This window comes from Prosopis cineraria, unplaced genomic scaffold, assembly GCF_029017545.1.
Source record: "Prosopis cineraria cultivar Desert tree isolate PC_DT_omini unplaced genomic scaffold, ASM2901754v1 PC1, whole genome shotgun sequence".
Taxonomy (NCBI): Eukaryota; Viridiplantae; Streptophyta; class Magnoliopsida; order Fabales; family Fabaceae; genus Prosopis; species Prosopis cineraria.
In genome coordinates this window covers 40674188-40816406 of record NW_026555332.1, presented here as the reverse complement: position 1 = coordinate 40816406, position 142219 = coordinate 40674188, and the positions used below count along the sequence as shown (strand labels likewise).

The following is a 142219-nucleotide window of genomic DNA, read 5'->3' as shown; positions in this document are numbered from 1 at the left end:
CTAACAAAAATAAAACTTCATTATTTATATTCTAATATTACCTTTCTTCTTTATTATATTTTCTCTTTCTATTTAAAGTTTTGCATTATATTAAATGAATATTAGTTTTGAAAATTTATGTTTGTATTTTTAAAAATAAAATTGTAAAGTGTATTTAATATATTTTTATTGGCATGCATAATTTACCTAAAATTATCTTATAATCTAGTATGGGAGGGAGTATATGACATTTTATAGTCTATGTAAATTGCAGAGCTCAATTTCATAGTATTATCAAACATTTGTAAGTCTTGACATCCGTGATATGTTAATTTTATTTGTGGTTCTATTGATTTGTTGGCCAGTTGTTAAAACCATATTCTTTGTTAAAACCATATTCCAAGTCAGGCCAAGAAAAAGAAACCATATTCTAAGGTAGTTTGTAGTAGTTATTAACAGTCATTTAGTAGCACCTAATCCATTTGTTTATTATATTTGATAAATCAATCCTGAGTTAGTTTTCACTCTTCTGTCTTCACACCAAAACTTTTGCGACTTTATAAATCCAAGTCAAGCTGAAAGGCTAACGGGTCATCACAGCTTAGCATTGGTGACTGTTTTATAATTAGGGCAAGCATGCTTCTCATTCGTCCCTCGATGAGGCTTTTCAATGGAAACATATTTGTGTGTGCGTGCATTTTTTTTTTTTTTTGTTGAGAGCTCAAATAATTCTAAAATATTTTAATTGAAAAACTCAATGAGAAGAAACTAAGAGCACGTTTTTATTTTTTAAAAACAGTTTTTTATTTTTTAAAAAATTATTTGAATGAGTGTTTTGAATCTAATTGTTTCCAAAATTATTTTAATTTTTTTAAAAAATAAAAATTAGAAACATTTTAAAATTATTTTTATTTTTAAGGTACATTATATTTAATTATTGAAAACTAAAGTTACCTTGACCAATAATTATCATAAGCCACTACTATTATTCATCAATAATCATTATTATTGACCAGTTTTTTAATTTTAAAACTATTTTTTAATTAAGATGACTAAATTGATTTTTTTGTTTTATTTTAAACAACAGCTTTAAAAACTGTATTGCAAAATAATTTCCAAAAACAAGAAATAAAAACAGAAACGAAACAATCCATGAAAGTGATTTGAGGATTTGACCGTAACCCTTGAAACGTTATCCTTTGGAGTTGCGCGCTCTAGACTAGGTGCGGACTGCAGCAAAGTTCGGACAAAAAGCTCCAACGGTTGAATCATTAATTTTTTTAAAATTTTTTTAAGCATTAGTATTAATATTTAATAATTACTAATATATTATAGTCTTTCCAAATCAAAATATAAGATGCTTGATAAAAAATGTAGGAAATTTTTAATATTTTAAAATATAATTAATATATTTTTATCAAGAGTGTTGCTAATAGTCATTTTTTATTCATTTTAAAATAAAATACTTTATTAAATAAGAGTAAACATAAAAAAATAACTTTAGTTAAGAGACAACTAACTACGATATTGTAGGGTATTATTTGATTAAAAATGTCTTACATTTTTTAATATGTAAAATATATTTTTTCAATTATACCCTTATTTTATTTTATTCTATTCAAGTAATTAATAATGGATTAATGGTGTTTTGAATAAATCAATTATTATATTTATTTCATTTAGGGTATGATTAAAAATATTTAAAAAATTTTAAAAAATAAAGATATTAACTTTTTTTAAAAAAAAGGTAAATTAATTAATAATTACTTATATTATAATTTGGTGGGAGTATATATTGGTTAGGGGATTAGGCTCCGATCAAAGGTCGGATACAGACAATGAGACACGTGGGTTCAGGGAGACCATCCAATCTATCCTAATGCATGCAGATTTTATTTGGAAGAATCTCACTTACTCATAGTATAAAACTTTATATTTATGACCCAATATAATATAAAAACTTTTTACAAACCCAATGGTCTTAAGTGAAAATATGTTTTGACAAAAAAAAATATATTTGCCCCTAGATATTTTGTTGTCAGTTACAACATATCGCATTAAGAATTTGTAAACAATGTATTATGCATTTATAAATATTTTGTTGTTTTCTCATTTTGTACAACTTGTATATTTCAAGTTAAAATATTTTTACTACACCAATTATACATTACAGGATAGTGTGTTATGATTTTATAAATATAGTATTGTGCATTTATAAGTACCTGTTATTTTTTCATCTTGCATAACTTGTCCATTTCAAATTAAATCATTTTTACTAAATTAATTGTACATTATAAGATATTGTATTGGGAATTGATGGATATTGTATTATGCATTCATGCAAAAATGGAGAACAAATGTATCTTTTTTCATTAAAATATATTTTCACTTTAGGCCATTAGACTTGTAGAGAGTTTTCAAATTGTATTAAACCTTAAATGTAAATTTCTATGCTCTTAGGGCCTAAGTGAGATTCTCCCATTTTATTTTGAATGCTGTCATCTTCATTCTCATTTGAACTTTTTTAATCAAAGAAACAGATTAAAAAGACCGACTCAATTAATTAATGTGTGATATGTGAAGGGCTGTTTTTTAAAGGATTTGAATTTCATCCTAATTCTTACCCTGACTACTCTATCAATCTCATGCTAACTTATTATTCATAATTGTTGAAATATCAAAAACAATAAATTATGGACTTATTTGAAACTTTTTATTTTTTATTTTTTTGAGAATTATGATTTTATAAAACATGTTGAAAAAAAGAGAGGCGTTTTTTGCATTATTTCTCATTTTTCATAACAATAATTTAAGAATACATAAAAGATGTTTTTATTTTTTTTATTTTCCAAAATACGTTACTAAACAAGCTCTCTAATTTTAACAACTATGAATGATACAAGTCAAATGTCACATATTAATAAGTAAATATTCAAAGATTTAAAAGTGAAACTTCTTATATTTATAAATTAACTTCTTAACCTTTATATTTTTCCGGAGAAAAGTTAAAAAAAATTATGTAAGTCCTGCATGTTATTTTTTAAATGAAAAAAAAAAAAGAAAACAAGATCATATCATCAATCCACAGCTTCGGAAAATTCATCTATCGTAGAGAATATCCAAATATGCAAAAAAATTATCATTATTCCAAGTATTATTTTCTCTTCACTCTTCTTTTCTTATCAAATGAGGAAAAATACAATTTTTCCTCCTACTTTCTCTCCTAATTTTTTGCCCCCACACTTTTATTTCCAACCATACACTAGGAAACAAAAGTTATGGTTTACTTCTGAAAATTTTAAAAACAATTTCAATTTTATAAAATTTAATTATTACCAAATATCAATAAATTAACAAAATTTATAAAACTACCACAATTCATAATCTATAACTTATGAATAATTATGCTTACCATAACTAAATCTATCTAGATATTATAACTCCTTAACTGTGATATATTTTTCTCTTTTGTTGAATTAACAGTTGGAAAGCAGCAAGGAGGGGGATAGCTGTAGGTGCCGTTTGAAAGAGGGACCCATTCGTTTAATTCAAAATTTTTCCGTTGGATTTGAAATTTATTGAGAGGGACGAAAAGGTGCAACGACTCTCACAAGTCGCAACTTAGCCTTGCCAGCACTACTTCCTAAATTCAACTCTCCTACACTCTATTATTCCATTTTCCTCTCATTTTTGTCCTCCTTATTTCTTGAAAATAGCGGAGAGTCCCCTTTTTTTAAATTTTTTTAATATACACAGTGCCCTTTAATTTGCCCAGAGACCAGGATCTTCATATCACACTGTCGTCTTCTTTCTTCACTTCCTTTTTCAATTCTAAGGTTTAACTCGAGCTCTTGAGGAGTCAGTGAGCAAGTCATTCCCTACTAACACCAAAATTTTTAGAAGATGAGTGCTTCCAAGTTCATTAAATGCGTCACAGTTGGAGATGGAGCTGTCGGCAAGACCTGCATGCTCATCTGCTACACCAGCAACAAGTTCCCCACTGTAAGTCTCTTCAAAAAAAAAAAAAAAATTCTTTTTGTATTTCGGCTTGTTTTACTTATATATGGTCATCAAAATACAGATATATGATAAAAAAGAAAGTGTAAAAGAAACTGGGCCTGTCTCCGTGGATAATATTTGGGTTTAACCTCTATCTCTCTGTATGTCCAGGGCATTTGTTCCATACCTTAGAAGATGTTTGATGATACGTGTTTCGATCAGTTCAGTTTAGACTCACTTGTTGTTTCTTTCTTATTTTGGTGAAATCTGGTGTATCAGGACTATATACCCACAGTTTTTGATAATTTTAGTGCCAATGTGGCCGTGGATGGGAACATTGTCAATTTAGGACTCTGGGACACAGCAGGTATTAGAATTCTTCTTGCTCTAAGTACCTCTACAGCTAAGATTTTAAAGTCGAGAGCAGCGGTGTGGTTTGGTTTGGTTCTTCCTCTTCATTCTTCATACAGTTGCGATTCTGTCTTTTATAGGTCAGGAAGATTACAGCAGGTTAAGACCACTGAGCTATAGAGGTGCAGACATTTTTGTGTTGGCATTCTCATTGATTAGCAGAGCCAGCTACGAAAATGTTCTTAAGAAGGTATAGAATTTTAAGTCAAACCCTGTCTTTGCATGGGATTTGAATCCTTGTTAAAATCTACACTAGTAACACAAGTGGAGTCCACTTATGACCTTCTTGTTTTTATCTTAAATGTTGGTGTCCTCGAGAAATTTTGAGAATCTCAATCCATCTTCTTCCTCCTCTTTTTACCATTCTTGTTGTTCCAAGTTTTAGAAAGTGGGTATTACTATTTTCTGCATTTAACTTTTGAGGAACATTCATTTCAAATTTCCTTCTATTTTGTTTCAGTGGATGCCAGAACTGAGAAGATTTGCACCTAATGTCCCAATTGTTCTTGTTGGCACAAAGTTAGGTAAGCAGCGAACTGAAAATTCTGTGATTTCATTATGCTCATAACTCTTTCTGCACAGAGGGAATATTTCAATGACATCAAGAACTTGGCATGCATTCCAGATCTTCGTGAAGACAGGGGGTTTTTGGCTGATCACATAGGATCTAACGTTATAACATCTAACGAGGTTTATATTCTTTATATCAGCTTTGTTTAATGAATGATCATAAAACACTTATCCAATGAAAGGAGCTCATTTACTGGTCATTATTTACTCCCAATAGGGGGAAGAACTGAGGAAACAAATAGGGGCAGCAGCTTATATCGAGTGCAGTTCAAAGACTCAACAGGTTTAAGAATTTAGATATTTCATATCTGTTGGTTTGTAATTGCATGTACAGTACATTATGACAGAGCTTTTGACAATGATGATTTTTCGTGGTTCAGAATGTCAAAGCAGTGTTTGATACTGCAATTAAGGTTGTTCTCCAACCTCCAAGAAGGCAGGAAATGGAAAGGAAGAAAAGGCAAAGAAAATCTGTTTGCTCATTTGCGTAAGTTCCTCACTTTTATTTTCAACTATTTTGTGGCTCATTTACCTTAAAGCATCAGTTTTAGCATTTAACAATGATTGTCAGATTCCCTCCTCCCTTTTACACTTTTATTACTGCTGGAACCAATCCTCACTGGGTAAGGGGAAACAATGTTTTGAAAATTACAACTCTACCCGTGACAGGTCCAGTGATTTTAGCTTGTTAGTGTTTCATGAATGTTTAATCTGCAATATGAAAATTCCCATGCTAGTGTTTCTAGAACTATCTCTTTGGAATACACTAGGACTTTTGAAGAGAAATTCTAACAAGGTGTCTCTTTTGCTGATTGACAGAAGTATTGTGTGTGGAAGCTGCACAGCTTATTAATACACATCACTGCAAACCTACTTTTGATTTGCAAAAGCCATCAAGGTTTCCTGACATTTGATTACATATGTATCCATTTTGTCTGTCTTGTAGCTTCTGTAAGATGATAGTATATCAGGAGGTCAATTCGCTTCAGACTTATTGGTGGAGGGAATTATTCATTCTCTCGTTTGTTATTACTCAGCATTATATGTCACAAACACATTTAACAAAGAAAGCCTTTATTTGTTTAACTATACTCGGGAAAGTTTTCCAGAGAAGTGATAAGCGATGGCTCGCTTTCCACTCTCATGAATCAGTAAAGATCTATAGGAATTTCACCTTTTTACTGACATATTGAAATTTCTTTGAATGCTGACTTCAAGATATACCAAATAATTATACCATGCGAGTTTCATAAGTTTGAATTTTAACTGTGGTTGCGTTCCAATACTACGCATAGATTTTTGTCCCCACCTTCCCCATTTCCATGAAACAAAAAAGAAGGGACATAAATGTTATAGCCTTATAGGATAAAGGCCAAACGCTCCCATGAAGCATGTGGTGCATGGAGTGTAGAAAGAAGTGGTCCTTTACTTTTCTAATCAATGGTGGGTTGGTTCAAGTGAAAAGATATTGGATTTGCCTTAAGAAATGTCAAAGAGTTTAAATCTTGTACTATTTCTAATTAAACTCAATAATACTCGAATATAACTCGATAGCATTGAAAGCAGATAATTATATACGTCTGTGGTTAAGGCAGAAAGGAGGAGGAGAGATGTTATAGGAAGGGATTGATTGCAGGGTGCATGTGCCATTACTTTGCAAGTGAAATGAAAATGACCCTTACAGCTTCATCCATGAATGTTGCTATCCAACATTAAGACGCTAGGCCACAGAAAATGAAACATGCCCTTTTTGAACCTGATTTATTTCTATCCTGATGCAACATCTTTTGCTTGTGAATCATTTCGTCGGATGATGAAAGTGAAAGTTACTTTTTAAAAACATTTTTATGACAATTTTATTGACTTTTAGTGATGCAAGGGTCATTCCGCTTGTTGCTTCTTTTTAATGCTTCCTCAGCTTTAACAATCGTTTTAGAATTGGTCAACCATTTAGATCCATAGGTACATGTATGAAAATTTGAAGATAGCAAGTAAATTAAGAAAATAATAATGAGTGGATGGATATGTATATGGTTTTCTTTCTTTTGATATAAAAAGTTTAAATAAGTTGGGTATCCATGTCTCACCACAGTTATAATATGCTTGTAAACTCAAAAAATATTTGTAAATGTACTTATAGATCTCCTTCTGTCAAAGTCCTCATTTTAACGGTGAAATTTGATCTTACAATTTTATAAATTATGAGTTAAATTTTTACTAATTAGACTAACCTTTGTTGATGACATGTACATGCTCATTTATAATAGATAACTTGAAAGGGGATAGTTAGTTAAGCCCAATTGTATAGAGAATCCACAGCCTATAAATATGGGTTTTTATGAGTTTGTTGCTGCCTTTTTGTAGTTAAAGAGGAAAAAAATGAAAATAAATATCAAATTTAAAAGGAAAAATATAAATGAAAAAACATACTCCTTTACTCTGTTTTATAAATTATTTATATCAATTTTATCAATATCAATGTAGAAAAGTACAGAGAAATAAATGTATAAAAATCTAAATTATGCTCCTATATAATAAATCTAAAAAATAATTTTAAAAAATCACATCATAACTTATAAATGAAATTAAATAGACATTTTAAAATGTAACTTATAAATAAGACGGAAGAAAATAAATTTTAAACAATATACATATGAATAGGGAACAGAACACTTGAATCTAACATTTTAAAATTTTGATTGAGAAGTATTCAGAATCTCCTAAAAACATTAAAATTTAATTAGGATTTTGTAAAAATTTTCAGTTTGAAAAACATGAGAGGATAAATAACAAATTTAAAAATTTAAGTTCTGATAAGATTCTAATTTGATATTAATTTTTTGAGGTTGTCATTCTCCTAAACAAAACTCCACTAGCACACAAAAAAAAAAAAATCATCTTCGAATTTTGTTTTTTAATATATTCCTTTTGACAATGATCTATTGATTGAAATTAGTTAATTAAATACTAACTATTTCCTATTAAATAAATACCCTATCAAACCAACTGAAAATGTAAAAGTAATCTAGGGACAGGTCCGTGGGGGAAAAAATAGTAATCTGCTGGTCAAAAAATTAAAGTGGGGGAAAAAGAAATCTTTGGATGGACTTGGATGTACGATTTAATTAATTAATATTGATTGAAATTAATTAAATTAAATAAGTATAAATTCAGTTTCGTTTGGCTTATAAGTCGAAATCCAAAAAATAACCACTTCAGGGGAGCGAGTCCCGTTGTCGTCGTCGTCCCTGGGTAGAGTGAACAATTCTGGACGACTCGTGACAGTGTCTCTGTATTCCGATGTCGGACATGGACCCTCCTCCCAAGAGCTGGAGCATCTACACCCGAGCTGAGATTCTCGCCAAGTACGAAGTCATGGAGCGAGTCGGCGCTGGAGCTTACTCCGACGTCTACAAAGGCCGTCGTCTCTCCGATGACCTCATCGTCGCCCTCAAAGAAGTTCACGATTGCCAATCTGCCGTCCGAGAAATCGAGGCCCTGCGGATCCTCCAGGGATACCCTAATGTCGTCGTCTTGCACGAGTACTTCTGGCGCGAGGACGAGGACGCCGTCCTCGTTCTCGAGTTTTTGAGAACTGACTTGTTGACGGTCATCAAAGAGGCCAAGAAGGAGGGTGCGGGTCTAAGCGTTGGGGAGATTAAGCAGTGGATGATCCAGATTCTTAGCGGGATCGATGCGTGCCACGCAAATATGATCGTGCATCGAGATTTGAAGCCTAGTAATTTGTTGATTTCGGAGGATGGCGTGCTGAAGTTAGCTGACTTTGGACAGGTAACTTCTCTCGTAGATATAACTTGAAATATTATGTTCTGGGATTTCGCCAGAAAGCGAAAAAATTATCAAGAATTAGTCCCAAGGTTGTATATTCTGTACTAGTCAAGTCTAGGACTATAAAATGAATTTCTAGTCAGATCGCTTTACCGTTTTGATCAAAACTACATGTTTCATCAATTTGGTTAGTTGTCCGAAAAGTTTACGCACTATCAGCCTTGCGATCTATTTTTCGTTTTCCTGAGAAGCGGTTGTTGGCCGGCTTATAGATTATCGAAATTTTGTCGCTACAGCGTTCTCTAGAAAATGCGTAGTTGCACATAGGACAATCAATATGTTTCATTTTAGGATCGTTTTTGTGGGCTTTATGAATCTCACTGGCTTCTGGCTTCACAAAAGTTTTTCATTTTTGCTGAAGACTGCAATCTGAAATAGATTTGTTGCCTCATCCATCTTGGCTTTTACGTCCATGAGAAATTTTTTGTTTCGTTCCATTTACAGGCAAGGATACTTATGGAGCCCGAATTTCATGCTATGGATGAAAACCCACCACCTTATGAAGACGATACTTCACATACTGAGAGACCACTTCAACATCCTGAAGTCTTTCCTCAGACACACAACCAAAACCAAGAAAGCTATGGAAATCAAGAGCAGGAAACGGAAGCTCAAGATGAATATTATAGAGTATTAGAAGAGATAAAAACTAAGGGCTCGATAGATGACGTGGATAAGGATACCAACTTTCAGGATGGAAATACATCTTGTCTTGCAACTTGCACAATAAGTGACATAGAAGATGATTTTATGAAGACTTCGTTTACGTATGAAGCAGATGAGAGAGACGATGAAGAAGGTGGTCTCACACCATGCGTTGGAACCCGATGGTACAGGGCTCCTGAACTGCTTTATGGATCAGATGACTATGGGTTAGAGATTGATCTCTGGTCATTGGGCTGCATCTTTGCAGAGCTCATAACTCTTGAGCCCTTATTTCGTGGGACAGGTGATATTGATCAGCTCAGCAGAATTATTAACGTTTTAGGCAACCTCAATGAGGAAGTTTGGTCTGGTTGTTCCAAGCTTCCTGATTATGAAAAAATCTCGTTCACCAAGGTGGAGAACCCTCCAGGTCTTGAAGGCTGCCTTCCCAACCGATCCCCCGATGAAGTCTCTCTAGTGAAGAAACTGGTTTGTTATGATCCGGCTAGAAGAGCTACAGCAATGGAGCTTCTCCAAGACAAGTATTTTGGTGAAGAACCACTTCCTGCGCCTATTTCTGAGCTGCGGGTTCCTTTGACAAGAACTGCACACGATGAAGACTCTTGTGGTAGGCCTTGTGATCTCAATGAGCTGGGTTTCGATTCTGATTTTGAGGACTTTGGCGCTGTGCAAGTCATCAGAGCTGGTACTGGTTACTCTATACGATTTCCCTGAGTCCAAAAAATTCAAGGTACATTCTATGTTTCAGATGGTTGCAGCCATTATCGTCATTTGACTGGTTTTTTCTCTGTTAATTGTCACATGTAAAATCTATGGATGTCAAGTGAAAGTTTTGAGAAATTCTGTGATTTTTTCCTCAGAGGATGTTTTTGGATTACCGAGTGTTGAACTGTAGGATAAATTCATCAAAAGTGAAAGCGGATGAAGCAACTATTGGATCCAAACTTGATATCAAGTTAATTGGGTCCAAACCTGGTATGACATAAACTTGTAATGAAGCATCGATTAAACGCTAAACTCAGCCCTATTTCTGACTGGACAGAAGCAACTAAGCCTGGTTGCCCAGCTTCAAAGAAAGCCACGTTTGCATCCGCGTGCATATCTATCTGACGCTTGTTAACTTATTTTGATCTATCTGTTAGACAATCAAAACAATGAAAGTGAACCAAGCATTGTGTGTGTGGTTACGTGTTCCTTTTTTTTTTTTTTTAGGTGGGAGTATATTGTTTTAAATAATCTATAGAATACATCATTGTTTGGACTCTTCATAGCACGACATATTGTGATGTTTTCAGAGAGCTAAATTCAATTGTAGATTTCTGGCACTCTTGGTTCTGCGAGGATCTGTTTTTCCTAATGTTTCAATTGTCATTTGCTTTTCAAGGTCTTTTGATTGTGAACACTTCATACACCACAGTGATCTTTCCCTATTTGTTAATGCCACCTGAAACTGAAAATAGATTTGGCGTGTGCTTTTGGAACGCTGCTTATAAAGTTGAATCCATGTCTTGTGAATTGATTTAATACAGTTTCGAGGCGGGTTTTGTTCTTGTTTTCTTTTATACATACGGGGTCAAGGAGACTTCGTGTGTGGCGAGAATGAATTGGAAACATCACAAAACCCCAGCGCATTCGTCAGCAATGCTGCATTCTGACACACTGCTAGCGCTTAAGCCAAGTTAAACTGAACATAATGGCAGCTTTTCAGGAGCTACCTTCCATCATTATGGAGGAAAATGCGAAGAATTTTACCTGTTACGATGTTATTATACCTTTGATTTGCTTCGAATAGGTTATTTACATGCAACCAACTTTTATCAACACGCACTTGATCTTTTTCTTTCGGTGTCACATAAAGATGTTAATATTACAATGCAATACATTTTTTAATGGTTGATGAGATACACGCAATCCTCATCAGTACCATCCTAAAACATCAAAGATTTAGAACCTGAAAAGAGATGAGATGTTTTCACCCGCCTACGGAACACCTACTGAAAAGAGCATAATTCCTGCCTTGAGCTTCTTGACCTATCAAGGCGGACGACACACGGACTGTGTTAATAGATGAAATACTCAATTCGGATTCAGTGCAGTATAGTGAAATCCTCTAGTCCTGTGGAAGAAGTGCAATCTCAATTTCGTGAAGTGACTTCCCTTTGGTTTCTACCACATTTCTCTTCACTAAAACTACTGCCATTATGCAAAAGGTTGCGAAGATAGAGTAAAGCAACTGTGGCCCAAGTTGCTGGAGCAAACGCAAGAATAGCAAACCAACAAAGAAATTTATGACCTGCACAAATTCCAATCATGAATATGATGAGAAAAAGATTCAATAAACCAGCGACGTTTGCCTCTTATGAGTCACTACGAGACCAGAAATAAATACAATTTTAGTAGTTTGCTAAGGCAGCTGACAATTGTAAGTTTTAATACGTATCGTCTTGTTAACTTCGCAGCTAGAAGCTTGGCAAGATTATAGAGCAGTCAACCCGTAGAATGAAGACTACAAATTTCGTCGAGACTGAAGGGTGACACGAGACAGCATGCAACAGAAAAGTGTTTTACCATAGGACTAAAGAAAGCATAAATGCTCAGAAGAAAATTACCCAATGCACTGACATACAGACCGCCATTGCCTTGGCTCTAATTCGGCTTGGAAAAATTTCCGGTAGAAGGAGACCTGGGACTGGACCAGCCCCAAGAGCAAATGTTAAGACAAACCTGCATGAAGTACAAGCATCCCACAGGTCAAATATATAACATAATGATTTTATGATTTAGTTTTACCCATCATCACCAGTATGGTTGCATCTATCACAAAATCCATCTTCTCAGTTAAAAAGACTTACATTAACATGCCGCCAACAGATAAGTATAATTTCCCCAGGTCTGGTACAAGTGAACTTGCTGCTGCGGCTTGAAGGACCATTGCAATAGCCTAGGCAATACAAATACAACAAACAAATTTCTTGATTAGAGGCTAACTTCATTTTGTTAAAATTTTTGTGACATGTAAACCCAAGAAAAAAGGGGGACATGCTCCTCTGCTTTGTCGTGTTATACCCTTGCACTAGTTCATATTCAAATTCCCGCACTGAATCTGATATTCTTCTTACACACGATAGCCAACTTTAGCATCATGATAATTACCATAGGTGACAGATTTTTTTTTTTTTAAAGCTAAACTTACCATGCCAAAGAAGCTCCAAAACAGAAGCACCTTCCTTCCTAGTTTATCCATTAAAACCATTGATATGACAGATCCTGAAGACAGAAAAATAAATATTGGCATTCAAGAAGAGAATAACATGATAATTCAAGAAACATAAGCTGAAAACCAAAAAGGTAAATCTGTACCTGACAAATTAGCAACTCCTATGCAGACATTTGCAAGGCTAGATGGCACTCCAGCACTTTTAAAAACAGTCGAAGAGAAATAAAAAACAGCATTTATACCAGATAGCTGTTGTAAAGCAAATAGGGTTGATCCAATAAAAACAACTGCAAAACAAACCCGTGAATAACACAGAACTTTTGCCGCCCAAAAGAAACAGTAACAAGAGAACAATGAGGGCCAAGTCCTCACCGACGCCAGAATAGAAACAGCAGAAACATATACCTCTAAAGTGGCGACCTGCTAGCAATTCTGAGAGCTTCACAGTATCACTGTCATCCCCTCTATCCACCTTGGATAACTCTGCAAACGCAAATTTTGCTTCTGATCCTCCAAGAAGCTTCTCAAACTCAGCTTCTGCTTCAGTAGTTCTCCCTTGCTAAATCACGAAAGAGGAAATTATTAATGTCCAGCCTTATACGAAAGATATTCATACCAAAAAGCATTTTTCAATTTCAAACTTCTAGGGTAAGCAAAAGTAAATGATGATGATGACAATTAATATATTTCGATAACAATAATGGGAGGGAAGCTTGATCCAGGTTAATAAAGGATTAAAATTGCTCTTTATATAAAGTCATTTAAATAATAGAGCATGCAACATCATCAAGGGATGCATGCAGTTCATTAGAAAGTATTAAGCAGTTTCACTACTTAGTTTTGCTTTCTGTGAGTAGTGGCAGAAGAATATACAAGTAAATCCTGCAGACTTAGGATTTTCTTTCCATTAGACTACTGCCATAATCTTCTAGAGAAATATTTTCCATATATTTTAACACTCCAGGTTAATTTTATCTATTTGAGGTGAAGTCCACAGAATTGGAAAAATATACTCTACAGGGACATCATGGTCCTGTCCCCGTGAGGATAATTAAAAAACAAAGAAAAAGAAAAAATAGAAAGGGGGCCAATGAGATACAAAGCATCTCTGCCATTGGAGGTGCCATGGCAGAGGATGCAACCTGCCCCCACCTTTTCAAAAATAAAAAAGAAAGAAAAGAAAAGAGAAGATTCAGCTTCACAAAATTCAGTTTCACGAGTGTATGTCAACTACAGCTCCTAGTAATAAACTGACAAGCTGTAAGCACCAGCACATCAGCCACTGGTCGAAGGTCCAATGATATATTGTTCTCTACCCAAAAAATATAATAATTGGAATTTAGAAATGGCTGTCTCTTCTATAAATTGAGAAGAACTTGAAGCTCCAGTACCATGAGTGATACTCATTGTCCTTGCTAATCAATAAGCACTTACAACTATTTTGAATAATGGAATTAGCAAGGCTATAAAGAAAATCAGGTGTAAGTTTCTGCCCAAACTCCTAAAGCATTCCATCACATACCATTTGATTCCGATAGAGGTAATATTTGTAGGGGGGAGCAGGGTAAAAATGGTGCTTGAATCAATAATCAATAAATAGGAAAATAATCTAGCAAAATTAATTTGCAGCATGGCTCTGATCCATTTTGAATTATGATTATCACCGCTAAAAAGAAACAGGCCATGACAGTGTAGGTAAGAATACCATGACAACTTGATAACTTAATTCTCTAGGCTGTGTGCGCTAGAGTATTCAATTATCGTAATAAAAACAAGTTATCAATTAAAAATGGAATGTAAAAGAAACATAGACAATGAAAGCGAACATCAACAAACTAGTTGCATAATTAATATAGAAATTCCAATGATCTGGACCAAAAAGGTAATGATATGTCACCAATGACACTGATAACATCTCAACAAGAACATTATGTGCTGCTCACCTTGTATAACCAGTGCGGTGACTCTGCACAAAAAAACATAGCAAGAGCAAGTGTAGCAGCTGGAATGATTGATAACCAGAAGCAAACCCGCCACCTGAGCAAGAAATGATGGGTCATCTTAAATGTATCAGCTGTGAAGGACGGATAAAGTAAATTCAATTTTTCATACCATCCAGATATTTCTTTGACAGGGATTCCGATAAATAGAGCCCCCATTAAACCGAGACACGTTGCAATTTGGATGAAGGCTCCATACGTACCCCGCACAGAAGCAGGAGAAACCTATTGAGAACATATGAAGAGATTAATTAGTACATCAATGAGCAAGAAAATTTTCACCCTAGTCAATTAGAAAAGATGCAGCCATTGGCATACCTCTGCCACATACAGAGAAGCAACAGGGGGACCAAGACCCAGGCCAGTGCCAACAAATAACCTTCCAACAAGCATGCCAAACAAGTTGTTTGTTGCCGCACTGAAAACAGATTTTTCCCATCAAAGCATTAACCATAAGAACTCGTATTCTAAAACGTAGAGGAAGAAATTTGTCACTTGACCACAGTGAAATACCAAACAGGGTGCCAGGAAATGGCGAACCAACCTAGCAACAAAAAAGAATGAACCTTAAATAATATGTGGACTCTATTGTAGTATAACAACAAAATGTGTTATCCCATTACCATGAAGCATAAATTCTTTCTCTAAAACAAATTTAATGTGCACCATAATAATAGGTAAAGACAAGAGAATGAAGAAAATGGAACATAATGACATCAAAGGACACCAGCATATTACATCCTGCATTTCCCAAGCAGCCAACTTACAAACCTTTTACACAGAACTACATCAATGAATTGAATAAAAAAAATAATACTCCCTCCAGTCTTATTTATAAGTCACATTTTAAAAAGTTCATTTGATTCCATTTATAAGTTACGGTGCAGCTTTTTAGGTAATAATTGAAAGATATGTTCAAAATTACCCTTTATGAGAAAGAAAAAGTAACATCACATTACCTTTTGAATTTATTATACAAGGGCATATTTGAAATTCTACACGCTTTTATTCCTTGTATTTTTTTTTGCATTGGTATTGATGAGGTTAGTAGAAATGACTTATAAAGAGAACCAGAGAAGTATATTACATTGGCTAAACTATATGAGCATAAATAAAATCAACAAGCTTACTTTCTGCAAAGAAAGTACGTTACACAAGAATATAAATCATCCAGCTCAACTAAAAAAACAAAGATGAATATGGATTCCGTTATAGCAAGAAAGATAGAAGTATAGGGGGCTGAATTAATCCAAATTTCCCATGTGTCAAGTTGAGTTAATTACACAATATATTTTTGTTCTAGAAGTACAACCTCAAAGAAGCACCAATTATCATTGGCAAGGAACATAATTGGAAAGCTTTACGACGGCCCACTCCATCAGCAATCCAACCACTGAGTAGACATCCAATCAAAGCACCGCCAAGACATATACTCACCACCAGACCTTAATTTGAAACAAAAAAAATAATTATAATTTAATGGAAATCATAATCAAAATCACTGGAAATAATCAAAGGATAAGGAGGAGGTCAGAATCTTTTGTGTCACCTTCTGCCAATGTATTCCCGCTAAAGCCAAGATCCACAGAAATGCTCTCAAGTGGTTCATTAACTACTCTGAATAGAAAAAGAAAGTATAATCAAATATGAAGCACTAACTCAATTTTCAATCAATGCTAAGAAACCACGAGAGGATGTTGTAAAGGAGAAATACCAACCCAAGATGGTATCCAAATAAGAATGAAGAAATAGTAGCCACAAGTACATGTGGCAAAGAAAGCTTCCACGAAGGATTTGAACTTTCCTTGTCCAAGCTATTATCTACAAGAGCTTAATCATGAAAAATCAGCAAGATTAGTAATCAGCGTCCATACCTGAAGATCTTATCAGAGTTTGCATTGAATCATTAAATTATGCCATGTGTCTCAAGTGTATCATGATATTCCGAACTGCATCTTTTTAATTTTCATTTTAAGCTCCAAAGACCAATGGCAGATTATCAAAAACAGAAAGGAGAGCAAGTGGTATACAAACAAAAGCTAGAACCCTATTAAGATTGATTCGTTTGTCATTTACTTCAAAGCACGAAACTATGAAGAGTTCTACAGGAAAAATGAATGTAGATTCTCAAGCAGGAAACAATTCCAATGGGAAGTATTAACGTAGATTCTAAGTTCCACAATACAGAATAAGTCCGTATATGTTTTTGTGTGTGTGTGTGTGTGTGTGTGTGTGGTATAACCAAAGATAAGATAAAAGTTCACATCAGTTCAATAAAAGGAGCTACCTGAGTTTTCTTCCATGTCTACCATGTTTGTATTATCCCTTGAAGACACACGCTTGTACATAGTCATGGATGAAATCTCACAATGACGACCCCACATGCCAAAATACCTGCCTGCTTCCTATATCAGCAGATTCTAAAAGTATCAGCATCACATGCGGATGTAGTATAAATGTTATATTATACAAGAACTGGACTAAATTTCAATAGCAAGAGACCAACCTGCTTCCGCAAAATCAAGCAAAAATTAAGTAAACCCAAACAACTTATTACAGGAAATAATTTCAAAATATCAACCATCCTGCTTTTTAAATTAAAGATAAATAAAAAATTGAACTCATAAATATGAAATAAAGGGTTTACATCAAATTTTAATACATCCCCCTATTTTAGGATGAAAGCTTTTTTTTGAATAAACTTGTTCTAATGGGTAGCAAACTAAAATCATAATTCAATGTTTAATTCATTACATTGGTTTCCATCAGGAAACAGATAAAATGCAGATTAACTATAAACCAAAAGGAACTTATTTAACAACATATCAGCTTTAATAGTGGGATCGTCTGTCCAAATGCGTATGGCTGACGCAAAAGCAAGCAGCTAGCAAAATGTCTGGAAATTTCAATGTTAACACTATGCATACTATTAAATGGTTCAGAAACATAAGCATGCAATGATCCAGTCCCTGGATGATAGTATAAACATCTGATGTCAAGTACTAAACTGTTTTACATTGTTTATATTGTCAGAGTTTAGACGGATTCAGACGTAAAGAAAGAGAACTCAACATGCGTAATGTAACTTGGCGATCAAATTAATCAATGCTCAGCCGTAAGGATACTCCTTAAAGACTAACCGAGAGCAGCTACAGGCTATTTAACAAGTAGATAACTAAAGCCAATACGCTGTGACAAAGACTAGATTGGCCCGCGCAATGCTAATTGATAACGTTATCAACTAAGGAGCATGATCACTGATCACTCCATCAGCCAGTCAGCTTATACAAATCAAAAGCCCTAAACCAAGGATCTGAGATAATATATGGAAATAAAACTACTATTATGCTTCTCTCTCTTCAAAAATCTTGATTCAATTCAGATTATGCTCAAGCAGGTCGACGCAACGAGCAGACTGAAGTAACTTCAGTAACCCATATGTCTTATAACGTACCTCAAATAAGTTCCCCTGTTTTTCTAGACGATCAAGCAGGATAGAGGGACCAACACAAAACAATAAATAAATACAAGAAAGAAGAAAAATCAAACTCTGCGCCAAAGCAGAGTTTCCTAACCAACTGCAGAACGAAAAAAAAAAAAGCAAGTAACATCGAACTAAACTTGATTAATGAAGCAGGTTGAAACAAAATCTGCAGACAAATACATTTTTAGCTCGATTTTCATACAAAAGCGTAAATTAGAAAACTAGCGGATTACGCACCAATCATTTAACAAACAGAGAGGATCTGATATCTATTGACAAACACAAAACTCGTTCACGGAGCTTATGCCTCTAAGTTCCACGTTCCTCCTCTCTGAGAATCCCCCAAGAGCAGCCGATTCACGGAGAGAAACAAAGCCAAAACCCGAAATTCTCAGAGCAGTTGGCAGAAAACCTTTTTAGGAATGGTGTGACAAAATACCGAAAGCGAAGGCGCTAACGTGCGCCGCGAGCGACGAGGTAGTTGTTATGTAAGATGGCTTGCTGGATTTCGAAGAAAGAGATGGAAGCTTGCAACAAACCAATCAATCGTGTTGGGGCAAAAAGGAGTGAGAAATCCAGAGAAATCTAGGGGGGAACAGTATAATGAAATATATATATATATATATATATTTTTAAAGGTGTGTAATGAATTTTGTTTAAAAGACGAACTAATTAAAGAACGAAGTAGACGGTTACCAGAACGCCACGTGGCCATTACTAGCCGACGAGAATGGATTCTACGATGAAGATTGAGACAGGTGTAGAATTTAGTATGAGGCTATCGAGATAGTGCGAGTCCCTGTTACATACTAAAATAAGACCCTCGGTAGATCTTTGTTCTTTTCCGTGTTTTTTCTTCGCACACTAAGTTCAACAAAATTACCACCTTTTTTTTTTTGGGTCTTTACGTGCTTCCGCCAACTTTCTCCGCGCAAAATCAACAAATATTAGTGTGCGGGGAGATTAATTAAGCAGAAATTGTGGGTCATTACTAAAATAATTACGATGTTTCACTCGTAAATAATAAACTCGGAATCTCTTTCTAAAAAAATTAGTTGTTTTACTTACTTACTTGGCCTTTCATCGATCTGGCAACCATTATTAAATACTCTATTTATTAAAAAAATATAAAATATTTTTAATTAAATTTTATTTTAATAAATAATGAATTATTTTTAAATTAATATCATCTTTGCATGTTTGCATGTTTATTTTTATTGAATGAGCTGTTTCATTTTAAAATATAAATAAAGTAAATTATTTATTATAACATTTTAGAAAAAAAATGCATTAATTATGCATTAAAACTTTCAAAACTAAAAAGCTTATATTTTTAGCATCTAATTTTAAAAAAATATCTTATATTTCTTTTAATAGAGGGAGTAAATAATAAATTTAAAAGTCAGTCTCAATTATAATAATGTCTGTTTTATAAGTTTAGCTGTAGGAGGTGCTGCTTGCTTGGCGTATTCTATTTCTTTTCTATTCGCATTTGTAGTCAACATAATATAACAATCTAGCCGGGTCTTTCACAGCGGTAATCTACAAAACCAGTGGGTTACAAAAGTGAAAGGCAAACATACGGTCCAAAAACAAAGTTTTTGTTTTGGGCGCGGTCAAAGGCTACAGAATGATTTGGCATGCCTGTCACGATACGAGCTAATTCCATATAAATCTGTTAGAAATTTCGCGTCTAACAGACCAAGACCATAGATGGCTTTTCTTTTACCTTTCTTTTCTTCCTTCTTTTTGCGTGATATGGTTAATCGGAGTTCAGGCTTCAGACAAATTGGGACCACTTTCTGTTTTTGATCATTCAACAATCAACATTCAACCCTGACGTTTCTATAATGTTTAGTTTTTTCCATATATCTTAACCAAATATTATTGTTGGTTAAAAAAAAAACAAACATTATAAAACACTAAATATAAACATCTTCCTTAATAAAAATTAAAATATCCCTTCACCGTGATGGATTGGTCACTTCACTAGAATCAATTTAATTGATATGAAAGAAAAAGATAGATAAATCTCAATAAAATCAATTAATTTAAATTAAATATACATGTTAAAATTTAAAACACAATTTACAAATTCATTATTATAAAATTATAAAATTGAAAGATAAATTTTTAAATTTTTAAAATTTAACACCTTAAAATATAATTTAAATTAATCAATATTTGGATGTATATGTCGTTCTCACTAATATAAATATATAATGTTAGCTTTTACCACGCCAATCTTGGCTCTTCAGGCTTCTCTCGCTGCTGTTGTGTCAGCAATGTGGATTTTTCTAGGTACCTTTTTGACTCTCCACTTGACATCTTTGTCGGTGATTTTGTTTAAAAGGAAATTTAAATTTAAATTTAGATCAATTAGAAATAGAGAAGAAATTTTCACATCCAAGTCTACTTTTCACGTTGAGAATGAAGTTTCGCGCTTAATCCCCAAGATAATGTTTATCCGGATACATTTTTGTAGTCTTCGTGTTTGTTTCAAACCATAAATGAAAGCCAAGAAGGACCTGAGCTCTCTCACCAATGAAGTGGACCACGCATGCAAAATCAGTCCAAGTGCGGTGATGAGATTAAAGGATTTATATTTTATTTTGTTTTATTTGAATGGATTTCAATATCAACCGACTTCAGATGAGCACCGAGCTGCACTGATATTTATATTGGAATGAATCAGCGTCAAAAGATAAGAAACTAAGGACGCTAAATAGTCTTTTATCAATCAACAGTCTATCAAACACTTAAAAAGAGGAAGTTCGTAAAAAAAATGGATTAATTAGTAGTTTTAAAAATTAATCAAAAATAACACGTGATCCATTAAAATGTCGATTTATCAGCGTTCAATGCCACTGTCTTGTCACTCTACTAGGACTTCATACTTGAAGCAATCCGGGTTCCTTATATATAAAACCCTAGCAAATGACCCGTGTGTTGCATAGTTATTGTAATTGCATGTAAATAAATTTAAACAGTGAACAGTTAGTCTCGTTCATTACTTGTGTCCCAAAAAAAAAAGTCTCATTCATAGTTGTCGCAACTGGACTAAACCAGCTAGTCAAACCAAGAACTGATTTGTGGTTTGGTCCGGTTAATTATCACAACAGGAGCAAAATTAGTGAATTAAGACAGATCTGATTCGAACTGGCTTTTCATTTTAAAAAATCTCAATAACTCAAAAATTACATTATTTAGTCTTTTATTAGGCCATGTTTGGTAGGTTGAAATTGTGAAGATGGAAATGGAATTGGGATAGGAATCTGAATAAAGTGATGTTTGGTAGATATGAATTACAATTTCTGGGAATCCTAATTCTATGGAAAAAAGCTAATTTTGATTCCTTATGTAAATCTATGGAATTGGGAGCAATTCTATGGAATTGTAATATTTAAGACACTTTTACCCTCATACAAATTCCAGAAAGACAAATTTGCCCTCAAAAAAAAAAATAAAACCCTCATATGCTAGCAAAAAAAAAGAAAAAGGGAGTATAAAAGAATAATATTTTTTCTCATTATATATAAAGCGTTATAATATATATATGATAGTATTATATATAATATTTGTATATAATTTATATATTTATAATATTTTTTTGGTATAAGAAGTAGAATTGATTTGTTTGACATTTTTCTTCTAAATCTACATGTTAGTGTATTTATTTTAAAGTAGAAGGGATGGGAACCATTGCCAATTTTATTTTCAAGAAAATGTTCCCTCTGATGATAAAACTTTTTGTTTGGCCCAAGCTAGTGAATAATAGTTACAAATATAATCTATGATTTATATAATATTTTATTAATATATAAAATGCATAAGAAAATTGGTACACAATTAAGTTTTTATTATGTTTTATTTTAATTTTTATATAGGGGTATTTTTGTCTTTTAAGTATAATTCCATTTCCATGTCTTGCATACCAAACAAAAGTAATGCAAGGATTACATCTAATTTTTCTGACATACCAAACATACTTTTATAATCCAATTCTATTCCAATTCTGATTCCAATTCTGATTCCAATTCCAATTCCAATTCCAATTCCATCAAAAACTATTCCATCATACCAAACGGGGCCTTAGTTTTGTGGTTGGTTTTTCTCTTTGTATGTACGTGCGTGTGCGTGATTCATTGGTAATTTGAGTTAATAATGATCATTTGAGCACTAATTGAAGTTGATAGAGGGTTTGGGAGAGTTTTCTCTCTAGTGTTGTGCGGTTCTTCTCATGTTGTTGGCTTGGCTATTTCCATACTTCTTTCTAAAGTTAGTAACATGGGTAAACCCATGAGCTAGCTCATAGTTAGCGAGTCTTGAGTTTAATGAGGTGAGTTGATATAACTTTCATCTTACGTGGGTTGTATTTTCATTAATTCACTACGGGTGAGCAAACCCACCAATAAAAAAATATTTTATATTTATATTTTTAAAAATTTTGAAAACTATAAATTTATTATAATATTATAAGATTTATCTATCATTAATTATTAACACCACACAATTAAATATTGAAATATAATTAACATATAGAAGTTTAGAAAGTAAAATTAAACTTGACATTAATTTGAGTAAAGGTTATTAAGCTAACTTTTTTTTTTTTGCTGGTTGAGAAATTTTGAATTCATTAAAATAAAATGTAATAACAAAGACAATGTAAGAAAAAGTAAAGTTAGGATTTGTTTGCAGCTTGACAATATAGTAACTCATAATTTAAAAGTTGTTAAAGATAATTTGAAGATTGATATATAGACCATTTTAAATGACTCTAAAAATGATTCATATACTATTTAGAATGGCACCACTTCAAATGGCAACACAACGATAAAGAATTTCAATCCCATGTAACCTTTGAAAAAAAATAGATGGATGTATTGGTTGTGCCTGCTTGAAAATATTTTCCTCAAATTAAATTGTAAAAAAGTTTTTAGTTAGTTGCATGCTACACTAATGCACTTGATTGATCATGGATTTATAGCTATACCGACTAAATAAATGTGACAAGTAATAACAACAATAGATAACAAGCATGTAATTTGAATTATTCTAATAATTTGAATAATGATGAGGGTTTGAGAACTAAGAAAATGATCCTGTGATTTCTACTTAAAAAAATAAGCGAGCCAACCCACCAACCCACAGGTTAACTCGTTGTGGGTTTAAGCTATATCAGGTGGCCAAAAATGCCTCGCATAGAAATAAACTAATTTTTTTCCCAACCCAATCCGCATTTTTTTTGGGTTAATAAGTTGAACCTGCGTACTAGCTCTATCCTTTTCTTCCATTTTCTTCTATCCTTTCAAACTTAAGATTCGGTTCCCTCTTCATGCTGGGGTCATCATGGATTCTGTCCAAAAAAATTACTTTATGGATCTTCAATGGTGCAAGTCTCACTATCTTTTTGCTAAGGTTCAAGATAATAAGCGTTTTCATCAATCAAATATCCTTTTTTAGGCCAACCATCCATCAAAGTTCCAATCCTATATTGATTGGTACTGGGACTTTAGAGGTGCCGTTATGTCATTCAATCTTACATTCTTGCAATAATAATTTCCTGATCTATTTCTCCACTCCATACGATCTTGAGTTCATGTTACATGCTGGGGCGTGTAGTATTTAACAGCTGCCTTGTTCTTCTTCAACATTTGATGCCTTTTGTGAAGCTATAGGGTGTTACTTTTTCTTCTGTTCCAGTATGGATCCATATATATACATATGGCTTGCCAATTTAGCTATATGCTCCTTTAATTCCTTTGGGAACTTGAAAGCCAGGAGGTTTAGAGGCTTGTTTACAATCCACGCCCTTAAATTGATAAGTTCCTTTTACAGTCAACATTAATGGGCTTTTCTTGGATTTGCTTGATGAAAGAATTCCTTCCTATTCACGTTGTGATTGTCCTGTTTCCGTTTTTGATTCGTCATTGATGTTTGTTTCAGTTTTCTCCTTGGGGACAATTTTGATTTCAACATTTTCAGCTTACAATGTTTTTTGTTGTTTTCTATTTTAGGACATAAGAGAATAGTCTAATACATCTTTAGAAACATCATTTTTGACTTTTAAAAAGTACTTTTTCATTTTTAAAATATGAAATGTTGGTTAAAAAAAAATGAAGGAGAACAAAGTATATCATGAAAGTACTATAAGTGTTTGTTTTATTTTTTATTAACTAAAAATCGGTTTATCAAAAGTTAATTTGATAAAATTCAATTTAGTAAAAGTAAGTAGTTATAATAAAATTTATATTTAAATTCTTTTTTTAAAAAAAGTCACTTTGTCAAACTTTGCAAGAAAGCTATTGAAAGTGAATTTGGTAAATGTAAAAAGATGGAACTTTTAAAAAGTAAGATGTTATTTAACTATACTATCTCAAATTTAACCTATTATTCTTTTATTTAAAAATATTGTTAATTCATTAAAATATAATCACCATTTAAATAATAATACTAATTAAAGATCAAATTTTTAATATTACCTATTAAATAATTAATCATATTAATTTTCAAAAATTGGTGTATATTCAACTATTCATATAATTTTTGTCCAAAAAAAGTATTTATATGATTTTTGTCCAATATATCAAATTTTATATTTTGTAATTTTATTATTTAATATATCAAATTATATGTTATTTAAAATTTGTGTTAACTAACAAAAGTCTCTGTTCAATTGATTAAACTTTTTTGAATAAAAAATTTATTATATATATCTTAATCGTGATAATTTTTAATATTAATATATGTTGAAGTATTTATTATATAATATTTTCAATGTATCAAACTTTATATTTTTTTATTTTTATTATTTAACATATCAAATCTTATGTTATTTAAAGTTGGGTTAATGAGCAAATAGGACTCTGAAATATTACTCGAAAATCACCTTGAACCCTAAACTCTTAAAATATGCAAAAAAAAACCTGACTGTTAACTTTTTAATACTATTACTATCCACGCAGGTATTGTTCAAGATTTATTTTTCTATAAATTTAATCCTGATTGTACAACACCGGCATGGATAATAACGGTGTTAAAAAAAAATTAATAGACAGAGTTTATTTTGTTATAAATTTAAAAATTTAGGATTCATTTTGCATATTTTAAAAATTGAGGGTTCAGGGTAATTTTTGAACAATAGTTCAAGATCCTATTTGCTCATTAACCCTTTAAAGTTTTCATCACATTTTTTCAATATTTCAAATATTCTATATTTATATATATAAATTATAAATCATCATAAATTAACATTTTTTTAGTAATTTTATGTTTAAAAGTATGTTTTACTATTATGATTCAAACAATTTTTAATTTATTAAGCTGATATTTAAAAAATATATTCAAATATAAATTTTGTTATAATTAACTTTTACTAAATTAATTTTTATTAAATAAATTTTTAATAAATTAGCTTTTGACTAACAAAATACTGAACACACATGCAAGGCCTTTTGTTTGTACTTATTTTACTGTGTTTAATAAATTTGACTTCAGCTTTTTTAAAAGATAGTTCGGGATGAAAGCTTATGTTAGTTTATTAGTTAGGCACTTAATAGAGCATATTTGATTATTTTGGTGATTTACAATGGACAATAAATAATTTTACTATAATGTTGGTGTAGTTGACTGTAATTAACATGTATCATGTATGATAGGGATGTGAACATATATTGTCTAAATTATTTTTATTTTTCATACATATTCAAGACACTATTAGAAGAGAGATAAAAAGATGTCATCAATATGTAACTTATTTATTGTATAATACATGAGCACATTAGGCAATAGGCGTGATAGATGAAATTTTCAAAACACTTTGGATGCAAGCAGTTCATCAAGTATTGTCGCACTAAGTTGTTGAGAACTTCTCTTTATCAAAAGCATTCAAATTAACTGGCTGTTCATTTTGGATCAAGAATTAGAATTTTTTTTTTGGCCTGAAGAATTGGAATTTTCAACTTTATATACTTCATACCATGGATAAATTAACTGGTATAAAATTGATACGGTGATGAATTCAAATGATAATCATACGAATAATATCAAATCAAATTCAGTAATTTTTGAACGGTCAATTAAGAAGAGATTAAAAAATATCAAGCATCCTTTAACAATTAAAATTTATTATATGGAATAAGATAACCCATTGTTAAAACAACATGCTGCATATGCATGCTACTTATTTTTTGAATTAAAGTATATTTTTACCTGGAAATATTTTGAAGAAATTCTAGACATCTTAAAAAAATATAGTCATTTATAATATAATCTTTTAAACATGATGCAATGTTGTCCCCTTTTTAACAGTTAATATTAAATCAATAAATAAGAGTTAGGGGACTTTTTTACCCAACATTGACTTAACCTTAACTTTTTTTTTAAAAAAAATAAAAGGGTGAAACTGAACCATTTTAAAAAGTAAAAATATGAAAGAAAATGAAAGAAGAGAACAACAACAAAAGTTGATGTTCTTCAAAACTAACATATCATTTATACTTTTCAAATTTTATTATGAACTAATATTCAATTTGAACCTTAAATTATAATTATAGATTCAAAAGTAATTTAAACTCTAAACTTTTAAAAAGTATATTTTAAATTTTAAATAATTAAAATTAAGATAATTTTATCTCCACCGTTAAATTTAAATAAATGTCTATCAAAATTAGACCTAACTTGTAATTTTTATCAAATGAAGGTAGGAAAGAGAGAGTAAAAATTAGTAAAAATCACATATTTCACCCCAATTTTTTTAAAAAACTAATGGATATTAGTTGAAATTTATTGGCGGGATAAATTGTCACAACTTTAATTATTTAATATTAAAAATGTATCTTTTAAAAATTTACAGTTTAAATTGCCCTTAAACCTTAAGGTTTGAAATACATATTAACCCTCTTATTATATGAGGCATTTTAAAAGAGACGTGTGATTCTTATTATAAGTTACTTGATGCTCTATCAATCAAGTTTTTTTTCAATGTTATTCATATTTAAAGTTAAAAAGTTTGTGAGGAAGGATATAATATAAATTTTAAAAAATGCCCTATATTGTTCAAATTTGATTACGTTAAATAGCTATGTGATTTTTTATTTAAACATGAGTAAAATTACAAATTTATTTTTAAATAAGGTTAATAATTTAATTATCTCTCTTTAATTTTAATGAGATAATTATAGGCAAAAAATTATATATTTAACCAAAATATAGTTAAGATACTTGTTTTCTTTTTTTCTTTTGAGGCCAAATTAAGATACTGTTTTCAAGTAAATCAATATATGTTGATCTTTTATATGTCATTTATGACATAACAAACTCTTTTGATTAATACGATTAACACATCAAATTCACTTGTCTTAGTTTATTTAGATAACAATATATTAAATATGTAAGACAAAACACCCAAGCTTTAATCATAAATGGGACATTGACAAGTCAACGATGATGTATTAGATATACTTCTCTTGTGAAAATTATTTAAGTAAATCAGGTGCATCGTATCATTTATGATCTATCCAATTAAAATACTATAAATTTTCATCTTCCAATGGTTTTCTTAATCTTTTATTTGAGTCACTTTTCTTGTTTATTGTAACATTTGATATACAAAAATGCTCTCTAAAAATTCAAAAAAAATATTTTAATTCTTAAGAAAATTATTCCCACACATTAAATCACTTAAAAAAATTAGAGGAAAAATTAGAAACCAATTTATTTTTAAAATAATTTTGTTACTATAACTAACTTACCTTGATCTTAATGAGTTGGTTGGAAATGATTTAAAAAAAAAAGTTATGAAATTCCATCATAAATTATAAGGCACACAAAATAATGTATCCTAACAAAACTTATTAAATACATTTTATAATTTTATTTTTAAAATAAAAATTTAAAATTTAAAATTTAAAAAATATCTTTCATTTAATACTTCATTTATTAAAGAATATTAAAGAAAAAGAATACAATGAGAAGAGTAATATTAAAAAATTATTATTAATAAAATTTTATTTTTATCAGAATATTTTATATTTTAAAATAGTAATTTTTTTAAAAATATTTTATAATTTAAAATAAAAAGTACAGTAAATTAGACTAGATTCCCCAGAAGTTCCCGTGGGGGCGGCACGACCCTGAACCCCCTTGAGACTTTTCCTCCCCCGCGTCAACAATCACGCTGGGACCCCTTCTGTTTTAGCGCCAAATTCTCTCTCTTTTCACGTTTAACGGAGTGGAGACAGAATCTTTACCTTATTGTGTGACCATCCAATCAGTAGTGCACACGTTGCCACAATTCATGCTACTCGACACGTGGCCTCCCCGTACTGAACATCCTTTTTTTTTTAAGTGGTTTTTGTTGCAGTTGATAATTGTTTCACCTCAGAGTTCAGAGCTCGGAGTCCAGACCATTTAACTCGTCCTTTGCTCGTGGAAAATTCTTTTTAATAGAATCCAAATCCAACGTTCAGTAAGGAAATGTCACTGATGCTTCTATGAATTTCCACCTTCCAATGGATTATTTGATCACAAACCGTCCGATTAAGGAGAGGGAGTGATCTAACCGTTCACTGTATACGAACTTGAATTTCAAAAGCTGTGAAGAGAGAGGGAGGAAGGGCGAAGACGCAAAATGGTCCCTCTCCTCTACCTGAGGAGTGTCTCTCAACTATTCTCATCTTCTTCGTTGTTGCTGCGTCCCCAATCCCAACCATTTTTGTTTCCTCACTTAACAAATTCTACAATCTATATCTTTCTTCTAGATTGCTATAAGGCGTTTGGATCGAAGCCCCTTCAATTGTGGGCGCTATTCGCCGAACTTGGCCTTACATCCTGAACTGCATAATCGCGAGGTTTTGTGCGCCTTTTTTTTATTACGGGGGATTCGATAGCAGGTTTTGGATCGGAAAGCCAGTATATTTGTGCTCATTTTTGAATTTGTGGGATATTGAGGGAATCATTCATGGGTTTATGAGAGAGATGAATTTGGAATTCGCGGAAAATTTTTAATTTTTTCTTCCCATCTCATGGGAGAAGGTGACGGGGGTGATTGCCCTGTGAAGAATGTGTTATCGGATTCTGTTGCCGTGGTGCTGCCGTTGGATGGTCCAGGGAAGAAGCTAGCGAGGCAGCTCGATTTTACGGGTTTTGGTGGGGTATCTGGTACTGTGGCTTCAAGCGAACATCCGCAATTACAACTGCAGCCTCAGCCACGTCCACAGTCAGTGCCTCGGGGACTGACACAGCAAACCATGGTCGTGATGCCAGTGCCGCCGCAGGTACCTCATTCTTCAGTAAGGGTTGGGTAAGTTGGTGACATTTTGACTGTATCTCGACTGACATTTTTATTCTGAAGGATGTTGTTTGTGCAACCTTAATATTGTGTTTCTGGGGGGAATTTATATTTGCCCAAGAGAAACCAAAAGCTGCCTTTGAAATTTCTGGACAGGGCAGTTCATGTTATTTATTATGGTTCCGTGTAAAGTTTCTTTCCCATCTTGATCTATTTTCAATTTATTAAATTACTTCATGGTTTATTTTGGAAATCATTGTTTCCTTTGAACGACTTGTATTTCTGCGTGAGTCTCTAATGAATGTGCGATGTTTTGAATGTCATTTAACTATGCTGCCTTTCATATTGTCATTTTCTTACCATTTCCTTTTTGCTTCACTGCTTATCACCAATTTGTTTATTACTTCTACTGGTTTGTTCTTATAACTCCTTCCTATGTGAAAAAGATGGTGGGGGAACTAAACTGCTTGGAGGGGCAACTTAGTAGAGCACCGATATAGTATAGGTTTCCTTTCAAGCTCAATGTAATAAGTTGTCATGTAAATATTGAACCCTTGGTTTTAACAATGCTAAGAAAACCAATACTGTAAATGAGGCGGCCATTTTTTAACAGCATCCTATGGAATGCTGAATAATTGATTGAAAGAATTGTTCATTCCTTCTTTATTGAAAATGATTGTGAATTTAAATTAGTACAGCCTCTAATGATGAATATTGATATTGAGCATCTTCATTTATTGTATGTTTTAGTGAGCTAGAACTTGTGCATCTTCAAATTGGATCCTTTGTAGTTGTCGGAGAGATGGTGACAGCCGATTCTGGTTGTCAACTTTTTGTTTGGCCCGAATTTTGGGGTTTCAGTTAACTCACAATTTCTTTATCCAGGAAACCAGAATCTCCAAAGTCAAGATCAAGACCTAACTTTGAAACGAAAGACTCTACTCCAAAGAAGCAAAAACAGTGCAATTGTAAACACTCAAGATGCTTAAAGCTGTAAGTAAAACTAATCTCTGTTCCTCCTTTTGTGTGCGCGTGCTTGCAAATATATCATTTCCTGTTCGTGGACATGTACATGTCTTCACATTTTTGTGATAATATAATATGAAATGGTCTTGCACTATTCACCCACAATCTTTTAAGGGCATGCCGTATTATTTTGCTTTGTACTACATTAATAGTGTGCTCCTATTGCCAGCAGTTCATTTTTAACTTTCATATGAACTAAAAGGGTGACTTAGATGACTTCCCATTTATTATTATTTTACTTTTGGCTTGTGAATAAGCCCATGATTTTCTTAGGTTGGGCTGGACAGTGGGAATTTGACATTAGCTCTGGCATGTCTAATTGTGTTTCATTTCCCATCAAGCCAAACCATAGAGACCGTTGGTTCTACAGGAAAGGGGCTTTCCGGAGAGAAATTTTTATTCATTAATGTGATCTTCTGGCACAATCATCAAAGTCACTATGTGCAATTTCTAAGTCCTTTTTTGCCATAGCAGTTTTTGTATCCAACAGACTCAATTTCCATCTGAATAATATTGTTCCGACCTTATATTTTTATTCAAAAGGGGGCAAAGGAATAGTATTTTTCAAGGTCATTGTCTGTCTGCAAAAGAGAAACTGCTTTACAATGATTATAAATATATGAAGCTGATATTCACATTGTCTTGAGCAGATATTGCGAATGTTTTGCATCAGGAATATATTGTGAGGGGTGCAACTGTGTAAATTGTTTTAACAATGTGGAGAATGATGCGGCGAGACGGGAGGCTGTTGAAGCTACTTTAGAGCGCAATCCAAATGCATTTAGGCCAAAAATTGCTAGCAGCCCTCATGGAACACGTAATAGCAAGGTAAGTGGGTCATTTAATGGTATTTACTAGTTCTATTCAGCTGGTTTCATAAAAAAAATGGGCCAGTTATCTATGGTATGTTTTTGGTAGTTCGTCGAGGATCTTCTTGCAAAAAGTTGCTATTCTGATAATTGCATTATTCCATTCTAAAGAATTCGGGTCTTTTACCAATGACTGAAAGAACAGCTTCTTGATATTGCAATTTGTTTTATAAATAATGTAGTTCTTTCATATTAGTTTTTTTATTGATTTTATTAATTTCTTTTATCCCCTTTCAATAAGTTAATTTAATTTTCACCAAGTCCTGATTTTAATCGATTTTTTAGATGACTCAAGATTATTGCCTTTATGTAGGCACTAATGCATTTAAATTTTCTGATTTATTTTTTACACTCAAAAGAAACATGAGAATATAAGTCTTTGTAAATTTCTCAAAGTTAATTTGATGAAACTCAGATTTCTGTTCAAGAAAATGAGAAAAGAAGTGACCTAAACAAATAACATTTCTTTAGTCATGTGTCTTTGTCAAGGCTGTCAAGATTGATCAAGCAACTATGGAGATCGATTCATAAGATTGGATCAAAGATTGGTTGTTCGTACCTCTGAATATGTCATTTATGTATATGGCAAATTCTTTTGACACATGCTCTCCATAAATGAAAGATAAATCTTTTTCAACTTAACATTTTTTTCTTGTTAAAACTTTTATTAAACAATTTATTATGGTATATTCCTTTTTTATTGTATTGACTATCTGTGAACTTCAAAATAATATAGGAGGAGACCGGAGAAGTTTTAGTATTGGGAAAGCACAACAAGGGCTGCCACTGTAAAAAATCAGGATGCCTTAAAAAGTATTGTGAATGCTTCCAAGCCAACATTCTTTGCTCTGAAAATTGCAAATGCTTTGACTGCAAAAATTTTGAGGGAAGTGAAGAAAGACAAGCTTTATTCCATGGAGATCAAAATAACAATATAACATATATTCAGCAGGCAGCTAACGCTGCCATAACTGGAGCTATTGGAACCTCTGGTTATTCATCCCCTCCAATATCCAAGAAAAGAAAAGGTCAGGAGCCTTTTTTTGGGCCAACAGTCAAGGATCCATCTGTTGGCAGGCTTGGGCAGTTTCAACAGGTAAAACTGCATCTTGGCATGAGTTGCCAACGAATCAAAAAACAGTTAATATACAATTAGCATGCCAATTTATATTTTCCTAACCTATGGGGAGTTGACATTTCTATGATTTTTTTTAATAAATGTGCATAAACAAAGTGAATATTTTCTTTGATTGAACTTGTTTGTCCTCAAAACATTATAACACTGATTGTTTTCTAGCTTCATGATATGATATTTTTTTTTAACCAACTTGTGTCATGATAGTTTACATGCTACTCAAAAGGCTTAATTGTTTATTACCAAAAGAAAGCTCAATTGTGTAATATAGTGCAGAATTTTATCATATAAAGCTAAGAAAATGATCTAATTATTGGATTTTATTATTCTTTTCTAGTTTGGTCCAATGTGTCTGATTTTGGATGGTGGATGTATTTGTACAAGTTGAGTTTGAAGTCAAGTTTCAATATTATGGTCACTTAAACAACTGCTCAAAACCTAAAGGCCTATGCATAAAAACTTTGCTAGTTCATAATAGAATTGCTGAAGTTTACGGTAAAAGCTTGGGTAAGATTTTTGCTTGACTTATACAGTGTCACTATCATTTATTATTTGTGTTTACCAGGCAAACAATGTCGGAGTTCCTACACCTTCTTCTTCCTTGTCTTCTGTCCCTGGTGCCTGGGTTGGAGGTGCTGCAGTAGGTCCTTCAAAATTCGCATACAGGTAAAATTGGTTATGTTCAAGGTGATGAAGATAATTTTTCTTAATTTAATTACTGACACAATTACTGTTGAAGGTCTCTTCTAGCAGACATCATACATCCACAGCACTTGAAGGAACTTTGCTCTGTTCTGGTGTTAGTATCGGGACAAGCTGCAAAGACACTCTCAGGTATATGGACATTTCAAGGCCTTAAACATGCTATATGGTTTCAGAAGGACCGTTATATCTTCATGCACGTTCCCACGTACTAACCTACTAGCATAGCCGTAGTTTTGTATGTGCCCAAGTAACCTTTAGAAGTTTCAATAATTCCATTTATTGCTGCCTCCCTGAAATATTCAGCCAACCTAATACTGGGTTCCCCGGGGGGGGGGGGTGACTTCTTGCCGCACTTGGCTAGAAATTTTATTGGTGAAGATGACATTGGTTATTTAGCGTGTAAAGTGAGGATTATTTCTCAAGTAATTGAACATTTGCTTGTATTTTGGATTTTTCTGTTTATATATCAGCAAGAGCTTTGAGGATTTAGTTCATTGATAAATAACTTTTAATTGTTAAGTTAGGCTGCAAATAATATTTTTTGTTATGGAATAGCATTGACTCATTTTATCTTATCAATAACTGATATTTATAGGACCAGATCAGAAAACTTTATTGGACAAGCAGCGTATTGAAGATCAGACAGAGACTGCCCTTGCTTCATCTACTCAACAGCAATTGCTGAGTCAAGTGGAGACTGATGTCGAGAAAACTATGGCTGATGATTGTTTGAGTGCAAACCAGACAGATAAAATTGACCCAGATTATTCCAGTTCAGATGGCGCTGATGTCTCAAAGGGGAGGCCAATGTCTCCTGGAACTCTAGCCTTGATGTGCGATGAGCGAGATGCAATGTTCATGACAGCTCCCTCTCCTAATAGTTTGATGATGACCCATGACTGCAGCGCATCTTCACAGTCTGCTTGTGGACAAGGCATGACAGAGGTGCATGCAGAGCAAGAAAGGATTGTATTGACAAAGTTCAGAGATTTTCTAAATAGGGTTATCACTATGGGAGAAATAAATGGCAAGTTATTGTTCTCCTTATATAGATTTGATATATTTTAGGGAAAATCCTCAGAACCATCTCCCACTTCATTGTTTACAGTGGCTAATTTTTTTCTATTCCCGATTTCAGAGACAAAGTGTTCTTCATTAGCTAGAAGTGTATTGGAGACTCAAAAGGACCCAGTCAACAATAATGTCGGGAATACAAGTACTAAGACAACACATCATCAGCAGATTGCCACTAGTAATGGTGTTGCCAAAGCTGCAGTCCCACCCATGGCCACAAACATGAACATAATAACTTCGACAGCTTTAATCCCTAATAATCTTATTCCCGATGGGGAAAATAAGCCAAAGATCGAAAAAGAGATATGAAAAGATGTAGAAGAATGTGCAGTGAAGTCATTGAAAGGAATAGTCAGAGAATACTACGAAGGTATGCTACCACATCTCCGTAGACTGTAGCATTATTCTCACTGCCGCTCTCAATTTTCTGGCTTCTGTTGGAAAGGGGGTTTAAATATAATCATACTGGCCTCGCTAACAATTGAAGTAGGATGATTTAAAAAAAAAAAAAAATTCTGCGTTTTTAACTGCGAAGCTTGTAAATTGCAGAGCTGTTATTTCATTAATTATCATCTAGATTTGGGGTTCAATGACTTCTATAGCTTGTAATCTAAATTTTCCCTTTTCAAATAAAGCTATTTTATGTCACGACGTGGTTCACATAATGTAAATTGCCCCAAATTATAATTTTGCAGTTTAACTGATATGCTTTGTTTATTTCTTGTATTTTCATTCTCACTCATTACAATCTCCTAAGTGACCTTGGTGATTGTATTTGATCCATAATAGGATGACGTGCACCATTGCACTTGTATTTGTCACCGTATTTATTCAGTGTTGGGGTCATTATCTTGGATCGGGTCCCATTTCATTAGTTCTCAAACCAAGAATGAGCATCACATGCTCATTTTTAAGATATGGACTGCTCAAATCTAATTTGAGCATTTTAGACTTGAAGTTTTAAATTCCTGATTTTTAAGTGATGAATCCCTCAACAAGTGGTAGTCAGATATAAATAAATAAATAAATAAATAAATATAAGAACAAAATGAACTTAAACTTGGGCCGTCAAATTTTATTCTAAACTATTCACATGAAATATAACTGCCCATCCTCTTCTTTTAAAATGAGCATGGAATTCACTTTGTCTTGGATTTGTTTTGGCCTTGTAAGTATTTTTATCATAGGTGTTGCCATTGTTATTTACCCTATTGGGAGGGGTAAAAAAATAAAGACATCGCCTCGGTGTTGTTAAACTACTAGTACTATTTTTTATAATGGTGTTGATGAGCTGTTCCATTATTAGTCAATGAAGATAAGTGAGTTGCTTTTAGCTTGGTTTTCTGACGGTTCTGTTCTTGAAGTTGAAGGTACCTCTCAGGGGAGAGTGGACCTCTTTCAGAAGTCTGAACGCTGCTTGGATTCCTTCGTAGGATTAGAAGTTCGATAATGAATTAATGAACATGCAAATAAAGTGAGAACTGAGAAGTGAGAACCAAAAGCAATGTGTAAGAGTAAGTGCTGGCTTTTGTGAATAGGAAATGCTGCGATATCATCTCTGGATATTGTAACGGTTACCTCTTCAGCATAGAAGAATTTAGTAGTAGTGCTTTTGGTTGCTGCAAGGGTGTTGCCGATATTTTATTTATGTTTTTTGAGATAAAAATAATGTAATAATAGGACCATTTGAGGTCAATGGAGGGGGTGAGGTGAGGAGTATTAATGATGTAACAATCAGAAAATATGGTAAATAGAAGGCTGAAGTTTTGTTTGTCTTTCATTTAGAAACTCCTGAATGTACGGAAGCAACAACATTTTGCATAGTTTTGAACACTGGATTAGTTGGTCTGACTAGTTGAATTGAGGATCGATCCGACATCAAGTCGAAGATATCAAACAACTGATTAGGGCTTGAGAACCAGGTGAACTAGCCTTGAACTGGTTGAATCAGTTATGTATTTTTTATTTTTAAAATTTTAATCAATGTTTTTAAACTACAATTTGTATATATCTATGCTTGATAAGCATAGGTGGCCCAAAACAGAACTCTGTAAGCATGGGAAAATAAGTATATGCACATTGAATAAAGAAAATAAGGATGAATAGATATTGTCTTTCTTTTTTACAACTATTATTTTTTGGGCGTAAAAATTTATTTTTATCATTATGAATATCTTTCTTCTTATTTTAAGCATATATAATGTAAAATATATCAATGGATATTGCTTCTTGACCGCCAAACCAACCTGATCCTTGTTAATAATTTGCTTTTAACAAATGACGCTTCAAAGTTCGTGTCAACATACATCGAAAGGTCAAATTTCTCTTTCATTATTAAGAAAAGAAAAGAAAATGTTCTGTCTTAACTCACGAATGGTGGTTTATCTTGTTTTTACTCGAAATTTGGCAGTAAAAGCTGAGTTCCATCTTCTCTCTCAGGCGATGGAGGAGACTGAAGCCGTGGCCCTCAAATTCCAGATCTCCAATAAAAACACATGGAGCACAATTGCAAATCTCTCTTTCCCAATCTCGACGGCCAAATCGTCAACGATGATGGCTAGAAAGCTTCGCAATGCTATCAACCTGTAATCAGGACTAGAATGGATTTGAGGATTGTATTTGCATTTGTCTTTCCTTGCATTTTCAGATCAATTCTCCGTCAATGACAGAAGCTATTTTTGTCTTTATTTATTTATTTATTTATTTATTTTTAATATGCCAGAGGCGGTGAAGGAACGAGCCATCTCAGTGGAAAGGGAGGCTGATGGATTTGATTCCATGAACCAAACACCAAAAATTACGGTAATGTCTTTTCCATTTCCATTTCACTTCGCGAGGTCTGATTTGTGGAACTATAGGGGTCCTTAGTGGAATTTGCTTGACAATTTTTTTAAGAATTTTTTTTTTTGGTAAATAATGATAATAAGTTATAATTAATTTATCACGAATCTCAAATTGCAAGGGAACATAGTAAAATTCAATTAATAGCCATCAATTTAATTTCTCACATCAAGGGATCTCATTAAAAATAAAGGATAAAAGTGAGCATTTGATCATGTAACTTTACATAATATTTTATTATAAGTCTATTAATTTTATAAAGTTTTTTTAGTCATTTAACACTAACATTATTATTTTTATTTTTTTAAAATCGACATTGAACTATGTTGAAATATTAACTTGAATTTTTAAAATAATAGTGAATTATATAAAAAATTATTATTTGAGATTAAGAATGTTAGGATTAGAGGTTGAAAAATATTTTATAAAACTAAATGACCGAATAAAAAATTCATATAAAACCAGGGGATTGAATGTGCATTCTTTTCGTAAAAAGAAAAAAATATACTTGTAATAATAATAGCCACACTACTTTTCATAAAAAATAATAGCTAAACAACTCATGGTGTTTTTTTTTTGAATAAAAGGCCACAGGAACACCGTGTAAATGATATGTTATGTCATGTCAGCGTATAAAAATTTCTACATCTAAGTGGTGGACTGTAGAAAATGTGAACATTAAAATTATCGATAGAAGTCTGATATGTCAGCTAATCCACACATTTTTTTGCCTCTCTATAGGCATGATTAAGGTGACCATCCGGTCTTTCATAATAATATCTCTGATTTTGTTGATAGTAGCAGTTAGAGGGTGATTTGTAGAGAACTCATTACGTATTAACGTGAGAGCTTCTATAAAGTCAGAGTAGACATGAACTTTGTCAATCTTTTCATCCCAACAAATGTTTAGTCTTTCTAATATGCCCAAAACCTCAGCTTCCTTGCACGGATGGTAACCAAGATACTTGAAGAAGCTTTTAATCCAATTTTCATGCTCATCTCATATAAATCCATTGCAAAAAGTAGCACCTTGATTATTAACTGAGCCATCTATATCAAGTATAACCTATCCATCTTTAAGGCATAATCATTTAACATTTGTGCTATCGCTCTGTTGATTCAGAAAATTAATTTTTGATTGAAGACATTAATCATTGAGTGTATCCTGGATGCTGGTAAATGCAATGTCTCTGAAGATTATCTTCTACGGAGTAGCATTTATCTTTCCAAATATTCCAACATACATGGTGTTTGTTTATATGTATATATATAGTTTCTTCTTTTGGCCCGATATATATATATATATATATATAGTTTTGTATGTAAGTAATTACTCTTTTCATTAAAAAATGTAAGGTATTTTTTAAGGAGTTAGATGTTAAAAAATGCAAGGTATTTTTAATCTTTTGAGGTGTAATCATTGTCTTTTTTTTCAAAAGTTTTCCTATTGATGTTGCCTTTATATTTATTGTAAGGTGTTTAATAGGGGTAAATATCAAAAAATAGGATTAGTTTGAAAGTAGGTAAGTATTTTATTAGAGGGTGAGATTCGATTAAAAATTTCTTACATTTTTGAACGGAGAGAGTATTTAAGAATACTTTTAATTGGCTTAATGATAAATCCTTGTCTGAATTAGATAGGATAGATTTTAAACTTTGGAATTGATGGGAGTAAATTTGAAAGAATTTAGGTTGTGTTTGGATGAGTAGATTTAAGTTGGAAATTTAAATTTAAAATCTCACATTTGAAATTCATAGATTCTAAATTCTTTACTTGGATGATATAAAAAATTTTAAATTATAATATTAAAATATTTTATTTGGATCTAATTTTATATTTGAATTTAAAAAAAAACTTGAAAGATTAGTTAAATTTGACAATTCAAATGGCCGACTTTCAACAAGATCAGACAAACAAAGTCGACTGGGACTGTGACACCGGTGATGATTGGGACAAGACCTTCGACTTCTACTGGGATTGGATAGTCACAACGACTAGGACGAAACGGTAGACATCTATTGAGACTAGACCGATGGTGACGACGGGCATTAGACGACTGACTTCCACTAGGATCGGATTGACAATGACAGGATGGCTGACTTTCATTGAGAAAGGACCGACGTTGACGACGGGCACTAGAAGGTCGACTTCCCTCGAGACTTGACCAACATCAATGACAAGGACCGAATGGCCGACTTCTATCGGGATTAGACCGGTGATGACTACGGGGACCCAACTGAAGACTTCCACTAGGCCAAACCAACGCCAACAATAGGGACAAGATGACAGACTTTCACCACAATTGAACTGATGGCTACAAGAGGAACCAGACGACCAACTTCCACTGGGATTGGACGATGATGATGACGAGCATCGGATGATCTACTTCCACCAAGACAGGATCGACAATGATAGCCGATGACAGGGACCGAACGATCGACTTTCATTAGAACTGGACCAACACTGATGATTGGGACAGCATGACCGACTTCCACAGGGATCGAACCAATGCTGATGACGGGGACCAGACGGCCGACTTCCACCGACACCAGATTGATGGCTACCAGACTGAAGGGATAGTGATCGAAGGCGATCATCTGATCCTCGTCCAGCAGAAGTTGGACTTTCAGTCCTTGTCATCATCGTAGGTTCAATCCCGGTAAAAGTCAGTTGTTTGGTTCACATCATCATCGCCATCATCAATCCGATGTTGGTAGAAGTTAGCCATCTGATCCCCGTCGTAGCCATCATTTCGGTCTCGGTGGAAGTCGGCTATTTGGTACCTGTAGTCCTCATTGGTTTGATGTTGATGGAAGTCAGTCGTCCGGTCCTCATCGTCGTCATTAGTTCAATCTTGGTGGAAGTCTACCGTCCAGTACCCATCGTCGTCATCAGTCCGGTGCTGATGGAAGTCGATCATCCGGTCCTCGTCATTGCCATCAGTCCTATCCTGATGGAAGTTGACAGTCCTATCCCCCTCATCGTCGTCAGTTCGGTTCTAATGGAAGTCGGCCATCCAATCCCCGTAACTGTAGTTGGTTCAGTCCCTGTGGAAGTCAACTATCTCGGTGAAATAATAGAGGTTTAGAAAGGATTTTAAATTTACAAAGAGATTAAGGGATAACTTGGATTTGAATTTGAGTCAAATCCAAATCCATACATTTTTAATTATCCAAATAATGAATTTGGCTCAAATCTAAATCTAAATCTAAATCCATATCTATCCAAACATAGCATTAAAGTTCTTTTTTTAGTAGAAAAATTAAAATTTTATTCAGTTAGGTAAAATTCCACAATTTGCTCATCTTACTTATAGAATTTTTTTTTAAAAAAGAATTACATCTAGGTTCCCTACTAAACAATTAAATATCATAAGGTTTATTGACAATTGGACATAGCAAAACAACAATGTTCAATTATTAATAGATTTTGTAGTATTTAACTATGTTATGGGAGCTTGGCATAATTATTTCAAATTTTTTTATTATATATATTCCTTGCACACATGGTACATGTTATCTATGTTGATAATTTGATCCCATATTTCACCCTTCAATGTTATTTTTATTCTTTAAATTACATTATCATATCTATTGTTTGGAACCATAACAATAGATATCAAACACATTAGTATCAAGGTCCAGACCGGCCATTAAATTAGGAAGTCAAGGTATAGTGGTCAATTTGTGATCTGATTAGTTTTATTTAAGTTAATATATTTAAAATTATATATTTATTAAAAAAATAATAATAATAATTAAAAACTATTTACTCATAATTATACAAATAACTAATATAATATTCATCCAAATGCACATACCATCTAATTTTTTGTAACTTCATGTTAATATTTTAGATAAGTTTTAAATTATCTAGCAATTATAAATCTGAAAATTAAAATATTAAGAATATAATAAATAAAAATACATTTCAAAAGATGATGGCCATGAAATTTGTAATACTCTCAAATTTTAAATCGAAATATCACAACAAATGAAGTGATAACCCAAAAGCTAGCCTTTAAAACATTTATTATGATAGAATAATGTCTATCATGGTAGAAAGAACAAAAAATATTATTTTAAAATCTTATTATAGTATAAAAGAGTTTATCATGATAATTAAGAACCAAATTAATTTTTAAACAGCTTATTATGGTAAAAAAATAATTTTTTTGAATTAAATAAATCTAACTCAAAACTAAATACCATGGCAGAAAGGATTCTATCATGGTAAAAAAGATTAAATTTAATAAACAGGCATACCATGATAAATACTAGTTTACTAAAATCATAAAAAGGTGTAGCTAATGGAATACCATTTCCAAAACAAGATTTGAAAAATATATTATGTAATAAATTATATACATATGAAATTAGAGTTCTTAGGGACATTTTTAAACTAAAACATCACATGATTATTTCCAAAATACCTAAACAAGATATTCAAATGTCCACCCTAAAATATATAGCAAAATTTGTTCGTTGGCTTTGACTTAATACCCAAACATTTTTATATGAAAAATTATATCTACAAATCCATTTAGAACCCAAAAGATAATTCTCAAACAATAAATTTCACAAACACAAATCAAAACCAACAATTTAGTGTGAACAACTTGACCATAACCTAATTATCTACCACATCATATATAATTCTTATTATTAACTAAACATAGGTGAAATTTATAGTTGAGTTACAGCCACTCAATACGATTTATATAAAACTAAATATAATTAAATTCATTTTCAAAGCACATAAATCCTTGAACATAACAAATTAATACCACGAGTATTAGACACGATTCTCATTGCCAACATATACAAAGTATATAAGACACTAAGGGTGTTTAGCTTGGACCTGTCCCGATTGACCTGATATCATCTCGATCATATTAGGACGAGTCTTGTCTCAGCCCAAAAATAATCGGGACGGGACTTTACGAGATGAGACAGGAAAAGGTTTAGGATGAGACGAGATACGAGATTATTATCGGGACGTCCCGTCCCGTCCCGAATATTTTATATATATATATATATATTATTTTTTATTTTAAGTATATTAATTATATTAACATAATTTATATTTATATTAATTATATCAATTATAATTTCAATACTTGCAAGTCTTATTTAAAACTAAAATTTTTTTATATTGATAATTTTAATAACATTGAGTAAATATGGCAATATCTTTCTTTATAATATATTAAGAATATTAATATAATTTATTCTTATATCTAATCTTAATAACTTTTATTTATAACGTATTTCTTGCTTTATTTTCAGAAGAGTAATTAACTTAGTACTTCTTCATTAAATTAAAAAAACAATGATTTGATATTGTATTTAACTTGCATGTTGTTGCTACTTTTATAACCTAAAGATCACTTGTATTTTCTATTATAATGTGTAGTTGTGATTAATGAAATTCAATAATTAACTTTAAATTGTTGTGATTTATATACTTGTGTTGTTTTGATTTTAAACTTAATGAATTATATAGCTTAAAATTTTAATAAACGTTATTATCCAAATTTTTCTCCGATATTATCTCATTTATCGGGGCGACGGGACGTCTCGATCCCGTTCCGACTCCTAACGGGACGGGACGACTTTTGTAACATCCTGATTTTTATATAATAAAGAAATTATGGAATTTAGGTTTTGAGGATAAAAAAATGATAATAATAGGAATTTATATTATTTGAGGTTATTTAGAAATAATATTATGGTTAGGTATTTAATTATGAATTAAAAATTTAAATTTAAAACCACATAAGCAATATTTAGTTAAGATATAATATATAAATAATTTTTTTATGTGTGTGTTAAAAAAAAAGAAAAGGTAGAAGGAACAAAAAAAAAGGGTGGAAGATTGTTGTTTCTAAGTTCTACATTGATTAGATATGGGAAGAGAAGAGATGCCTTCATGTATAAAAAGGAGGGGGTATGTGCATTAGGAAGCATGAATGGCTAAGATGCAATTTGGAGGAAATTATAACTTTTGGCCCAAGAGTTTGAATAATTAAATTCAAATCTATAGTTTTTTTTAATATAATTGTGGGACCCACAATTCCATTTTTATATTATTTTTCTCTCTTCCTCTCACGTTGCTTGGCGTGTTCTCGTAAGGGGGGATTATTTTCTTTTTCTTCAGGTATGCTCCAACTTTCCTGTTTAGATTAGCATTTAAAAAATTATTTAATTAAAAAATTAATTTTATAGTTATTTTTTAAATAGTATTAGCTTTCTAGTGATATAATTATTTTGTAGAATAGAGCAAATATTTTGATTAGAATTTTCTATAGGATAGTTAATCTGATGATATGATGGATTAAAAATATAGGTTGAAGTTCTTAGGGATATAATAAATATTATAAAATATTTTTTTGAGGTTGAAACTCATGTTTAAGAATTTTTGTGTTAAACTCTAGATCTATATGATTGAATTTATGTTGAATATGAGATGTAAGGATGAACATCTGATTATTAAATATTTATTTAAGTATGAATAGGTATTTTTAAGGTTATAGAAAGGTGATTTGAGGCTTCAGGATAATTCTAAAATTTTTAATTTATTTTTGAACGAATTTTTAGAATATAGAAGGATGAAATTGTGATCCTAGAAGTGATTTGAGGCTCAAAAATAGTTTATTAGGGTACAAGAATTTTAGAAAAGAATTTAAAAAATTAAATGAGGTATAAATCTTAAATTAGTGTTCATATGAATTATAGATCTAAGACTTTCTAACTCTTTAAATTAGAGTTATTTATTTTAATGTAAAATTAATATATAGTATTATGAAATAACTATATAGATTGTGTTGACAAAGATAGTGGTGAAAGAGGAATTGTGAAGGGGAACTTGTTATTCAAGACACAAGGTGACCATTATTAATGTGTTGTGATGAGTGTGTTTGTGAATGGTTATGTGTTGTTTTGTTGTTTGGAAAAATTATGAATTATTGAAAATAAATACTGTTATATACTTGTTTGAAATTATTGCCAAGTGGGTCAAAAATTTATTTTTGTTTATCATGATGAGATATTATTGTTCGGATATATTCCTGTTTGGATATTTGAATGATGCATGACTTGTCAAGGTATTTTAATATATAGTGTTAATGGAAATTTCTGTTCGGTTAATTATTACCACGTGGTAAGCCCTCATTGGACCTAATGAGTGGCGTGTCGCTTGGTCCAACTCACTTTTGGCTGGGTGATTTGGCGTTCGAGCATGGTGAAAGGAGGATATAAGGTGCAGTCATGCAATTAAATACTTGTTTGGTTTGTTTGAAAATATTGTTCGGTTAAATATTTTGTGTGCCCACTTAGCAATCACATGATTAGTTACATCCGCATGCATTATTACATATTAATTTTTGGTTACTGAGACTTTTAAGTCTCATTCCTCGTGGTTAACATTTTTACAGGAGCGAGTCCGGCCGAGAAACCACCAGAGGCATAACTTTGATGTATGAGATATCATCTTTTACGTTGCCTCTCATTTTGTATTATGCAATGTATATTGTGCCAACGTAGGACATATCTTATTTTGACAACATGTAAACTCTAATCCTTTTTATTAAATGCATTTATATAATCAAGAGGATTATGTTTGTCCCTCTTGATTCATGACTTGATTTGAATATCATGCCATGAGGATCCTGTCTGTCCCTCATGGTTCTAATTGCTTTTTGAAGACCTGTGGTATATTGTCTTGGATGTATCATGGTAGAAATTTTTTTACCATGATAAGGGTATGATAAGGGTTCAATGAAAAAAAATGATTTGTTGAATTAATAATTTACGAAAAATCGGTTTGTAAATTTGAGGGTGTTATAACTTTCAAAATATGACAGGACACGGGATTAAAATTTAGCCCCGATTCTTTTTTCGGGATAGGACACAAGACAAGGGTGTCCCAATCTCATCCCGTCCCGCAACACCCCTATAAGAAACTGGAGTCTACATGTTCAATTATATTCAAAATTTTCCTAAGTTGGCAAATATATATTAAATCACAAAGTGGGGCATAACAACTTCAATTGGTATTTCATACACTAAGTCTAAGCTTCTAGTGCTTTTTCTGCTAGACTTGATTTTGTAAAAATATTAACTATGGGAAATGAGATGCAAATGTTCTAGTAACCAAAACTATTATGCTATAATACATGTTATGCAACTAATTATGTGACTACTAAGCAGGGTATGCAAAATAAATTCCAAACGATTGGCACAACCGAACAAAATATGCAAGATTATCAACTTATCTCCTCTTTTATCCATGACTAAAGTCCATGCTCAATGCCTAACTCATCCGGCTCAAAGTAAGCCAATTCAAGTGATAAAGTACTACTCATGAATCAGATGACGGCATATCAGGTGGTATAGTTTGTTTTCAAAATCCAAACAACAAATTCCCCCTAACCTCCCACAAGGGAAAAAGTCATGCAGATAATAATTTTCCAATAATTATAAATTTCAAGCATTAATACATATTTCCAAACATAATAATTTAATATCGAACCGAAGTCTCTATCAAATTTTTATCTCACTAGCAATACATTTTTCAAACCACAATATTTATTTTCAAACAACATTTATGTGCAACAAAATTCACATAATTAATTACAAAACACACTATAACATAGGAATACAAGTTATCTTTGCTCCTAGTAAAAGCAAGTTTTCTTGAACAAGCAAGTTATCACCGCCAATAATGCTAACACCATGCTCTATATAATATTTAATACCAAACATAATCAATATTAGTGATTAAATACTAATCACAATATAATCTTAAGGTTATATTAATTACCTTCATTAACCCAACACCCTTCCATATGCTTTAAATCTTAAAACTTAATTATCTCTATTATTAATCCATTTCTAATACACTCATTTAGTCTCCCATTGACATAATTAACCTTTTGGGAGCCTTAATTTCATATTTAATAAATCCCAAAAATCTAGGACTTGCCTCAAGTCACAAACTATCATCTCAATACCTTACAAACATTTTTTGAAACCCAAATAAAGTCCTAATTATCATAAAAAACCTCAATTTACTCTAAACTTTATTTTCTTAAAAATTTCAATTCACTACTACAACTAAATTTCTCCTTCTCAATTACATTCCTATAATTCAATAATCTCATTTCACTTATCAAAGCTATTAAACAATAATAATTTTCTCAAGTCACCCTTAATCTCAAAATTCAAACATTTACAATACCTAAAATAATCATAAACTCCAAAACCAACCCATTTAATTATCATTATAATATCCATTAAACCAAAATAAATCATTACATTCAACATAAACAACCACCATATTCATGAATCACAATTTTCCCAACTAAAACTAACTTTAATTTATCCAAACAACTATTTGGCCAGACCATACAAATCTTATTCTAACCTTCATTAAAAATTAAATAATCAATTGAAATATCCAAAAACTCAAAATTCATCGAATCCTAAATTTTTCATCATCAAGAAATCAAAAATCAAATAGAATAGATAACTAATTTTTTTTAAAACACTTATATATTATTGAAATGCTTCAACTCTCATCTAAAATATCCTATTATATAGTTTAGACTTCAAAATCTCTTCTTCTCACCCTCGCTCGCTCCTTGTCCACAAGGCGTTGGACGAAGAAGACTGAGGAGTGAGGACCCTATTTCTTGGCAGGTGAGTGACATCTTGACAAATGAACTGCCAATTTAAAGCAATGAGTGCTCTCTCTCTCTCTCTTTCTCTAAATATTTTATAAACACTTCAATTATCTTTCATAATAAATTAACATGTGTGTATAAATGCATATATAAAAGGCTCCATTAATATTCTTAAAATTAAACTCTAATGATATATTCTACTTAAATACAATTTCTATTATATTAATATAATTGTAATCTCTTAAATGAAACTAACTTACATGTTTCTATTTAATCCTTGCTTAAAATATATAACCCTATGCGTCTCTATGGGTGATACAACATAATTTATATACCTCCTCAATTTACTTAATAAATCATATATTAATATCATTTACTCCCTCCATTTAAAAATGTAAGATATTTTTAACCAAATCTCACCTCCAATAAAATAGTTACTTATTTTCAAACTAACACATCTTTTCATATTTATCCCTATTTATAGAGTTTCACTCTAAAATAAATATAAAATAATTTATTTATTGGGACTCTTTTGAAAAAAAAATACAATGATTACACATCAAAATACTAAAAATATTTAATATTTTTTAACATTCAACCTTTTAAAAAATACCTTACATTTTTTAATGGAGGAAGTAAATTTTATGAATAAAAATGAGGGTGTTGCAAAATTTTAAAATTATTAAAAAAAGAATTAAAATGAATTTACGGCTCCACTTGAAATTCAATTTGTGAAATTTCTGAACTACATTGGAAATTTGCATTTTTTTTTTTTCATAAGTTCGTATTTCAGGTTTTTGATTTAAACTAATTTAATTAACTACTTGGGAGTACTTTTTTGAAGGCATGCCTTCTATTGAAAATTTAGTTGTTGCTACACATTCAAGACTCAAGATTCAAGACTCAAGATCTGTAGTTAGGTTGGACCAACTCCCTTATTAGGTAATACAAGCCAGGAATCTATAGGTTTCCATTATCTTGAAATAGTGTTGTTTATAATTATAAGAGGTTAGAAAAGGTGTAGACAGCAGATAAGGAATGTCCTTTGTCAATTGAAGGATGTGGAAATTATTTTCACTGGTCGTGATTCTCTAGGTTGTGCTGATCAACTCGCGAAGAACGCTCACTTTGAAGCGCAAGGAATGAAGATTTTGCAGCAAGTTCCCCTATGTTGGTATGATATTTTTTTGTAAAGACAAGAGTTCATGATCTAGTGTCTAGATGATTGTATCTTAACTTTCCCAAGCTTTGGCTTGCCCTGCCCATCCAAAAAGAGAAAAGAAAAGGTGTAGACATGTGGTATTTACTATTTAATATTTACTAGGCACCCTAAACATCTAACATTTTCCTTTGATCATACGCTATCCTCTATTTCCCAGTCTAGTAGGTCGCTCATCTTCCTCTTAGCTCTTCAATGAGAGCCCGCAACTACACGAATTGATGAAGATAGACCTCAGCCCAAAACCCAGAAGTCAAATTTGGCGCATCATTTATAGATTACAGTGCTGGAAATGGTGTGAACAAGCGACTTTTCACAACTGAGAATTTCAATCCTCAAGAGTGTAGTTGATGAGATTCTAGCTCTAGTTCTATGTTCCGCTAAAGATAACGAGCTTTCAAAGCTCATAAATAATTGGTGAATGTTGGGTTTTTGTTTATACATTTGTTTAGTTGATTGCAGCCCGATAGTTCCTTTTGTAAGCCTGAGGTTCCCCTTTCGTATATATTTTGTGTAATGATATCACTTCACTTGAAAAAAAAAAAAAATAAATCAAACAAACAAACATTCCAATTGTGTTTGGTGATCTCCTTTTACTTTGAGCTACTTTTTCTCCTAAAAAATGGGTGAAGCATTCCATTTCCAGGGTACCAAACTCTAGAAAAACATGATTTTGACAATTTGACTGCAATACTATAGAAAAAAATCATTTCCCTATAAACTACACTTTCAAAAATATTTCTCCATATACCATACATTTAAAAATCGGTTTGATGCAAACCGAGTTTCAAAATTATTTTTTGATATAAAAGTATGAAACTTGATTTCAATCAAGCCAAGTGCTATACTTTATTTAAAAAATAAAAGTTGATATAATAAGCTGATAGTCTCTTCCTTCCTTTTTTTTTCCATGAATAATTATTCATTTCTTCTTATTTTTTATTCTATTGTTTGATATCTTGAAAAATCTGAAGGTATTACCACCTCCTGCTCAAACTAATGCAAACTTTCACTATGTATGATTTTTATCTATGTGGATTGGGATATGAATTTTATATTTAAAATATTACATTTCAAATTTGACATTTAAAAAATTCATGTGTTTAAAATTTTTTATTTGGGTAATTTAAAAAGTTTCAGATGAAAGAGAGAGATAAGTTGATGTCTGAAACAAAAATAAAAATAAAAAGTGATGTGTTTACTTCTATTTTTTAATTGATGAGAAACAAGAAATAGAGATAATACGACACAAAAACATCAATAGTAAAAACATGAGAATGAAGTATTTAAAATAACTAAAATTTCAATTGACTGCGATATGAAGAAAATTTAAAATTATAAAATAAATATAATAAGAAATAGATAAATTTGAATTTGAAACTTAAATTTTTTTGTGTATACAAAAATAGACTTGATTCAATTTAAATTCTCATTAACTCAAACACACTTATATAAACTCATTAATCCAAATTTCTCATATTTTTATTATTGATATCTCCATGTCTTCTTATCTCTATTTCTTATTTCTCATCAATTAAAAAATAAAAATTAACACATCACTTCCAATTTTTCATTTTTGTTTTAAATGTTAACTTATCTCTTTCTTTCATTCGAAACTTTTTAAACTAACTAAATAAAGAATTTTAAATACTTGAATTTTAAATATCAAATTTAAAATGTGATATCTTAAATATAAAATTTATATCCAAATCCACATAGATAACAATCACGCATGGTGGAAGTTCACATTAGTTTGAGTAGAAAGTGACAATATTTCCAAATTTTCTAAGATACTAAGCAATAAAATAAAAAATAAAAGAAATATATAATTATTCACATAAAGAAAAAATGAGAAAGAAAATTGTTGGCTTGTCACGTTAATTTTTTTTTTCAATAAAGCATAGAACTTGGCTTGATTGAAACCAAGTTTTATACTTTTATATTAAAAAAATTTTGAAACTCAATCTGCATCAAACCAAAAATTTATAGTATATGAGAAAATATTTTTGAAAGTGTAGTATGTGGAGAAATGATTTTTTTTTCTATAGCATTGCAGTCAAATTGCCCATGATTTTATTCCCACTTCGTTTCCAGAGCAGCCATTTCCATCAAAGCAAACATGACCTTGGTCAGGACTAAATGCACTGCAGGCCCCAAAAAACAGAAATGGTAAGTTATGTCCCCCTGAATCTTCTGATCTGTTTCCGTTGGTAATCTCTGTTTTTTAAATTCTGCATCTTTAATTTTCCACTTATGTTTTGGTATGCTTCTTTCTTCTTCCTCCTCATCAGTCTTCTTCATCGGCTGTCCTTGTTTTTCTCTCTCTTTTTCTGATATTTTCCTACCAAACTAACTGGCTAGCCTTCTTAACCCCGTGTTAACCGGTTATTACCATGTTAATACCTGGGTCAATCGGGCCGCACGGTTTTAACCAGGAGAAATTGAAATTCCAGATCCATCGGCTCCAAATGCAATTCAAAATCCACACAAACAGCGCTTAGTTGAAGAGATATCAATTTCAGGTAAAAGATCAACAAGGGGATTTAGGTAATCCCGGTAATAATTCAAATATAAGATTCATTGAAGGTCGCGTCCAAAACAAGTGGGGCGACAAATTCTAATGGAAGACAAAAACAGCCAGATTCTCTCCTCTTCATCTGTCTCTCTCCTTTTTTACTCCCAGGGGAGGGGGTTTCCATTTGAGGAGCAAAATCTTATTAACTCTGAAACTTCCGAAATTGCAAAGGAACAGCCATTGGGGTAGCATACTGGAAGACTTGAAAATATTAACACCTATAGGCGTGCCTTTGACCTTGGAATAGGTGAAACGGGTGCGCTCTGCAGTCAATACAATACAGTGTCAAGTAATTATTCTTGTTATTCAGTATCATGCGTGTGTATGAGGATTGTGATATAAACAAGCCTTTCTATACCAATTATCCTCCTGCTAAATCTCTGTCATCTCGAAATCCATAATTTCGCACCACCAAGCAAAAGTACACTTCCCTCTATTTTACATATACTATAGTTGTAAGTTACTAAAATGTTCCATTTGTAATAATCCTGTGCGTGTCATTTTTATGGTTTTAACTGCAAATTCTTAGACTTAGTTGTTTGGATATCACAGGTTCCATGGACGTTGATGAACCATAATTTTCCCAAAATTTGTAAAGAAAAAGAACAAGATTCTTACCAGAGGAATGCCTTTCATTGCTCTTTCTTCCAAATACCTTGACGGTTTATAAAAGTTTCCGTATAGCTCTGACCATTTTTTCAGACGAGCATATACATAATTGGCCCCAAGCAAGTCTGCCCAGAAAACAATACCACCCCTGCCACAAAAAGAAGGGAAAATGAGATACACATTAGCATACAGGGTACGCTGATCCAACTTGCTATGGGCTCTAAACAAGTGCTGGATTAAGAACTTAGCACTAAAGTCAATTTCTAATTTTTGCAGAGAAAAAGATAATACTTGTTATAGTTCAAATAAATTACAACCTATTAAACCTAATCACAACTTCACAATGCTGTTATCACCGGGCAGGTCATTCATGCACTATAGTTTGCCTTTGCTTCAAGGAAAAGAATATTATGGATACGGAGAGTAAAATGCACAATAAGAACATAATGTCAACAGAATCTCGTGAGCATGCAGGAACAGAGATAAGCCACATATTGCACATGAAACCGATCAGATTTGTCCAAAAATCACTCATAGTAGGTCATTGTATCCTTGCTACTCCACCAGGCCATCCTCCTTCCCTTTTTCTTCCTTATTATTTATAGATGTACCCTTATTGCTTTTATCCCCCCTTTACTACTGTGTATATTCTACATATAAATTGCACAGGCGAGAATAGCAATGCAGAAGAAAGCAAGAAAAGAATGGCCCACCGGTGAGAAGGGAAGCTCATCCCAAGAACAGATGCAATGTCAAGGTCTGATGAACGGACAACAATTTCTTCATCTAGAACACGACATGCCTCATTCACCACTGGAAAGAGTACCATCTCTAAAATATCTTGGTCGGTCACAGATATAGGCTGCAAAGTGATAATGAATTCAAATTCCTCATTAGTTGGAGACAATTCTATATATAACTGAGAGAGGAAACTCAGATCTAAGTGTTACTTGCAGGTCAATACAGATAACTTAAAGCAAGACAGCATTGATATGATCAAAATCTTACTTATGACAGCAAAAGAATAGTACCTTTCCGCTGGGCATAATATTGCAAAGTCTTATGGAATCCTTAATAATAGGCAGAACTGAAAGATCAGGTTTTGGCTTGCTGCCCTTTTCATAAATGTAGTACCCTTTCCCATTGGCTTTACCTGATGAATAAGAAGTTTAGAGATGCCCAAGAACAGAAAGCATTAGTTACAAGTCACTACCAAGACATGATGTGTGGTGGACAAACAAGAAGTTTTGTAAAAATAATAGAGATCCTGCATTACCATTTCGCCCACTTTTGACCAACAGTTCAACCAATGGAGATTTAAATGTGCGATCAGGAAATGCACTAGCAAATTCTTTTCCAACTGCTAGGGCAACTCCATACCCAGCCAAGTCCTGAAGTCTGCAAGCCACAAAATCATCTACTTCAAAATGGGGAAAACTGTTTTAACCCTTTACTCCCAGGATGCCAGGGTGAGGCGTATGCCTGTTGCTTCATGTCCTCATGGCTTGATCATTAAAATTTTCAAAACCTAGCCCCGGCTTTTTTATGTATGGCAACTGGCTTGGGAGTTTATTTCTGAATGTTACATCAACTTCAAACAAAGTTCATAGAAATAATAGCATAAGATTCAACCACAAACTTCTGTTTAATCCTAGGAGATATGCATGATCCTGAGATCAGACCTTTTTCTTTCTTTTCTTTTCTTTTTTTTTTTGCATGAGTTTTTTTTTTTTTTTTGGGGGGGGCAATTGATGAGCAAATGCAAATCAATGAAAATGTAATGCATTTTAATTGACATAAGATGATAATATGTACTCATAAGAGAAGAAAATTACAGGAAAGGGCCCAAAGGAACACCGAAGTTGCTGATTACTCTGTCAATTCGGAAGATGTCCACACCCAAGTTGGCCAATAAATGAGCACCTTGTGAATAGGGGAAGAAGGTTCTGTTGACTGCAAAGCCAGTACAGTTACCTACCACAACAGGTACCTTTTTTATGATTTTCCCGACAGTCATTAAATCTAGAATTACTTGTGGAGAAGTTTTCCCAGAGCGTACAATCTCCAGAAGAGGCATAATGTGAGCAGGACTGTGCATCAAATAATGTTGGGTCAGAAATCTTCCATACAACACGTCAGTTTGTAGAGAGAATTAACTACAACAGGAACACAAGATTGGACAGAAATGTTCTATCAATCTGTAACTCTCATATTGTCAACTGCTATAACAAAGAAACTGCGGGACAAACAGAGTCTTCGGAGTAAAATACATCAAGAACAATTTGCTTTTTTTTTAATTAAAAGAAAAAAAAATTAATTGGAAGCAAGTGTCTAATAGGATTTATTATGCTAAAACAACTGTAAAGCTCATGATCATGCAAATTAGTACAAGGTAAGAAAAAAAAATAGTAATTTCAACAAGATAGACCTCAAGAAACTGTTAAAATATTAAATTATCATTTATGCTAAAATTCATCAGCATTTATCATACCTATCTTTCCCTATCTAAGGCTCAATTATATATTTGAAACACATGTCAGAATCCAGACTAAAATATGGCATCTTGAAAGATCTGATTTCTTTGAAGTACTGAGAATGAGTAATTTATTCTCTTTTTCATAGCATCCTCATCTTTCCAATATAGTAGTAAATGTTACGCTTTAAAGGAACAACATAAAGTTAGGGTAGCAGAGATGAAAATATTGAGATGTACGTGCAGTCATATAAGAAAAGATAAGATTCATAATGAACATATATTAGGAAAAGTTGGTGGCATCTATTAGAAAATGGTAAAAAATCATTTAACATGATTTAGACATGATAAAGACCATTGGAAGTGCCAGTGAGGAGGATGGAACAAATAGTAATTAGTCCTATGAAGAGGGGTAAAGAAAAATCAAAGAGAACATGAAGTTATTGAGTGAGAACTTTTAGGAAACAACTTATCCAAAAAAATTGGTCGCTGATATAGGATAATGGCATCGTATGATCCAAGTAGCTAATCTCACCTAGTGGGATAAGGCTTGTTATTGCTATTTATAATAATAGAAATTATAGAACCTACCTCTCACATGAATAGCTTCTTAGTCATTTAAATCTATGCAATAAAATGGCTTCATTAGAGCCACAAAACCAAATAAATATTGGTTGCAAAGACCAACAGAAGAGTGCAATAAGGTTTAGCAGTTAAGGTTTAATGATCTATTATTTCAAAAGCAACAGCTCCATTCCTTTGGTTGGTCATACATTTGTTCAAAGAAAGGTAATAAGAGAAATGAGTTAAATAACCTGAAAAAATGAGCTCCCACAATGCGATCTTGAGACCTGGTCTTTTCACCAACGATGTTAAGATCAATAGTTGATGTGTTTGTTGCTAGAATGCAGTGGGGAGGGCAGGTATTCTCAAGATCCTTAAATATAGTTTGCTTGAGACTAACATTTTCAATCACAGCCTGCAAAGAGAGAAAAACAACATTAATTGATTTCCAAAAGTCAGTTTACGTCATCCATTTATAAGATATTCTTCATCATACAAAAACACGACAGCCAGAGGAACAAACCACGAGTGAAAACAAAATATAAGGCCATTTGTCAAACTTATTTAAAGCATCCAATTCAAAAAAAGGCAACTGTTTTCCTTTTAAAACAAAGGGCCTTCCACACAGTATCAATGATAAATTGAAAAGATAAGAATTAAGCAACCAACCTCAATGACAATATCCACATCTTTGAATTCTGAGTAATCAAGCACACCTTTAAGCAGCGAGAGTGCCCTATCTGCCCCATCTTTCTTCAACTTTCCTCTTGTTACTAAGCCACGAACATTTGCTGTCATACAAGACAAAACAAAAACAAAATGTAAAACGTTATAAAATGATGTGCAAGGGATTAAAATTGTATAAATTCATCATTCCTTCAGTAGCTACTGATGTTCAAATATTTCCAACATGATAAATAGAGGCCTTCTATTGTTGCATTTTAAGCAAAAGTCTTTCATGGAGCGATTTATTGAACTTGTCATTAGTCTGCCGAAGTTATAATAACAAGCTCTTCCATATATATGGCAGATGCTATGTATATATAATATTGGGATATTAGAGCATTAATATGTCCTAGATTAGAAATTAGTTATATATGCCAATGGACTTTATAACATCAATAGCAATTGTTCATGGAAAATGATGTGATTAAAAATATTGAAAGAAAACACCATCTGTAAATATGGAGGAAGAATCACTGACGCCAGTATATATAGCAAATTATATATCAAGTTAATTTTCTGTCTCCAATTTGTCGTACTTCACTCAAATGACAAAAGAATTACCTTCTATTAATTTGATTCCCCTTAGAAGATATTGAGAGTTGACTTCCTTCAGTATAACTTGTATGTTGCTTAGTATAAGAGCTGTAGCAATGCCAGAACCCATTAGACCTCCCCCAATAACAGCAGCTTTCTTTATATTTCTTGGTTTAAGTCCAATATCAGTAACGTTAGGCACCTGGCAAAGATAGAATTCAGAGAACATTTTCAATTTAAGACAAGAGAGCGAAGTCTCAAATTTATTTTTCAAGTTCAAGAATGGGATGATATATCTGCACTAAAAGCAAAAAGAAACAAAACATCATTTGGTCCTTTGTTGTCTGATATGCGCATAAGTAATTTTCTTTTCTCTAATCTAATTTTTTATAATAAAAGATTGTCCTGAGCAAAATTTGCCACTTTTACATATCCTTGTCATGCATTTTACTGTCCATAAGACAGAGAAACAAATTCTTACCAGGCAAACTTTTATTGAATAGCATTGTTTCAAAATAATGAAAATACTCTACCAAAAAGTTTCATGCAAAATGACAAATCAGAAAGCAAAAGATAAGATCACCAAGCCCAGTTTTCCAATCATTCAGATTCCACAACCCATAGCAAAGGGTCATATCTTATTAATTACCTTTGATACTGCACGCTGGGCAAAGAAAACATGGACTAGACATTTTGAAGTGTCGGATATGACTAGCTTCTTGAATAGCTCTGCCTCCTGCAATCACTTAATGAAGTTAACAAATCTGTGAAGTCATCACATCACAAGTTGCACAAAACAAGCCGTGAGATGCTTGTGAATGTGAAGTATGCTAGGGCCAACAAACAGGATGCAGCATGTATCTGTGGAGCAAGGTGACAATGATATAACTACAAAATAAAAAAGTAAATGCTTCCTGGTAATCAAAGGGGGAAAAATATACCCTCAGAACACCACTATAGCCTCCATAAATTATTCCATGCTCAATCACATCAATGCAAGCCTGGTGCTGAGGCATATGTGGAGCAGTCTTCCTGACTTGCTGTCTGGCAATTTTCAATGCCTCACGTGCTTCAGAGAGGGAAACAAGTCTGTCTGTCCTATGAAGTGAACGTATCCAAGGTTTGTGCCTTTCTACAATGTCAACAGCCCACAGCCGAGACACCTTCAACAACTCTTCTGGAGACACGATAGCATCAATAAGCCCTAGTTTCTTTCCTTCTTCAGACATGATCGGTTTAGATGTCTGCAAGAAGTGCAATATTGAACTAAACCACTATTCATGAATAAGTCAAAAGCTGATACTATCTGTACAATATACATAGTTCTCTATTCATCATGGTTTACATCCATTCTACCATTTCCCTAGGAGTCAAACAAAACATGTACAAATTAACAAGCTAAAGAAACAAGGCATGAACGTGTAGATGCAACTTGTAGATTTCACTACTCCCACAACAGTTTGGAGTATTCTTGTTAATTCAATTGTCAAGCATAAGAAAAGCCACACCTACGATAACAACTTCAAACTCAAGTTTTTCAGTAGTAAGAGCTTCTAAGCAAAGTCATAGACAATACTCAAGACCCATGCATAGCAAGTAAAATGTGTTAAATTTATGGAGCATTGCCATAGCTCATAAACTTTAACATAAATGTAAGATCTCTTGTTTCTTTCTCATTCTTAGCTGTCCATTTTCTTTCTATTCAATCAACATTCACCATCTTTAACAGCAATAAAGTAGATCAAATGCAAGTTGTAAAAATGAAAACTGAAAGGAAAGAATCTTACCAACATCATTTCAACAGCCTTAGACAGTCCTAGAAGCCTTGGAAGACGCTGTGTACCTTATAGATTAACAACATCAGTTAGCAAATTCATATCTCCTGACATAGAGTACCGAGAACATTCATATGGATAAGCAGACAAACCTCCAAATCCAGGAATCACTCCAAGCGTCAGTTCTGGAAGGCCCAGTTGAGTTCTTGGAGCAGCAATACGTGCATGGCATCCCTGTATTCAGTGTTATTAAATTTCACAGTCATTAAGATATTTGGATTGCCATCAAATGGTGAAGGAAACGTTGTGCCTGCTCAAGAACAACGACTGACCATGGCCAATTCTAAGCCACCTCCGAGAGCAAGACCCTCTATGGCTGCAACGACAGGCTTCTTTGAATCTGTAATTATTAAATGCATTAATAATTTTACAATGATTAATACAAACAGAATCACCAAGTTCCCAAGGTAGGCTTCAGGGACAATCGCAACCTTCAATTGTATTGACTACCAGTTCCACAGAGACATCAGGGACAAGCGTGACATCCCCTGTGAAGAAAAATAGCAATTACCACACCTTCGAGGGTCAAAACTAGAATTTTACTATTATTTTAGCACAAGTCAATTTTTTCAACGCATATCAAATCATTGCACACCAGTTTGGTGAACTTTCTGCATAACACTGATGTCGAATCCACCAGAAAACCGCCCACCCTTGCCTGGAAGAAATTTCAGAACAATCACATAGCTTTTACTTTGACAATCAAATAGTCGCTCGACTTTATTTTCTGGAAAATTAGAGTGAGGCATGGATTGAACGCGATGTCTGTCCTTAAGCTTAGTTCACTCTACTTATTACAAATAAATTTAATCCAGAGAAACCTTACCAGTCAAAACTATAGCCTTTACATCATTTCTCCTCGTCGCCTCATCGAACTTCTCCTTCAACCCCTTAATAACTAAAACAGAAAAAAAACAGAATGCAAAAATAACATTAGAAAGGACGAAAAGAACGACAGCGGACGTAAACAAAGAATAAAGAAAATCTGAAGCTCACTTGGAATAGCCAAGGCGTTTACAGGAGGGTTACACATAGTGATGACTGCAACCCCATCATTTCCGATCTCCAGTTCAACCTTAACCGCTGCCATCTCTGAGAGTCCCAGGCCCTAGTCCCCTTCCTTTCCGGGTCTTAATCTTGTTCTTTTGGCATAAACAGAGGCAGGTGATGGTGGGTTTCGATAGGAAAGTCGATAACGATATTAGAAGTAATGATTTCAAGAGGGCTAAATGAATGCCGAATATCTATATCATGGAAAAGCGGGAGAACGCCGGGGTTACTGTTGTCTGCCTTCCTTGGCTATTTCGTGGGTGACTCGGGAGTGTGAAGCTGACTCACCGACCGGTTGAACATTTCCATTAGTGCGCCACGTGGATAATAAGTCATGAGAGTTAGAATCAGATGCATGTGCCACGAGTTAAGTATGAGAGACTTTGGAACGTGATTTGTTGTGGCCGACGGTGAGGGGCGTGAAGAGATTATGCGTGTCGTATGTGGCTCTCTATCGTCCAATCACATCGATCCAATTCCTCACCGGCAAATGCTTACCCAATGACTACGCTCTCCCAAGTATTTCCCTAAATTGTGTTTATTCACTTATTTCTTTCAAAAATTAAAAGATAATGTTGCCACTAAGGTTGACGTGGCATGATCGGGCAACCCTTGACTCATGCGAAACAAACCCCAGCTTGTTCGTTTTTTATTCAATGTATTTGGGTTGTTAAATTAAGTTTGTCAACCACTTTTTTTTTTCAAAAAAAAAAAAAGAATTTGTGGCCAAGTCTTTTATTTTTTAATAAAGAGAGAATGACAACTTTTTGGCCTACAGGCAAGTGGCAAAAGAAAATTATAAAGCAAGATAATTATTTAAAATTTTCTAAAAACTAATCACATGTTAATTTTTTGACGAAATAATATTTTAAAAGTAAATGACTATTTCGAAGTAATAAATGATTATTTTTATAAAGTAAATGACTCAAATAATATAGGAAATAATTATTTTCATTTTTTAATTCTATTTCATAAGTATTAAATCGTGAAGGTAAATTACAACTTTAAAATCACAAATGACTACTTTCATTGAACAAGTAACTAAAATAGTTTAGAATTTTGGTGTAAAAAAAGTACTGAAATAGCTTAGGAAAGGAGTGTTTCAATTTTTCAATTGCATTTCATAAGTGTTGAGGAAATGAAAGTAGTCATAATTTTAGTTACTCAATGAAAATATTCATTTATTATTTACAAAGTTGTCATTTTCCTTTGAAGGTATTATGGTCATTCTGTGAAAAAGTTTAATCTCGGACAAATTCTTAAGAACTTCGAAATAATTGCCCCATTTTATAATCTTCTTTTATCATCTATTGATCTAAGCAGGATTTATTTGTCATTCTCTTTTTAGTAATTATTATTATAAAAATAATTTAGATTTTTTTTTTTGCCTCCAATTGAAAGGGTTTAATTTAAGAGCGGCGTTATTCGACCAGGCCGAGCTTAATACAATTGTGATCCACGCAACTTTCAAAAGCCAATTAGTATACCAAATAGAATAATTGAAATATCAAATTATCTAGGATGGGCCTCCAATTGAAAGGTTTTGATTTAATATCAACGTTACTCGATTCGTGAGTGACTTGACTTGTGAATGAAATGAGCTTGCTTTTTTCAAGTTTTAAATTATTCTATTTGAAAACTAAATAATATTTAAGTTTTGTAATCAAATCAAATAATTACCTACTCAATTCAAAATTCATTGAACCATTGAATCAAAATAAGAGAATTGTTTTTATTCAAAAGGAATTGACACAAACAATTGCTTGCATGTTTTAGTTCGAGACACAATCTGCTGCCACGTGTAAGTAAATTTTTTTTAATGACAGTTAGCTGAACTGGGTTGCTAAATAAGTTTAGGTTGACACAACCCGAATTTCTCTGCAGATTATATAATTCTCTGTGAATCATATGATTAACCTAAAGTTTCATATTTCGATTTAGATTTAAAATGGAAATACTGCTCTTCCTATCTTCCATGCTTAGAGACAGACGTGCGTAGATTTGTAACTACTTTATTGCGCAGAGAAATCAGGGCCAGAGGGAAAGTCTAGGAAAACTAATCACAAAATGTACAAAAATCTTGGAGTGTGTTTGGTTGAAATATTTTGAAAGGAAAGGGAGGAGGGAGGAGAGAAGAGAAGAAATGTTCTCCGCTCATTTGATTAAGAAATTCTGTGAGAAAGGAGTTCCTTCATATTACTCTCCTCTAAGTTAGGGTTTTTTTGAGATGAGCTAATTTTTTTGATTATTTTGTCTTTATTTATTTTTTAATATTTTTATACCTATAGCTAAAAAAAAAAATTTATATCAGATAGTGCTTCCCTTCTAAATTTCGATTGACATCATTGGATTTTTTTTTAAGTTACATTTCATCATATTTTCTTATATATTTAATTATTTATTTTTTATAAAAAATATTATCATTATAATTACTTATTTAAATTTTTTTCATATATTGACAATATGATAGGATGAAAGTAAATTTTTAAACAATCATGCAATTTAAATTGAGGTATAAAATTAATTTCTACAAGAAAAAATTAAAAAAATTTAAATTAATGTATATGAACATAATAGTAAATTATTTATTATTTCCTCTCTCCTCACCTCCTAAACCAAATAAAGAATTATTAAAAATTCCTCTCCTCTAACAAAATCAAACAAGGCAACATTAAAACATGTTTTTCTCTTATCTCTTCTTGAACCAAACACATCTTTTAAAGATAGTATCATCTCAACATTTTGACCCAAAGATGCATGCCAAGTAGTTTTGATATTCATAAATTTGATTACTCTTTTCATATTTTGATTTAGATTTAAAATGGAAATACTGCTCTTCCTCTCTTCCATGCTTAGAGATGGACGTGCGCAGATTTGTAAACATAATATTATACAGAGAAACCAAGCCCAGAGAGGAAGTCTCAATTTTGGTTAGAAAATTTTGAAGGAAAGGGAATTTAAAATAACCCCTCCCCTTTGCTTTTCTCATATTACTCCCCTTTAAATTGAGAATTTTGGAAGATGAGCTAATTTTTTTTTATCATTCTACCCTTATTCATTTTTAAATATTCGTATGCTTATGGCTTAAAAAACTCTTATTCATATCGAATTGTGCTTCACTCTCAAACCTTGATTGACCTTATTGAATCTTTAAAAAAAATTACATTTCATAATATTTTATTACATATTTAGTTATTTATTTTTTATAAAAAATTATTATTATTATAATTAATGGTCTATTTTTTTTTCACATATTGACAATATGATAAGATGAAAGTGAGTTTTTAAAAAATCATACAATTTAAATTGAGGCATAAAATTATTTTCTATAAAAAAAATTACATTAATGTATAGGAATATAATAGTAAATTAGTTATTATTTCCTCTCTCTTCTTCTCCTAAACTAAATAAATGATAATTAAAAACTCCTTTTCTCCCCTTCCCTTCAACAAAATTAAATAAAATAGCATTAAAACTGTTTCCTCCCGTCCCCTCCATCACCTCCTAACCAAATGTACCTTAGATGATCATCTCAACGTTTAGACCCAAAGATGCATGCCAACTAGCTTTGATATTCCTTTTTTTTTCGGTCAAAGTTGGCTTTGATATTCAATTATTCATTATTCATGGCTTATGAGTAACTTGGCTAATTATTAGAATCATCGTTAGTGTTTAAAGTGACCCGACTTTTTTATATCTAGCTTTAAAAAAAAACCTAAATGGAAAGGAACATTTCTTCTTTTATTTTTATTTTTACTTGAGAAACATTTCTAATTTGTTTCTTCATATTTTCAAGAATTTTGTCCCCCATAATTATCCTTCAAAATAAATTTGTCATCATGGATAGCAACAACTTTCAAAGTAGATCATCAATATTTGTTTTCACCTCAAACCTTATCCTTCCTTGTAAAAAAAAAAAAAAGACATACACTTGCACATGCAAACAAACATTTCAATTTTCAACACTAAATTTAAATTTGTAACTTTTTTAAAACGAGGGAGGCAGCACTCTATTAGGACAGTTTGCCGTTGACAAGTGGATCAACATAAAAGCATATACTCTGATAATGCTAAGTTTTTTAGCAAAGATAAAATTGAAGTTGAACTACCACATACAAGAGGAACATGAGAGACCAGAGACACTGGTAAAATTAAAATATTTAAAAAAAAAAACTAACGAAAGATGAACAGGCACGAACACTAGAGACTAGAAAGCGAAGCATAATCATCTCAAATTCAATGCGTACGTTTAGTGCGCCGAATGAGCCATAAGATGTCGCTTCCATGGAATGATTTTCTGGGGCGTCCAACTTTCTGGGTACACTGCACACAAATCCGTTCACAGTTAAGAAACAAAGCAAAGCAAACCCAATTCAATATAATCACTAATCACTATGGACGCATGCGACAGTTGGAGAAACTCACTTGGAAATGAAACGTAGGATTTGGAACTTTTGTCAATACTGACAAACCATCTCGAACAGGAACCACTGTATCGTATATGCAAAAATTGTAGAAATTAGTATCTCAATAAACAATATGAAATAATTAGAGAGTAGAATTATTAAGGATACCTGTGAATTTATTGATCAGGAGAAAATATATATATATATATATATAATTCAATAATAACACCTCAATTATTTCGAGTTTAAATAGATTCACAACTTACTAAACTCTCATAGTTTTTAAAAAGTGTAGAGATAATGAAAAAAGTAAAAACAGTGTCGTATATTTTGGTTATGGACTAATCACTTTATATAGATCAGATCAATAACTACCTTCATAAAATAATTAATTAATTAATCTCATATTATCTTTAACTCAGTTAGTTAAAAGATAGAGAATAATTGATGGTTACAGGGTTGTAGATTAGGCTTTTGCACATTAAACTTCTTGTGTTATTCATCTATAACGATCCATACAAAATGTCAAGATTATAAAGACCAATATATTTTGGGCTCAATATCTAATTAACGCAAATTTATAATATATAAATATTTTATAACTATCCCAACAAAAATTAGGATTTTAGTCTATGTCCATTGTCATTATGCAGAGGAACATAAATATCTTATATACGGCTTACTGGCAGCAGAGGCTGACTTTTTATTCTGAGCTTGCAAGGATTTTTGAGGGCATACTACAAGTGGCTCCATCGTCTCCGTTACATCCTTAGTTTTTGTTTCACAAGGCAGCGTACCTTCAGAATCACTGCGTTAAAAATCATAAATGTCCAACTTAGTCATATCACATGCTGTTATGTTACTCTTTTCATAGTCAGATTTAGTACCTTGATTTTTCACTGCTTGATTTGTCAAGGGTGGGTGCTGATCAATGAAATCATTTGATAAAAAAAAAAAAAGAGCAAATTACGATAAGGGCCAGGTAAACAAAAAAAGTTATGGCAGTACAATAAAACCTCAAAAAGGTGCATAATTTTCTCGTGATTTCTGAGAAAATCAAAGGGGAGAATTGAAGCACTTACTTGATGATAAGTAACGGGAATGGAAACGTGGCAGTTTCTCACTCCATTGCATATTGGTAAGGGCAAGCTTATCAGCATATTGTTCGCACGAAAGAAGTCTCTGCCAAAAGTGACCCACTCAATTTACAGCTCTGTCTTAGACATCTAGTTGGGAACACTAAGCCTTTATTTGTATACAAAGTGAAAATACTAACTTGCTTGAGGGAATTAATGCGCAATTCAGCCTCAGAAAAGGCATCGGTCTGAGAAATAAGGCATTCAAGATTGGCAGACACGTTTCCAAGATGATCTATGACAGTAACCACAGCCCTGCACAAGTACTCTTTGGTGTTCTCCACCACACTGCATCAGCCATACATAGGAACTCTAATTTCTCACTTTGAAGATACCACATATGTAACAACGGGCCAAAGTAAACACGGGCCTAAGCCCATGTGAGGAAAACACAATGGGTTTGGGCTCAATCCCAGCTCAGAGATCTACCCCGAAATTTTTAAAAGTTAGCTAATTAAACAATAATTGTGGAGACGTTTCCAGGGCATATCATAGGTTTAATGGATCCTGAATCTAGCTAACAGCATACTGCTAAAATTACAGAAAGTCATTCAATGGAAGGTAGAAGCTGAAGCCAGAAGGCAGATATTAACGTTCTTGTTACTCACTGTGTCTTCTCTTTGCCTTTCAAGAACGCAGTTTCACAGTAATCTGCTGCATGGTGAAGCTGAGACCTCAGCTCTCTTAGCTCCTAAACATTCACCATGAACAAGCCTTAAGGTTTTCATAATAATGTAAACTACAAGAAGTAAGATAGATATGATTGGGTATTTATATGCTTACGGACCTGAAGAGACTTGTCAAAGTTGATGCTTTCTTCCACCTCGGCTTCTGGGGTTTCTAAGGAATAAGGCTTGGGTGCAGTTTCCATGGAGGAAGATGCAATACTTGAGTTCTGAAAGTTATGCTTATAAACCCCAGGATAGAGTGAAAAAGGCTTGCTTATCTGCTATCTTTTTCCGAGTGGGACTCGTCCATCGGTATAGACTTTTGTCATTGTAGCTCCAATCAGAGAGCGTGAGAGATGAGTTTTTGTGACTACCACAGGCTTGTGAAATCTTACAACAAACAAACAAACAAATTTGGAAAGCATGGTATGGAGGAAGATGACAAGTTAACAGTTTCAGTCCCGTGACATTCTGTTCTTCGCTTTTTGGAGCTTTAATTATTAAAAAAAAAAGCGGGGGTGAGAGTGACTCACAATCCACAAATCACAATGTAATTAAACGACATCGCTGCATTGATGAATTTGAAAATTGAGAATTTTATATGCAATTGTAGCTAAGGACTGTTCAGTAAGATTATCACCTGTAATTGTTTCGAACACGACAATATTGTGTCGCTAATCCTGCAGTGATGCCTCGATTTTAAACCAAGTTTCCAGAAAGATAGAAACAAAACCAATAATTGCATCGCTCTGGTTGCATTTTGAAAAGCACCTGAGTGGTGGAGAGCTCATTGAGTTTAGCTTACACTTCACCTGCAAAGCTTCATGTGAAATACAATGTGGAGCATATGATTCTGCACCCCCACAAAGATGCCTCGCCCGGAAAACCGAAATTAATTGAGTAAATATTTATTTGATTTTTAGTTGGACAAATTTGTCAAAATCAATTTATTAAAAGTTCATTTATACTAATGAGAGTTGCGTTTGGTAGAAGGAATGAGTTCCTCATAATATAGTATACTAAAAGTCAAACTCTCACTAAAAGATGTGTTCACATTTATAATCTAACTATGCCTTGAACAAAGTCTCCTCTAATAAAAAAAACTTGTAAGGGTAATTAAAAGAACTTGTTTGTAAAAAAAATTATTTATATTTGAATATGTTTTTTAAAAAAACCAATTGATAAATTGAAAATTATGTAGATAATATAAAAATAGTTAAAATTTAATTTCAATTCACTTTTTAAAAGTTAAAAGCTATTAGAAGTTGTATTTATCAAATAAACCTTTCAAGTGGCATGTCAAAAATGCTTTTCAAATGGATTGAAAAAAGTTGTATCTAAATAATGGATCACACCTAAATTGATTGAATGGGCTATTATTATGGACTACTTCACCCAGATATGCTAACATACGCTGAAATTATGCAGTGGTTTGGGAGAAAGCGACTGGGACAGAAGACAGAGAGTGGAAGAACATATCTAGGATTTGCATTGGACCAGGTACTTTTCTCCCCTAACTTTAATATTTTTAAAATGTCATGTTGATTAATAAACATGATACTAAGGATTTATAGGCCTGCTTAGATTTACCTTGTGTAAACTATCAAGATTTGATTTATTATTCAATTTTATGTTGTTTTCATATTTCTGGTGTTATGCTTGTGTTATGATGAGAAAAGCACAACCCTTTAATTTATATGCAGCGAAAATAAATTATCATTCACTTGCTAAGATTGTCACTAATAGCAATACTAACACATCATCATCTTGGCCCTTATCATTATGCTCACCCTTCTTATCCTTATTCTCCTTTTTTCACTGAGAGTTTTTTTTTTTTTAATATGACATGTCTTTTGACAGTAATGACATTTTATTTCTTGCATCTAGATTTAGACTTACTTTTATTATTCTCTCTACCATCCTTTGATTCTCTTTTTTTATTTCACCTTTTATTTTCTGTGACAAGCACCTCAACCTAAGATGAAAAACCATGTGCCTTCCTTCTCATCTCTTCATTAATACCCTGGAATTAGTAGACTATTTAGAAGCCATAGTCCTAAAATCTCGTCTACAAACTTGATACCTATTTCTGACAACTAATGTGGGAGCCCTTGAAATTCATTTAAGTGATTAGAAATAAAAGTCCCTTTATTGTATCTCAAATTCACTAAACAATTCAACAAACATAATTTGTTATTTCCTGACTTAGAGGCACAAAAGAACTCAATCTTCTCTCACAAGGTTATCGCATGTGTCTCATTAGCAATGTAGTTATATGCAACCCGCTCAGTTTATGTCTCCATCACCACCACCTTTTTATGTGCAACTCGCTTTGATGTAAATGATGCCTCCTAACATGCCGAGAGGGCACGTTCAGATATTTTAGAAAACTAGGAATATCTCTATGAGACCTTTTTGATGTATTATATTAAGAATTACTTTAGTATATTTTTGGTGTATGTGAAAAAAATTCCTTCTCTGACACTTATTATGAATCTCTAGGAAATTCTCAAAAAGCTGACTAAATGAATTTTGGTGGTATGTAAACAAATAATAGATATGATTTGACCTAATTATGTGCATAGGCAGTTTTCTATGATTTAATTTGTAGTTTAATTTTTTGTTTTTTTCAAGAATCACTTTCGAGTTTCTTGCCTAATGATTTAATCATTTGAGAGTCACTCTAAAATTTTGTTTAGTGATGATCTATGATTTATGCATAAGAGAATCATCCTAAGTTTATATTTTTTTTTTTGAAAATATTTCTCTATCATATATTCTCTAGATCCAGCAATACAAATTACAAACTCATCTTGAGTTTGAGGGAGTTATTGAGATAAAAAAAAAATTCTATTAATATATATTATCCATTAAAATTTATTTTGTTGAAATTTAGAGAATATTTTGTATTTATTAAATATTATTATAATATTTATTAATTATTATTAACACATTTTTCCGGTCTCAATTTCTTTTTCTCTTGACTTCTCAATAGACAATATATATTAATATAATAAATCCCTAACTCAACAGTTTTAAGGGGTGTTAGAATATCACTTTCGGTAAACTAACTTCCACTAAACCTATGTTTGGGAAGAAAAATCTTCTTTTTGAAAGCCCATCCACAGAACCTAAAAGCCATGGAAAAGTCAGTTTGGATAACGCAAGAGTTGTTTGTTCTGTTTTAAAAGTCAGTTTAGCAAATGCACTTTTAACAAATTGGAAGGTTTGGTTTTGAATTTGTCAAAAATAAATTCAGTAAAAATTTATTTAATAAAAATTAGTTATTTAAATAAAATTTATATTTGAATACATTTTTTAAAGTTGGTGTGGCAAACTGAAAGTTGTTTAAATTAATAAAAATTTATGCTTTTAAAATATACTTTTAAATATACAATGACAAAAAAGGACAATAATTTATAATAATTGGTAATTTTTATTATACAAATATAATATATTAAAATATTTAAAAAATAAAAAATTAAAATAATAAAAAATTCAATATGTTAAATAATAGGAATAAAAAATATATAGTTTAATACTAGAAAAAATTAAAACATAATAAGGGTATCATGGTCATTTATAAAAGTAGATACAAGCAACTTCCAATCCACAAAGAAAAAGGCAAATTCACATTTCATCCGCACATCTTAACCCATATTTATAATGAATATATGTTTGGTTATTTATATAGGTAATTTGTCAAAAAATTACCTGTAATTTTTTTTATATAAAAATCAAAGGTGACATGATCATATAAAAAAATAATGGATCGCATTTGAAAAGTAAATCTTCAAAGTTAAAGGAAATTAAGTTGAACAAATTTACATTCAATGATTTTTCCAAAGCACATTCATAAGATTTTTTTTTTACATCCAAACAACGTTTAATTTTCAAAAAATGTCAAAAACACATTTTAAAAGTTAAAAGAAGTTACCAACCAGACCCTTGGAGTCCAACGTTTGGACTTGTGAACAAGAGAAGTTGTTGTTGCCGGTTCATTTGTTTGCTTTTTTTGTAAGAATTAAAAAAATGTTGTTGAATAGTTTTGAAAAGCATATATATATATATATATATATAAGAAATTCTTAAGTAAATTAGTGCGGTATGCCTTGTTATTTATAATTTATCTAATAAAAATATGATATTTAAATTATATTAAATATAAATTAATTTTGATATTAATGATAGTAAAAAGAGAAAAGGCAAGAAATTAAATTTGCACTCTGTTATAAAAATAAAATTAATATAAAAAAATCACGTGAGATTTTATTTAGATTACTTGAAACATTTTAATTAGGTAGATTACATATGACATGACGTGCTCAACTTACCAAAAAATTTCTCCATATATATATATAGATAGCAAAAATATCCCTACCGTAGTGTAATATTATGCTTCTAAAATTTTATAGAAGTGCAATTTGATACAAAAAATATAATAGTAAGCTTTTACAAAATATTTGAAACTTGCCTTGATATTGAAAATCACAAAAAAGTTGAGTCTATTTTACCAATCAATCAATTCTTTAATTAAAATATAAATATAAATGTATGAATTGAATATGATAAGATTTAATAAAACAATTAAAAATTCACTGTAAAGTTTCGTATGAAAATTTAAAATCATAAAATTTGTAAAATTTCAAAAATTATTCTAAAGTTACAGCACAGTTATTGAAATGGTCAATAAAAAAATGGATCAAGGTGCATTTTTATTTTTGAAATTTTAAGGTGCATTTTTATTTTTGAAGTTTTTTCAAAGAGCGTTGGATATTTTATACTAATAAGTGAGGTAATTTTTCTCTTAAACTATTTTTCAAAGGCAAAAAACTCCTTCTGTTAATTAGCTATTAATTTTTTGTGGTATGTGCATGGCGCCCATGCATACTAACAAGTAAGACTCTAACCATATTATTTTATATTAATTAACTCCTAAACTCTTTTTTAAAAGTGCTAGGTACTCTAATTTTTTTTTCTAAGAGTGTTGGGTATTTTGAAATTTTGTTAAAATAAAATTTAATAAATATATAATAAAATATTAGATATTAATATTTAAACGTTTTTATTTATAAATATTCATTTGAAATTTATAAATTATTTTTTAAATATTAAAATCTCAAACTAGTTTTTCAAAAATTTATAGATAATTTATAATATTTTATATATCAATCATATTTTTAATATTGATTGAGTTTTTTTAAATTTTTTAAGTTATTCTCTGTAATTTTTTTGATCACCTAATGATCTTCCTTTAAAATATTACATCATCCAATTTAATATTTTAATGCATTTGATATTTTGTAATTTTTTATTAAAAATGAAGGCGATAAACCTCCAAATTAATTGAGAGTTTTTTTTTTCACTCATCTCTCAATTATTTTCTTGTTAAATAACTCTTTTTGTCATACATTAATGGAACGAGCGATATCTTCTAGATAAGTATTTTTGTTGGCATGTGATTGGTCTTGATATGTCATATTTTTTATTTTACCCCTAACACTATAGTGTTTAAGAGTATTAAATTTAAGTGATGCAATATTCTGGAGGAAGGTCATTAGTTAACCAAATAAATTATAGAAAAGAACTTAAAAATTTAAAAAACTTAACCAATATTAAAAATATAAATAAGTTTTAATCTGTACAAAAGGCATAACGATCTAGACACTTTCTTATAGAGATGTTCAAAGATTGATGTATAAACAAAACAGGTCATCTATAAATTTATAAAAAAACTAATTTATACTATTAATATTTAAAAAATAATTTATAAATTTTGAATGAATATCTATAAATAATTAATGTTTAAATCATTAAATATGAAAATATTTAATATTTTTAAAATATGTATTAAATTTTATTTTAACATGATTTCAAGATGCTTAGCACTTTTAGAAAAAAATTTTAGGGTGTTCAACATTCATAGAAAAAGAATTTAAGGATAAATTAACACAAAATGACATGATTAGAATTTTACTTGTCATTGTGCGTGGGGCTCACGTACATACCACATTAATAGAAAACAAAAAAAAAATTAATGTTTAATTAATTGAAGGGGTTTTTTTTTCCTCACTTTTTTGCTCCTCAAAAAAATGTTAAAGAGGAAAACTGTCATATTCATTAATGCTGGGTGACCAACGCTCTTACAAAAAAATTTAAGAATAAAAATGCATTTTAACTCTAAAAAAAATCTATGAAGGTAGATGGCTTGATGGTTTTGCAAGGGGTCTGGGACAGTGTAATGGCGAACAGGATGAGATGTGGGGATTATTGGCTGAATGACAGGTATGGCCTTGATTCAACAGTTTGAAGATAGAATACTGAACATCGAGACTTACTCAAGCTATTATGGCTTCGTGTTTAAACGAGTTCTTGCTAAATGGGGATAGTGAGAACATATTCGTGAAGAGGGCAACGATGTTTATGGAGGATAGGGAGTTTCGAGTCTATCAGATTGATATAGAAGGAAACAAATGTGCTCATTGGCAAACCAAGCGGAGCTTCCTTCAAGCCAATTCCATCCAGCTGCTAAGAGACCCTCCTTTGGGTTTTAATTAGCTGGTTGTATAGGGATGTTTTGGGGGAAAGTTGCCCCAAGAGTTTTTATGTTTTGGTTTTGTTGTCTGGGCTTTATGCCCTGTTTCTGATTTAAAAAAAAAAAATCTCAACTACTAAATAGTTTATTAGTAGAGTTGTTTAGTTTATAACCCATCCGCTCTTCTTTATAAAATATTTTTTAATAAAATTATGTATAACAATAAAATTTATTAAATGAATTTTATAATTTTTATTTTTTTTAAAACATAAATATAAGTTTCTAAAAACACTCTTTATTTAGCATAACCTTGTAAAAATAGAGAAAAAAAATATAATAAGGAGTAAAAAGTAATATTGAAACAAGTATAATTAATAAAAACTTATTTTTGTTAAAATAACTTATATTTTGAAACATCAAATCATCTCCAAAAGTACTCCTCCAGAGTTTTAGTCTAAAATATAAGCAGATTTTGATAAAAGTTCGCATGCCAATAACATCTTTATTTTCATGAAAAACGTATATTATTTTTCTTTTTACCCTTATTTTTAATTATTAATGCACTCTATGATGGTGAGGAATACATTTACATAAATATTTAGATCAATAAGTATAAGCAATAAAATGAATTTTTTTTACATATATTATGTTACTTATATTTTGAATTAATATTGGTTGAGAGGAAGTGCTTATATTTTGAATTGAATGGGGTATTTTGTAAACTGGAATAGAGGGATTAATAGTTAACAACTATTCCCTCTAATCTTATTTATAAATTAGGGAGAGAAGATTTTTTTTTTTTTCTATTTATAAGTCATTTTGTTAGATTGTCAACAAAAATTTTCCTTTCTATCTTCTCTTGAATGTTGGAAAAAAAGAAATATATTGTTAAAATATGTATATTTAATATGAACAAATTTAAAAACTTGTTAAATTTTAATATAGAATTAATAAATTTTAAAGTTTTTTTTTAATTTTAATAAAATATGTTAAAAATAATTTATAAATAGAGTCAGAAGAGTATCTAATAATAATTGATAACTTTAGTAAATTCAAAATATAAGCATCTTTTAACAATAATCTGCATAATAGTGAAATTCTTATTCTCATAAATAAATAAATAAATATTATTATTTGTGCCTTTAGTTTTAATTTATAATAGGTGAGAAGAAGACCATAAACTTACAGATACAAGAATATTAGTTAATAAATAAAAGGAGTAAAATGAGAAATTGTTTTTATAAGTAGCAATACGTTGCTTATATTTTGAGCTGGATAAGTTAAAAGAAAATGCTTACGAGAGAGAGTATTTAACCACTATTCAGCAATAATTAACTTTAAAATAATTTTATGAAAATTTTTTATACTTTTTTTTGGCTTGTCTCAGTAGAATTATACAATAATGTTTAATTGTAATGAATAAGGTCTGTGTCTGTAAAAATATACTTAATAGATTAGATGACCCCAAAGCGCAAAGAAAAATTAAGAGTGATTTCGGGGTTCACGATGATTAACCTTTTTTCTCCCTCATTTGGAGTTTTGCCATTTCACATTCTCTCTTTGACTGGATTACAGTTGCAGAGGTGAAGCAATTGCACTTTTGAATTCTCAAACGGCGTCACTCCCGGGGACTGCCGGTGATGGGCGATGGCCAATCGTTGATGGTAATGGCCAACAGAGACAAAGATCGAGAGCTTCTCATCCCTGTGGCAGATTCCGCCGATGAAGATGCCGCGTCTAAGCCTTCATCTTCATCATCGTCTTCGCATCATGCTGGCCGTGAGGTGATCTCTTCCTACGTTATTTTAGGGTTTTAACAGTTCATATGCGCTTACCTGTCTTGCTAGTTTGGCAAATACAAAAAAGGATAAACAATTTAACCATGGTTGACTTTTCGTGATATCTCACGGCCACCGTCGAATTGCTTATGCCGGACTGCACCTCGTTCAGGAAATTTGTAGTAGTTCCATTGACTTGGATTAGGACTATTTTCTGGTTCGGAAAGATTATCGATCAAGGATGAATTTTAATGGCAGCTTCTTTTTCTACTAATTTGGTAATCCCTTCCAATTCTGAAGTCAGTTTATTGTACATTCAGAACCTGCAATCTTCTTCCTTAATTTTTCACTGAACGAAGCTATGTTTTGCTAAGATAGAAGCACTCTTTTAAGCAACCATAGCACGAGTTTAGCTACAGGGTCAAACCTCCATTTATTATTTCAAAGGCAATTGTAGTGAAATCAATTGCTTGTAAAATCTGTCTTCATGGGGTTTATAGAGCATCAAATGGGATATCTTCTCTTTCTTTCTTTCTTTTTTTTTAACTAAAAAGGGCATGGGATCAATTAATGGTTATGAGGCATCTCTGTATTGTTCTTTTGTTTTTTTTTTTTTTTGGCATTACCAACCCATCTCTTGTAGCAGAGCATTATAGTGGAAGGAGTAGTGCTCTGTGTAATGCCTTACATTTTAAACTAAAATCATAATTGAAATTGTCAAAGAAAAGCTCAATTATAAGAAACACTCTGCCCGCTATTCCTTGCTTGAGCTAGAGTCTTTAACTGGAAAATGTTCAACCACTGGTGAAGTAACCATCCTCGTAAAGTGAATATCTCTGTAATATTACCAAGGATGTTACTGGAATATATCTTTAGTAGTTGAGGGAGTTTCTCAATGGTCTTTAAGTTTTCATAATTAATTGATATTACAAAGCCAAATTAGGCTCAAACGAAATAGTTTTTATGGTAATTTGTTACATTATATCTTGAGCACATGAAGTTTATGACTAAAGAATGAATTGTAGAGATTTAATGTTGTTCGATTGCCTGTTATTTTTCTATGTTTTCTAAATTAAAAGTGCAATACCATGTGTGTGGATGCAAAACAAATAATTAATAATAGAATAAATTTAACATGTCAGCTTATAGATTTCAGTTGCTTAATGTAGTATGCTGTATGCTCTGTACATCCTTAAGCTATAGAGAATTCCATTTAACTAACATATTATAATCATTGGTCTTATTACTACTAGACTTGTCCTCACAAATTGAACTGATTTTTCCATTTCACAAAAATATAATATATAATAAAAAGTTCCCTATCATATTTGCTCACTTCTTCACTCAAAAGTCTTAGTTTGACTGATTGCCATGCGTTGTTTCATCATTTTGTAGACTTTTTCCAAAGTTGTTAGGAGCTGGGCATCAAAAAAATTCATGACAGGCTGGTGCGCGATTCTTTCTTTAATCTGATATATTGCTACTTATTGCATGGCAAATTCTGACATACACTCAATGCTCATACTCCTACCTTTTAATTATTATGTTGTTGTCTTCTGACGAGACATATCATTTGCAAGCTTTGCATTCTCTAAAATCTCAGTTTAGCTTCAATTCTTGAGCCATGATATAGTTCTGTAGGCATCTTGTTGCTTATCTTTTATGTGGTAGTATGGTACAAACTGCAAGTTATAGTACGTAATAATCATAATCATTTTATGGTTGGGAGCTCCTACAAACCTGCTTGATTAGGATGAGAGGTGTGTTTTTAATAATAATCTATTCAAAGTTATACTCATTATTTAATGTGAAATCCTAATTAAATTGAATCCTAGGTTATGTGGCATATATTATCAAATGACTGATTGAGATTTACTAATTTCATTTTAGCCCTATATGCTGATTCCCAAATAATTGCACTGTGTGTTTGAAATACTTTGAATTGCAGCATTGCTTGAATTGAGATCGCATTTAAAAGTCAAGTTGATGGAGAAATTACTTACACACAAATGATTGAAGATATTAGAATTAGAATACTTGTTGTCAAGAATGTTTCTTCTTCTGCATTCTCCACTGTTCAAGTTTATACTCTTATAAATCTATGATTTGTGAATAATTGCCTCATGATTACTTGTCCTACCATTTCGGATCTCATACTGCTTTAGCCTTAAAGAATTCATGAAATCATTTTGTCTTTGCCACAGTTTCCTTATTTTGCATCACAAAAATCTTGAATGTTTGGAGCTTTGGACAATAAATAAAGCAAATGAAAAATAAGATGTTTTCTGCCATGTTTAACGGTTTTTACACACCTTTTTCTTTTATGTCTTGTCTGTCCTCTTGTCATGCTTTAACCAAAGCTACTTGTTTTATAACTATTGAATTGCAATGTCTACAGTCCCCACAGCTAAACCAATTGCTTGCAACATATAGTGACATGGGCAACTAAATGAATGTATTTCACACATGTATCTGTGTCTCATGGTGATAGCTTGTGGTTGGTTATTTTGCAGTGTCATTCTATTTCCAATTGCAATTACCTTCTATTTCACATGGTGGTTTATTCATTTCGTGGATGGATTCTTTTCTCCAATCTATGTTCAACTTGGAATTGATATTTTTGGTAAGTGCCTTTAAATTTATGGTGCCTCATCATATCTCTTTACCTCTAATGTACCAAATGTGCATGATGAACTATGAGTTGATGTTTGGATGGATGGATTTGGATTTTAAATTTAAAATCTCACATTTTAATTTCGTATATTTAAAATCCTTTGTTTGGGTAGTATAACTAATTTTAATTTTTAATCCTTTGTTTCAATTTGAAACTTTGGTGTGTGGAAGAAAACGGTTTAACACAGAGACAGAGATAACTAAAAGAGGAAGGTGGGAGGGGAAGAGGACAAGGGCTAAAATGAGAAAGAGGATGGTTGAGATTTGAAATAACTATGGTAGATTGGGCGTTTGAAATTCTAAAAGAATCTAATAAAAAAAAAATCCAAATCCATGCGAAATAATTGATTTGGCCCAAATCCAAATCCCCACTAATCCAAACATAACATGAGGGAATTTACAGTTCTGATTTGGAAAAAGAATTCTCTAAAATGTACACTACGCTTTAAAGAGTAAAATACAGAATGAATAACTATCAATGACAAAAATTAATTGTTCATATTTGTGTAAGGGACGGTGTACCAGTCACTGGATAACTTATTCCCTTGATTTTCTCATCAAGGATAAGTACCTGCTCTATATTCTCTATAGCGTCCCCTACATTGTGGAAGAGCCAAATCCTTTTGACTTCTGTAAGCCATAGATTTTGTTGTTTTTTCTATGGACGAGATTTTTTAGGAAAATTATTTTCTTGGTGTTGTTAAAAAGATGCTTTTTAGTAAATTCTGGTAGACATTAGGATGAATATGAACTCAATATTCTTAATATTCATTTCTTGTTAATGTTTTACTGTATCCAGCCCCCTTCATCCTTGCTCCCTTTTTTAAGTTAAAATGTGCAAATGGAGAACAAAACTGGTGGAAGTGATTGTTTGGAAATTATTAAGATGATTGAATGTTGTTATCTCTAGTATTCACCTGATGGGTTGAACATGATATTAATGTCATTTTCTGATTCTTAATTAGGTCTTGGATTTGTAACTTCCATAACTTTCATCTTCTTGGTTGGGGTTTTCATGTCATCATGGTTGGGTGCATCTGTCCTGGGTCTTGGCGAGTGGTTTATTAAGCGAATGCCTCTTGTTCGTCACATTTATAATGCCTCTAAGCAGATTAGTGCTGCTATCTCACCAGGTGTGTTACTGTGTGTATGTAGACACCTTACTCTTTTGTAAGGTACGAGTGCAAAGATGTTGATTGAGAACAATATTAATGTATTTGCTTTCACAGATCAAAACACACAAGCCTTCAAAGAAGTAGCCATCATTCGTCATCCACGTGTTGGTGAATATGCATTTGGATTTATCACCTCATCTGTTGTTCTCCAGGTTTCTAAGGAGCTTTTTGTTTGATGTGTTTCATGTTTGGAAAATATTCTTGCAGCAATTGTATCAGTTTCTGAACGCATGACATGATATTGCTATGTAGTATGGATCTTTAGGTTGTATTATGCTTATTGATACTAATATGCTGTGCAAATCTTTGTCTTGTATGGTGCGATGTACTCATCCATATAGTACACATATTAGATGTACTAATTAAAAATACTTAATCAGTAAAGCTGTCAAATTTTAGCATTAACGTGGACTGTGGTTGCACTGTAGGAGTAAGAATTTGAGTTGTTGACTTGTTGTGACTTGCTGTTTACCTTTCTTTCATTATTCTCAATTCTCATGCTTTCAGTTGCTGTATAGCCTTTTAAGTTCTTTTACTGGTGTAGCGTATCACAAAAGTCAAAACTCAAATCCAACATGACAGTTTGAGTTAAATACTATTTCTTTACATGATCCATTTTATGTTATCACTAGTGCTTATCAGAAGTGCATTTTTAATGTTAACTCGTGATTTATCAAAGTTGGAGTTTATGGTAATTTTCAGATGAGTTATCATTTGATGTATTCAGTCGACATTGGCGAGAATGGTTTCACATCAATTTGTATAATTTATATCTGGTTACATTTTTAAGCATTGTTGAAACTGAAATTTTTCACATATGCAGAACTATTCTGGAGAGGAGGAGCTATGCTGTGTCTATGTTCCAACGAATCATCTTTACATTGGTGATATATTTCTTGTCAACACGAAGGATGTCATTAGACCAAACTTATCAGTCCGTGAAGGAATTGGTGAGTGATTCTAGCTTTATTATAGCTTCTTTAACTTTGCATGCAATTATTATCTCTGAGTAATGCCCCAAATATTTTTGAGGTTGTTAATGCCACTCCCTTCAAAATTGGAACGAAGACGTTTTCTGTCTTAAAATTTCTTCTGGATAACATGCCGAAAGAGAAAGCAAGAAACGTAGTTATGGACCAACTTCTTGAGTATTTCAAGTTTCACATGATGTGCTAGTTTTGGTTGATGGGGCAGAATTTGCTTTATCTTGTTCAATGCTAAAAGGACAGTAAAAAAATAGCCTAGAATATGTAATTGTATTTATCCCAGTTGTGTTAGCAAATATACTCCCCTAGGAAGTAGCTAAATTTGTTTCCAAATTGCAGAAATTGTCGTATCTGGAGGCATGTCAATGCCACAAATACTATCAACGCTGGATCCTCGTGTCACGCCAGTGGATGGAATTAGACCTGCCACCTGATAGAAGCAGAGGGTGAAGAAAATAGGAGTTGTTACCTTTTTATTTTTATTTAATTTTTTTTTTCCAAGTACGTTGGTTTGATATGGAGCAAAGATCAATGCAATATTTGAATTTAAATTAGTTATTGCTGAGGATTAGCGATCAGATTGTGATGGCGTTATATACAGGTAACTTTTGTTTCTGTGCAGATAGAAATTAGAATTTGGTGCTCTTTTGGAAATGTAATTTGGGTGGTGACACTGACACGGGCATTACAAATTGTTAACCATCTTCTCATAATTCCGCGAAACCGGACCTGTTCGTTGAGACAATTCCGTAGTGTCGATTTCTGGTTTTGTCAATCTATCTCTTATCAAGCAGGTTATGGCTGGGTTCGTGTTGTGCAGTTGGTGAAATTTAAATGGATTCAAATGTCCTAGATATCACCTATTATTCTTACTCGGTAACTTTTTTATGAAATTTTTTTACCCGGGAGTCAGATATTCAATGATAGTGTCACTTATCTGGGCAACAGAAAGAAAGTAAAGAAAATATGGTGTAACTTGGAATGGTAACCGCTCACATGTTCCGAACAATGCTGGATAAACCCTATAAAAGTTGTTAGCTTAAAGAAAATCATACCAAATAAATTAATAATTAAGAAAGTACTCAAATGAAACATGTTCGTTATACACACACACACACACACACTTCCATCTAAAGTGCGTTTGAGGGTTGTTGGCACCCCAAAATCATGTCCTCCTTCATGTTAAGGGTCCAACACCTTAAGAATGATCAAACATTGATTTTGTGGCAGATTCACAATTCATGAGAATAATAAGATTGATAAAAATTAAATTAGGAGTATGATTATCGTGAAATGTAATTGTAATTTTTAAGAATAATATCCATTGAATTTAATGCAAAAAATAATTAAATTAAAGTGTATTTTAAAAATGGTTAAACTCATGCAGAAGGTCGGCTCGCCGCGCTCCACATTCTAGAGACCGAGTCAAACGCATCGGCTTAGTAAACCCTAGCTGCCAGAAGTTCTTTATAAGCACTACCGCTACATCGCGGTTTCTAATCACCGCCTTCCAGCTTTCCTTTCGTCTTTTCGTTAGGGTATTTAGCTTGCAGTCGATGATCACTCCTCCTGATTCCTATTTCTTTCTTCTCCCGTTCCTTTGTTTCACTGTTAAGAGTGTCTTTATTGAACCTATCTTCGCTTTTAGCACCTAATTGTTTGATTTGTTTGTTAGCGGAAAACAAACGGGACAGTGACGATTCTGATGTTAAGGTCTCGTTCGTCGTAATTGGGCTCACAGGCCTTGCCGACCATCCTGATATATCACCACCCATATTCCGAGTCCCATCGCCGATGTAAACAAATGTTTACTGTAAAGATTTTGTAGCTTGCTGTCTTAGGGTTTTGGGCTTAAAAGGCATTTGATTGTTATTTTTTAAACGTTTGCATTACACAGATTTATCGACCAATGATTATATCATAAAAAAATAGACAAGCATATGTCTGAAATTATTCATGTAGAACAATCTAATCTCTATGAGGCCGATAAACAGTTCTTGTATTTTCTTGTGGCTTTGGATTCGCCTCCTAATTAATTTGGCTTAATGTGTTACATGGGAGATGCTGATTTTATATTTTATTATTTTTCCTTAGTATTTTTTTCTTTATTTTTTTTCCCTTTATTATTACATCTGAGAATAGGGTATCTCATCGTTTTCATAGTAAGCTTTAAGTTGTGCTTCTCTTCCTCGCCAATGACGAAAGTTATGGTATCATGCAATGTATGAGACTTCATGATTACTATACCAACTACTGCCTTCCTTCTGAGGCCATTGATTTCTCTGTTAATCTTTCTCTTTGTAGCTTTTGATTATCTTTTAGAAAGTTTATTGCCTGTTCGAATTTGAAGGTTGCGATTAAGAATTCATGATAGGGTCATGTGATGAACAGAAGCATAGTTCAGATGACATTTTATGTGATTATTTCAGTTTTTAAGTCTTTCGCTCCTATCTGATGACCCAATTTTTTTAAAAAATGTGATACTGTTGTCGTTAATTGGTGTTTTAATTTTTAATTTTTTGCCGTGATCCATCTAGCTTGCCTGATGTTCATCTCTTTATTTTTTACACTCTTGCCCCCCTCTAAACATAGGTGCCATTTGGGACTTTGTCTGCCCCTTTAGCAGTGTCAGTGAGTGCTTTAGGGATGAACACGTCCCAGATATTTACCCATCCGAATCACTTTGTCAGCTCTTGTTGTTGATTGCTTGCTGATCATTATAGGATGGAATATGTACCGACTCCTGAATTGATGAGTCATATTTGTTTTATTATATTTAATATCATCACTGAGGACATGTTTAGAGGCTTGTTTCTCAAAACACTTGCAGTGGTTGCCTGAGAGGTGTTACCTTCGCCGGGTTTGAGAGCTACTGCTGCTGTAATCCATCCTTGCATGTCTGAGACATATCCTCGTGTGATGTCCCTTTATATGCCTTTAAATTGCATCCTGTTTTTTGATTTCTTATTGCAAATTTGTCTCGATTGTTATTTCTGTTTAGTGATTTGTGTTTGCAAGTTACTATTAGCTTTTTTTTGAGTGACTTTCTGTGTCCTTCTTCTGATAGTGTCTTAAGTTCATCTCTAATTTTCAGGCTTTGGTCAATTTCTAAGTTGTCGTTTATTTATGTGAATTGAATGTTCAATGATGACAAATCCAAAGGCTTGTTTCTCAAGACATTCGCAGTGGCCGCCTAAGAGCTTTCGCCTTCGCCAGGCTTGAGAGCTAATGCTGCTCATATCCTTCCTTGGATGTCTGAGACACGTCGCTCCATACGGTGCTTTTCTCATTTGTTTTTCCCCCTTCTCCAAATAGAAACCAATAGTTATGTGGCCGTGCAAACGTTTTTGTTGCGTGAGTTGCTCTTTTTTTATTCTATCGAGCGTCTTGATACCCTTGTGATTGTATGTAGAACCTGACAACATATAAGATGATGTTCTGTGAAGTATGATCAAATTTGATGGTACTGGTCAAGGGAATTAACTGCGCAATGATGACAAATCCCAAGGCTTGTTTCTCAATCATTCGCAGTGGCCGCCTAAGAGCTTTCGCCTTCGCCGGGCTTGAGAGCTAATGCTGCTCCTATCCTTCCTTGGATGTCTGAGGCATTTAGTAAAAACATGCATGTTTAAAATTAATAACCTAATTAATTAAAATGTTTTTACAATTATATTTTTGAATATTTTCACTTTTTTTAGCATTGTATTACTAGGTGATGGCATATTGTCAATAAAAAATTATCTTGTTTTGTGCCTGATCAGTAAATAAAAAATCAGTGTGTCAAGCCGGGAGTCCTGTTTTTGTTTCCCTGGGTGTTGGGGCTTTTTGTCCTGGCCAACGTCAAGTTTGGTGTAATTGTTAACGTCGAGGTAATTGCCCAGTTGTAAACTTGTACCCAAATTCAAGGGCTTGTTTTCACGGTGGCCGCGGGAGAGCTTGTGCTGTTGCAATCCAAGAGTTTAATGTTGAAGCCTGTTCTGTTTATTGTCAAATTTTTTTTTGGGTAGTTTCTGTTAAGTTTTATGGCGTTGGGTACTAGAGATACTCTCGGGTTTGAAATGGAAATGGTTTAGGTTATTGGTGACACATTCACAGCTGGGAAAATCACTTCCTTATATGGTATCTTCAACTCCGGTGTAGTGAAACCATTTTGTATATTTTTAAGTGCTGAAACCATTTAGTTTGTATGCTTGCATTTTGTGGAGTTCGGTGCTAGATATAATCCCTGCCCTAAGGAGAATCGTTTGCCTTAACGAATTTTACTTGTATATCTGCGATAACCATATTATTTGTACGCCAAGTATGGTCAAGATAAAATTTCATGATATAATGAGCACTAATCTAAGTAATCAGTAATCAACATCAATGTAAATAAACTATTATAAGCTATTTTGATATTTCTAACTTTTACAACAATATTTTAATTTTTAAGCATGCTCTTGCAAAATTCAAAAGCTAGCGCTCAATAAAAATTTGAACGGTGTAAGCTGACCATTTAAAGTACTAATTCGAGGACACTAGTCAGAACTGAACTGATCTGCAATATTTAAATGTTGGCGACCAATATTTTTTGTCATTTAATATATTGCACTGTCAATAGTATCTTTCATAACGTTTCCCTTGTAGCAGCAATTCAACAAATGCCGTTGACACCAGCATTCCGCAAAAATTGTAGGTGTAAATTGAAAAATCCATGAATGATATCTACATTTTTCCTGGCTATACCTTATCACACTGGAGCAAATTCAACGTATTCACACAGAAGTTTGGGAAGTTTGGGTCTCATGTTAGACCGATATGAGATCATCTCACAATTGCAAGTTTCCTCGTCAGCTTATTGCCACTACTGTGCCAGAGCCAAGGAAGGGCTTAACAAGCCTGTTTCGGATTTGTTGCCCATTTACAATCAATGACTGCACTCTGAAAGAGCATGTACGAGGTACAACCATCGAAATGGTAGCTTGCTGCATGCTGAAGGATGAAAACCCATGTCTAAAAACTATCATCTGACTTCTCATGCTGCCGTTGGAAGATCTTTCTTGATGAGCTACCACAGTTTCTTTAGGTAATTGCAATACATTATTAGAGTGAGGAGCACCCAGTTTTTGTTTCTCAAGAACCCTCCCCAAACTCTGCACCTGTAGTTCTTCCCCTCCAAAATTTTGATTTACTTCAGATTCTTCTGAACCATCTAAAACTCTCTTGGCTTCTTTAAATAAACCAATGGCACGCCATGCATCAGCAACCAGGTTCTTGGTTGTCATTTTAGGAGAAACACCCCTATCTTCCATTATTTTCAGCAGGTCCTCTGCTTTCCCCGGTTGTTTAGCTTCTCCATACCCCCAAATTAGGGTTTCATAAGTCTTTAGGTTTGAGGGAATTCCCATTTCACACATTTTATCATGAACTTGAGAAGCTCGGTCCATTTTTCCATCAGCACACCACCCACTGATGATGGTAGTGAAGAGAACGACATTTGGTTGCACGCCAAATTTGCTCATTGAAGTCAGAAGAGCCCCTGCTTTTCCCGGAAGTCCAGCACGTACATAACCTTTGGCAAGGATGCTAAATGCATGGATATCAGGCTCTATCCCAGCCTTCACCATGTCATTGAATATCTCCTCACAATTGTCCATAAGCCCTGCTGAGCTCCACGCATTCATAATGGTGCTAAATGTAACTACATCTGGTTTGACCCCAAATTCTTCCATCAATGTCAGGGCCTGAACAATTTTACATGTGTAACTTCAATGTTTCATGACAATATTAGATACGTAAAGAAGTGCAAGCCATCAAGCCACACACTAACAAACAGAAAGAATTCATAACAGAATAAGTTATGGTTATATTACTTCAGGGCATTTGTCTTAGTCACCATAGTGGAAAACCAGAAAGACCTCTGGGTTATAATTATCCATAAGATTCAGAGGACTGAACAAAATAAACAATAGGAAAAACTATTTTATGGCAAGTATCAAATTTGAGCATTTACCTCATCCACTCCATTTGTGTCCATAATGTCCAAATATCCTTTGATAAGAGAGTTGAAAACTACTAGATTTGGATGCACTCCGAGATCCTTCATTCTGTATAGAAACCTCAAGGCATCCACCATATTCCCTTCTTTACAATAGCCACTTATTATGATACCACAGGTACGTTCATTAGGTGACACTTTGTTATACTGCATTTTCAATATCAACCTTTCAGCACTCTTTGTCTCTCCACTCTGAGCATAAGCCCTTGCCAGAGTGTTGTAAGTCACAACATCAGGCTGCAGGCCAGAAGCCACCATCTTGTGCACAACATTCCATGCCTCTTCTAGTTTCTTCTTGGTACACCAGGCTTGGATGAGAATATTATATGTTCTATCATTGGGTTTCACATTTTCATCTAGTGTCATCATTTCTAGCAATTTCATACATTCTTCAGGCCTTCCAGCAACTCCAAATCCTTTAATGAGAGTGTTAAAAGTACTTGTTGTAGGTTTACATCCATACTGCTTCATTTTTTGAAAGACTTCCATTGCTTTATCTACATTGCCAGAATCAGAAAAGGCATTCATCAAGGCATTAAAAAGTATTGAGTCTGGCTTCAAGCCATTCTCTTCGACTTTAGAAAGAAGAGAAGGAATGGACTTGAATCTCTTCAGGCGGGTCAGAGCAGCTACAAGAGTAGTGTATGTTATAAGAGTCGGCCTATGTCCTTCCTCTATTAAGCCATTAAAGATGGCCTGGGCTTCGTGCGGCTTGCCTCTCCCAATCAAAGCATTCATCAGTTTTGTTCTAGAATGAACCGTTTGACAACTGTTGTTGCCCATGCAGATGAGACAACGAGATTCTTTACATGGCTCTTCTGGAGTAGAGCTTAATTTTGTTTGACTGTACTGCTTCATTCCCTGTTTCAAAATTACCACAAGTTCCATATCACGTTTCCTTGTACATAAATTGAACCTTATAAAGCTTACCCACTAATTATTTTTGCAAAAAAAGTAATTATCCTGGTCACTTGATCAATCATCAAATATTGCTCAGGTCCCAACTTAGAGGGTTGACTTGTCCCCCCCCCCTCCCCCAATTTATTGTCATATGCGTATTACTGATAGTTTGGACCCGTCAATAACTGGAGACAGAATAAAATTTCAAGTTCCAGATGTATTTCAAGGGTTTAAGTATTGGATCCTGCAAATTTATCATGGTTGTCGTTATCTAGATCCTTCCTTGTCTGGGGACAGAAAAGTGTTTCCAAGATCCAGTGTTTACTCGAGTTGTTGTAATAGACCTTTCAAGATATCAGAAAAATAATAAATGACAAGGTATTGACAATCTCAACAACCACTAATCATGTCCCTGTCATAATAATAACCATTGAAGTCATCTCAAAGATCCCAAAAGAGTACAATTCATATTTTATTATTTTTATCAGGCTTCTGGCCACCTGGTATAGACTTCAATTAAATGGAAATCATAGCAAGACACTCATTCAGATAATTATAATAAGTTAATCTAGTCCTGTTATTCCCTACCCATCAGTTTCAAATACTACACATTCTAGTAATAGACCATGTATCCATGCAATATTACTAAACAAAAATCTAAGAGACATTGCCCATCAGTGATTGGATTCTATCTTGCAAGTCAGATACAATTCATATGAATCAATGATGAAACAGTTTGCATGACATGACAGTTCATTCAATTGAGTATGGCCTTTCACCATAATGGTTGAGTTGACATAAATCAATTCTTATGGTCCAGGAATACAAGAATTTTTCTTTGTATCTTGCATGTTGAACAACCACTATCTGATGCTACTGAAATCACATAGTGCAAGAATGAATAAGAATTTCTTTCCCTGCTAGTTCTTGCTGACATGTAATGAATATAAGAATATAGGGCTCTTAATGCTTAACATCCTGGGGCTGATTATAACTCATTGAACTAATAGTCAGGCAATAGCACAGTCAAGAGATGAATAACTAAGATAACATGAGAAAATGTTGAAGCTTATGTTACCATGACTGGTATAACTCCGTTATTGCTCATGAGAGCTCCCTTCTGGCTGCCATCCATGATAGATAGTGAATAGACTTGATCAGATTTTCCCAGCTGTTCTCCACGTGCTTCTCAAAACCTCAATGAAGCACCTTGCTACCCGGGCTAAAATTGACCAGGCCCTATTCGATTTCTACTCCTATTCCATCATCATAAAAGGATTTATCCTACGAAGATTATAGCAAAAAAATCAATCAGAGAAGTTTGCCACTAAGTTGTGAGGTTGAAAAGATAGACAAGTGAGCAAGTATTTCTGGCTTAATGTTTTAAAATTATAAAGAAAAAGCAAGTTCTCAAAGTGAACCACTGATTCATCAAAAGGAACAGGGAAAACAAACAGCCCGGCAAACGAAACCAGAAATTAATAAAATATTAATGAAGCATTGAAAACCAGAGGCAGAGAACTCTGGTGAAGGCACAAAGATAAAATTCACTTCTCGTAATTGATCACATTAACCTGCAACATTTCCCAATCCTCTCAACTCAGGAAAAAAATCCCAGCAAATAGTCAAGCCAAACTGAAAATGGGATCAAATCCACTTCACAAATGGATTTCGAAGCTTGATCCCTCTTCGAGAAACAAAAATGAGTCGCATATTCAAGGATCAGAAACAAAATAATACTTCGAAACTCATATACTGTGTCGTGGAAAAGTCCAATACTAGTAAGTAAAAAAAGAAAGGACACAAGTTGAGGGGAAAGTAAGTACCTCAGAGTTGAGGAGGAGGGAGGGGGAGGGGAGGGAAGAGCATAGTGAGAAGAAGACATGGTGCATGCAAATTGTAAACAAATCGCGGAGGGGCCGTGGGATTCGTGTGTGCGGCATCCGCTGGAGATTCTTATCCACAAATATTTATCACCATGAGATTTCGAAGCGCTTTTTTGAGACCATTGCCAGAAAAGTACAAATGCGTCAGCAGATTTTCCATGGGTTTGCTTTTGCCACGCCAGCCTCCTATTGCCAACTCCTATTTTACCACGTATTTGTATTTCTCTCCTTTTTCTTTTTCATTATTTTTTCGTGTAGACTGAGAGTTGCCTCACGTTAAATCGAAAAACTCAGTGACGTTGATCATGTTATTAAATCCCATCAACTCATCAAGTTTGTGAAGAATGTTTTCGATCAGATGTTGTCTAAAAATATAGTTAGCATATGAAAAATAATTAAATCCAAATGATTCACTATAAATCTAATAATCCAATTTTCTTTTTTGATACACTAATAATCCAAATTTTTAATTGAGGCAAAATGAATGGAAATTACAACAGAGGAAACCTATAAAAGGAGAAAACTTACTACATGAATTCAATTTTTTAATTAAAGCATTCTTATTCTAATTTGATTGAAAAGTATATTAAGCTATTAACTTTACAAGTTTAACATAGATTTTTTCTTAATTATAATTGTACAAGAGCAAATACGCTTTTTGCTTGACATGTAAAAATACAACTTTTTATTAAAAAAATTATTTTATATTAATAGTGATAACAATATATTTTTTATGGTTAACAGTGATTGGTGGTTATAATTCCATCGTTTCTAGATGTAGAAACTAGATAAGTAATTTACATAGATTAAAAAAATTAGTTAAGTTAGTTTTTTCTTTTATAAATTTTTTGTTGTTGTTTATTTAAGATTGTAACAATTTAAATTTCTTAATCTTGTAATTAGCTGTTAATTGAGGGTAAAGTCATAGGTAGTGTAGGATTAAAAATTTGGATGATTACTTGATGATTTGACTCATTAGAATGTTATATGAATATATACAGGTGGAAGGAGTGCGTTTTGGGTTAAAGCAAGTGCACATAGTGAAAATAAATTTCACTGTGCCACGTGCCGCGACTTGTGCTACATGCGCTGCGACGCATAGACCAGAAAATGACTTCTTAAGTCGTGAAATTTTAAAAATTTCAAATGAGAGAAATTGAGAGCACATGAGAGAGGGAGAGAAGAAGGGTTGAAGAGTTAGGGCAAGCCATTTCAGGTTATTAGAAGGTGCTTTTAATCAATAACTTAACAAGTAAGTTACGTATAACTCTTACCTTCCATTCTACACAAATTTATCTGAAAATGAGTTATAGAGAAATTGAATCGATGAAATTTGAGAAGTTTGATTTTAACTCAATAGTAATAAAAAAGTTCTTGAAAGTTAAATTAGAGTTTTGCAATTGATTTAAAACTGAACGATATAGCTTTAACTTGTAGGCTCAATTTGGCCATAGGTTAAAGAGAGAAAGGGGTGAGAATCTAATCTAAGTGAAATAAGACCGATTGAAATGATGTAAAGTAGTAATCGAGTAGTCATAGACTTTGAATGGATAAATGAAAAAGAGTTTAATGATGAATATAGCTATAAATAATAAATGTGAGTTTTTGGTCAAAATAGACCAAATGACTAAAATGTGTTCAGATCAGCATATTGGATGTGTGAGTTGAGAAAGGAAGCTCGTGATAAACTATTGTGGTAGTTGAAATTCATGAATAATCTTTTTAATAATAGAAGAGTTAAGGTAATCGAATAGCTTCTTTTGTTTGACTTTTTATTGTAACTGTGTGTGAGTATGCTATATAGTGCATGAAATTATTTTGAACTGAGCATGTTTTGTGACATTGAATGTTTATTGCATAAAAAGAACTTTTGGTTAAACAAATGATGAAATCTGCATAGTTTGATATAAAATGTGTATATCTACACATATGAGAAAAGTGGTGATGAGAAACCTTAAATGGTTTGGAAAGCATGATCATAAAGGTGGGAGATCACTTGAGTGGAGAGGTAGTGATAAAACTATATGGCCAATGGCAAACGCAAGGCCTTGAGTTAGTGGGGGCATAAATTATATAAAATGTAAAAATAATTAAAAAATTTAATATATAAAATAAATATTTACATATCTTACAAGTTTTCTCTATGTGACTTCATGTTTTGAAATTGTTGTATAATCAACTCATTGTCAATGCTATTAAACCATAGGTTTCCCATTCGATTATGTAACTGATTTTTCACAAACTTAGCAAAAAAGGCTCTTTCTACAGTTACTGTGGCAACTTGCAATATCATTGCTAGTTTTAATCAACTTCTCACACTTAACCTCACATTTTCATGCCATTTACTCTGTCTCTCATCTCAGACTCTGTTTTCTAGCAAAGAGTCTCTCTATCTTCCCGTCTTTTGGTCTTCTTTTAGTTTTTGTATGTTTTAAAATATAAAATTTCATTTTTATTAAGGTTATTTATTATTTAGTTTGACTTTAGATTTGTAAAATATTAAAAATAAAAATAAAAATTATATTATTATAAAAGTAATCTAAATTCAAATATAATAAATTTAAAATTAAAATCTATTAGGCTTAAGTGAAATATAAATGACCTAAATATTTTTGAACTAAAATACATTTTAGTTTAAGTTTAATGGATTCAAAATCATAAGGACAATGGGGGTAAATTTTTAAAACTCATACCTCTCTTTGTAATTTTTTCAACTTGAGGGAGGGCAGTTGCCCCCCTCAACAATATGTAGGTCCACTACTATATATGATATATTCTCCTTAGTATTTAACGAGGTGTGATGTTAGAGAATTATACCTCCTTAGTGTCTCTTAAGATGTGGTGTTAGAAAAGATATCCTTAGTGCCTATTAAGGTGCAGTGTTAGAGATATGAGACTCCTTAATGTATGTGTGATACGGTGTTGGAGTCAACAACACTCCATTGTATGTATTGGAGGAAACCATAGTCTGAAAGTGAGATATAACACTTTTGGCTGAGTAATTCTACCACTAACAGTAAGCTCAGAGCTTATGAGAGTGTACATTAGTCTAAGGTGTGCCTATAGTTTCATGTCAGGGTGATTTGGAGTTTCGATTGATAATGATTATGTTATGAAATGTTATGTAATGTTTGTGTTAGTAAAGTGGTGAAATGTGGTGTAAAGAAGTGAAATGCAAAACATTAATGTTATTTAAGTGAAACTTGTGATATATGCTATGTTAATGAGATTTAAAGGATACATTATGCTTATTTTTATATAGTTGCATGTGATAGTCAATATGAGTAAGTTATTCTATTATTAAGATTTTTATCTCACCCCGTGTTTACATTTTTCCAGGACCGAGTAGTGATTAGTGCAAGAGTAGAGAGTTTAGATCAACTTGAGTCATTGAAGCCATGTAAACTCTGAGATTGTGTAATGAACCAAGAACTTGTATATATATGTATATATGAGTTGCCATAGGGTTGCATGCATGTCTAAAGCAACGATTTTGTAGAATCTTAGCCCATTCATGTATTTTCATGATGAAGTGAATTAGGGGCTATGATTTGAGCATGTTTGTGTTGAACTTGTGATTAATGTTAGTGAATTTTAAGCCTAAGTGTGAAATTATGATGAAATAAGTAATTTGAGGTTAAGATTGTATTGTGAATATATTAAGGATGTGCATGTATGGGATTATATTGAGTAAAAGGCCAAGTGGGCCAAGTTGTGCCAAGTGTTGGTAAATTATGAAAGTTTGTGAAGTGTGAAAATTGACCATTGAGGGGTTAAATTTTAATATATGTGTATAATTATGATATGGTATGGTCAATCAGGTGTTTTAGATCCTTTTAGACTTGATTCAAGGCCTCGTGTGGTATAATGAGAGAAAGGGATCAATTTAAACGCTTAGGTGTGCAAAATTTTTAGAAAAAGTGACATTTTACACCCTGAGTGTTTAAATTTTGATCGGACTGTTAGATTATGTCTAAACATATCTCATTAGCTAGCTTATGAGATAAGTTTCGTGTGGACGCTTGAATCACTCCAATTGAACATTGTATGTAAAAACGACGCACGCTGAAAGTTTATCATTTTGCTATTAAAATGATAGCAAAAATTTGGATAGGCCTATCGCGGCACATGTCACAGAGGGTTTAGATGCATGGCTCTGTGCCACATGCCGCGGCACACATATTGCATGTTATGGTGCATAGCCTATAATTTCACCTGATTTTATAGTTCTTATGGCATGTAATGAGTGATGTGAATGCATATAAATGGCTTCCTCTGTGTGTTACTCAAATGTATTATGATTTTGATGATTTTTGAAAAATAAGTTTTTGGCTAAAGCTTTTCAAATAAATTCTATGGTTATTAAATTGGTGTGTTTGAGTAGTGATTTTTCTAATTTTCTCCTGTATCTAGTGAATATAAAGGATGGTTACAAAGATTATCATCATTGATTGCACATTTGCACACATTAGAATCAAAGTAACAAAGATGATTTTTAAAAAATAATAAATATGAGATAGAAAAAATTAAAATCTAAATCAAACCAAATTGTTTGACTAGCTCTTCTATTTAATCCAAGAGCTTGTACGGACACATAACAGAACAGAAGTAGTAGCTCATAGACAAGGCCACACATCCGCATGTGTGTATGGGCGGAATTGGCCAATCTACCTCTTGGGCTGGAATTTGTGTTTCGCTCCCTACACGCAAAATTCCATTCTTATAAGTTAGAACTCATTAGAGTTGGAGTTAGAAGAATATATTAGTATCTTTCAATGTAACATTTGAAGTTTTAACGAAAGAGATATCTGTATTTTATATTTAATATTATTTTGAATATGATTGTCTTTAAAAAAATATCGTTGAATAAATAAATAAAAAAAACTCCATCCCTTAGTGCAGATTATCTAGAAGTTGTCTTGCTTACAAGATATATAAAATGTGCAATATAGAAAATGTCTAGCTAATTTTAATAAAAAGAATTATATACAAGGACTTTTTAAAAGAATTATTCGTAAATAAAGATCGATAATAAATCACCATTATAAAAAAATGTTTTTGTTCTCTTATAATGTCCTCGGACCAATTCTTTATTTGAATATGAAACTAAATTCACATAAAAATATTTCCATTCATATATCATAATTAATTTATAAACTTGACAATAGTTATGGGAGATTTGAAATTCAGTATAAATATGATAATAGTTAGGAGGTGTCTATTTTTTGCTTTAAACCTAAAAGAAATTAATCTGGTAGAGGATATTTCTTATGCAGACAAAGTAAAGTAAAATAAAATAATTCAAATACAATAAAACAAAATTTGATTATGGAAGAATTACAAACACATCCTGAACAAGGAGTTAATTATTTTCTCAATTTTATTTATAATTTTAATTTTTTATTTACATGTAAGTAAGACATGGAAATAATTAATTTTCTCATTCTCAATTAATCTCAGGGTCTATGTTGGCGAGTAGTTAGCTCTAATCTAATTGGTTATTATTTCGTACATTTTCACATCTCCACGCCAACGAGCCTGCAGCCGGGGATGGCAAAACCATCTTCTCACGGAATGTCACTCAGAACTAAGTAAATTGCGTCGGGCTTTCCGAAACCTGTGTTCTTGCCCGTGTTATCCCTACTTGAGCTTCTTCTCTGCAACGTAGTGCGGTTTTCGTTCTTCGTCAAACCGATTAAATGATGGTGAAGCTATGGAATTGGTACACCAACTGTCTCTCTGTTCATCCCGTCAAGACCCAGGTTATTAGCTCTGGCGTCCTTTGGGCTGTGGGCGATATTACTGCTCAATACATCACTCACGCTGCAACAAAGAAGCGTCTTCACCTCTCTGTAAGGAACACCAACTCAATCTAAGCGTCTCACTTCGACTCCTTTACACACACACACACACCTTTTTTTTTTCCCACCACTTTGACTCATTTAGATGCCCAATTGCCCATTCCTTTGCACAATACTGGGTATTAGAGTATATATATTCCGATGGGTTGAACAAAAGAAATCAATTACCAAGGTCATTTGGTGCATGTTCGTGTATTTACATTGCTTTATGTGAATTTGCTTTTGAAGATAGGAGATGTGGGTATACATTTGGATTGCCAATTTTTTCTGCTGTGTCTTATGTAATTGGAGAAAAGTTAGAGAAATTATTTGTGATGGGGACGTATCTAATAAATTTAATGAGAAGTTTTACTGAATTGCTATTAGACTAGTTATGTTATATGATAGTAGATGTTGGCCTTTAAAAAGGTTAGCATGAGTATAAAATTGGGCTAGTAGAGATGAGAATGTTGAGATGGGTGTGGTATACAGGAAAATATAAAATTTGAAATGAGCGTAGACAAGAAAGTGATCGTGGCATCTATTGAGTGGAATATGGTAGAAAATTATTTCAGATGATATGAACATGTATAGAGAAGGCTGTGGAAGGCACCGGTAAGAAGAGTAGAACAGATAATAAGCCCTGTAAAGAGCGGTAGTAGGAGACCAAAAAGAACACTTGTGAAAGTTGTTGAATGAGACCTCTTAGTTAACAATATTCCTAAAGCTGGATTGGTGATAGAGCACAATAAGATTGAGCAATCCATTTAACCGACCTTATCTAGTGGGATAAAACTTGTTGTCATTATTGTTGTGGTCATCTTGTGCAACTGGATGTAATCTATCAGCTTACTACTCAGAAGTCAAAATGATGGATGCGGTGAATGTTATTAATGGTTCACTTACTGAAGGCACGTTAGTGCAATCATGACTACTAGACGGTTCGAGAATTGTTAATTAGTTATTTATATAGTAGTAATTGCTTGGGTGGAAACTATATCATGAAAACCTATTATTGTTGATTTCTCTCACATTTGTGTGAAGTTACGGCAAAGGAAATAGATTCTTTAGGTTAAGATGGTATAGTTATAATTCCTTCCAACTCTGATTAACTTGGATTTTACTATTGATAAAGTTCCTCATCAATCTTTAATTATCTGTGATGTGGTAGGATGCAGATGCTAAATTTATGATCGACTGGACGCGTGTAGCTGTCACAAGTGGATTTGGTCTCGGTTTTGTGGGGCCAGTTGGCCACTTCTGGTATCTGTTTCCCATGTTATTTCTTTAGTTTTTTTGCAATGTGGTATGTTTAATAGTTTTTTTTGTTAAATAAATCATGTCCAAATAACACCAAGGGAATTTAGTTTAGTAGTGTTCACTGTGTATGGCTGAGGTTGTGTTTTGTTTCCTCCGTTCGTTGGATCATCTTAAAAGGTAGGATTCATATCATAGATTTCCTGACCCAAAAAAAATTATCAAGCATAGATTTCAGTTCGTCCCCAACAGAGTCTTCATATTTCCCGTCAAGACTTGTTATGTAGATAACTTACCGTATAGTAGATGGCTAAATGGAGAGAATAAATTTTGAACCACAAGGACGTGATTTATGAGTAAATTTCTGCTTTTTATACCCTTCTAACTGATGTAGCAAAGTACACATAATGCACCCGAGTCCTGTCAATATTATCAAAGTTTGAAGATTTTGATCATGTAGAAAGTGAGAATTAGGTCCCTTGTAAAATCACGCTTTTTGGTTAATCTTTGGTTTATTGATTAAATTTGCTTCTGCTTCCAAAATTTATTGTTTTGGGAATTTACTATGCAACGATATGACATTCATTTTACTGGAAAAATAATTAAGAGATGCTCCTGCCAAAAGTCGTAATTCCTTAGCTTAACCTTGAGTTGAAATATTCGAGTGAGAACTGAAGACAATGCCAAAGAATTCGTGCTAACATTAAACTGATCCTGATGCTTGCAGGTATGAAGGAATGGACAAGTTTATAAGGACGAAGCTTCAACTGCAGCCAAAGTCTTTGCGATTTGTAACTTCTAAAGTGGCAATGGATGGCCTCATATTTGGCCCCATCCATTTATTTGTCTTCTTTACGTATATGGGATTGTCGGCGGGCAAGACTATTCCACAGGTGAAGGAAGACTTGAAGAGGAATTTCGTCCCAGCATTCCTTCTAGAAGGTGGCGTGTGGCCTATTGTCCAAGTTGTGAATTTTCGGTACATCCCTGTGAAGTACCAGCTTCTCTATGTAAACCTGTTCTGCTTGCTGGACAGTGCTTTCTTGTCATGGTTGGAGCAACAGAAGGATGCACCTTGGAAGCAGCGGTTTATGTCATTTGTCCTTTTGAAGGAGAAAGGAGACAAACATGGTTAAGGAGAATTATATCTCAACAATAGTATTTCCCATTCCTTCAATCATTCAGGCACCCTTTATAACAAAGTCACCTTTTCCCTGCTAGAAAGAGGATCTGGAACATTAGCTTTTATACTTGTAGAACGCTTTTGGATATTCTGATGCATGGGAGCAAGTCATCGTTTCGGTTTTATTTTTGGAAGGCATCATCAATTAATTTTACTTGCAAGCCATGCGGAATATGACAGCACAAATTCTCAGTTTTTCAGTCTTATTTGGTTTTATATCCCTCTCCCGCCTTTGATCTCACCTACAAACAATGAAGTCTGATTCCTGAAGGACTCATGTCTAAACAGACTAACGCAATTTACAAAGGTCAAGAAACTCTTCATTTCAATTTTCAAACGAGGCAGCATCAGATTTCTCATTTTATACAGCTTAATAATCTATTTGATGGCGGTAGGCAGATAACATTAATGTTTCTTCGTGCAACAAAAGTGGGACTAGTCCCAGGTAAAAATATCGGACTCTCTCATGGGTACCACAGAATGCGTGTCCATGCTGTCACAAGTCTCAATCTGACCTGTCATGCTGGTTGAATAGATTTGCTACAATTTGAGGATCAGCTTTTGACCTGTGTGAATTTTACCATGGAATAAAGCTTAATTGCTGCAATAGCACTGAAATTCCAATCTGCACCAATCACACAACCTGCTAGCTAAGTTCCAGGATCTTCTCGTCAGCATTGCTTCCCGTAAATCAGTCAATTCTTACCAAGTCCATAGGAGGCGAACTGTAAATCTTTAGGCCAAGGAGATTACAGCATGCTCAGCTGCTTTTACAATTTCTCCGCCCCGTCATTTAATATACCTGAGATACTTCCATAGCCATCACCTCAAGATCCTCCTTCCCTCTGACTAGAGATTCTCGGGAGTCTTTCCTGTGGAAGCTTGCTTGGTAAGAAGCAGATTATAGCTTTTCGACCTCCACAACATAAATACTGTTCCATCTCCAATTCTCCATCATGTCCGTTTTGATTGCCTGGTCGACCTGGAAGTTGCTGAGATTCAGGCGGTCTGGAGCAATTTCTCTCATTTCAGATTGAGAAATCTCCAGAGAAGTGGCTCTCAATTTGAAGAACAGTTAAATATAGAAGGGAAACAGCAGGAGCAGTTGTACTATATGAATGAGCTATGACCTCCCCCGAGGGGTATTTTTGGCTTGAACTCTGCTTGTACAATCAAGCGTGGACAATGGCTGAACTCGACAGTCTGAAAAGAAATTTGCACAACATTAGGTACCAAAGAAGTGCCAACCATAAAGCAAAGATTATATGGGGGCGAATTTAGATCTTCAAAAGCATAAGTTTTAGATTAATCAAAACACGCCACAAAGATTTGAGCCTATATTGAAGAAACTTTGGAAGTAAACAGTATTCACGGCAGGTTGTAACTTATTCCTCTCTTGACTGAATTCAGACGAAAAGGTTATATCAAAACAAAGAAAAACAAGTAAACTAGTCGCCATAATAGTAAAAAGTTAAACTTACAGGAATGCTTAGTAATTGTCCATGCAGATTGACCAGGACAGGCAGGCTTCTTCTTGCAGCAACTGGGATAGACTTTAATAACAGGAGAGCTTTCTGTGCGGATACACAGGCATAATGGAAACATAGAGTTTTCTTCTCCATCATTTGTTCTATTTCCCTAGATTTTATAGCCCCTTGTTGCTCGAAATTATTGGGAGGGGGGTACTTCGACAACTTCCCAAGATACAGCCAATCAGATTCGATCATGGTACGCATTTCAAGCCTAGTGTTATGATTGACAATGAAAGACATGCAAGAACAGTTCCAGCTTTCGCCAACCAAATCCATGCCACATGTAAATAAATCAGACAATGCACCCCCGGCAATGTTTTCTTTCATTCCCCATGTAATAACAAATCTATTCATGAAGTAACATATCTGCCCTGGCTTGAATGTAGAAACAATATCAGCTTCATGCTTTGGTTCAGAGTTAGTTTTGTCCTCAGCTTTAGACTTGAAGCGATCAGTCTCTTCCCTCTGCAATTCGATGATATTCATGTATGTTGACTCAGAGATAATATTTAGTCGTTTTGCTTTAGTCAGAACTAACTCAGGAGTCACATCCATAAAATGAACATCTGAGGCATCTAGAACTAATTGACTTGCATATGATTTTCCATGTTCTATAATTTTCTCCACCTCATTCAAAACATGACATTGCAGTTTTTGATCAGAGAATGACTCAAAAACTTCCATCTTTAAAGGCAGAGGACCGTCAACTGAACAGCAAACCAAGACTCTGGACCCTCTAGAACCAGGATCTGGGCAGAGGTAACAACCAGCCGCTGTGAGAGAATTCTACGGGACAATTTTCAAAGTAGTAGTCAGGGGAGAGACAATCAATAAAATTTAATAACCAAATACAAAAAGAAGCTAAAACAACGAACACATCAGAATGATAAAATGACATCAGTATCTATCAAAATATATTTGACATCATTGAATGACTTTGTGTAGGATGAATTTCTTATAAAATTCACTGTTGGATAAAAAATTAAATTCATAAATAATATACATAAATTTTTACGTCAATTTAGCTTTATTTTATACTCCATCAATATATTAAAAATTCAATGCACGGTATATTTTTGTAACAACATGATTACATGCTTCTAGTTAGCTAATTTTTTTAAAATTTGGCATATAAGATTAACAAGAAAACTACTTCTAATTCAAAAGTTAGATCAATGAAATTCCCTCCCTATAATGAAATATTGAGATGTCTCTGTGTGTCCCAACAGACAAGTGGACTATGAATAAACAAACTGGTCAGAACTTCCACATGATGACAACAGATTTACCTTGCATGGGAAAGTACGAATATAGTCCAACAGCAATTTTAAAGCACTACCTCTGATTGGCCTTTGCCTTTGCGATATGAACTGAAAAAGACAAGAGCACTGTTACAACAGTGTCCACAGACTAATCAGGTTTAAAGACAGTTAGCAATCTGAAGTACCTGCAAAACCAAGGATATAAACTTTGACAGGCATATATCCACGATTTTTGAGGGATTAAGAATCTTTAAATCAACAATAGCATACCCATGCTGCCAGAAAAACCAACCCCCAACAACAGTCACAAAGTAAATACTGGAAAATCATTATTTAAGCAAGGGGATACATTATATATGGACCATCTCCAACATATCATCAGAAAAACAGTACGATAATTGTCTTCAGATATTAACTATAAATGGATAAAAAGGATCAAAGGCTTACCTCCCTGATGACCACAGCTTCATTTATCAAGCTATAACAAAATTGATTGACATATAACCGTGTCATTCGACATGCAGAAATGACTGCTTTTAGCTCAGACTTGAAAGTGGCTGGAAATGTAAAAATAATATCCTAAGAAGTTCAGAGAACATCATTGCAAAATTTAAAAAGAAGTCATAGAGATACCATCTGATCTTGAAGTAACTAATATATGCAAAAAAAAAAAAAAATCCTAAAACTAGAAAAATCTTTTACTCTGAGTTTATCAGTTGTCTTGATTTCAAAATGGAATAAAATCTACCTGTTTTTATGCGCTGTGATAGGTCAATCAATCATGGATCAAGAAAAACTAGACAAGTTTCCTCATTTATTGTATAGAGCTTGAGGTAAACTGTACTGTTCATAGTTTATGAACATGACTTGCTATAGATTTTACAATTTTATAGCAATGGTTTAACTTTTCTAATTTTCGCTTTTCTCCCTTGAACATTTCCAATAAAAGTTCTGTTCTTCTACCCTTCAATACAGACACTGAGACACAGTTTTCTGTAATTACAAAAGCTCTGCATAGGACAAGAATCTAAGCATGTCAGATGAATGACAAAAAGTGATTTTAACCCAAAAGAAATGCTGCTCAGAAGAATTTAAAAAATTGTTAAGAAAATAAAAAAGTACATCACTGAGTAGCATCACTCATCACAACTTACATGATGACAAATTATTCAAAGACATCCGTATCCTATTACGTGCAAATAATGGACTCTGATTTGTTGGGTCTTCCACCCAGTCCTTGCAACCCCCAAGACATATCTGTAAAGTTAATGCAATGACTAATTCACATCATTGAAAATACATTCAGATGTAAGGAAGGAAAAATAAATTCTTACAATGCATAAACATATAATATGTCATACCAACCTTGTACATATCTTCTTTTGAAAACTCTAGGAGAGGCCGCACAAGAAGGATACCATAATTCAATGGAACTTCATTGTACGAATGAATGTGTGTGGAGAAAATTTGGGAGGTAAAAGGCATGCCTGCAAGTCCAAGCACACCACTATTTCGAGAAAGCCTGAGGATAAATAACTCAGCCTGCATTGTGCCTCAGCAATCACTACATGTCTAATATGCGTAAAAAGCCTTTAACGTTACAACTAACTTGACAACGAAGTACTGCATTCAACATTAGAAATCAAATTATTTTATAAAATTTGAACTTTGAACGCATTTAAAAAAACCTGCACCCAAAAGGAACCAGACAGCTTATGTTCAAGATCTCCTATAAGAACCAAAAGCGTCAGAATGTCCTAAATAGAATTAGAGAACGCAGAAAGGTATAACTGGGATGCAGAAACAAATAGTATTGCCAACCAAACCTGATCATCAGCATGATGTGCAATAAGCAATACACCAATCTGGTGCTGAGCACACACTTTTTGAAGCATTTGATACCTACGGTTCAAATTAAAAACGAAATAATAACTTCAATCAGCATATGTTGTCAAAATCCATGTGTAAACTTAAAAAAAAAAAAATTCTCTTTCTAAATTTAAGATATAGTAACCTTATTTCACGAGCAGCTTCTTGCAAATGACCCAGTTTTGGTCTGCCATTTGACCAATCACAGTGGGCAATCTCACATCTGATTCCTATTAAAAAATTTGTGTTGGCAATGAGAATAGCTGAAAAATGGTTAAGAAATGAACTCATATTACTAAATTACAAATATAGCACCCATATATGGATGTACCCATTTCAGAAATCCGATGACTGACAACGTTGGCCTCATGTTTGCTCTCTGCTCGCAACCCATGATCAACAATTATTGCTAGTAGCCCATCAATAAGACCACCATTATCGGCCTTAAGACCGGCAGTTTTCCACCACGCAGTTAATACACAGAGTGCCATACTGTCAGGGCCACCGGAGACTCCTAAAGCTGATAGAAAAATGGGCATGGAAGCATCAAGCGATTATCATGCAGGGAAGCAGCATGTTATTGGCATCATAGGCAAAGAGAAATACGGAAAACAGTTCGTTCTCTTCGTAAAGTAATGCTTGAAAATAATTATAACCATTTCAATTCACCCAGAGCAACATACAAAATATAAAATATACATAATTAAAAATATACGTCTCTTAATTACCAGAATTTTTTTAACAAAGCAGGTAAAAGATTTAACTTTGCTGCAGGTTCCAAGGAACCATGAAGAATGTGGTGTTGGGAAATGATGGAGTCAAAATAACTAACCAATTCGATGATGAGGTTGAAGCCCCGCCATGGCCATTCGCCGCGAGAATGCTTCTCTGTACTCAGGAATGTCGATTGGGTATTGGGAAGCAGAAGAGTAGCAGGAGTAGCGAGCTGGAGCAACATAGCGAGGTTGCTGGTGAAAGTGATGCCACAGGGGGAAGCCGAGGAAAGGTTTGCTTTTTTGGTGGGCCTCTTTAGAGAGAGACGATAATAGAATATTCATAGCGTCTGGTCTGCTCTGGGAAGATAGGAGGAATCCCCGCGCCATAATCTCTTCGTTGCTCGGAACACGGAGCTGTCAAGGTCTGTAAACTTCAAAAACATGAACTCTGAGACAAGTTGAATTCCAGGCTTATACCCTCGCTAATATTATTTTAATAAATAAGTATAGAATAAATTTTTATGGCCTAAACAAAAGATTACTAAAACCAGAGTTATTTCCCGGTATGTTTTAATATTTCAAATGTAAAAATAAAATAGAATTATGAAAATACAAAAAGTAATGATAACGCAATAAAATAATATAACGAAATGAGATAATTATTTAAAGTCAGCTTGGACTTATCTAATCTATTTTTTTTTTTTGTTAAATTATGTTTCAGAGTCAACAAAATAATAAAGAGAGCATAGTTTGTTAAAATCCAAACTGTTAATAATGAATGTAAAGTTACTAATATAAGAACATACTTATTAATTTAATCATATAATAATAAGTACGCTCCCTTCTTTGATAACTTTAGTTTAATGATTAATAATTCTAATTTACGTATTAAATGTTCAAAACTTTAATTTAATTATATAATAATAACTACATTTTTTATATTAATAATATTACATTTACTATTAATAAGTTAAAATATATCTTTAATTTTTTAATTTTATACAAAATTTTATTTTGATCATTAATTTTATTAAATATATTTTTAACTTTTTAACTCTAATATTATTAATTTTATCTCAAAAATATTTTACATTCAAATTTTAAATATTAATAAATTATGTTTAAATATTAAAATATTAAATTTAAATTTTTAAAATAATAATGATAAGCACAAAAAAAAAATCAATTAAAAGTATGCGGTTTGGGCAAAAGATTTTATAAAATTAAAGAATAAAATTAAAATTTTATATAAAATTAAAATCATTAATAACTTTATTTTAACTCTTAACAACTACATTTTTTATTTATTTGCAGTGTTTTTATCATTTTCAAATCAGGTTAAAAAATATAATTTAATTAAAAATATCATATCAAATCAGGTTCTAAGAATTTCAATGTTTAGAGTAATTACTTGTAGTGTTTTTTATCATTTTCATTTAAATAAGATTTATTTGTTATTTTTTGTGTATAAAAATATATAAAAATAAATAATTTTTATATTTAAACACTTCTCAAAATTTTCCCTTTAACCCTATAAAATATAACAAAAAGCGGAGCTGAGGATTGTTGTTTCCGAATGACCTTCAGACAAATCGTTGCTGACAACAACAGAAGACAATGTGAAACCTTCACAGATTGAACTTGACACTGAATAAAAGCCGAGCGAAGCGTCTTCAGTCTTCGTCCCAGATGTGGGAACGCAGCTTTCCCGCCAAATCGACGATCTTCCGTTGTCTTCCCTGACACCGCCATGGGCGCCCATCGCACCTCCATCTCTTCTCTCTGGCTCCTCATTGTAATTATCGCCGTCTGTTTCTATCATTTCCAACCCTCTACTGACTCCGCTCGATCACAAAGCCCAACCCTAACTCCCTCCAAAAGTGTTTCAAATTCCACCGTAAATGACAAGCGTCAGCCCCAAATCGCTCGGCAAAACTACATCGTGCGGTTTCTGGAATACAAGGCAGCCGAAGTGCACCGAACATACCTGCAATCGAACATTCGATCCGTAGGGTGGGAGTGGATCGAGCGGCGAAACCCAGCTGTGAAGTACCCCACTGATTTCGGATTGATTTCGATTGAGGATTCGGTGAAAGAAGGTTTGATAGAGCAGATTCGGAAGTTGGGTATGGTGAAGGATGTGAATGTGGATATGAGTTATAGAAGGGGTCTGCTTAAGGATGGCCGTGATAGAGTCGGTGCTTTTGTGGACGGAAAGAAGCGGCCCGGGAAGATATTCACAGCAATGTCTTTTAGCGAGGGACATGGTGGTCACTCTTCTAAGATTAGCAACGCTTCCGTTAATTGGGGGCGGCAACTCTTGATGCAGGTTAAAAGTTTTGTTTTTCATTTCTTCCAGGGGCTGGGGTTTTTCTTGGGGTAAATTTGTATTTTTTTTGTTCTTTCGGAAAAAATAAAGAACAAGAACTACAGAAAAAGAGACACGTACACCATTTTTTTAGCGCAATTTCTTGATTCTTGAAAGTATGCGTTCTCTGAGACATGCCTCACTCTGACAGAGATCTCAAGTTACTTCCATGTTTGGTGCCCAAGATCTTTGGGCAAAAGGATTCACTGGTGCGAAAGTGAAAATGGCCATATTTGATACTGGCATTCGTGTTAATCACCCTCATTTTCGTAACATCAAGGTAATACTTACTATTGATGACATGGAGGCCTTTATTTGGTTTAAAAGGTTTTTGGTAGACGTTAGATGAATTGATTTTGAAGGCCTTTACAGGAGCGTACAAATTGGACCAATGAAGATACACTGAACGACAACCTTGGACATGGGACTTTTGTTGCTGGTGTAATTGCTGGAGTAGATGCAGAGTGTCTTGGTTTTGCACCAGATACAGAGATTTACGCATTTCGGGTGTTCACTGATGCACAGGTAATGCACTTGGATATTATCAATATCGCAGGTTCTCTTTACTGCAAAAAAAGTGGGATTTCAGTTTATCCAAAGTATCTATTTTTGTTAGGGCCTCATCCAAAGTATCTTACTTCCATTAGTGTATATAAGTTTATCTTATCAATGGTGTAATCCTCATTTGTCATAAGTTTATTGACTAATTTTTGCTAGCTTTAAACTGGAGCATGCTGATGCGTTTGCAATTTAACAATTTATTCACCATCTTATAAAATCAAATTAAATTGCAATCTTATTTTATGATTCTTCTGCTGATATTTGATATTATAGAGTTTAGCTGGAATTTGAGAAAAATTCATTCAGCTCATCGCAGGTATCTTATACATCATGGTTCCTTGATGCCTTCAACTATGCCATTGCTACCAATATGGATGTGCTAAATTTGAGCATAGGTGGACCTGATTTTTTGGATCTCCCATTTGTTGAGAAGGTAATTTATTTTGTTCTAGTTTAATAGTTTGATAGGATTAAGGGTACCTTCGTAAATAGGTGCATGCAGATTCTGTAGAATCATAATGTTAAAGCTAGTCAGTAATGCTAAATATTTAAATAACTGGTTTAGGTTGTCCCAAAATTTTGGTCTTAAACCTGCAAATTATCTCGGGCAATGAAAACTAGATTATCAATATTTTGTGGTGAATCTAGTGAACTATTTTTACAATTTCAAATAAGAAAGCAGAGAGGTGAAAGAGCTATGAAGCATGGGCACGTAAGAAAAAAGAGTTGTGTCTATGTTTGAGATGTGATATACTCTTTCGCTAGACATGATGTGATGCTTCAAGTAAAGCTTGGAGTCCTGGACAGTTTAAATTTTGTTCTGTCTCCATATCTTAATTTGAAGTTTGTTAGAAACAAGGCAGAGAAATAGGGATGTGAAAAATAAAATTTTCGAGGATATGTTTTGAACTAGTCTTGACCTATAAATAATTCAGGGTCTATAATTGTCATTAATGTTCTTATGGGGTCCCTAATTGTCCATTTCCCTATTTCTGACAGTGTATAACAGAAGCATCCCTTAGTGTTTTTTGTTGCTAACTTGCTAACATGTTGATCAGGTTTGGGAGATAACTGCAAATAATATTATCATGGTTTCTGCAATTGGAAATGATGGTCCGCTGTATGGAACTTTGAACAATCCAGCAGATCAAAGTGATGTGATTGGTGTTGGGGGGATTGACTATAGTGACCATATAGCCTCCTTTTCCTCACGTGGCATGAGTACTTGGGAGCTCCCTCATGGGTACGATTTTCTTTCTTGTTTCTCTGACTTTTATTTCTTTGATCCTACTTCAATGAGTATCTAGTCAATGCAAGTTGAATGAGGACTGTGAGCTTTTGTTAGCAGCGTGATAATCTAAACACCATAGTGATGAAATAGAATTGCATTTGTTGCTTAAAGATTTTGTTGAGTTAAAGCAATTTATTAGTCTCCTAGTTTGGTCACTCTCCGCTTCCATTCATTTAATGTTTTGCAGCATAAAGAGTGATGAGCCTTCCATAATTGAAAGTGGCATGGTGGATATGTAACATGCACTAATTTAAAGGGGAAAATGGGGGCTGGATCAAGCAATTACCTTGAAAAGTCAACTTACTCTATATTTAAATCCCATCTGTATGTTAATATTTTGTCTTTTCCATATGTGAGGTTTATTGGTTTTTGGTCAGGATGCTTTGTGTTGGCCTCCATGTTGTACATGCATGCATGCATCTTATGATTGCATATATTTTCTTCATATTTCTATGATTCCTAAGACAATCCCATCAGTGTCATACACATAATGTTCTTCTTATTATTGTTTTTTATTCTCTTCATTTTCATGCATGTTGGATTCTTGATGATAGTAGATGTGCAAATTAATGTATTGACATGTTTACAGTTATGGTCGTGTTAAGCCAGACATAGTTGCATATGGACGGGACATAATGGGATCCAAGATTAGCACAGGCTGCAAAAGTTTGTCAGGAACTAGTGTTGCTAGTCCTGTGGTCGCTGGTGTTGTATGTTTGCTTGTTAGTGTCATCCCTGAACCAGAGCGAAAAAATATTTTAAATCCAGCAAGCATGAAGCAAGCATTGGTTGAGGGTGCTGCAAAACTTGCTGGTCCAAATATGTATGAGCAGGGTGCTGGCAGAGTTGATCTGTAAGTTCTCCATTTCAATATGCTAAGTTTGAATGAATATAAAACTTGTAGGTGCACGCAATCTGACCTGGCAATAATATCTGTCATTATTATAATTGTCTTTTGTTGACATTATGTGCATTGATTTGTTGATCTCTACTGTCAGGTTAGAGTCATATGAAATTCTCAAGAACTATGAACCCAGGGCAAGCATCTTCCCCAGTGTTCTTGACTATACTGATTGTCCTTACTCATGGCCATTCTGTCGTCAGCCCCTATATGCAGGTGCCATGCCTGTCATCTTCAATGCAACCATTTTGAATGGAATGGGTGTTATTGGCTATGTTGAAGGACCACCAATATGGCATCCATCTGATGAAGAAGGAAACCTTTTAAGCATTCATTTTACATATTCAGAGGTTATATGGCCTTGGACTGGTTACTTGGCACTTCACATGCAAATCAAGGAAGAAGGTACACAGTTTTCTGGAGAGATTGAAGGTAATGTGACTCTTAGGGTTTCCAGTCCTCCAGCTCCTGGAGAGAAGACCCCTCGAATTAGCACATGTGTGCTTCAATTGAAGTTAAAGGTAGTGCCAACACCACCACGGTCGAAACGAATTTTGTGGGATCAGTTTCACAGCATCAAATACCCTCCTGGTTATATTCCACGAGACTCCCTGGATGTTCGAAATGATATTCTTGACTGGCATGGGGACCATCTGCATACAAATTTCCATATCATGTTCAACAATTTGAGAGATGCTGGATATTATGTTGAAACACTTGGCTCTCCTCTTACATGCTTTGATGCCCACAACTATGGAACGCTTTTGTTGGTAGATCTTGAAGATGAGTACTTTGCTGAGGAGATTGAGAAGCTGAGAGATGATGTCATATATACTGGATTAGGACTAGCTGTCTTTGCTGAATGGTACAATGTGGATACCATGGTAAAAATGAGATTCTTTGATGATAATACACGGAGCTGGTGGACCCCTGTTACTGGAGGGGCAAATATTCCAGCACTTAATGATCTCTTGGCTCCATTTGGGATTGCTTTCGGAGATAAGATTCTAAATGGTGACTTTTCACTTTTGGGCGAGCAGAGTAGATATGCATCTGGAACTGATATAGTGAGATTTCCAATGGGTGGTTACGTACATGGATTTCCCTTCTTGGATAGTTCAGAAAGTGGGGCCACTCAGAACGTACTGCTGACTGCTGGCATGAACAAGGTAAGCTGAGAGGGAGCGTCTAATTCATGATTAAGTGGGAGTAAAAGAGATGGTAGCTTTTTGAGTAAAAATTGAAGGATTCTTATTAATCATTGAAATCATCTGGGCTATTCACTCCACTGTTAGACTGATGTATGCATAATAAAATTTGAAATTAAATGGTGTTGTTTGACTTTATAAATGATAATTGCGAATTCATGATAACTTCATTGTAGTTGTTGAATCAGATTCTTATGAGCACCAAGATTGTTGGGAAAGCTTCCAACAACATAAAGGCATTTGTCTAATATTATTCTCAAAATGACAGGGGTCTCTTTTGTTGAAACAGGCAGATTCTCCTATTCTTGGCTTTACAGTGATGGGTGAAGGTCGTGTAGCTGTGTATGGGGATTCTAATTGTTTGGACAGCAGCCATATGGTTACTAATTGTTATTGGCTTCTCAGGAAAATACTAGATTTCACTAGTGGGGATATTAGGGATCCAGTGCTTTTCTCTGATTCAGTGAAGCTAGACTCTGCACTGTATGAAGATGACAATCAATTGCCATCCCGCAGAACTGACGTGAATTTCTCTACATATTCTGCTGTTGTGGGAAAGGAATTGATCTGCAAGACTGACGCAAGGTTTGAAATATGGGGAACAAAGGGCTCTAGGCAGGTTAGAGGAAGAAACAGAAGATTGCCAGGATATCCTGTGATTGACTTGGGGAGAGGTTTCAATTCTTCGTCTGATACCTCTAATATACCTAGGCGTCCCAAGGTTCCTGTAGGAAGTAGGAGTGACTCTCTAGGGAACAGGTACTTGGGTCTGGGCCTGTTCCATGGGGATGAGGTAAGAAACCGTAAAATAGCTGTTGGATTTGTTCTTTAAAGATGAAATGTTCCTTTTTTCTTCCAGTTGCTATGATTGTAAAAATACCAGGGTCGCATGATGCTGATGTTCTGAATTTTCTGATATATCCTGCAGCCTGATGCTCCTCTGTTGGCTCGTAGTTACTGGCTTGCTCCTGCAGTTGTTGCGGCAACTGGTTAGTAGAATTTGAATTTGCCATCTAATTCGTCCATAACATTTGTGTTGTGTTTTCATTATATTTATCTGCCTGCAGGTATTTTGTTATGTTGCTGGCGCATCCGCCAAAAGCGGCGTCGACGAAGGAAAGGATCAGGCTCTGGTAGATTGTCCAATTTATAGTCCAGCGCTATATATATTTCCTAAATTGTTGTAATACTATCCCAACCCGCCCGCCCCTCGAAAAAAAAAAAAACAAGAAAAAGAAGAAAGAAAAGAAAAGAAAAGAAATTTTTCTTGTAGTATTGTAAAAAGAATTAGGAAATTTTCCATCAGCACTGTAGGAAGGTTGCTTTTACCCTATGGAGTTGCACTCTTTTTAGATGCTAATCAAGGGTTTCAATTTTTCAGTTAATAAATCATGTTTCAAGTTATTTGTGAGTTTTCTTTTTCGTTTGTAGGTTAAGCGTATATTTTAGATTTTACTGTTAGGTACGTTCTACGAATATACTTATGTCAACTTGACACGGATATTTGCTTTTAAACAAACGGTTGGGGGTTCAAACTAACCTTCTTTTAATTTAATTAGGAGTTTGGTAGAGCCTATTTCTTCTATTTCTAAAAAAGTTCAATATGTTCATCCAAAGATGGGAGGCATGGGTCGCGGCCCCAACTTTTAAATTTTTTAATAAAATATAATAATTATATATTTTTGGCTTCCTTAAATTGGCTTATTATAAAAGTTATAAAATACTAGATAGAATTTTTATTTCAATTTAAAATATAGTCTTTTATATATATATATATATATATAAAGTAATTATTTTAGTAGCATGAAGAGATGGTTGTCAAAGGATCTATTTATTTTCAACAAGATAATGTTATATATGCTCTTAAAGTATTAATACTATTTTATTTTTTATTTTATATTTAATAAAAGAAATAGTTAGAATTATTATTAAGAAATTTTGTTAAGTATTGTTAAAAAAAGTTTCAAAATATATTGAATGTTATGTGTTTGATATTTATCATAAAAATGATGGAATTACTTATCCAAAAGTCAAGAGGTTTGATAAAGATGTTCTGTTAAAAAAAATTACTTTTTTAAAAAAATCAAGCTATTAAAATTTATAATATGAATGATTTTTACTTTTATATAATTTGATTTCATTGATATAAAAATTTTATAACAATTGAGCATTATTAATGTATTGATATATTTGTTTACTATAATTATCAATTGAAAAAAAATTAAATAGTAAATTTAATAAGTAAGTAATATAGCTTATTATATTGAATAAAACTTTAAATTTTAATGATGTATTTAAATTATTTAATGTTCATGGGGATGATAAAATTTTTACCAATTTAATGATAATTCATATTGAGAAGGAAATTGTTAAAACATTTATTGTAGATATAATAATTAATAATTTTTATACCATGAAAAACCAATAAGCAAAACTTTATATATATATATATATTGTTATACATGTATAAAATTATAAATAAATATATATATATATATATATTGAAATATTTATATTATGTTAATATATATATATTTAACTTTTTTTTAATTATTATATATACTCTGTTATTTCAGCCCTCCTTAATAAAAATTTCTGACTCTATCCCTATTTTCATCCTTCAAAATATGGCTTCTCTCAATCATGGTATGGTAACTGATAACTCTGCAGAGAAGAAAATGGACATTTTATTTTGAACTTTCTCCTCATACATTAGTCTTTGCTCTTGGTTCCACAGTAATCCGCGTCAATGACGGTGTCGTTTTTTTTAACTAACTATTTACCCTGCCGGCGTCTACAATATTTCAAACTAGAGCTTCAGATGATGACTACATCCATATGCTGTATACAGGCTAGAAGCACTTGTGCCTGGTCCGCCAATCTTTCTTCACCAAACGTGATGAACATCTTGTAAATGATTCTACCCGACGAAAATGCCTTGCGTGACTCTGTCAACGTTGGTTCACTGAAAGAGGGATCCTGAAAGGTATAACTTTCTATTTAATCCGCGTTTTTGTTTAAACATGAGGTTTAAAGTCCCATACAATTTAGACGTGTCTTCCTATTTCGAACTTTCTTTTTCTTTGACCAGAATTTCTAACATTACGGGGTAAGGATCTGAAATTTGAATATCAAACACTGCTACGGCTTTTTCAGAACTTAAATTCTGACGTGTTCATGAATACCGGCTCTTACTTATCTTTACTCATCTGTAATCACACGTGGTGGAAAAAATACTACAGGGACTCAAAAGGGTTTGACTTTGACGTTAGCTCACCAACCATCTTACGAATTCAATTACAAGATAATTGCCAAATGAACATGAAAAACAAAGTTGATGCATTTCAATCCAAGTAATCAACAAATGAAAGAGTAGAACTAACGTTAATTTGTTGTGTGTATACTATATGCCCTGATCAATAGAATTTTAAAGCCGACAATCTTTGAAAAATAATTTGGTTATTCGCCCAGAATAGGTCAGTCAAAACACAGATTTAAAATCAAATTAAAGGATATAGATTTAAACATGATAAAAGTATATAGTTGTCAAGAGCTTCAACCGTAACCTTCTTGGTGGTTATTCATCTTTCTCATTTCCATTTCTCGGGTGGTTTGGTGGCTCTGGCCTTCGCTGCTGGAGCTAGATGGGTATAAGCTGTTGTCACTCGTAAGAGCACTGTATTCACTGCTCCCGCCGAGCTCCTGGGTTCCCAAAGCCATTTTCCTGAATTTTTGCATGTCTTCCTTGTATTGTGCAGTGTCATAATCAGAGCTTCCTCGGAAACTGTAGACAGAGCTGTGTCCAGGTTTAATTCCTTCGTTAAGATCTGATAGAGACATGTCACCTTCCAGAGCACGAACAACCTATGACATTCAAATTGTGGGAGTTGTTAGAAGCATTGTTGCAAAGAGCACACAGTACTCTGAACTCGATTATTTAGTACAGGAGGGCTTAAGTAGCAGCACGATGACAACATTGCACTTGACATAATTTCGCATTGTACACTCACTGGCAAGCCCTATAACTTTAAGGTGCCAAATATAAACCATAACTGGCTTCCTTAGGAGAAACTGCTCTAGGTATCGGTCAATCACAAGTGTGAACCTGGAAACACTGATTTACCTGGCTCACTTTTGGCCTATGACGTGCTGAATGACGGGTGCAGGCTGCTGCACATGCAACCATGCGAGTCATTTCATTGGGGTCATATTCATCTTTGAGCCTTGGATCAACCAGCGAATCAAAATTATGATCTTCCAAAGCACGGACAAGCAAAGGCCTTGCCTGTGATAACAAGAAATGAATATTCAACTCAAAGGTTGCTTCGGAGCGCGTTTCTCTTTTGAGGGAAAAAATGCAAAAAAAGGTCCATTTTGCGAGCATGCAAGTGCTCGACACAGAAAGTTGGATCATCAAAATACTGACCCGCTCTACTAGACTATCCTCCATGAAAGAATGTGTTGTGTCAACCGGTCGATGTCCAGTAATTAGCTCCAGGAGCATGACCCCAAACGAGAAAACATCTGATTTCTCTGTGAGTTTCCCACTGGCAGCATATTCTGGAGCTAGATACCTTTATCAGCAATCAATGTAAGATCATGTTAAATATGTAAATATACAAAGCAAAACAACATAGTGGCTTTGACAGCTATTTATTATACTAGCTAATCGTAGGCAAAAAATCTATAGTGGAGAAGCAAAGCGTCAAGTAGCTTCAACAAAGGACTACATTTACAACAGTTTTCAAGGTAAAGTGGACAATGGAACAAGGAGAGCTTGGTCCATATATTGGATCGTGGGGTATTATGAATATGATCCATTAAAATATTAAAAATATGGATATGATCATGAACAAATTTTTAATTTCATTTGAAAGTTTTTGAACAGTTGAAAGGAAGTTGCTCTCACCCAAAAGTCTCCATCACTCAAGTAGAAACATGAGTATTAACATCTGAAGAAAACTTTGCTAGTCCAAAATCAGCAACCTGACATCAAATTATAAAAAATCTCATATAAATTCAAGTGAATTCAAAAATTAAAAAGATGTTATTCTCTAAAATAAGAGATTTCAACTTCCTGTTGAGGCTAAACAACCATGGGCTCATTTGTTTTACCTTCATTTTATTTTTAAAGTCTATCTAAAAACTACATTCAAAAAAAAATTCAAAAAGTCTGTTCTATGAACTTAATTTTAGATAGATTTCTCAAAGTACTTTACATTATTTTGTCGTCAACTAATTCTTACTCTTTCATTTTCACTCAGCCATTACTGTAATCCAAACATTTTTTAGTTTATTAAACTAATTTTTAAAAAAATTTATTCAAATACAAATTTTATTATAATAATTGATTTTTATTAAATAGACTTTTAACTAACAAAATTTTAACAAATTAAAAATCAAACAGATGTTACATTTGATTTTTCATGGCGTTGAAAACAGAGCAACCACCTCTGCCCTAAACGACAACTTATAGAACAGTAAAGCATGCCGTAGAGGCTTTTTTCATTGAGGCAATATATATCCATGTTTTTTTTAAAAAAAAAAAAAAAAAAGTGAGCAGTGAAAGATAATGTTGTTGAACTCACATCAGTATCACCGATGAGAAATGGCAAAACAACACTAGAAATTATTTACCTTCGCTTCAAACTTGAAATCCAGAAGTATATTAGCAGTTTTGATATCTCGATGGATGATCTTTGGATGACCTGGACGTAAAGACAGTTACGATAAGCATTTAAGATCAGGAAATTTGGTCACACCTTATCAAAAAACGCCCAGATTCATAGCACATACAATCCTCATGGAGATACGCCAGTCCTTTTGCTGATCCCAAGGCAATTTTCAGTCTCGTGGGCCAATCCATAGTAGGTCGCCCTTTTCCTGCAGCAGATATATCTATCAGATTCTTGCAACCAACGCCAGACATTTAGTCAAGCCAAATAATAACTACGTAAATGGAACCGCAATCACGAAAGGCAGCTAATAGAACTTGCCATGTAAGTGAAGTTCCAACGTATTGTTTGGAACAAAGTCATAAACAAGCAATCTCTGCTGTCCAGTGGTGCAGTATCCAACCAGAGAAACAAGATGCCTGTGATGAACTCGGCTGATGATCTCAACTTCTGCTTGAAATTCTCTTTCTCCCTGCCCACTTCCTGCCTTTAGCTGCTTGATTGCCACCTCCTTCCCGGTCGGCAGGATTCCTTTGTGTACATATCCAAATCCACCTTGTCCAAGGAGGTTGGCATCAGAGAATCCATCTGTTGCCCGTATCAACTCTTCGTATGTAAATGTGCTCTTTGTTGCAATACCAAGAGAAGGGGTTGGGAGTGGATTTTCGCCACCTGAATAATTGGAACGAGACCCACCACTGCTGCTCAGGAATGGTGGCTGCGGGTGTGGCTTAGGGGCATAAGGTGGTACATTATCTGAAGGAGGGGGAGCATTATGTCGCCACCGACGTGGTGGGTCACCTGGTAATCGTGAAGAATTAGTATCAACTGAATATTGATCACTAGTATAATATCAATATCTCATAGCATCATCATAACACATTGTCCACCAAGACTGCTCTCCCTTCCCAGCAAAAAAGAGAAAGAAAGAAAGAAAGAGCCCTTTCTGTATGATAAGAATAATTTATCTTCCCAAATAAAAACAGCAGATAAGCCTAATCCAATATGATTGTAAAACACAAGCGTAGCGATTAAGAGCTATTCTGGAAAATCATGGATCCACTTGTAGTTCCGTAATCATAAGAAGGTCGCATGCAGGAATATCAAAGTTCGAGTTAGAGAATTTTAATACATCAACGTGCAAATTCTGTCAGTACCACGACGAACAAAAGATATGTTCTATCAAAATGACTTATCAGATTGACAGAGGGTCGCAAAAAGGATAGGTGTAAGGGGAGACCACCACAAGGAACAAACACTGATCGATACATCTATTTTCGAAATGAATAACGTGAATAATGAATTCCAGCCAAAAAAGGGGTCGTTCTCGTCAAAACGTGAGGTACAGCATGTTAAACTTCACTCAAATTCAATCTCTCACCTTTTGGTCCCCGCGGTGGCACATAGTATCCCGCATTACTTGTTCTCTTCTTCTTCCTCCAACAAAATACGCATGCAAAGCTTAAAATTAGAAGAATCGCCACAGCACCAACGGCGATTCCAACAATAACACCAGTGGATACAGTCGACGATGAAGAAGGGGACGAAGGCGGAGGTGGTGCAGTAGAGTTGGCAGGAGGTGTAGGAGTAGAGGTACTGTTAGTGGACGGAGGAGGAAGAGAAGTTGCGTTATTAGCGGGCTGCGAGATTGACATGGTAGCGAAAGAATATAGGAGTGAATCAAAGAAGGCGTCTCAAAAACGAAAAACAGAAAGGCAATTGCAGTGAAGATGGTGGCAGAATCTGTGTGTAATGATGCGAGAGAAGTGAAGGACGCAAGGTAAGGATGTGGTTTAATGGGGTGGAAATGGAATGAACCAGTAAGAGAAGAAAGAGGAGCGTTTCGTTCTGTATGATTTGAAGCTTCCATTTTAATTTATTTTTATTTTAAATAAATAAATAAATTCAACCAACCAAGTCCAACTACAACAAAAGTGACCGTGGGCCCCCCAAGCTTGTTTGGTTGCCCCGAGAATTTATGATATAAATTGGATGTTGTCTAATTATTTCTCATTTTTACTCAACATCAGTACAATAGATTATGAAAAAAATTAATCTTTTAATTCTTTAATTTTTAAGTTACTTGTGACTCATTCTTTTAATTATGATTCACTGTGATTCAGTCTCTCAATTATAACTCGCCTATGACTCAGTCCCTTAATTTTTGAATCACTTACAAATTAGTCTCTTAACTTTTGTTAATTTTTTTTATGTTAGCTTATATCTCACATCAATGAGCAAGAGAAGGGTATTTTAAAATAATATATGAGTATTTTTTTATCCCTCTTATTTGATAAGAATTTTTTTAAAAAAAATTAAAAAACAAGGATTGAGTTATAAGTGAATTAAAAGTTGAGGGATTGAGTCGTAGCGAGTTATAGTTAAGGGACTGAGTTACAGCGAGTTATAGTTGAAGGACTGAGTTATAAGTGAGTTAAAAGTTGAAGAATTAAAAAATTAAACTTTTTAAATTATATAATGAAAACGAAGCACGTTTTAATGTTAATATTTTTCTGTTATTTCTGCCCATATTTGGTCACAATGCCTTGTGTCATGCTTTTTGATGGGGCTGTTCTGATTCATGTGCCATTGAGGAATGAGTAAATTATTCCCACCAAATTCTTGTTTTTCAAACCTTTCTTTGAGCATATTTCCTTTCATTTTATTAATAAATTATTTTTATTAACTTCATCAATATCAATATAATATGAAAAATAAAAATAAGTGAAGTTTTAAACATAACCCTCAAATAAAAAAAAATAAAAAAGCTATAGCCAACCCCTCTTTCAAAGAAATTAATCACAAATAAAGATCAACAATAAGTCTCATTCGATAAAAAAGTCATGCTTCACATTTTAATAATAATTTATTTCACATTCATCCTTATTTATAATTAATACTTTTAAAAGAGGGCTAGCTGTAATTCTCATAAAGTAAACAAATAATGTAATATTATTTTTCTGTCTTTTTCTCTCTTATTTTTTTAAAATAATTTAATAATTTTAATTTGAAACAAAACAGTTATTATTTAATAACTTATAAAGTAGACTAAATTATGTTTTTAAAAAGAGATTAATATGCAAAACTAGAGGCGTAATGTTCATTCAACTTTCCATGCTGGCCATTGCTATTTGTCCTCCGTTCAATGTTGATCCTATTATTTATTGCTACAATATTTGCACAAAATATATAGAAATAGGGACTTCATGCGAGAAAATCTGTCCAGAGAATTTCATTATTCTCAAACAGTGAGGCGAATTCAAATTCTTTTACACACAAGTTCGAGTTGGATCATAGGGTTCGGTTCACTATGATCAAAGTGCATCATGAGATCAAAGAATTCTTCACTAACAAAATTCTCATATTCCTAACGAAATTTAAATTTATAATTTAATAAATTGAGTTAAATTTTTATTTATTGTATCAATTCCATTTTGTTCCCAAAGTGAAAATAAAAAAAATTAATTTTGTAGGTTTAATTATTGAGCTCCATCTCATTTTTATCATATGTATTAGTAAATATTAATAATTTTCATTGAACAATTACGAGTGCCTAATATTGTAAAAATAGTAAATTATTTTTAGACATAAACAGTCGTCAGATAAGTGGTATTAAGCCATCTTATTCAATATAAACTATATTAATTAAAATATATGTGTGTGTGGAATGAAACAACAAATACGATGTTTCTAAACAAGTTTTAGTGGCATAAAAAAATAATAGCATTAAAGCCACCGGAAGAAGAAGGAGAATGTGCCGTGAAGTGTCCACTGGGATTAGATTTAAGGACGTGATTGTGACCTCACATGGAAAAAGTTTCATGATGATATGGGCCAGCAAATTCTGAAGAATTTATGGAATGTGTCAAACTCAAACCCCATAAATTTGATCATCCTCTCCCGTGTCAAATGCTCTTTCTGATTATACTACTAACCCTCTCACAATCTGGCGACTGGCCTGCATTGTATGGAGTCAGCTGTCGCCTATCAGAACCAGACAACGCGTTTGAAAAAGTCACCATGACAGCAGAAAGTTTTATGGGAGAATTTTAGTTTAAGACATGAGACACTTAATTTTAGGTAAATTTAAAAATATTTTAAAATTTTGATTCAGTCTAAAACAAAAAAGTTACAAGAATTTTGATAAGTAAAAGATTAAAATATCTTTCACTTATTATGTAGAATTATTAATTATTAATTATATTATTTATTAATTTATGAATATGAGTTATAAATTATATAAGCTGACATGTCAATAATTATATAAGACTTAATATCAGTTTTTCAAATAAAACAATAATATTAGTTGTTAAATTGTTAACTTTACTTGTTAATATATTAACATCAGTTGTAAATTAGTAACAGGTCTTGTAATTAATATTTTGTCAGTGATTTATAACTAATGTTAGTAAATTTACAAATAAAGTTAATAATTTAACAACTAATATTACTGATTATCTAAAAAAAAGATAAAACTTATAAGTAATATTGATAAATTAACAAGTGTAGTAAAAAAAATCAAAAATAATGATTCTGTATAACATGTAAAGGGTATTTTGGTTTTTTTATTATTGAATTTTTTTTAATTTTTTTCCTAGATCGAACTGAAATTTTATAATTTTTTAGACCCCTATAAAATTAAATCTCTTCCCTAGTTCGTAGCTAAAAATCTCCCAAGTTTTATTCTCCTAGATGAAGTTAGTTAATTATATGAATATGAATTGTATAAAACTATTGTCCTCTAGAACTAAACTTTTGAATATATTATTAATTAAGATTCAATTTTTATAAGCATTATTTTTAGCCACCTTCCAATAACAAATATAACTTATGTAACCTTTTTTTTTCATTTAAATCACCCATCTTGTATCATGTGGACATCAAACACCTACATATCAATTTCTTTTTTTCTTTTTTTATAAAAATATTTCTATCAATTTTACCATTATTTTAAATAATTGTTCCCAGATATTTAAACTTGTTTACTTGTGATAAAATATAATTTCTCAATCTCATTTCTAAATTAATATTAATAAATAAATATGACACTTCTAAGCAAGTTTCAGTGATGTCAAAAAAATAATAGCATTAAAGTCACCGCAAGAAGAACGCTAGAATGTGCCGTGAAGTGTCCACCGGGGGAGAAAAAAGCACACTTGGCCACTTGGAGTTGGGGATTAGATTTTTGGAAGATGTGCGTTGGTTGAAGAGGTGACTGTGAACTCACATAGAGAAAGTTTCTGAAAAAATTATATACAGGACAAAAGAATTAATTATTATAAAATTTATTAATAATTAAATAATCTGAATAAAGGTCATTGATAACATAAGGAATTGATTTTTTTTAATTCAGTTATTAATAAATTTTATAATAATTTATTTTTTAATGTAAAATTTTAACATAATTCTCCCATAGTTTAATGATGATATGGCCATATAGGGTCCATCAAATTCTAAAGAATTTATGGAATGTGTCAAACTCAAACCCTATAAATTTGATCATCCTCTTCTGTGACAGATGCTCTTTCTGATTATACCGATAACCCTATCACTATCTGGTGACTAGCCTGCATTGCATTACAGACTTATATGGAGTCAACTATCGCCCATCAGAACCAAGCAACACGTTTCAAAAAGTAACCACCACAGCAGCAATTTTTGTTCTTTTGGGTGAAGCTAGCTAATTATACGAATTGTACAAAATTACTGTACTCTATCAATAACCACACTTTTAGATACTTCATCTAATTTTTATGAGTATTCTGTTCAATCTTCTCATATTTTTTTTATAAAATTTAAGACTATTTACCTTACTCTTTTTATTGATATCTTCCATGACCTTATATATATATATATATATATATTCAAACTATTTTAAATGATTTTTTTTACCATTTTCTCTTCACCTATGTTTACTTTTTCTTTTTATATCTTCTATCTACTAAAATCTTATAGGGGGAATGACATTAAAGGATATATTAAATTAAATTTCAATAAACATTAAAAGATTTGAAAATTCAAAAAAAGGATTAAAAAATCTTGATTAGTAAATTGGTTTAAAAATTTGTTACTCTCATTTCATAATTTACAACTATGAAAATACCAATTTTCAAGTTATATTCAATAATTTGTGAAGGAAAATTATTTTCAAGTCATGTTATATTTATCAAGTTTTTTTTTTATAAATTTTTGAATCAAAATCGTAATAGCTATTTTGAGGATTGCAAGTTGCAAATCATGGGACGAGAGTAGTAAACTTTTAAACCAATTTATTAAAAGATGTTTTTATTTTAGATTTCCAAATCTTTTGATCTCAATTTAAATTTAATTCAATGTTTTGATTTCATTTTCCTCATCCTATAATTCCACCTATCCATCTTATTTTGAAGTGAAGTCATTGAAATTTTCTCTCCCTTTTTCTCCATGCCCTTCAAATAAGATATACATTTAATATATTTGTGCATCTCATGTGGGGTGGGCTAAATTCTAATATTTTATTAAATTATTATCCATATGCTCTGGAGTTGTAAGTTGATTTTTCTGATACTACTAATGATAACATGTCTTAAATTAATCATTATTGCCTTGAATTTTTTTTTGGGAAAATTTAATAGAATGACATGTAAATAAGTGATAATTTTTTAGAATTATTAACAACTTATTTTACTTTTTAATAAAATATTATTACAAAATATTCAATTAACAATTAACAATATAACTGGTTAAAGTGTGGCCATGCTGGTATTGTATAAGAAATTTAAAGGAGAATGGAGTGGCAGAGAGGCTTGTCCACTTGTGAGAAAAATTTAGGCCTCGTTTGGTATGATAAAAGAGTTTTTAATGGAATTAAAATTGAAATTAGAATTGAAATATAATTGAATTTTAAAAATATGTTTGGTATGAAGATAGAATCCTGTTATAATTTCAATAAGTATAGGTATTTAAAATAATAAAAGACCATAGTGCCCTTTTCAAAAGTAAAAAAAATTAATCTCCAACTATTCCATTTCTTGTTGCATATTCTTCAATCTCAGATTGTTGCATCTTCTTTGATAGGTCCTTCATTGTCAGCGAGAACGCACAGTGATGGATCCTTTAGTGCCGATGAGAATGCAGGGTGATGGCTCCTTCAATGCGGGTGATTGTCCTTGAACCATGTCGGGTTGCCACCATTAGATTAGAGCAACATCGTCTTTGTTGTTAGTGTTACCACTAGCAATTGCTGTGATGGGAGTTGTCGCACACAACAAGGAAGATGATGCCACCTCACATTGACTATCGAAGATAGGGAGTAGTGGTGGAGGAGTCGCTAGGGCAATAGAAAGGTGACAAGAAGACAAGGGTATGCGACGTCGAGATTAAAGCATTGAAATAGAGGGTATTGAGGTCTGAAGGGATAAATTCCATGAAATTCACCTTCATTCCATAGAATTTGTGAAAGAATCGGATTCCATCATTTTTGCTAGAATTGGATTCCTTGGGAATCACAACTCTAGCCAATCAAACGCATTCGCATCAAGATTTTATTTTCAATTCCATTTCCTTCTTCCTATTTCAATGATACCAAATGAGGCTCTAGAGTTTGAAATTTTCAATTGAGGCTGCGAGAGAGCCATTAAGCATGGCCTTTCCTTCTAGAATTGGATTGAGTCTTTTGGACAACTATTCTATTTAATAATATTAAATAATTTAATGTGTCTTTATTTTACTTAAATGAATTTAATATGGTAGACAAGAAGTAACAATTTAATCCTTCCTATGTTGAGGGAGAATAATCTTTTTGTCATATTTATAAAACTATATCATTGACTTTTTGTCATAAATTTTCTATTTATTTTCTTTAAATGTTAGGAAAAAAATACGTTATTAAAGTATGTATATCTTTTTAATTAAATTAAAGGATATATATTAATAAGTATAAAGTTAATTTTTTTAAATATTTTTAGACAAATTGATGTTAATAAATTTTAATGTTTTTATTGATTTGATAAAAGAAAGTTGTAAGTAATTTATCAACGGGACCCAAAGGAGAAGATTTTATAATAAGTACCTGGCCAACAAATAGGGAGAATTAGAAACCGGGACTAAATAATGAAATTAATTAAAGGATTAATGAGTAAATAGGATCTTAAACTCTTGCTTGAAAATTGTCTTGAACCTTAAACTCTTAAAATATACAAAATAAACTCTAAACTTTTAAATCTATATCAAAATAAACCCTGACTGTTAACTTTTTAATACTGTTACTGTTCATGCAAATACTGTTTAATGTTTATTTCCCTATAAATTTAACCCTGATTGTTATAGTACCTGTGTGGATAATAATGGTGTTAAAAAAGTTAATAGTCAATGTTTATTTTATTATAAATTTAAAATTTTAGAGTTCAGGGTGATTTTTGAGCAATAATTTAAGGTCATATTTGCTCATTGATTCTCAATTAAATAAAGACCTCTAATTTCTGTAATTATTCATAAGCTCTTTGGTCCTTTTATGAAACTGCGAGATTCAAAATTGAGTGCTAAATTTGGGAGTGATATTTTCAGATTTCATTTATGTGACTATTAAATTGTTGAACAAATGAATTATTTTAAAATTGAGTGCTGAATTTGAAAGATACTTTTCAATTTTATTTATGTGACATTTCTTGAAAAAATTCTGGTACAGTAAGTTTTTGAATTAATGGCACATCATGAAATTGAGTGTTAGATTTGGGGGTGACACTTATACTCTGTGTGTGGCTATTAAATTAATGTTCTAAAAATTGCATCAAACTACAAACCATAAAAGTCAGTATAATTTTCCATAATTTAACTCATTAAACTAGTGATAGTATAGATGACATAATTATTAAATAAAAAACAATACTTATATGCATGCATATAAATAAAATATTAATTTAAAATAAAATATTGACGATATCATTCTTGACTTAGAGTTGTTGGGTCATAATATATTCATTTAGTCTTATTTATAAATTACTTTTTACATATTTTATTGGAATAAAAAAACTTTAAACTTTATTAATTTTATCTAAAAATTTAGTACATTCTCAACTTTATCTCGATTAAATATATATATATATATATATATGTTAACAACATATTTTTTCATTCCAATTTTAAATAAAGAATAAAAAAAATTTGTGATGAAAATTTAATAATATAACTTATAAATAAGATAAAAAACCTTTCCTTTATCTTATAAATAGGAGTAGAGGGAGTATTAAGTTTTAATTTTCTCATTTTTACACACACGCATCTTATTCATCGTATTTGTCCTTTTAAAACAGAGGAGTTTTCAATTTTTTTTATGCTTTCATTCATAAAATGTCAATAAATAAATTATGCACTTAAAATTTTACTATAATAACTTAGAAGTAAGTTGACATTAATATTATTAAATTGAATTAATTTTTTATTATTAAAATAAAAGTTTTTTTTTTAAAAAAGAAAAACAGTCCAATTGCTCCAGATTTCGGGTTAATCCTAGTTCTATCAAAACCATCCGGTTCAAATTGATCCAAAATGAGTTAATGAATCAAACTAAATTGCTTTCGTATTCGAGCGGTCGTTCAACCAATTCGCCTGGTCGTTGGGGTCTTAAAACATATTTAAACATTGAAAAGCATTTTGGTCACAAGACGCACGTACATGAGATGAGCCCAAGGTCCCTGTTTATAATTTACGAAAATAGAGTCATTATGAGTAATGTTGTTGTTTGGTCCCCGCCTATGATTCTCCCATGTATGTAAGTTCACTGATGAGGATGAACCCTTGTGTCGTCTCGGAATATCGAGAGCTGTAATATGTTCTTTTTTTTTTTTGGTGAATAAGTTGTAATATATTCTATTAATGTCTCACACGTTCTTTCCTCAAGGATTTTCAAGATTGATAAGACTCAAAGCATTATTATCAGTATATTCTTCATTAATCTCCTTTTTTTTGTGAGCATATTAAGTACAATTGCCAAGATAATTGCCAAATGAACATGAAGATGCATTTCAATCCAAGCAATGAACAAATGAAAGAATAGAACTAACGTTACTTTGTTATGTGTATACTATATAACCTGATCAATAGAATTTTAAAGTGACAATCTTCGAAAAATAATTTGGTTATTCGCCCAGAATAGGTCAGTCAAAACACAGATTTAAAATCAACTTAAAGGATATAGATTTATACATGGTAAAAGCAAATAGTTGTCAAGAGCTTCCACTGTAACCTTCTTGGTGGTTATTCGTCTTTCTCACTTCCATTTCCCGGGTGGTCTGACGGCTCTGGCCTTCACTGCTGGAGCCAGATGGGAATAAGCTGTTGTCACTCGTAGGTGCACTGTATTCACTGCTCCCGCCAAGCTCCTGGGTTCCCAAAGCCATTTTCCTGAATTTTTTCATGTCTTCCTTGTATTGTGCAGTGTCATAATCAGAGCTTCCTCGGAAACTGTAGACAGAGCTGTGTCCAGGTTTAATTCCTTCGTTAAGATCTGATAGAGACATGTCACCTTCCAGAGCACGAACAACCTATGACATTCAAATTGTGGGAGTTGTTAGAAGCATTGTTGCAAAGAGCACACAGTACTCTGAACTCGATTATTTAGTACAGGAGGGCTTAAGTAGCAGCACGATGACAACATTGCACTTGACATAATTTCGCATTGTACACTCACTGGCAAGCCCTATAACTTTAAGGTGCCAAATATAAACCATAACTGGCTTCCTTAGGAGAAACTGCTCTAGGTATCGGTCAATCACAAGTGTGAACCTGGAAACACTGATTTACCTGGCTCACTTTTGGCCTATGACGTGCTGAATGACGGGTGCAGGCTGCTGCACATGCAACCATGCGAGTCATTTCATTGGGGTCATATTCATCTTTGAGCCTTGGATCAACAAGCGAATCAAAATTATGATCTTCCAAAGCACGGATAAGCAAAGGCCTTGCCTGTGATAACAAGAGATGAACATTCAACTCAAAGTTTGCTTCAGAGCGCGTTTCTCTTTCAAGGGAAAAAATTCATTTTGCGAGCATGCAAGTGATCTATACAGAAAGTTGGATCATCAAAATACTGACCCATTCTACCAGACTATCCTCCATGAAAGTATGAGTTGTGTCAACCGGTCGATGTCCAGTAATTAGCTCCAGGAGCATGACCCCAAACGAGAAAACATCTGATTTGTCTGTGAGTTTCCCACTAGAAGCATATTCTGGAGCCAGATACCTTTAGCAGCAATCAATGTGAGATCATGTTAAATATATAAATATACAAAGCAAAACAATATAGTGGCTTTGACAACTATTTAATTATTATACCAGTTAATCGTAGGCAAAAAATCTATAGTGGAGAAGCAAAGCGTCAAGCAGCTTCAACAAAGGACTACATTTACAACAGTTTTTCAGGGTAAGGTGAACAATGGAACAAGGAGAGCTTGGTCTATACTCTTTTGGTCTTCTTTATAAGTCATTTTTACCAACCTTATCAATACCAATAAAAAAAAGTATAAAGAATAAAAATGTTTAGAATTTCAAATATCCTGCATAACAACTTCAAAGAGTGATGTTATATTACTTTTTTTTTCTTGTGAAGAATAATTTTAGAAATACCTTTCGAATATTATCTAAAAAATTACACCATGACTTATAAATAAAACTAAATAGACCTTTTAAAACGTGACTTATAACTAAGATCGGACAAGTATATTGGATTGTGAAGCATTATGAATATGATACGTTAAAATATAAAAAATACATGAATAAATTCTTAATTTCATTCAAAATTTGTTGAACATTTGAAAGGAAGTTGCGCTCACCCAAAAGTCCCCATCACTCGAGTGGAAACATGAGTATTGACATCAGAAGAAAACTTTGCTAGTCCAAAATCAGCAACCTGACATCAGATCATAAGAAATCTCATATAAATTTGAGTTTAAATTCAAAAATTAAAAAGATGTGATTTGGTAAAACAAGAGACTTCAACTTCCTGTTGCTGCTAAACAACTACATCTGATTTTTCATGGCATTGAAAACAGAGCAACCACTTCTGCCCTAAACGACAATTTATAGAACACTAAAGCATGCCGTAGACGACATTTTTCATTGAGGTAATATATATCCATGTTTTTTTTTTAAAAAAAAGTGAGCAGTAAAAGATAATGTTGTTGCACTCACATCAGTATTACCGATGAGAAATGGCAAAACAACACAAGAAATTATTTACCTTCGCTTCAAACTTGAAATCCAGAAGTATATTAGCAGCTTTGATATCTCGATGGATGATCTTTGGATGACCTGGACGTAAAGACAGTTACGATAAGCATTTAAGATCAGGTAATTTAGTCACACCTTATCAAAAACGCCCAGATTCATAGCACATACAATCCTCATGGAGATACGCCAGTCCTTTTGCTGATCCCAAGGCAATTTTCAGTCTCGTGGGCCAATCCATAGTAGGTCGCCCTTTTCCTGCAGCAGATATATCTATCAGATTCTTGCAACCAACGCCAGACATTTAGTCAAGCCAAATAATAACTACGTAAATGGAACCGCAATCACGAAAGGCAGCTAATAGAACTTGCCATGTAAGTGAAGTTCCAACGTATTGTTTGGAACAAATTCATAAACAAGCAATCTCTGCTGTCCAGTGATGCAGTATCCAACCAGAGAAACAAGATGCCTGTGATGAACTCGGCTGATGATCTCAACTTCTGCTTGAAATTCTCGTTCTCCCTGCCCACTTCCTGCCTTTAGCTGCTTGATTGCCACCTCCTTCCCGTTCGGCAGGATTCCTTTGTGTACATATCCAAATCCACCTTGTCCAAGGAGGTTGGCATCAGAGAATCCATCTGTTGCCCGTATCAACTCTTCGTATGTAAATGTGCTCTTTGAGAAACCCAATGCAATACCAGGCGAAGGGGGCGGGAATGGATTTTCGCCACCTGAATAATTGGAACCAGACCCACTACTGCTGCTCAGGAATGGTGGCGGCGGAGAAGGTTTAGGGGCATAAGCTGGTAATTGGGGTGGTCGTGATGCACCTGGGGGCGGGGGCGGGGGCTTTTGCATCACGGAGACAACATTATCTGAAGGAGGGGGAGCATTATGTTGCCACTGATGGGGTGGGCCACCATATTGGTCACCTGGTAATCGTGAAGAATTTAACATCAAATGAATATTGATTACTAGTCCAATGTCAATTTCTCATAGCATCATCATCACACATTGTCCACCAAGACTGCTCTCCCTTAAAAGAAAGAAAGAAAGAAAGAGCCCTTTCTGTATGGTAAGAATAATTTATCTTCCCAAATTAAAATAGCAGTTAAGCCTAATCCAATATGCCTTGTAAAACATGAGCGTAGCGATTAAGAGCTGTTCTGGAAAATCATGGATCCACTTGTAGTTCCATAATCAAAAGAAGGTCGCATGCAGGAATATCATAGTTCAAGTCAGAGAATTTTAATACATCAACATGCAAATTCTTATGAGGAACAAAAGATATGTTCTATCAAAATGACTTGTGATCAGATCGACAGAGGATCACAAAAAAGATAGGTGTGGGAAAAAAAGTGGGGGGGAGCATGGCCACAAGGAACAAACACTGTTCGGTAAATCTATTTTCAAAATGAATAACGTCAATAATGAATTCCAAACAAAAACGGGGTCATTCTCGTCAAAACGTGAGGTACAACATGTTAAACTTCACTCAAATTCAATCTCTCACCTTTTGGTCCCCGCGGTGGCGGATAGTATCCCGCATTACTTGTTCTCTTCTTCTTCCTCAAACAACATACGCATACAAAGCTTAAAATTAGAAGAATCGCTACAGCACCAAGGGCGATTCCAACAACAACACCAGTGGATATAGTCGACGATGAAGAAGGGGATGAAGGCGGAGGCGGCGGGCTTCCAGCCGGAGTTGAAGGCGTGCCTGAACTGGAAGGAGGAGGAGGGGAGGTCCGAGTCACGGGAGGCGGTGGAGAATTGGTACTAGAAGGAGGCGGCGGTGGCGGCGAAGGAGACGGAGGGCTGGGAGTGGGCGTGGCTGAAGGCGGAGGCGAAGGACTAGCAGGAGGTGGTGCAGTAGAGTTGGCAGGAGGTGGAGGAGTAGAGGTACTGTTATTGGACGGAGGAGGAGGAGGAGGAGTTGTGTTATTTGCCGGCGGCGATGTGGGGGCAGGAGCAGCTCCGGGAGACGGGGACGCCGACATAGTAGCGAAAGAATATAGGAGTGAATCAAAGAAGGCGTCTCAAAAACGCAAAACAGAAAGGCAATTGCAGTGCTGAAGATGGTGGCAGAATCTGTGTGTGATTATGTGAGAAAAGTGAAGGACGCAGAGAGACGCAAGATAAGGAAGTGGTTTAATGGGATGGAAATGGAATGGAATTGAATTGAACCAGTACCAGAAGAAAGAGAGAGCGTTTCGTTCAGAAATCAGGAGCAGCTTCATGCGTTCACAGCTCACACCTTTGATTTGAAGCTTCCATTTTAATTTATTTTTATTTTAAATAAATAAATAAATTCAACCAACCAAGTCCAACTACAACAAAAGTGACGGTGGGGACCTCCAAGCTTGTTGCTCTCTTTTGTTGCCCCGAGAATATGTGATATAAACTGGATGTTGTCTAATTATTATTTATGTTTTTTGTTCAATAGGAGTGTGACAAATTATTATAATATGAATTGGCCCACTAGCCAGGGAATAAAAAAACTTATGCCTAAAAACTATAGATCAAATTGTTAAAAATTTAAAAATATGACAAGTTTATATTAATATATAAAAAAAATTATTATTGATATGTAAAAAGTTTATTATTAAAAATTTAAAAATTTATTGTGAATTTATTATTGATATATAATAATATATCATTAACGGATATAATAAATCGATCATAATATAAAATATAATAAATATTAAATTATTTAGTGTGTTTGTTTCAATAACATGATTATATCTACAAAAACTTTTAAATTATATGATGAAAAACAAGGACATTTTAATATTAATATTTTTCTGTTATTTCTGCCCGATATTTGGTCATAATTCCTTGTGCCATGTTTTTTGATGGGGTTGTTCTGATTCGTGTGCCATTGAGGAATGAGGAAATTATTCGCACCAAACTTTTGTTTTTCAAACCTTGCTTTGAGTATAATGTTCATTCAACTTTCCATGCTGGCCGTTGCTATTTTTGTCCCCCGTTCAATATTGATCCCATTATTTATTGCTACAATATTTGCACAAATATATATATATATATATATATAGAACCAGCGACTTCATGCGAGAAAATATCTGTCCAGAGAATTTCATTGTTGTCAAATTCTTATTTATTGTATCAATTTCATTTTGTTCCCAAAGTAAATTATACTCAGTATTTATAAGCATCTAATAGATTTTGTAAATAAAAAAATATTTTTGTAGGTTTAATTATTGAGCTCCATCTTATTTTTATCATATGTACTAGTAAATATTAATAATTTTCATGGAACAATTGCGAGTGCCTAATATAGTAAAAATAGTAAATTATTTTTAGGCATAAATAGTAGACAGATAGGTGGCATTAAGCCTTCTTATTCAATATAAACTATATTAATTAAAATATGTGTGCGTGGAATGAAACAACAAATACGATGTTTCTAAACAAGTTTTAGTGATGTAAGAAAATAACAGCATTAAAGTCACTGCAAGAAGACGGCAAGAATGTGTCGTGCAGCGTCCAGCGGGAGAAAAAAGCACATTTTGGGGATTGGATTTTTGGAAGATGTGCGTTGATTAAGGAGGCGATTGTGAACTCACATGGAAAAAGTCTTATGATGATACGGGGCCCCTTAAATTCTGAAGAATTTATGGAAAGTGTCAAACTCAAACCCTAAAAATTTAATCATCTTTATAACATCATGAAAAATATAATTTCTAGTTAATTAAATAAATAAAGTTAAATAAGTAAATTGATATGGCATGTGGTTATAAAGAGCTAATGGATATTATAAGTTTTGGTTTTAGCTTTAGGATTGATTTCAAAGTAAGATTGGGCCAGTTAAACATTAAAAAGTGAGAAAAATAAAAAAAAATAACTTTGTTCTAGATGCCGTAGCACGTGCATGAGATGTCATGGTGCACGGGCCATAAGAACACAGGAATCCCCTCTCTGTACCACATATAAAATTAAAGTCATGAAATTGATAGAAAACAGAGGTGAAGCAAAAAAGGAACTACTAGGCTTGTGGAAACCTCTGGTAAGGCTTGAAGGATTGAAACCTTGGGATTTTTTTGGTATTTCTAAACACTAGAAGTAAGTTGTAATATTGCCCTTACTTAAACATAGTCATTTATCAACTTCAAGGAAATCAAGGAACTAAACCCAATAAGGATTATCAACTTTTTACAATTTGCAAATGGAAGAAAAAATTTTAACAATGGCATTGGGATAAGGTTTTCAACATTTAAAGTACTTCCACTCACATGTATTATGTTCAAAATCATAGTTTTAAATCAGTACGGAAGCATGTAAATTAAGAAAACCAAAGCATTTGTATAAAATCACCAAAACAATGAAAACTACAAAAAAATGGCACATGTGTCGCAACTAAGTGCTAGTGTACCGCAGCTCATAAGTCTCAGTACCATGCGCCACGGTATGAGGTGCCATGCGCTGCAATGCATTGCACAATATTTGACAACAAACTTTTGCTGCCATATGATAGCATTAGAAGCAAACTTTTAACACATCTCAAATCTTCACCTACGTCCGATTGATGTGGTTTTGGTGTCTACAGAGAGCTTTCTTCTAATGGCATAAGTTTCATACTCAAATTCATTTTATACAGAGAGTTAGACACCCATACCCATTTTCATCACTTTTTCACAAAAAAATTATCACAAGGGTGTCTTAACTTACATACAAGTGTCAAAAACCTACGCCAACCATCTGACCACACTCAATGAACCCTATAGGACTCGTGCAACATACCACAACCACATGAATACACATATAATACAAATACACCACTCAACCTTAAATTTCATAAAACATAAAGGGGAGGAGAACTTTGTACCAACCATCCATTTCATTTCAAAACATTTCAAAATACACATAACACTACTTGCACAAGTATTTTAGCCCTATACAAGATTTATAACTACAACTCATTGACTCAGGGAACAAAATACACAAGTTGTACACAATAATAATGCAAGTAGTTCAAAACAATGACAAATGATCTAGTTGGCAAATTAGCAATATTAAATACACATAAATCAATATAAAGAGACATATAATAGGATTTACATTATAATCCTATGCCTTAGCACGTTTCCCCCGACTTAGATCTGATGAGCTAAGCCTTAAAAATATTAAGAATTGAGGGGTAAGTTTAACAATTTAATAACCAAGTTCTACCTAATCTATACAATTGTATATCAATAAAAAAAACATATGCAAATGGCAAATAACACACATATAACTCATATGTGATGATTATAGCCACGATCACAACAATAACAACTATGCAACTGGGCATAAAACACATTTTATCATCATATTAATAGTTATGCACATTTTGGAGTCACAAAACTAATAACCATACACCCCTAACACATGTCAAACCATAATAATAACAATCATGTGGTTAGAGCTAAATACATGATAAAATGCCAGCCTTATATCCTTCTTTTACATTCAATATGAAACTGGTGGCTATTTAATGGTTACATCCATCACAAACCAACCTAGCCTTCCACTTACAAGGGGCTACCAGGCCAAGGTCAACTCACTCACTTGTATACTGTAGTTTTTCCTAATACTAACAACTATGAGATATCGTACCCCTAATCTAACCTCCTCGTGAACTGGTGGAGACTAGTTAGGTTCAAGTCCCTTATAGAATAAGTAGGATAGTCCTAAATCAACTATGGGACAAAGACTACCTCCTAATTCCAACAGTTGGTGCTTAAGCAAGCTTTCAATTCCAACGATAAGCTACCAATACCACGTGGGTTTGTCAGTCTACTCCTCTCCCTAAGCAAAACTCCTGCCAATAATCTTGCTATGTCATTTTGACACTCAATGTCAATCTACTCCTTTTCCTAAGCGAAACTCCTCACCCTATATCTTAACACTCAATGTCATTTTCACATAATTATGCACATTTTGACATTCAATGTCATTTAAACACAATTTATGCACATACACACACTCACACATTCATCACACTCTAAGCATCAAATATCACATTTTCTTCAATTTCACAATATCATGTCATTAATCTTAATCATTATGTTTAAACATGTAACATGCAAAGAGGTTTTCCATTTCCAAAACCACTTCCCAAACTCATCATATTGCCAAAGTTGCATAAATAGTTTTCACGTATCAAATAAGCTTAAAATAATAAATTTCAACAAATAGCTAATTAACATACAACTATAGATTTTCCTTGATTAATTATCTTAAATCTTTGAGAGGTCAAATGTTTATCCCTCATAATACTAACTTCCCAAGCTTCTTTCCAAGCTCAAATGGTTCCAACTTAATAGTCTACAATCGTTCCACAAGGTCATTGGTCAATATCCTCTTATGAGTAAATTTCTCAACAATTAACTTCACATCCTTATTCCATCAACACCCTAAATTCACTACCCATTGTAATCTCCTCACTTACTATTTCCTAATTAACTCACAATTTCAATTAATTAAGAGACTGACTTAAGGTAAAGACAAAGTTACCAAGGACACAAATAGGTTATAAACATGAGATCAAAAGTTTTCAAAGTTTAATCTATCTCAAAATTTTTACCATTGACAAATCAAAGTTTAAATATTATATAGAAGCATATGATCATTTAAAAGATCAATTTGCTTAAAATTAAAAAATAGTAGAATTTTGCAATTTCAAAGGCATGTGCCATAGCTTATTAGACTAGCATTGTGGCTTGTGAGTCTCTATGCTATGTACCGTGACTCATTACATAATGCGTCACGGCACATTACACATTTCATGACAACTTCAAGGGCAACTTTTGAAGCGCCTCATTTCTTTATCCAACATTCAATTAATGCGAACTAAGTGTCTATGAAAAAAATTTTCTAAGCTCTAACTCATGGCTTGGTTTCACACACAAATTATTACTCATTCAAAAATTAGACAATCATTTTCAAACTTGTACTTTTGCATTGCTTTTTATAAAACAAAGTGTCCAAACTGCATTTCTCAAGCCAAAAGCCATAAACACCACTCAAACTACATACAATAGATTGAAAATAAACCTATGCAATGCATTACAACACACATAACACTTATAAATCATATTTTCAATGCTCAACTCCTTAATATCAAACATAGAAGGGGGAGCTAAACCACACATTTCATCATATAATCCATAACAATCACATGTCATAATCATTTTTTACTTGCACTAGTATTTTAGCTCTACTCTAGATAACCTAAATCACATTTATACACCTTAAAGCCTAAAATACACTTTACACTTCACAAAAAAATTAATGCAAGTAAGTTCTAAATGAAATAGTTCTAGTTGGAAATATCAATTATCATATACACATGAATACTTAAAATAAAGGATGCTTACAAATAGGATGACAATCCTATGCCTCTAACAATTTTCCTTTATCAGATCCTCTTAAGATATTTCCTATAATATTAAAGATAGTGGAGTGAGTAGAATCACTCAGTAACTAAAGTCCAACTGAATCATACTAATGCATGTCAATTAATTTAAATGCAAGTGACAAATTGATAAGCAATTTCAAAATATGGACATGTTCAAGAGCATAATTTAACCTTTTCATTCTCATTAAGACATACACATGAGATCATGATCAATGTGGATTCATAAAATATGTTTCAAGAACATACCTTGACACTTTTATTTATAATGATACATACTCATAAGATATGAACTAAATTAATTCCATTTCACAAAGAACAAGGCTTTCACACTTGTTATTTCACTAAGGTCATAATATAATAATCATATACCCTTTTTCACTTTATGCATGATCACGCATCCCTCACATCATCCTTATTTCGCTAACATGAAACTGTGGGCTATCACATATTGGGTTCGTCTATACACAGAGACAACCCTAGCTAAAACACTTATGAGAGGTTACCCAGCTAAAGTTTCCCATCTCAATTGTAGATCATAATTTCTCCCATTTTTTCACATTATGGGGTGTCATTCTCCCTAGACTAGATTCCTCATTGAACCATGAATAGCTAGCTAGGTTCGAATCTCTTATTGAATCAATGGAATAGTCTCTTATTGAACAAGTGGGACAATATATATATAATAACCTAAGCAAACCATTAAGTTCTGATAGAAGCCTTACCACGTGGATTAAATTATCTACTTCTCTTCTTAGGCAAACTCTCACCTCTCAAGATCATGCGATACATATTCATGCAATAACTCACAATATGCAAGCTTTTCACTAATCAACATGCTCAATGATTTCATTGTACCCATATTTCACATATTCACAATTTGTCAAGGAAATTTCATATTAAAACATAATCATTAAACTTCTAAAGCACACAATCATAGAAGTCCACAAACACATAGTTATTGAACTTTACATGTCATAAAATCATTGAACTTCGTTATAAAATTTCATCATTGAACTTCATAACACATATATCATTGAGTTCAAAGGAAACATGTCATTGAACTCCTCTATTACATATTTATATCATTGCACTCTATATCACGAACATACATAAAACTCACGAAAACACAATTTTCATTGAATTTTTCACTTACCAAATCATTAAACTTCATTAACTAATCACCTTATAATGGGTTTTTAAACAATTCATGCCACATTTGCATTTCATTTAATTTCACACATATCAAATATCAAAATCAATCAATAAATCAATTAACACATGAAAATATAAGGTAGAATTCTCTCAATTACCTTGAACCTTTTAGAATTCAAAGGTTTCACCTCTCAAATACTCACTCTTAAAGCTTTCAAGAAGCTTAAATGGTACTAAAGTGATTACTCTACAAACATGTACAATATAATTCATTAATATCCATTCTTGGGCTAATTTTTCACTATTAACTCAACACTTCTTCACTCTTAAGATTCATTATTTACTCATATATACACACACACATATACACACATACTTATAGGGCATCTTAGCTTCCTCTAACCCACATTAACTTCATTGAACTCTTATATAGCAATAAATGGAGCCAGATTGTCCTAACTAACTTATTTATGGTAGAATTTTGGGTATTAAATTTTCCCCAACTATCAATCATCATAAAAATCTTTGTTCTTTAAGTATTCTTTTTGCATAGAAGAACACAACCGTTGTTGCAAAAACCTGGATTTTAGTAGTAGGCAGTATCCCCTCTTAGTTTTGAGTAGGTGGAACCATTCTATTTTAGTTCTTCTCCACATTCTTACCGGCAAGAATTTGCCTATGATTTTTTCAACTGATATTTTGATATAGAAAGATCTCCTTATTTCTTCACCGCAGATTCTCGCGTCATTTTCTTGAAAAGATATTAGATCACCGTGGGAAACTTTCATAAATACTAGGTTTCATTAACTTAATTTACTCCCATCAACTATTTAAGTTAATGGGTTCAGACTTATAACCTTTATGGATCAAAAATCATTATTCTCAACCAAACCACCCTAACTTCCAACATCAAGGAAATGGAAGAAGTAGGTAGATTTAAGATTAGGAATCTTGCCTCTATTGTTTGAAGGCTTCAAAACACTCTAAAACCTTAAACCTCCCAAGCCCTACCACAGCTCTTCAGTTGCTCCTTCATTTTCTCTTTATTTCCTCTCCTTTTTCTGCTTCATTTCATGATTTTATTATAATAGAAAAGTAGCCATGCATCATGACAGATGCATAATCTATAACAGTACATAGCACAAAAAATTCCTACTCTAGACATATTAGCACATACATACTGCGGTGACCTATCCACAAGCTGCGACGTATGACACAAAACCTTTTCGTTCTATTGTCTTCCTCTTTTCACATTTGGGTAACTTGACTTCACTTCAGACTCGTATTTTAGGCTAAAATTATAATCAAACATGCTCATTAGACTTTTCTAGCTACACACTCACTAATAAACTTAATTACTCTAACCAAGCTTAATTAATCAAGTTTAAAATTTAAGGATGTTGCACCCATCATATCCAATGAGTTTACTAAGGTCCATTAACCCACATTATCCCTAATAAGTCACTAAACTATCGTTAATGAGTACTAAATACTCTCAACAACCTTATTTATTTCAAAATTTGGATATTAATGGCTCCCAACTACTAACTACTCACAAAACTATTAATGTTGGGTTTAAATACTTTAAACAACTCCTATTATATCCATTTTAACCAATGATTTCAGACCCATAGCTCATAGGGACCAAAAATTACTATTAACACTTAAACCGTAACTTAACTCTTAATAAAAATGGAAGGAAAGGAGAAGAGATAGGATTAATAATCTTACCTTAAGTGTTGAAAAGTTTTAAAATATCACCAATAGTCTCAATGTGCCTTAGTAGAGCTAAGGCATGCCCTAGTAGACACAAACTAACTTAAGCAAGATTTTGGCCATGCACCGCGGCGCATGCAACTTTTTACTATGGTGCTTAGCACAAGAAGTTTTAGTTCACATTAATTTCCTCTATATGCCGCGGTAGGCGTTCCTCACATGATGACATGTGGCACAGAGGACTTTTCTTTAAATTTTCCTCTTCTTTATTTATGCGGATGGCTCGACTTCACTTCAAACCTGCATTTAAGGTTAAAATCACAATGAAACATGCCTATTAGACTCCTCTAGTCACACACCTCATTACTTTACTAATTATCTTCATTAAGCTTAATTAACTAGGTTTAGATATCCAGATGTTACATAAGTTTCCTAAGCTTAAATCTCCCTTCTCTCTTGCATTTTCTTAATGTTGAGAGTTAGAGTTTATTTGAGAAAGATGATTTTTGATTTATAAAGGCTATAGATCCAAACCCATTAACCTAAATAGAGGTAATGAAAGTTGTTAAGGTTAGTTAAACCTAGCATTCATGACTTTGCATTTTTTATTGTTGGGAGTCATAAATACCTAAAATTCCACCGTTAATGAGGTAGTTAGAGTAATGTGGCTCTATTTTTAGTTATTTAAGAGTTCAATGAAGTTAAAGGAAATTAAAGGAAGATAATAAATCCTATAAGTCCCTTTGTAATTGAGGAGATTGAATTTTGAGAGTGTTGAAATGTTGAACTAAGTGTTGAAAATTATTCTAAAAGAGAATATTGATAATTGTGTCATGATTCATTGTAGATCAACTATCTATTGGCAACATTTGAGTTTTATGAAAGCTTTAGAAGTAGATAATTGAGGGGTAAAGCTTTGATCTTTGAAAGGTTTTGTAACATCTCCCTTGTCTAATCACAATTAAAATCATATTCTAAAGTAATCAAGGGATTAACCCATAAAGAAATAACCATGTTTATAACTAGATATAATGGGATCCCAAGTTTTCATCATTTAAAATAAGTCAAAACCATTCACTAAACCTTTAATCAAAGTAAATTAATATTTTGGAAGCATGAAATATCTCGGAGGAGTGAAATAAGTTAAAATAATTTGAAAAACCTGACTCTCTATGCTACGCGCTGTGATGTGTTGCATGTTTATGACAACATTTTTGTTGTCATTTGACAGCAAATCCAAGCAACTTCTGTGCATGCCTCATTTCCCCATTTGACATCCGAATGAGATGATCTAGATATTTATGAAAAGCTTTTTTCATAAACTAGTTAATAACACAGGTTTTGTTTTCAAATTAAATTATACTAGGAAGTTAGATATCCAAACATATTTTCATCACTTTTTACAATTTTCACAACAAAAGGGTGTCTAGAACCTCATACAAGTGCCAAAAGCTATTTCTAACACTTAAACTATATTCATTATACCTAGGACTACCTATACAACACACCATATGCACATATACACCATTATATCAAATTTTCATCCCTCAACCCCTTTAATACCAAAAACAATAAAGGGAGCTTTCAACATTGCATTTCATCAAAAATCATCCATATCATGTTTAAAACAACCTTACTACACTTATACTAGTATTCTGGCCCTATTAACATTTATAATTTTTTGTAAACAACATCTCAAGGCCCATAATACATTTTAAACTTCATAAACAATTATATAGTGTAAGTGTAAACAAAATGCATCCCACAATCTTATCTATACATGTTCAAATTATCTTAGATGATTTTTTTACTATCTTCTCCTTAACCATGTCCACTTTTTCTTATATATGCTCATATGAACTTTACCTTTTCGTGCATGCCTATAAATCTATATCAACATTTTCATCTTTGGTATTTCAACTTTATACTCTTGCTACCTTGTTAAATGTCAACATTCACTATCATGCAACATAGTTGGTCTTATAATAATTTGATAAAACTTTTCTTTAAACTTTATAAGTACCTTTAGATAACAAATATAACTTCTGTAGCCTTTGTCCATTTAAATCACCAATCTTGTATCATATATACAACATTTCTATCAATTTCACCATCATTTTAAATTTAAATAATGCTCTCAAAGATCTAAACTTTTTTACTTGTGATATGATCTGATCTCTTAATCTCACTTCTCAATTACTATTAATTGATATCTCATGAAAATTGTAATGCATATATTCTATCTACTATTCAAATGGAAACGTACCCTTTGATTCAAAGGTAACTCAAGTTTGAAAGTTAATTAATAGTTAAAACGTATAAAACTTTCTTGAACTTTAAGACAGTTACATATGACCTCTACCTTTTCACATTTAAAATCAATCCTCTTAACCTTTAATTTTTCTTTTTAAAACCCATATCGTTAATTAATTTTCATTTTATTAATAGAGTTATTGTCATATCATATTAATGCAATACACATGGCACATTATATAAAAAATATTTTTATCATTTTTAACACAATTTAAAGAGGGGAAAAATTATAATTTTTATTTTTAACACACATGTTAATGCTCTCATGTTTTAAATTGAGCGACATTATTCTTATTATTTATGAGTAACACAATTGAAGAGAAAAATTATAATTTTATTATTCATTTATCAATTAAAATAGTCTTTTATATGAAACAAATGAAAATAAAAATATCTAAAAGCTATCATTGATAAAAATTATATCAACAAAAATTTATTTTTTAATACAACAAATGATATTTTTCAAGTTGTTTTTAACAAAATTGTTACATATCACCAATAACTAAAAAAATATTCTAAAGTAACACATATTTCATTTGTAACATACCAGTAACATATTTTTTATATTTGAATAAGGGATGAAAACTTCATTCAAAGGAGAAAATAACAGCCACAAAAAATAAGAGTTTGAAAAAAAAATAAACAAAGCAGATAACAAAATTTATATGACTCTTATAAATGACAGCTTTTAGATATTTTTATTTTCATTTATTTAATATAAAATATTATTTTAATTGACAAAGAATAATAAAATTATATTTTTTTTCTCTTAATGTGTTGCACGTGAATAATAAAAAAATATTTTCCATGTGTATTGCATTAATATAACATGGCAGCAACTATATTAATAAAATAATAATTAATTAATAGTATGGGATTTTTAAAAATAAAATTAAAGGTTAGGAAGGTTAATTTTAAATGTTGAAAGGTAAGAAGTGTCATATGCAATTGTTTCAAAATTTAAAAGAGTTTTATACATTTTAGCTTTAATTAATCTCTTTTAATTTAATAATAAGAACTATATTTGTAAAAGCATGTAAGTGGAGATTTTTTCTTGAATATCTAAAACCAATTTAAATAAGTAAGGATTGAAAAATGATTCCTAATGTAAGCCAGTAGAAAGTCCTTTGTGTAAAACAATAATAATTTTCCCTTGAGTAATGGTATTTTGCAATAAAAATTTACTTGAAAAACTAAATATAAAAATGTATAGTTTTTATGATAATGTAACAAAAGATATAGAGTAATATATACTCCATTTAAATTACAATATAGAACATCTTCAAAAAACTTTGCTTGATCTAAAATATAAAATATTAAATAACTTTTATAATTATTTTTTAACTATATTCTTACTTTAGTTATTACACTTTTTGAAAAAATGATATGTTAGAATGTTAATTATCATTATCAAAACAAATTTATATAGAGTATTTAATAAGAATTTAATTATATATATATATATTAAAAAAATTAAAGTTTTAATGAATATTTTTTAAAAAGTATAAATTAATTATTAATATTTTATTTTTTTTGCTCTAAAAATTATAGTCAACATGTTCAAGCCACTTAATGCGTGTGAATTGTGGCAACTACCAGCGTCTTTTTTTCAATAAAATCAATTACTTTTTCTTTTTTTCTTTTTTTAATGGCATTGCTAAGAAAACCGTGTGAAAGCTTCTTGTTTAAAGTTTAAACCCTTTTCAATCGCTTCGCAAAATCGAGGCCTCTTTTACGCATTTAAACGACAGACCGGATGGTTGATGCCAAATGCCAACACAAACGGAGAGAGGCCTTTCCTGAACATTTATAGAGCAGGGGAATCAAAAAAATAGCGTTGTATGTGTCCCAACGTGCAATATTTATAACAGTAGATAAATTATGTAGTACTCTCTTTTTTAAATTATAAAATATTTTTTAATAAAATCTCACATGTCAATAAATAATTTTAAATACATTTGACAACTTTTAATTTTAAAAAATATATAAATTTTTTAAAATATTTTTCATTTAATATATTTAAAAAAGATGAAAATTAAATTAGAGAGAGAAAGAATATTATTAGAAGAAATCTATTTAATAAAATCTTGACTTTTTAAAAGTATTTTATATTTTAAAATATTAAATTATGTTTTATAATTTAAAATGGAGGGAGTAGTAATTATCTTAACGCTGTTTTTTTGCCACAAGTTATCTCATGAGTTTGGCTGGCATTATATATAACTTTGATGCATATTTTTAAAATTAAAGTATTTCAAACGGAGGACATTTAAATTAAAAAATTAAATTTATATTGAAATATAAAATAAGTATTTTAATGATATGCATTGATCTTGCTCTTAATTAATCCACGTGTCATGTTCTCTTCAAAAATTAGAGGTTTAAAATAAACTGAAGGAGGCGGCAGGCGCAGTCCATTCAGAACTCATAAGAATTATAAAATTCAGGTCAAACGTCAAAGGATCTCGTCTCATGCTTTCCCACAAACTCCATCCATTGCTTTATTTATTTATTTATTCATTCGTTTTAGACTTTTTCTATTTTCAATTAAAGATTATCATTTCTGGTTCTAATTTCTTGGATATACATAATAATTTTAGCTTTTTTAGATATTTTAAAATTGCATATTATGTATATTATTTTCAATAAAAGTAAGTCAATTAAATAGTGAATAGAGTACTTGTTTTTGGCAAAAAATAAAATATTTTTTATTTATTAATACAATACTTGATGATAAAATATGAACCCATACGATATTTTTTTTATTTAGGAGTAGAATAATAAAATCATAAAATGAATTATGGATTTTGTATTATTTCATTGATATGAATCTCCCATTATTTAATTTAAACTTCTTATTAAATGGAGTGTATATAATGACGAATAAAACACCTACAAATCCTGGTGATATTGTGATGCTAACAGTGTTTTCAGAATCGGACCGGACATTGAACCGAAAAAGTCAGCGGTTCACGGTTCGCATGATTCAACCGGTTGGACCAATGGTCCAACCGGTGACGTAATAATTAAATGAAAAAAAAAATATATATATATATATAATAATTTAAATATAAGAAATACATATGAAATTATTATTTAACTTAAAAAACTTAAATATTTTAAGTTTATCACGACTTAACAAGCTATATGATACATTATAATATCAAATGATTAAAAAAATTAGTCATTTTTTAAAAAAATTTGATAAAAATAAAAAAAAATTTTGAACAGTCTGGTTTTTGAAAATCGGATCCGGTTCCCGGTCCGACCGCCGGTTCGAAACGGCTCAACTCTGAAAACGGTTTTTTCCTTTGAACCAAACCGGAAACCAGACCGGTCGACGGTCCGACCGGCCGGTCCGGTCCAGTTTTCAAAACAGTGGATGCTAATGAAGATCAAGTTATCCTTTCTTCAAATCCTTACTTCTGGAAGATGAATCCAGATTTAATAAATCAAGATTCTCTTAATGTTTTAAATGAATTAGAGGAGTCAATTTGAAAAGAATGAATGAAGAGACTAAAATTCATTTGATTTTCTTTTTCTCTTATACTCCCTCCATTTAAAACTGTAAGGCATGTTTTAAAATGTTGAATATTAAAAAATATAAGATATTTTTAATCTTTTAAGATGTAATCATTGTTTTTTTAAGTGTCCCTATTAAATAATTATTTTATATTTATTTTAGGGTGAAACAATCTATTAAATAGAGATAAAAATTGAAAGATATGATTAGTTTAAAAATAAATAATTATTTTATTAAAGAGTAAGATTTAATTAAAAATGTTGTATATTTTTTTAACAGAGAGAATATTAATTTGTGATGAATTGCCATTTTGTGCAATGATTATGATCTATGAAATTTTAATGTCATGAGATTCGTCATCGGAGACAGTTGGAAGCACTTAAGCAGTACCAATTACGGCTCATGCGTTGCAAATTCACAAAGTAAAAACTATATTAGGATTTAAGATGGTGATGAGGTGATATGAATCATTAGTTTTCATTACAAAAAAGGCTATAAAGAAAATAACAATAATAAGAGATTTTTAATGACAATAAAAGGGAGTAGCTAGTTCTTCATCCACGTTTTTTTCTCCAACAAGATTTGAATTCAAAATCCTTATAATTTAGTTTCAATAACTTCTTAAATTGATTTAAAATGTAAGTTATCATTTATATCCTTCCGCTGTTGTAAATTAGATCCATAGTCACTTCAGAACTACAGTGAATAAATATCTAAGATAATTCACTGTTGGCTTGAGAAATTGTAAAGCTTATTAATAGTATTTCAATTTTTTAAAAAAGAAAATTTTGTCTGTTCACCTCAATTTAAAATAGGGTATTTATGGACTAGGTTTGATAAACGGGGATATTTGCAGGGGCCATTTATATTGGTTATTTGTTTCCTTTATTGTTTTTAATCTTTTGTTGTTTAGATATTGGGTTGCATGGCTTCTATTCTTTTTTAACAAAACACTTTGGTTTTTTAAAAAATATACAAATATTGCTTTTTGATTATGTAAGATACAAATTCTAAAACAAAACATACATTTTAGTTTTATGATTTGCATGAATATAATGATTTATATCTATATTTGAGTATAAATAAGAAAATAAAATTTAGGCTAAAGCGTACTTTTATATCTCTAACTTTATATAAAGTTTAAACTTAATCCTTTAATTTTAAAAAGTATTTAGTCTTTAATTTTAACATTGTTAATTTTAAGTGATTATTTTTGTGCCAATTATTATTATTTTAAAAAAATTAAATTAAATATATCAACATTTGAGAAGATTTTGTCAAAATTTAAAATTTTAATATATAAATATTTTGTGATAAAATTAACAATGTTAAGGTTAAAAGACTAAAAAAAATACTTTATAAAATTAAGAGATTAAAATGAAACCTTATATAAAGTTAAAAGATAAATATACTTCCTTCATTCAAAAATATAAGGCATTTTTTTAGGAGTTGAATGTTTAAAAATGTAAGATATTTTTAATTTTTTGAGATGTAATTATTACTTTTTTTTAAAAGTGCCCCTTTTAATAATGAGTTTATATTTATTATTAGGTGTTTAATATGAATAAATATGAAAAGATAGGGTTAATTTAAAAGTAGGTAACTACTTTATTGAGGGATGAGATTCGGTTAAAAATGCTTTACATTTTTAAATGAAGGAAATAT

The 142219-nt window shown here is 32.6% G+C and overlaps 13 protein-coding genes, 6 non-coding genes and 1 pseudogene across 28 annotated transcripts; 12 read left to right on the top strand and 8 right to left on the bottom strand.

The window, feature by feature from the left end:
• Positions 1–3602: 3602 nt before the first annotated feature.
• LOC129321486 (rac-like GTP-binding protein ARAC7) lies at positions 3603–6144 on the top strand. The gene is made up of 8 exons (XM_054967256.1): positions 3603–3981; positions 4258–4345; positions 4470–4579; positions 4850–4913; positions 5015–5079; positions 5177–5242; positions 5340–5446; positions 5779–6144. Exons 1-8 carry the CDS (start codon positions 3883–3885, stop codon positions 5810–5812), a joined length of 633 nt encoding a protein of 210 aa, XP_054823231.1. The 5' UTR covers positions 3603–3882; the 3' UTR covers positions 5813–6144.
• Positions 6145–8156: 2012 nt separating this feature from the next.
• On the top strand, positions 8157–10333 carry LOC129306938 (cyclin-dependent kinase F-1). Its single transcript, XM_054947766.1, has 2 exons — positions 8157–8751; positions 9253–10333. The coding sequence occupies exons 1-2, from the start codon at positions 8260–8262 to the stop codon at positions 10186–10188; spliced, it is 1428 nt and encodes a 475-aa protein (XP_054803741.1). The 5' UTR covers positions 8157–8259; the 3' UTR covers positions 10189–10333.
• A 953-nt stretch (positions 10334–11286) lies between these two features.
• Positions 11287–18770, bottom strand: LOC129306925 (probable plastidic glucose transporter 2). Of its 2 annotated transcripts, none has more exons than XM_054947745.1 (14): positions 18413–18770; positions 16979–17096; positions 16410–16521; positions 16241–16308; positions 16004–16136; positions 15010–15109; positions 14804–14916; positions 14635–14728; positions 13097–13250; positions 12835–12978; positions 12668–12741; positions 12327–12415; positions 12084–12198; positions 11287–11767 (listed from the first exon to the last, which is right to left on the bottom strand). In XM_054947745.1, the coding sequence occupies exons 2-14, from the start codon at positions 17073–17075 to the stop codon at positions 11585–11587; spliced, it is 1476 nt and encodes a 491-aa protein (XP_054803720.1). In that variant the 5' UTR covers positions 17076–17096; positions 18413–18770; the 3' UTR covers positions 11287–11584. The 2 variants fall into 2 exon arrangements, with proteins under 2 accessions (XP_054803720.1, XP_054803729.1); XM_054947754.1 differs by having other exon boundaries at positions 16410–16512.
• A 9828-nt stretch (positions 18771–28598) lies between these two features.
• On the top strand, positions 28599–44751 carry LOC129320127 (protein tesmin/TSO1-like CXC 5). Of its 4 annotated transcripts, none has more exons than XM_054965360.1 (12): positions 28599–29477; positions 30351–30458; positions 31142–31319; positions 32097–32456; positions 33061–33161; positions 33235–33329; positions 33796–34227; positions 34339–34644; positions 36060–36196; positions 36685–36859; positions 36997–37076; positions 44552–44751. In XM_054965360.1, the coding sequence occupies exons 1-8, from the start codon at positions 29200–29202 to the stop codon at positions 34581–34583; spliced, it is 1797 nt and encodes a 598-aa protein (XP_054821335.1). In that variant the 5' UTR covers positions 28599–29199; the 3' UTR covers positions 34584–34644; positions 36060–36196; positions 36685–36859; positions 36997–37076; positions 44552–44751. The 4 variants fall into 4 exon arrangements, with proteins under 4 accessions (XP_054821335.1, XP_054821310.1, XP_054821319.1 ...); XM_054965335.1 differs by having other exon boundaries at positions 28600–29477; positions 35639–36196; positions 44552–44747; XM_054965344.1 differs by having other exon boundaries at positions 28600–29477; positions 35639–36196; positions 36714–36859; positions 44552–44746.
• A 5766-nt stretch (positions 44752–50517) lies between these two features.
• On the bottom strand, positions 50518–58655 carry LOC129320051 (peroxisomal fatty acid beta-oxidation multifunctional protein AIM1). Its single transcript, XM_054965197.1, has 18 exons — positions 58333–58655; positions 58163–58234; positions 57932–57994; positions 57768–57824; positions 57609–57676; positions 57429–57510; positions 57289–57344; positions 56443–56745; positions 56151–56237; positions 55529–55703; positions 54911–55032; positions 54493–54656; positions 53040–53294; positions 52481–52602; positions 52236–52357; positions 51918–52066; positions 51214–51352; positions 50518–50858 (listed from the first exon to the last, which is right to left on the bottom strand). The coding sequence occupies exons 1-18, from the start codon at positions 58424–58426 to the stop codon at positions 50814–50816; spliced, it is 2175 nt and encodes a 724-aa protein (XP_054821172.1). The 5' UTR covers positions 58427–58655; the 3' UTR covers positions 50518–50813.
• Positions 58656–62415: 3760 nt separating this feature from the next.
• On the bottom strand, positions 62416–64984 carry LOC129289538 (probable protein ABIL5). 2 transcript variants are annotated; one of them, XM_054926325.1, is made up of 8 exons: positions 64716–64984; positions 64537–64619; positions 64069–64216; positions 63875–63974; positions 63680–63716; positions 63493–63600; positions 62812–62876; positions 62416–62709 (listed from the first exon to the last, which is right to left on the bottom strand). In XM_054926325.1, exons 1-8 carry the CDS (start codon positions 64797–64799, stop codon positions 62636–62638), a joined length of 699 nt encoding a protein of 232 aa, XP_054782300.1. In that variant the 5' UTR covers positions 64800–64984; the 3' UTR covers positions 62416–62635. The 2 variants fall into 2 exon arrangements, with proteins under 2 accessions (XP_054782300.1, XP_054782293.1); XM_054926318.1 differs by having other exon boundaries at positions 63476–63600; positions 64716–64983.
• A 7616-nt stretch (positions 64985–72600) lies between these two features.
• LOC129285912 (protein CONTINUOUS VASCULAR RING 1-like) lies at positions 72601–78466 on the top strand. The gene is made up of 7 exons (XM_054921893.1): positions 72601–72915; positions 74305–74357; positions 75423–75532; positions 76548–76715; positions 76812–76909; positions 77581–77707; positions 78083–78466. The coding sequence occupies exons 1-7, from the start codon at positions 72772–72774 to the stop codon at positions 78175–78177; spliced, it is 795 nt and encodes a 264-aa protein (XP_054777868.1). The 5' UTR covers positions 72601–72771; the 3' UTR covers positions 78178–78466.
• A 965-nt stretch (positions 78467–79431) lies between these two features.
• On the top strand, positions 79432–79529 carry LOC129297010 (small nucleolar RNA Z43). Its single transcript, XR_008590088.1, has one exon. It is a non-coding gene; the product is annotated as a small nucleolar RNA Z43 (small nucleolar RNA).
• Positions 79530–79933: 404 nt separating this feature from the next.
• LOC129297062 (small nucleolar RNA U83) lies at positions 79934–80015 on the top strand. The gene has a single exon (XR_008590103.1). It is a non-coding gene; the product is annotated as a small nucleolar RNA U83 (small nucleolar RNA).
• A 99-nt stretch (positions 80016–80114) lies between these two features.
• LOC129296997 (small nucleolar RNA snR60/Z15/Z230/Z193/J17) lies at positions 80115–80206 on the top strand. The gene has a single exon (XR_008590080.1). It is a non-coding gene; the product is annotated as a small nucleolar RNA snR60/Z15/Z230/Z193/J17 (small nucleolar RNA).
• Positions 80207–80378: 172 nt separating this feature from the next.
• On the top strand, positions 80379–80478 carry LOC129297090 (small nucleolar RNA snoR99). The gene has a single exon (XR_008590110.1). It is a non-coding gene; the product is annotated as a small nucleolar RNA snoR99 (small nucleolar RNA).
• A 403-nt stretch (positions 80479–80881) lies between these two features.
• LOC129296577 (small nucleolar RNA SNORD14) lies at positions 80882–81006 on the top strand. The gene has a single exon (XR_008589839.1). It is a non-coding gene; the product is annotated as a small nucleolar RNA SNORD14 (small nucleolar RNA).
• A 222-nt stretch (positions 81007–81228) lies between these two features.
• On the top strand, positions 81229–81350 carry LOC129296582 (small nucleolar RNA SNORD14). Its single transcript, XR_008589840.1, has one exon. It is a non-coding gene; the product is annotated as a small nucleolar RNA SNORD14 (small nucleolar RNA).
• Positions 81351–82294: 944 nt separating this feature from the next.
• Positions 82295–86639, bottom strand: LOC129311201 (pentatricopeptide repeat-containing protein At5g21222-like). 2 transcript variants are annotated; one of them, XM_054953331.1, is made up of 4 exons: positions 86507–86639; positions 85759–85964; positions 83736–84641; positions 82295–83466 (listed from the first exon to the last, which is right to left on the bottom strand). In XM_054953331.1, exons 2-4 carry the CDS (start codon positions 85813–85815, stop codon positions 82573–82575), a joined length of 1857 nt encoding a protein of 618 aa, XP_054809306.1. In that variant the 5' UTR covers positions 85816–85964; positions 86507–86639; the 3' UTR covers positions 82295–82572. The 2 variants fall into 2 exon arrangements, with proteins under 2 accessions (XP_054809306.1, XP_054809298.1); XM_054953323.1 differs by lacking the exon at positions 86507–86639 and having other exon boundaries at positions 85759–86473.
• Positions 86640–92083: 5444 nt separating this feature from the next.
• LOC129311918 (protein SYM1-like) lies at positions 92084–94971 on the top strand. The gene is made up of 3 exons (XM_054954419.1): positions 92084–92418; positions 93578–93669; positions 94391–94971. The coding sequence occupies exons 1-3, from the start codon at positions 92266–92268 to the stop codon at positions 94797–94799; spliced, it is 654 nt and encodes a 217-aa protein (XP_054810394.1). The 5' UTR covers positions 92084–92265; the 3' UTR covers positions 94800–94971.
• A 173-nt stretch (positions 94972–95144) lies between these two features.
• On the bottom strand, positions 95145–99188 carry LOC129311890 (uncharacterized). Its single transcript, XM_054954379.1, has 7 exons — positions 99006–99188; positions 98795–98897; positions 98088–98197; positions 97826–97915; positions 97668–97748; positions 96328–97164; positions 95145–96049 (listed from the first exon to the last, which is right to left on the bottom strand). The coding sequence occupies exons 1-7, from the start codon at positions 99186–99188 to the stop codon at positions 95957–95959; spliced, it is 1497 nt and encodes a 498-aa protein (XP_054810354.1). The 3' UTR covers positions 95145–95956.
• On the bottom strand, positions 99126–100687 carry LOC129311901 (uncharacterized). Of its 3 annotated transcripts, none has more exons than XM_054954407.1 (5): positions 100342–100687; positions 99841–100029; positions 99655–99739; positions 99467–99542; positions 99126–99263 (listed from the first exon to the last, which is right to left on the bottom strand). In XM_054954407.1, the coding sequence occupies exons 1-5, from the start codon at positions 100610–100612 to the stop codon at positions 99213–99215; spliced, it is 672 nt and encodes a 223-aa protein (XP_054810382.1). In that variant the 5' UTR covers positions 100613–100687; the 3' UTR covers positions 99126–99212. The 3 variants fall into 3 exon arrangements, with proteins under 3 accessions (XP_054810382.1, XP_054810373.1, XP_054810364.1); XM_054954398.1 differs by having other exon boundaries at positions 99231–99369; XM_054954389.1 differs by having other exon boundaries at positions 99244–99542; positions 100342–100686.
• A 1125-nt stretch (positions 100688–101812) lies between these two features.
• On the top strand, positions 101813–107958 carry LOC129290869 (subtilisin-like protease SBT6.1). 2 transcript variants are annotated; one of them, XM_054927939.1, is made up of 10 exons: positions 101813–102554; positions 102745–102873; positions 102966–103118; positions 103471–103587; positions 104213–104397; positions 105035–105298; positions 105444–106515; positions 106844–107347; positions 107483–107543; positions 107622–107958. In XM_054927939.1, the coding sequence occupies exons 1-10, from the start codon at positions 101976–101978 to the stop codon at positions 107705–107707; spliced, it is 3150 nt and encodes a 1049-aa protein (XP_054783914.1). In that variant the 5' UTR covers positions 101813–101975; the 3' UTR covers positions 107708–107958. The 2 variants fall into 2 exon arrangements, with proteins under 2 accessions (XP_054783914.1, XP_054783905.1); XM_054927930.1 differs by having other exon boundaries at positions 106823–107347.
• A 1424-nt stretch (positions 107959–109382) lies between these two features.
• On the bottom strand, positions 109383–114014 carry LOC129322096 (proline-rich receptor-like protein kinase PERK1; annotated as a pseudogene).
• An 8242-nt stretch (positions 114015–122256) lies between these two features.
• Positions 122257–126741, bottom strand: LOC129322088 (proline-rich receptor-like protein kinase PERK1). The gene is made up of 8 exons (XM_054968135.1): positions 125944–126741; positions 124802–125362; positions 124602–124688; positions 124444–124514; positions 124037–124113; positions 123300–123447; positions 123009–123170; positions 122257–122749 (listed from the first exon to the last, which is right to left on the bottom strand). Exons 1-8 carry the CDS (start codon positions 126428–126430, stop codon positions 122432–122434), a joined length of 1911 nt encoding a protein of 636 aa, XP_054824110.1. The 5' UTR covers positions 126431–126741; the 3' UTR covers positions 122257–122431.
• Between the last annotated feature and the right edge of the window lie 15478 nt (positions 126742–142219).

Excerpts from the sequence above, each read along its gene's own strand:
- LOC129311890 (XM_054954379.1), bottom strand. The coding sequence starts at position 99,188 with ATGCAGGCTGAGTTATTTATCCTCAGGCTTTCTCGAAATAGTGGTGTG. Across the intron at positions 98,198-98,794 it reads TTTGAATAATTTGTCATCAT|CCACTTTCAAGTCTGAGCTA; the intron begins GTAAGTTGTGAT and ends TTACATTTCCAG. Across the intron at positions 97,165-97,667 it reads TTCGTACTTTCCCATGCAAG|AATTCTCTCACAGCGGCTGG; the intron begins GTAAATCTGTTG and ends ATTGTCCCGTAG.
- LOC129289538 (XM_054926318.1), bottom strand. The coding sequence starts at position 64,799 with ATGGAAACTGCACCCAAGCCTTATTCCTTAGAAACCCCAGAAGCCGAG. Across the intron at positions 63,717-63,874 it reads TTCCCGTTACTTATCATCAA|CACCCACCCTTGACAAATCA; the intron begins GTAAGTGCTTCA and ends TTCATTGATCAG. Across the intron at positions 62,710-62,811 it reads ATCCTACGTTTCATTTCCAA|TGTACCCAGAAAGTTGGACG; the intron begins GTGAGTTTCTCC and ends ATTTGTGTGCAG.
- LOC129311918 (XM_054954419.1), top strand. The coding sequence starts at position 92,266 with ATGATGGTGAAGCTATGGAATTGGTACACCAACTGTCTCTCTGTTCAT. Across the intron at positions 92,419-93,577 it reads AGAAGCGTCTTCACCTCTCT|GATGCAGATGCTAAATTTAT; the intron begins GTAAGGAACACC and ends GTGATGTGGTAG. Across the intron at positions 93,670-94,390 it reads GGGCCAGTTGGCCACTTCTG|GTATGAAGGAATGGACAAGT; the intron begins GTATCTGTTTCC and ends TGATGCTTGCAG.
- LOC129306925 (XM_054947745.1), bottom strand. The coding sequence starts at position 17,075 with ATGTGGGGTCGTCATTGTGAGATTTCATCCATGACTATGTACAAGCGT. Across the intron at positions 16,309-16,409 it reads TTATTTGGATACCATCTTGG|AGTAGTTAATGAACCACTTG; the intron begins GTTGGTATTTCT and ends TTTTCTATTCAG. Across the intron at positions 12,979-13,096 it reads AGCAGGTCGCCACTTTAGAG|TTGTTTTTATTGGATCAACC; the intron begins GTATATGTTTCT and ends TTTGTTTTGCAG.
- LOC129311901 (XM_054954389.1), bottom strand. The coding sequence starts at position 100,612 with ATGGCGCGGGGATTCCTCCTATCTTCCCAGAGCAGACCAGACGCTATG. Across the intron at positions 99,740-99,840 it reads TCATCGGATTTCTGAAATGG|GAATCAGATGTGAGATTGCC; the intron begins GTACATCCATAT and ends ATTTTTTAATAG. Across the intron at positions 99,543-99,654 it reads GAAGCTGCTCGTGAAATAAG|GTATCAAATGCTTCAAAAAG; the intron begins GTTACTATATCT and ends TTTGAACCGTAG.
- LOC129285912 (XM_054921893.1), top strand. The coding sequence starts at position 72,772 with ATGGGCGATGGCCAATCGTTGATGGTAATGGCCAACAGAGACAAAGAT. Across the intron at positions 74,358-75,422 it reads AAAAAATTCATGACAGGCTG|TGTCATTCTATTTCCAATTG; the intron begins GTGCGCGATTCT and ends GTTATTTTGCAG. Across the intron at positions 75,533-76,547 it reads ACTTGGAATTGATATTTTTG|GTCTTGGATTTGTAACTTCC; the intron begins GTAAGTGCCTTT and ends ATTCTTAATTAG.
- LOC129321486 (XM_054967256.1), top strand. The coding sequence starts at position 3,883 with ATGAGTGCTTCCAAGTTCATTAAATGCGTCACAGTTGGAGATGGAGCT. Across the intron at positions 4,346-4,469 it reads AGGACTCTGGGACACAGCAG|GTCAGGAAGATTACAGCAGG; the intron begins GTATTAGAATTC and ends TGTCTTTTATAG. Across the intron at positions 5,447-5,778 it reads AAATCTGTTTGCTCATTTGC|AAGTATTGTGTGTGGAAGCT; the intron begins GTAAGTTCCTCA and ends GCTGATTGACAG.
- LOC129290869 (XM_054927930.1), top strand. The coding sequence starts at position 101,976 with ATGGGCGCCCATCGCACCTCCATCTCTTCTCTCTGGCTCCTCATTGTA. Across the intron at positions 104,398-105,034 it reads ACTTGGGAGCTCCCTCATGG|TTATGGTCGTGTTAAGCCAG; the intron begins GTACGATTTTCT and ends ACATGTTTACAG. Across the intron at positions 107,348-107,482 it reads GCCTGTTCCATGGGGATGAG|CCTGATGCTCCTCTGTTGGC; the intron begins GTAAGAAACCGT and ends TATATCCTGCAG.
- LOC129320127 (XM_054965360.1), top strand. The coding sequence starts at position 29,200 with ATGGGAGAAGGTGACGGGGGTGATTGCCCTGTGAAGAATGTGTTATCG. Across the intron at positions 29,478-30,350 it reads CATTCTTCAGTAAGGGTTGG|GAAACCAGAATCTCCAAAGT; the intron begins GTAAGTTGGTGA and ends TTCTTTATCCAG. Across the intron at positions 32,457-33,060 it reads GGCTTGGGCAGTTTCAACAG|GCAAACAATGTCGGAGTTCC; the intron begins GTAAAACTGCAT and ends TGTGTTTACCAG.
- LOC129320051 (XM_054965197.1), bottom strand. The coding sequence starts at position 58,426 with ATGGCAGCGGTTAAGGTTGAACTGGAGATCGGAAATGATGGGGTTGCA. Across the intron at positions 53,295-54,492 it reads GTGGGAGCTCATTTTTTCAG|TCCTGCTCACATTATGCCTC; the intron begins GTTATTTAACTC and ends TTTGATGCACAG. Across the intron at positions 51,353-51,917 it reads ATGAGCTTCCCTTCTCACCG|GGGTGGTATTGTTTTCTGGG; the intron begins GTGGGCCATTCT and ends TTTTTGTGGCAG.
- LOC129311201 (XM_054953331.1), bottom strand. The coding sequence starts at position 85,815 with ATGGATGGCAGCCAGAAGGGAGCTCTCATGAGCAATAACGGAGTTATA. Across the intron at positions 84,642-85,758 it reads ACGGAGTTATACCAGTCATG|GGAATGAAGCAGTACAGTCA; the intron begins GTAACATAAGCT and ends ATTTTGAAACAG. Across the intron at positions 83,467-83,735 it reads ACACAAATGGAGTGGATGAG|GCCCTGACATTGATGGAAGA; the intron begins GTAAATGCTCAA and ends AAAATTGTTCAG.
- LOC129322088 (XM_054968135.1), bottom strand. The coding sequence starts at position 126,430 with ATGTCGGCGTCCCCGTCTCCCGGAGCTGCTCCTGCCCCCACATCGCCG. Across the intron at positions 123,171-123,299 it reads AGGATAGTCTGGTAGAATGG|GCAAGGCCTTTGCTTATCCG; the intron begins GTCAGTATTTTG and ends TTGTTATCACAG. Across the intron at positions 122,750-123,008 it reads ATAGGCCAAAAGTGAGCCAG|GTTGTTCGTGCTCTGGAAGG; the intron begins GTAAATCAGTGT and ends TGAATGTCATAG.
- LOC129306938 (XM_054947766.1), top strand. The coding sequence starts at position 8,260 with ATGTCGGACATGGACCCTCCTCCCAAGAGCTGGAGCATCTACACCCGA. Across the intron at positions 8,752-9,252 it reads AGTTAGCTGACTTTGGACAG|GCAAGGATACTTATGGAGCC; the intron begins GTAACTTCTCTC and ends TTCCATTTACAG.